The 144,179-nt window shown below is 39.1% G+C and overlaps 3 protein-coding genes across 9 annotated transcripts; all 3 read right to left on the bottom strand.

The window, feature by feature from the left end:
- Positions 1-3,575: 3,575 nt before the first annotated feature.
- On the bottom strand, positions 3,576-14,765 carry LOC307163581 (C-type lectin domain family 4 member E-like). Of its 2 annotated transcripts, XM_079879697.1 has the most exons (9): positions 14,633-14,765; positions 12,257-12,313; positions 7,650-7,769; positions 5,878-5,925; positions 5,710-5,751; positions 5,322-5,393; positions 5,036-5,190; positions 4,310-4,419; positions 3,576-4,194 (listed from the first exon to the last, which is right to left on the bottom strand). In XM_079879697.1, exons 1-9 carry the CDS (start codon positions 14,706-14,708, stop codon positions 4,020-4,022), a joined length of 855 nt encoding a protein of 284 aa, XP_079735823.1. In that variant the 5' UTR covers positions 14,709-14,765; the 3' UTR covers positions 3,576-4,019. The 2 variants fall into 2 exon arrangements, with proteins under 2 accessions (XP_079735823.1, XP_079735824.1); XM_079879698.1 differs by lacking the exon at positions 12,257-12,313.
- Positions 14,766-77,891: 63,126 nt separating this feature from the next.
- Positions 77,892-81,438, bottom strand: edn1 (endothelin 1). The gene is made up of 5 exons (XM_079879703.1): positions 80,926-81,438; positions 80,361-80,511; positions 80,044-80,187; positions 79,671-79,766; positions 77,892-79,276 (listed from the first exon to the last, which is right to left on the bottom strand). The coding sequence occupies exons 1-5, from the start codon at positions 80,984-80,986 to the stop codon at positions 79,138-79,140; spliced, it is 591 nt and encodes a 196-aa protein (XP_079735829.1). The 5' UTR covers positions 80,987-81,438; the 3' UTR covers positions 77,892-79,137.
- Positions 81,439-83,223: 1,785 nt separating this feature from the next.
- On the bottom strand, positions 83,224-143,903 carry hivep1 (HIVEP zinc finger 1; the record flags this gene model as incomplete). 6 transcript variants are annotated; one of them, XM_079879659.1, is made up of 9 exons in its annotated part: positions 83,224-85,729; positions 85,984-86,528; positions 87,307-87,408; positions 87,915-88,090; positions 88,181-88,317; positions 88,426-94,145; positions 97,434-97,487; positions 140,355-140,516; positions 143,789-143,903. In XM_079879659.1, 8 exons carry the CDS (start codon positions 140,392-140,394, stop codon positions 84,569-84,571), a joined length of 7,935 nt encoding a protein of 2,644 aa, XP_079735785.1. In that variant the 3' UTR covers positions 83,224-84,568. The 6 variants fall into 6 exon arrangements, with proteins under 6 accessions (XP_079735785.1, XP_079735786.1, XP_079735788.1 ...); XM_079879660.1 differs by having other exon boundaries at positions 143,448-143,902; XM_079879662.1 differs by lacking the exons at positions 140,355-140,516; positions 143,789-143,903 and adding an exon at positions 120,473-120,606.
- Positions 143,904-144,179: the final 276 nt, after the last annotated feature.

Raw genomic sequence — 144,179 nt, 5'->3', positions numbered from 1 at the left:
TTTGGAGGCTCTTAAAAGTGTGAAATAGTATTCTGACCTTGAGTCACAGCTCAGGATAATGACTAAAGGGTTTAACACGGTCTGTGTTCTTGTGGTGCCATCAGCCAGGTTTGTGAACTAACATTTACTCTATATCATACCAACTTGTTCCCAACCAGGATATTTTTTAAGGTTAGAATTATGGCCAGTGGCAAACTTGACCCAGATTTTTCATGCTACATCTGTGGTTTTCCAAACAGTGAGGTAAAATAAAATTATTTATTTAAATGTCAGTGATATTTAAAGGGGTGGTGTAATGCCCTTTTCACAAAATGTAAAATAAATCTCTGATGTCCCCAGAGTTTGTGTGTGAAGTTTTAGCTCAAAATACCCCACAGATATTTTTATATAGCATGTTAAAGTTGTCACTTTTTGAGGGTGAGCAAAAACGCACCGTTTTGTGTCTGGCCCTTTAAATGCAAATAAGCTGCTGCTCCCGACACAGAGGGCGGGGTTTCAAGAGCTCCTGTGTTAACAGCTCTAATTACCTCAGGCAGACACATACTAAAATGACAGAAACTGTTCTGTCTTTTATGTTTAAACAGAGTCAGACAAAGATGGAGAGACTCAAGAAGAAGTGACAACACGTAGAATCCAACAGGACGTCTCTGAATGGTTAGTTGATGAATTTATGTTGCTGATGTAGAGTTAACTATCTTCAATTAGCATATTCTGTCATGATAGTCTATAAATCACTCGTATAGGAACTGTTGTGAGATGCACACAGAGTGACTTTCGATTGCATGTGAAAAGATGGATGCTACATTTTGAGCTGACTCACAAATGTGCTGGACTACAACAACTCTTCCTCTTCTCGACATGGACTGCGTGTTCCCGGGGGCGGGGTTTATGTAAATTTTAGGGTTGGTGATGTCACTAACCCGAGAGGAAAATCGTGTAGTCCCAACCAGCCGTTTGTTGTAGTCCTTAAAAAACGATTTCTTTAAAAGCAAATATCTCCCTTTGCTTTGAACTTTGAGCGTTGTAACTTTGCAAATGTTGTTTATGCTCAAAAAGCAACATTACACACTAACTAAAGTTAGAAAAGTGGAATCATACTCAACCACCCCTTTAAAATGAGGAATGAGGAATCTGCACATAAAATTTAAGGAGATTCCCCTTTCCTTATGTAAAGTGCTTGAGTACCCAGAAAAGCGCCATATAAATGTAACAAATTATTATTATTATTATTATTATTATATTAGTCAAGTCCTTCAGGGTTATTTGAAATCTACAGGTATGTGTTTTGGAGAAGTGTTGAAACTAAACTCGAGTTTGGCACCCTCTGCTTGACTCTTGTCTTTGACCGTTACGACATGTTTTTCTGACGCAAATTTTTTTTTTAAAAGTATGTCAAAAAAGTTAAACTTTTATAAATGCGTCTCAATACCCTGTATGTTTTTCATTCCACTATATTGTACTCTCTTTCGTTATAAAAAAAAAAAAAAAAACGATCTGTGAACTGTGTTCATTCAACTTTAGTTCTGTTTGAACGGCTGACCTCTAAACGCTAAATCTACCTCATTGTAAATATTTGTCAGATAAAACATGACAAATTGGGGCTCAGGTCAGGAAGCAGACAGACTGGCTTAACCAACCGTCTGCTAGCTGTCTCACGTCACCAAGGTCAAATAAATCCCATCACATAGAGCCTCTTTCACCTAGCTATCATCATATAGAGACTGTGTCTGTTCCCCGAATTTGGAAATCCAAAAAACGTCTAAACCCATGTAAGGTTAAAAATTTAATTGATGTTCAACAAATAAAAAACAGCTATAATACAGATGAGCAAAAAGCTTGGGTTGCTGAATATTCGATCGCTTACTCCAAAAGCACTCATTGTTAACGATATGATTTTAGATTATAACCTAGATGTGCTGTGTTTGACAAAAAAATTGGCTAAAACCAAACGATTACATTACTTTAAATGAGTCCACCCCACAAGATTACAGTTATAAACATGAACCTCGTCTGAAACGCAAAGGAGGAGGTGTTGCTGTAATTTATAGTAATATTTTCAAAACCACTAAGAAATCTAGGTTTAAATATAATTCTTTTGAAGTGTTGGTGCTTAATGTAAAAATATATAGTGTAAACGATAAATCACGTTTGAGATTTGTGCTGGCTACTGTATACAGGCCACCAGGGCACCATAAAGACTTTATCAAAGAATTTGTGGACTTTCTATCAGAATTAGTACTGGCTGCAGATAAAGTACTAATTGTTGGTGATTTTAAAGGGATAGTTCACTTTGAAATTAAATTTTGGTATGTTTTAGCTTACCTCAAGGGCAATGTAGGTGTCTTTTTTTCCGCAGTAGTTTCAATTTTGATATTTTTAGGTCAAACCGTTCTTGTCTGTCAGTCAAATAATGCAGGTCTATGGTCATCACCTCAAAGAGCAAGCAAAGAGTCCAAATTAAAACAATTCCCCATCGTCCAAATTAAACAAATATATCTAAATTACGCCATATGCTCTCATTGACAAATGCTGAACAATTAGTTCATGCGTTCATGACCTCAAGGCTAGATTATTGTAATGCTCTACTGGGTGGTTGCCCTGCACGCTTAATAAACAAACTACAGCTAGTTCAAAACGCAGCAGCTCGAGTTCTTACCAGAACCAGGAAATATGACCATAGTAGCCCCGTTCTGTCAACACTGCATTGGCTCCCTATTAAACATTGTATAAATTTTAAAATATTGCTGATCACTTACAAAGCACTAAATGGTTTAGCTCCACAGTACTTGAGCGAGCTCTTAACGCATTATAGTCCTTCATGTCTATTGCGATCTCAAAATTCCGGCTAGTTAATAATACCTAGAATATCAAAATCGACTGCTGGCGGTAGATCCTTTTCCTATTTAGCACCAAAACTTTGGAACAGTCTTCCTAACATTGTCCGGGAAGCAGACACACACTGTCAGTTCAAAGCCAGATTAAAGACACATCTCTTTGACCTAGCATTCACATAATACATTATAGACTTCTATAATTCAGTGTTAGGCTGCATAGATTAGTTTAGCTGGAACCGGGAACACTTCCCATAAATCCTGATGTACTCGTTACATCATAAGAAGAATGGCGTCTACGCTAATTTTAGTGTCTTTGTTTATCCCGAGGTTTTCCCGCAGCCTGCCGGATCCAGGCCGTATCCAGATCTGACGAAGGACCTTCGCCTGGACCTGATGACAACGCAGTGCTGAAGTGCCAACTAGTCTCTCCCCTATGGAGGATCCCTTTCCCACTCTACAGATAAAGCGTTGCCGGAAAATTTAGGTTTTGCGTATCTACCCCTAAGTGATAAAATTATGTATCAAAATTTTAAGGCCAGACAAGTAGTTTAAGGCTTGGTTTGTAGGGAAATACAAACCTGCGCACATATATTCAAATGCGCATAACTATAGAATTAATTCTTGATGCGTACGTGAGCGCCATCAGCGTTTATCACTGGTTTGCCTTTAAAGTCTGTGTAGAGAGAACGATGTCGTCTTAGCGGCCTCTAATTTAATAACTAATCAATCAAAACTGACTTTAGCTGGAAAATATCTTTATTCAAGAACTCCTATAAAGCCAAAACAATCTCTGTTACCTTAAATGATCCGTTTGTTACTGTAAAGCTGCTTTGAAACAATCTACATTATTAAAGCGCTATATGAATGAAGATGACTTGACTTGACTAAATGACATACTGTCACAAAACTATATTACATTCTCATTGAATCGCAGGAAACATCCATGGCAAAGGAAAAGTCAGCCCCTGTTTTTAATTGCCATACATGATTACTGACATACATGATTTAGAAACGATGTTAATCAAGACATATTGAAATGCTGGTGATGTCAGGGTACGCAGTGTGTGTACTTTGCATCCAGGCAGGGGTGCCATTAATTTACATGCATGTCTTTTGTTTCACAACAGTTGGTTTGAGTAAATGACAGAGTGCCAACTTTTGTGTGAACTATTCAGGAGGGATGAATTAAACCGCAGCAGCAGCTTCACACACAAATCTTTTCTCTTGGAAACAGAAAGCGTCCGTCCAGAAATCCGTCTCTCCCCCTGAATGTCCCAGACTAGCACAGTCTTCACCGGCAGGATGGCCTTTAGTCCAGTTATCAGGCTCTCTGACTCCATTCTCTCGCTTTATCCAGAATCTACAGGATGAAAACAAAAAAAATTGGTTCTGTTTGGCAGCAACCTGCGAATTATCTTGAAGTATTGTTAGTTTTAATGCAGAGGTTGTATTGTCAAGATTAATGAAGCTCTTACTCTGCTGAATCATTTAGTGGCTGGTTGTTCACCCAGACCCAGTGTCCCTCAGTGTCCAAATCATTAAGACCAATCCAGTGCGTCACTTTAACTTTAGAGGTCAGAAAATCCTGATGGAGAAAAAAAAAAGTTTTTGTCTTGTGATATATTATAATGCACATAAGGTTTGGAGCAGAGAAATGTGTAGCCTAATATTTAATGTCAGTGGGAAAACAAAATTGACTAATTGGATTTATTGAGAATGATTAATCAGGGCATGTTATTCTAAATGAATATGAATATATATATATATATATATATATATATATATATATATATATATATACACACATATATATACAGTATATATACACACACACACACACACACACACATATACATATATATATATATATATATATATATATATATATATATATTTTATTTTTATGTATTTTTTTTTTAATCTTTAGGCAACAAATTGATTCAAATGTAATAATGTGCTCCTTTGCTGAAACTACTTTATTTTTTAGATATCATGCATCAAATGTAAGGTTTTTGACATGTTTGATCGGTGAACAAGCCGTGCATGGTTGTTTCTTCACCAAATCTTCTGAGATCATCAGAGACTTCATTAAACCATGATCATCAATGCATACATTTTTTGTTTAAGTCAGAAATACATCATGTTACAGAAGTAAAGGGGATTAATATACTGTAAATGAAGTGTTGAAGTGCAGAACACACCTGCTCTGCTTGGCTGTTTATGATCACTAGATGTCCTCCTCGACTCACACAGTGATCTCGACTCTGTGTCCAGTTCATCTTGACCGTAGAGAAGTAGTAGCACTTTCCCACAGAATAAATCCAGTTTACAGCACAAAGTGCACAACCTGTGCTGGCTTTTGAGAAAGAGAGACAATTCAGTTATTCATTATTTCACTCATTTTTAGTAATTGTGATTATTTATAGTACAGTATGTGTGTAATGAATGTCTTTTAACTTTGCACAAGGCTCAAATCTGAAGACATACTATTTAATCTGTTCAGCTTTCTAAGTGTTTCCTCATGCTGGTTGTGGAGCACATCAAACTGTTCTCTGTAATCTGCATGACAAGGCCAAAAACAAACACAATCAGGATGAAAATGATCCATTCTTCAGAACACAATACTCTTGAAGTTAATCAAAGTTTGGTTCAATGTACAAAAAGTTTGTCAAACACTTTGTCTAAGCCTGTGTCATGGGTGTGAAAGAGAATTGCAGTCTGGCGTAGTTGTCTGTGAGCAATGACTGGTACAGAAACAGTTATGAAAAAGGAAGAAAACAAATGGTTGGAGAAATGTTCAAATGACTGACTTGTATTTACAGAACAAAAATAACTGTGATACATTTTGATATGTATGAATCTGAACTTAACTTACTGGTGTAGTTGGCTGTAAGTTCCTCAAGCTCTCTCGCCATGGCTGGTACAGAAACCATTATGAAGAGAATGGTGGAGAAAATAAAACAGACAAAGTCACTCTCATATTCATGTATCTTTGTGCACAGTTAATGTTGCTGTACTGGTGCATTAAATATATTTTACTCACTTGTACCATTTGTTTGTTGGGCAGACTGTTTCATTGAATCACTGATATCTGATTGAAGACATGCACAAAAATGCACATGACTTGAAGATTAAAAGCAGTAGCAGTGATACCACACACACACAAACACACACACACACACACACACACACACACACACACACACACACACACACACACAAACACACACACACACACACACACACACACACACACACACACACACAGTTTGGATTTAAATAGGCAAATGCTTAAGTCTATGATTGGATCATTATTCCAGTGATTATTACTATATTGTTCCGAATATAAGACGATGGTATTTATGGCATACCATAAAAATAACCTGTAGTTCTCATTTCCAGTAGATCTCACAATAACTGATTCCTCACCTTTGTGTGTGTGTGTGTACAGTGACAGATGTTGGCATGACAAAACAATTGGTGATCCGCATTACCTATCCAATCCAGAGGGTATGAATTTCTTTCCCTAAAAAAACAGCAGTTTCTCCCTGAAGGCGGAGGGCAGGTGCAAGACTTTTCTGCAGCATAATGCTAATCCATTACGCCACATCATACTTAAGCAAGGATACTGACAGGCAAGTTTGTCAGTACCTAGCCGAAATAAGAAATGATGGGATTCGCTGCTGGTGTGTTCAGCTCTCTGGTGATATCCAGTGCCTTTAGCTGGATGACTGCTCTGGCTACGTACTGACACACTTGCCTGTCAATTTCTTCAAAGATGACGCTTTTAGGACCGCGGTAAGCTTTTCTTTGACCGTTAGCATTTTTGGGGCTCGCCATCTTCTAATCGTATACACTGACACACCATATTTTTCTTCTGCTTAATGAGAGTTGTTTGACTCCTCTGCATTTATCACATGAGCTTAATGTTTGTATCATAACCTCTCCTCAGTTGCTGGTTCACTTGCCTGACTTTTAACCTCTCTGTTCTGGGCTGTCATTCGCCATCATGAGGTCACATGGCACTGTAAACTTCCCTCTCTCTTTCTTGCTCTTCAAAGGAGTTTCCTGGGGTCAGAAATTTGATGAGACATTATTTCTGAAATCTGAACCCTTGAATCAGCACAGAATTTCTGTCAGCAACTATTCCTGAATTTTAACATGCAGTCCAGAGCGGGTCGCTTCAGTCCTGGGGGAAACACTCGTTTTACACATATTTGGCTCTTCTTATTGTTGCAGGTGTATTATTGACGTAAAAATCTAGACCCTGAATATAAGATTTTTTTTCAGATGTAGCCTAATTCCAAGAAAAAACACTCGGAAACACTGTTATATTCGGAACAATACGGGTATGTTTCTAGCATGTTATATGTTTGGCAATAGTTCTTCTAACCCTAATTGATGTAGTGTGTAGCATTTAATTTCTTAAACAACCATGGAAGACAAATCATGGCCATTTCCCAGCATGACAATGTCAAGATTCATCAGGCTCAAATTGTGAAAGAATGGTTTTGAGGAGTATGAAGAATAATTTTCACACATGAATCGGCTCCTCTGAGTCCAGACCTTAAATTCATTGAATGTCTTTGGGATGTGCTGGAGGAGACTTTACAGAGTGCTGGACTCTGGATTCATCTCTTGATATAAAATAAATGGTGTGACGTTATATAAAATAAACCATTTTTGTTTTTTCTACATTATTTTGGAGATTCAATGTGAAAATATTATAATATAAAAATATATTAAAAACTTTAATGTTAATTAATCACGATTAATTACAGTAAAATGTGTAATTAATTAAATGGCACTACTCACACAGAATCCCTAGAATACAGAGACTCCCAAGAGCAAAAACAATAAAGACAATCAGAAGAACTTTAGTCCACTTAGGGAGATGAACTTCCCTCTCTCGTTCTTGCTCTTCAGTGGAGTTACCTGGGGTCAGAAGTTTGATGAGATGTTATTTCTCAAATCTGAATCCTTGAATCAACACAAAAATTCTGCCAGTAACTATTCCTGAATTTACATTTATAACATTTCTGCAATATATATTATGCAAAATGCATTTTCAACATGTGTGACAAGTTGCCCCAACCAGACATTTTATGAACTTTGTCAGGTTGTCCTGAGAACGTCTCGGTTACGTATGTAACCCTCGTTCCCTGAGGAGGGAACGGAGACGTTACGTCAGTGACTGACAATTGGGGGTTTTGCTTAGAAGCTTATCACCTTCGAGTTCTTACAAAACGAGCCAATGGCAAAACAATGACATGTGTCTGCAGAATTTGCATAGCGCAACTCCGCCCCACCGCGTGGGTATAAAAGGAGCAGCGAGGCATTATGTTATGCTGAGGAGTAGAGACTGAACTCCTGGCTGTTCCAGCAGTACAGCGGTTGTGGCAGGGGAACGAGGGTTACATACGTAACCGAGACGTTCCCTTTCGTTCAGTCACTCCGAGTTACGTCAGTGACAGACGAATGGGGGTCCCAATTCAATCACGCCACAGCGGCTGTCCAGTGCCCTGGGCAAGTTTGAGCTCCCTGTTGTGAGATTAGCACGGACAAAGGGCTAGGCTTAACGCAAGAATACCAAGGTACACTGGGTGGCATATCCCAGGTGGAATATGTAACACAGCGCCTACCCGTAGGGAGGACTTAGAATACACATATGACCCGAGTGGGGGATGCATATGCACTGGCGAAGGATGCGATCGAGACCTTCGTTCCAGCCGAAAAGAAGTCCGGCTTCTACAGCCCCTACTTCATTGTACACAGCGGTGGGTTATGGCCAATCCTGGACCTGCGCATCTTGAACCGAACCCTTCACAGGCTTCCATTCAAGATGTTGACACCCAAACGCATTTTCGAATGTGTCCGTCCGTTGGATTCGTTTCCAGCGATCGACCTGAAGGACGCATACTTTCATGTCTCCATTCTTCCTCGACACAGACCATTTCTACGGTTTGCTTTCGAGGGGCAGGCATACCAGTACACAGTATTTACATTCGGGCTAGCCCTGTCTCCTCGCGTCTTCACGAAAGTCGTCGATCTGTTTGCCTCCCCAGACTCTTCCCACTGCCGCTGGTTTTATATCCTGACCAAGGGAACCCTCGGCTCGGATGCACTAGCGCACAGCTGGCCGCGGGACCAGCATGGTATAGCGGACTCCCCAAAAGTGGGGAAGGGACCGTGCAAATTTAATCTCATAGCCGGCTCCCAATCTAACCAGGCTCCCAAAAACGGAACCAGTGGGTTCATGTGAACCACAGACGTACCAACGATGGGGCAGCGAGGCAGATTGACCGGCCCAGACGTGGGAGGCGGAGCGTCCTAGTGTGATATTCAGGAGGGTGAGCGAATCCCTTTCCTCAACTCCCCCATATCCTAGGCTGGCCTATTCGGCCGAGGACTTTGCCCAACAGTTTAAGTCGCAGACCCATGGCATTGTTTTGCCATTGGCTCATTTTGTAAGAACTCGAAGGTGATAGGCTTCTAAGTGAAACCCCCATTCGTCAGTTACTGACATAACTCGGAGTGACTGATTGTTACTCAAATATACTAAATATATGTACCGAAAGTTTAGCTTGAAGAATAGAATTCACATCTTAAGATCTTAAGAGTTTCAAACTGGATGTTTAAAATAAAACATACAAAACCGCTGCTAGAGAAAACAAGAGCAACTGGATATTTGATTTAAACCTTAATTAAGATAACCAACAGTAATATCCAGAGATACAAGCTACTCAACTTATGATATTTCACCGTTTTGAATTTAAAATATGATATCATACATTTGATTCATGTAATTTATAACTAAATGTGACTGGATTCCCCAACCACCCGCAGTCCACAAACGAAAAGTCTATGGCTCTGCTCAAGCCGCCTAGACAGATGTGTGACATTTTAGCATAAAAACTAATAAATTCACCAAAAGACGACAACTTTGGTGCACTATTCATTTTGTAGGCTACCTACAATATTCTAAGATTAGAGTAAACTTTATACACTCACCTAAAGGATTATTAGGAACACCTGTTCAATTTCACATTAATGCAATTATCTAATCAACCAATCACATGGCAGTTGCTTCAATGCATTTAGGGGTTTGGTCCTGGTCAAGACAATCTCCTGAACTCCAAACTGAATGTCAGAATGGGAAAGAAATGTGATTTAAGCAATTTTGAGCGTGGCATGGTTGTTGGTGCCAGACGGGCCGGTCTGAGTATTTCACAATCTGCTCAGTTACTGGGATTTTCACGCACAGCCATTTCTAGGGTTTACAAAGAATGGTGTGAAAAGGGAAAAACATCCAGTATGCGGCAGTCCTGTGGGCGAAAATGCCTTGTTGATGCTAGAGGTCAGAAGAGAATGGGCCGACTGATTCAAGCTGATAGAAGAGCAACTTTGACTGAAATAACCACTCGTTACTATGAGAGGCCGTACAAGCCAAAATCCCTTCTTCTACTCTCACACACATACATTCTCCTTTCACATACATACATTTCTACTCTCTCACACACATACATTCTCCTTTCACATACATACATTTTACTCTTATGCAAATGTATTCAAAGTGTGCATTTATTATAATACATAAATAAATAATAAATGTATGTAAGAAGAAAATGTATGTATGTCTGAAAAAAAATGTGTGTATGTAAGAGAATAATGTATGTATGTGTGAGAGAAAGTATAGTGGAAACGGAAGGCGTATAGTGGAAACGGAAGGCAGGTCTGGCGAGCCGCGAGCCGCGGTTTGAAAATACAAGGTCAAGCCAGCCGCCAAAAAATGGATGTGCGCCTATTAAGCTATGGAATAAAATCACTTTCAAAAATAATCCTACGTAATTCAAAACATTTGTGTGTAATTTTAATATACTCGTGCGTAATTTAAAATTATTGTATGTAATTCTGTTTTTTGTCAGAGTTGGGTTCCAAAATCTACGGCCACGACAGTTTACAGATACGCGATTTTGTGTGTTTTTTAGAGTGCAACTCTAAAATGTACGACTGTGACAGTTTACAGACACAGCGCTTGTTTTCACAATAGCTCTGTTACACACACGACATGCGAATTACGACCATGAAGTGCGGTGTGCGAAATGACTGTCAAAAATACGTCATCAAGGTCACGGTGATTTTATTCCATAAAAGGCGGCTTTACTATGATTACGGTAAATTCAGGAACTGCAGCAAGATAACTTTTTTTTCATCCGACTACGTTAGCTACTCAGGCAGATGTCCGCGCTGTCGGATGTCGTGCGGGAGATCGCGACTTGACAATGTTTAAAAGAGATTCATTTTCAGTGCACTCAATGTTTTTGTAAAGAGAGTTTACAGTTATAAAGTTAAATAGCTACGTTAAGTGCTTGTATAGAGTTGTTGTATGTTAATTGGGCCTCCCTGAAATGTTAATGTCAGTATTGTTTTAATTGGTGGAATACACGTTTCATTTTCTGTGACCATACAGTTCAGATAAATGTGTAATGTGAGTTTACTGAAAGAGCGTTTCACTTTTTGACAAGAAGTCACACTACCAGCTTTTTCAATGCTGTGAAACAAAACGAATTTATTGTTGTCTTTGTTGAATTTGCAGATTGTACAGTGTGTGACAGAAATAAAAAGTATATGTGCCACCAGAAAAACAGCCTCTTCTGTGTGTGCAACAGGACATAACTGTTCTTAGACCTGATTCTTTGTCTGGATTCATAAGCAGTCCGCACTACATTTAAACATCCATATAATGACTCCAATATAATATCACCTTATTTTCGAACGCGGAAGTAAATATGGGTCCAGTTTCCGGTTTTTGTGCGGCACTTCCGTTTCCTCGCTTCTCTGGGCTAACTAACGATATCGATTGCGAAGGATAATGCAGAGTTGACAGAAAAATGTTACACATGCCTTAGCAGATGAATACAATAAAGAACTAAAGCCCCGCCTCACCCAGGTCGGGTACCGGACCTAGTTGAAAACACTCATGCATCTAGCTGGCAGATTGTAGTGTGTGACAGAAATAAAAAGAGTAGAAATGTATGTATGTGAAAGGAGAATGTATGTGTGTGAAAGGAGAATGTATGTGTGTGACAGTAGAAATGTATGTATGTGAAAGGAGAATGTATGTGTGTGAGAGTAGAAATGTATGTGAAAGGAGAATGTATGTATGTGAAAGGAGAATGTATGTGTGTGACAGTAGAAATGTATGTATGTGAAAGGAGAATGTATGTGTGTGAGAGTAGAAGAATGGATTTTGGCTTGTACGGCCCCTCATACGTTACAACCGAGGTATGCAGCAAAGCATTTGTGAAGCCACAACACGCACAACCTTGAGGCGGATGGGCTACAACAGCAGAAGACCTCACCGGGTACCACTCATCTCCACTACAAATAGGAAAAAGAGGCTACAATTTGCACGAGCTCACCAAAATTGGACAGTTGAAGACTGGAAAAATGTTGCCTGGTCTGATGAGTCTTGATTTCTGTTGAGACATTCAGATGATAGAGTCAGAATTTGGCATAAACAGAATGAGAACATGGATCCATCATGCCTTGTTACCACTGTGCAGGCTGGTGGTGGTGGTGTAATGGTGTGGGGGATGTTTTCTTGGCACACTTTAGGCCCCTTAGTGCCAATTGGGCATCGTTTAAATGCCACGGCCTACCTAAGCATTGTTTCTGACCATGTCCATCCCTTTATGACCACCATGTACCCATCCTCCGATGGCTACTTCCAGCAGGATAATGCACCATGTCACAAAGCTCGAATCATTTCAAATTGGTTTCTTGAACATGACAATGAGTTCACTGTACTAAAATGGCCCCCACAGTCACCAGATCTCAACCCAATAGAGCATCTTTGGGATGTGGTGGAACGAGAGCTTCGTGCCCTGGATGTGCATCCCACAAATCTCCATCAACTGCAAGATGCTATCCTATCAATATGGGCCAACATTTCTAAAGAATGCTTTCAGCACCTTGTTGAATCAATGCCACGTATAATTAAGGCAGTTCTGAATAGTGATGGGCGGATCGATCCTGAAGTATCGTTACTTCGATACTGACGTGGTATCGAAAAGGATCGATCCTCACATAAAAATATCGATCCAAATGTGTGTTTTTTTTACCAGTAATTTTTTTTATTAATTTAGCACTCAGTTCAGTGCATAAAATAAGCTTGTAAGGAGAAAAATAAACGAATGTTAGTGGATAATTGTGTAGGATAGAATTTTTCTCCTAATCATCTGGATACAAGACGAAACCAATCAATCACAGAGAGCGTTCGATGCTGGTGCTTCGCTGAGCTCACAGGCCCAGTGCGTTTGGGAAAAGAAGCTTTGATTAGATGACAGAGAAACAATCGGGTTATTTCGCAATAATCAAACCAAAAGTGTACATAACGGTTCAAAATGTTGACGTCAGTAAGATTTTTTTAATGAAATTAATATTTTTATTCAAGAAGGATCGATGCATTAATTTGATCAAAAGTGACAGTCAAGGGTTTTACACTGTTAAAAAAAAATCTAGCGTACTTCATATAAATGCTGTTCTTTCAATTTTGTTCATCAAATAATTCTTCCACAAAAATATGAAACTGTTTTCAACATTGATAATAATAAGAAATGTTTCCTGAGTAGCAAGCATATTAAAATGAAATATCATCATGACTGGAGTAATGATGCCGAAAAATTCAGCTTTGATCACATGAATAATTTACAGTTTACTATGGCATAGAAAACAATAGCCTATGTTAAATTGTAATATTACAGTTTTTACTGCATTTTTGATCAAATAAATGCAGAAGAGAATTAAAAATCGTACAGACCCCAAACTTTTGAACAGTAGGCTAGAACTAGTAGGCTAGTAGTAGGCTAGTACTATAATTAGGGTAGTTTTGTAAAAGTCACTGACTAATTACAGGCGAGTTGAGATCACAAATCACAAAATATTTAGTAGTCATGAAAACGTATTCAGGTTTAGCATATTAATGATGCATTCACCTCATAAATCATGACACACTGCTCTAGCACAGGAAAGTGCATACAAGTTCAAGTACATGCTTTTAAAATGAAAAAGTATTGGTATCGGTATCGATATCGGCGATACTGGCCCTGTATTTACTTGGTATCGGATCGATACCGAAATTTGAAGTATCGCCCATCACTAGTTTTGAAGGCGAAAGGGGGTCAAACACAGTATTAGTATAGTGTTCCTAATAATCCTTTAGGTGAGTGTAGTTACACAATATGTAGACTATCGGATATCACTAAAACACGTTGTCATATTATATTTGAATTGATTATTGACACTTCCATAGTAGGCTACTGTATATTTAACTATACATGTTTTGCTAGTTCTTATCAGTATGTAAATGTCAGAAACATAAAATAAACATTAGTTGAAAGCACTGAACAGTTCAAGACTGTGGCTCAGCGCCAAAGCGTCAACGTAGATTTGAATTCAGTAGTTGATAACGTGACACACTGAGAGTTCTAATCACACTTGTGTGATTGTATACGCTTTAAATGGTTAATTATCAAATGCAAAATATATTATCTTTTGTCTTTTGGAAGCTGCATTTGGCTCAAAAATCTGAAGGCGCACGTGCCCCCCTTGGGTTGAATGGGCATGACACGTTTGAATGCAATGTAGCCTATGTCACACTGGACAAAGCGGCTGTCAAATGGCTGTGTAATTGTTGAAAGAACACACAAGAAAGTAAGAAAACATAAGAAAAACATAAGTTACTGCAGTAGAAATATAAATTTTAATAAATACTGATAACACATCCTCTGCCTTACCTTTGTATTGAGATCGTTTTTTACCTGAAGCAACTGGTGAAAGTATCATACTAGAATTTTCATAGATTGAATCCATTTCATGAGCCTGACAGAAGACCTGTCCACTGTGTCTTTTGTGCTGCTTGAGTTTGTTGAGAATAAGGAAGTCACATAAAATGTCACTCTTATATAGATAGACAGAGAGGAAATAATGAATTTATAAAAACAAAAAAAAGTGACACCTAAAGGCCAAGCATGGCAACCCATACTCAGAACTTGTCCTCTGTATTTAATACCATTTAAGATAGTGCACACACATTAGAAGTGAGTGATACACATTACACACACACACACACACACACACACACACAAAACCTTCGGGTTACCAGTCTGATATCTCTAACCATCAGGCCACGACTGTCCCATGTTTGAATGTTTAAATATGTCATAGCCTCTATAAAAATATGTAAAATTATATGTATGTATTCTAGAAGAATGAGGCTGTCTACTATTGCTTTATAGTACATCCACAACATTAAGCATACAATCTCATATTGTTGGCATTTAGATTTTACTGCAGTAGATTTGCCACCTTAACCAACGTGGTTGAACAACCAATTTGTGACAATACGTTTGACAATACGTTGACAAAACCAAACTCCAGGCAGGAAATGTGTAACCAAACAGGTTGATCAACGGTTTGCAGAAGCAGCAATGGAATCGAGAGATTTTTGCAGGTTGTGCAAAAAAAAAAAAAAAAAAAAACCATGAAAGTGAGTGGTATTTACACCCACTCGAGTGATTTGTTCGCTAAACTGAAGAAGCCATTGAGCATCATCGAGAGGTTAAAAGGGATTGGATTGGATTAAACCTACCAATAGCGCGCCAGGTGGATAAGCCAGTTTGTGATTGGTCCCCGCAAATGTGTAACAGAAGCAGGATAGAAGAATGTACAGGTTTCCAGCCTGAGCTGCAGGGCGAAATCAAATCACAGATCGGGCTGGGTTTACCCAAGCAGTCTAGACATGAGGACCATTTCCAAAATAATTAAGTGGGGTGTATAAATGTACACTTCACACAATGTTTATTTTTTGTTATGTTAATGAACCTTTATTTAGGCCGACAGTTAGGGTACATTCATTTGTATCGCTAGTTTGACTATTAATCTATAGAAGACTAGGAATAATGTAAATGTCACTGCAAAACCAGTTTGGACCCTCAATCAATCCTTGCATCAATAGAGCATCATATATAAATGTCTATGACTGAAGTTCATTTATGTTCTGTTAGCTTTATGAAAATTAACAAACTGCCACATTCGATTAAGAGCTATTACTTGCTAATTTATTTACAGAATTTCTTGTTTGTTTTTAGTAGTTAATAGAATATTAATAGTGTGTTACTCATTTGCTACTGTGTAGTTATCCATTAATGACGGAACAGTATTCTAAAGTGTTACCCCACAAGTTAATATGTCGTGACTCGTGGCCGTGACAAAACTAAGTGAAACTAACATGTCCCTTCCTGGTCACCATGCTATAGACATTTTATATTTTATTTTATTTATTTTTCTTTAATAATAATAATAATAATAATAATAATAATAAAACGCCTCCTGAGGCGTAATCACCATTCAACTGTTTGGGAATAAATGTAGTTGTCATTTTAGTAGTTGTCATTTTTAATGTGCATAACCTATTTTAATTCAGCATCAAGATTTGTATTTAAAATTGTTAAAATGTGTATAAGGGAATCCAATTAGGTCCAATCAGATTTGCTAGCATTTTTAATCACATATTTTTGCCTTCACTACTTTTATTTTGTTATATAACAGAACAGAATAAGACATCTCTTCATTTACTACTACAAACTGCAGGGTCTAACATACATGTTGTCGATTTAGATGATTTAACGAGTTTAGTAAATTCTTCCTCTACTATGAATGAATCAAATTTTTCCTCAGGGACACTACAATGCGCTCGATGGTGTTTTAAGCCCCCAATGGCTCCTTAGAGGCAGCTAACCCTACCCTCAACCTTAAACCTACCCATCCCCTCGCTGCCTGGAAGGCGCCATTGGGGGCATAAAACACCAAAGACCCTACAATGCTCTCCCTGATGCGATACTGTAGTAGACGGTTGCATAGTTATAATTTTCTCCCTGATATTATCAATCTTACGCAATCGCGCTCTCTAGTTGCGCTCTATTTTTCTGGCTGCTCTCTTAAGGGAATTCTTTTAAAAAAGTAATCGCATTGACTGAATTTGTCAACAACTTTAGACGTGGTGCATGACAAAAACAGCACCAGCAGTACAGAGACGCTCACGATGAACAGACGCATCTTCACCCGTGTTAAAGGGCACCTATTATGCAAAATTCACTTTTACATGGTGTTTGAACATAAATGTGTGTTGGCAGTGTGTGAGCAAAACCAACCTAGAATGATAAAAATCCACCCAGTAGTTTTTTTACTATCTCAATAAATCACAAGCACTGTCTCAGAACGCCCTGTTCTAAGATTGCTCTCACTGTGACGTAGAATTGCGCTAAGCCCCACCGACGTGATTTGATTGACACTGTGGTTACCCCGCCCTCGGTGATCTGTACACCATCGCCATTGTTTCAACGATAGCCGGTAATGTCTCCTAAAAAGTGTAGGCAGGGCCATAGCTAGAGGATTCGGGGCCCCCTGAAAAAATATTGATGTGGGCCCCCACCACCCTCCACCAATATCATATACTGTACAATAGATGAGCATGGAGGCCCACATATAATAGAATAAGTTGATGTTGTTGTAAAACCTTTATTTTAAAAGGTAAATTTATATAAAAATGAAAACTAATAAAAAGAAATTCTTAAATAATAATAAAACCAATTTTAATAAAGTAACAGAAAAATAATGTTTTTAAACATTTATTAATTGACAAGAATGCAGTCAAATTGAAAAAATAAAGTAATTTATTGTCTTATTTTCTAATAAAGATAATATTACTAAACAGTGGCGTGCACAGACCTCCTCTGGGGCAGGGGCGGAAGGACCAAAAAAGGGCACCATTTTAAAAACATTTATTTTTAAAATAAATCACCTGTATTTAAAGCAGTACCCATCTGTCTGTTGTGTTTTATATTTTAATGACTTCCTCAGAATTATTTGGAATATCTCACTCGATGGAAAGCAGCAGTAGGTCAGAGAGCCTCTCTCGGAAATGATGATAATAACTAAATATTATTTACTTTACCAAACAAAACAGAGAATCAAGTCGGTAATCATATGAGGAATTCATGTTTAGTTATGTTAATGTTATATAGGCCTATGTATGTATTCAATGAAGTGTTAGCTATCATGAAATCAGTAACACTTTACAATAAGGTTTCATTAGTTAAATTTGGTAACATGAACTAATAATGAACTGCACTTCTACAGCATTTATTAATCTTAGTTAATATTAATTTCAGCATTTACTAAAACATTATTAAAATCAAAAGTTGTGTTTGTTAACATTAGTTAATGCACTGACTGTGACATAACATGAACAAACAATTAAAAGTTGTATAATTATTAACTAAGATAAATTACAAATAAGCCTACAGTAGCCTAACAAATGTTTAGTTTAGTTTCAGACACAGTTGAGCTAACAAACAACAGCACAGTCTGAAACAGGTGTAGGCTGAAGCTCTTGCTTATAATGCCTACCTTTTTAAAACATCTCATATTTTAATAAAAAATAAAAATAATTATTGTCTTACATCATTATAATGTTAACAAACAAATATAAACAGAATACAAAAATATTAGTATTTCCTATGCAATACCGTTGCACAATCCAAATACAACAAAATCAGCTTGTTCATTTATCATTCTTTAAATGGTTTCATATAGTTTCAGTGCATTATTTTTAAATAGTTTCTTTAACTTATTAATTGTCCCACATATTTTTAGTTCCCCATGACAGCTATTCCATAGATTTACACCTTTAACTGGAATACAATGGTTTTGCATTGGTCCTTACTTGGTTCTTGCTTAAGTAAGTACTTACTAACTGGTTCTTTTTGAATATACAAGTTCCCCTTAAGTCATGTTAACATTCTCTTTCTGTGAACAACTCTTGGATACTTTCTGGCAATTGATGATTTTTTACTTTGTACATGATCTGTAATGTTTTTAGTTCTACTAATTCTTTAAACTTTAGAGTTCAATAAAAAGGGAGTTTGTTGGCTCCCTTTGTTTTGCTCATTGGTTAATGTTAGTTAATATGAATAATAAACAAATGAACCTTATTGTAAAGTGTACTATGAAATGAAAGATATAAATTCCTTACAATTTAGAGCTTGACATGGACTTAAAATTTCCTTTCACTAGATGTATTTCCCCAAGCTAATAACACTTACTATGGCCTGGACAAAAACGAATGACATTGTCAGACTCAGAATGCGGCTGAAATTGAGTTATATTTTTATGATTGTTAAGCATAACTCACATGCTGCCGCAACTTTTACAGTAGCATGGTAGGATAAATGTAACTTTTCCATATTAGCTTAATGTTACCTGCTGCCCGTGCAGTTGAAGACTCGCGGCGAACTGCTGTGTACATACAGTGTAGCACTGCAAAAAAAACCTCGCCGTCTACTGCCACTTCACCTCCGCCAAATGCTTCCGCCAAAAAAATAAAATAATATTTGTTTGTATTATTATTGTTCGTGGCAATGGTGTATAATTGTATTGTTATTTATAATGATATTTATTTTAATAATTATTATTATTTACATTTATCAGAGAGGGGCACAATACATTTTGAGACAAAATTGGGGCAGGGGCTTGAGAAGAGTAGCCTACCCGGCAGGCTGTAGACGGTAGTTCTCTTACGAGAGGTCTCTCGTATTGCGTAAGGTTAGCTTACGCATCGGGAAAGTCTTCTTTCTTCGAGATCTGAAGCCAAAAAATTATCCTTAATTTTGTATACATTGTCAACGCAGTGCAGCAGCCGACAGACCTAGGCAGGCTGTATAAGCGTGCTCATTGGCTGCTCGGCGGCAACTGCTTAAGCCTATCGGTGAGCGCTCTGAACGCGGCAACCAATGAGGGCGCTTCGCGCCCTCCACACCCTTCTAACCGTCAGAATGGGTGTGGCCAGCGTGTATATATTCAGCGCTCATAGGCTAAAATTCTGATTTTCTTGTCTTCAGCGACGCTCTTCGCATCGCTGGATCTTGAGAGCCGCCGCCGTTGAAACCAGCGACCAGCAAGCTTAGGACAGTGCCTGAGGAAGCCGGCCGTCTTTGCCGCCTTCAGCCATCCGTGCCTGCTACACTATCCGGCGACATATCCTTTACATTATTACTGTTTCTGTGTGTACTCTAAAAGAGTTTTTACAAAAACGCCTCGTTTTTGCGGCTCGTGCCGCGCCCCGCTCAGCAACGGAGACCGCCACCTCTCTGCGCTCTCCGCCTGGGCCGCGGGCACGCCGCCACCGCACTCTCCGAGTGCGAAGAGCTTTCAATGTCGACCCTGCGGGCTCGACTTGAAGCTTTCGACCAAGCTGTCGCTCCGCCTGTCCCTGCCGGGCCGCGCAATAAGAAGCGCCGCTCGCAGCGACCACCGGAGACTGTTGTGACTGAGGAGCTCGCCGGAACCTCTCCCTCGAGCTCTCTCTCGCCCTCTCCCTCCCGGCCGCTCAACCGCCGGCTCTCGCCCGCGTCGCCGCCGCGTCAGGAGATGAGGCGAATGTGATAGATACCCGTACGCTCCCTCTGTTCGAGCCGTGCAACTACGCCGCTCACAAGGGATGGCAGAAGCGGACGGTCTCGGAGCGAGTTTCCTCTCCCTCTGTTCGAGCCGCGCAAACTGAGCCGCTCACGAGGGATGGCAGGAGCGGACGGTCTCGGAGCGAGTTTCCTCTCCCTCTGTTCGAGCCGCGCAAACTGAGCCGCTCACGAGGGATGGCAGGAGCGGACGGTCTCGGAGCGAGTTTCCTCTCCCTCTGTTCGAGCCGCGCAAACTGCGCCGCTCACAAGGGATGGCAGGAGCGGACGGTCTTGGAGCTCTCTTTACGTTACAAGAAAGCTACTCCGTCCTCGCGCGTCACTCACCGGTGAAAGGGGAACAGAGTGTTTTCGTCCCGCCGTGGCCTGGACTATAACCTCCATTTCTCAGTCCCCTCTTAAGTTCAGGCGACTGGAATTGTTACTATTGCAGTATACGAGCCTGTTATAAATACACGCTCGCCTGCAAGCAAACGCCGTCACAAGACATGATGACGCTAACCGAGTACTAATGTATTCTCCCCGGTGGCTCAGTGGCGGAATCCTAGACTGTCAAGCTAGAGACCCGGTTTCGGTCCCCGCTCTCGCGGCAGTTAAAGTTTATGCTGTTCGCTTCTCCGAGCTCGCGGCCAGTTTTTCTTACATACAGAAAACAAGCCCGCTCTCTCCCTCGTTGGGCCGCGCAGATTGCGCCGTTCAAGGGATGACAAAGCGGACGGTCACGAGCAGCGTTCAGCGTGCGCGCCTCACTCACCGGCGAAAAGAGAAGAGAGTGTGTTAGTCTCGCTACGGCTGGACAACCGCCAATCCTCACACATTTCTCAGTCCCCTCTTAAGTTCAGGCGACTGGAAATATTACTATTGCAGTAAACGAGCCTGTTTTAAACACGCACGCCTGCAAACAAACGCCGACGCGACACATGAGGTCGCTTTTTATATGCTCGCGCTAACTGAACGCTTATGTGTTTTCCCCTGTGGCTCAGTGGCAGAATCATACGCTTTCATGCGAGAGATCCGCGTTCGATCCCAGCTCTCGGGGAAGATAAAAATTTATGCTGCTGCTTCTCCGAGCTCGCGGCCAGTCTTTCTTGCTTACAGAAAGCGAACCCGCCTCTCGCACCACACCTTCTCAGGGTGCTCGAGTATTTTTGAGCGTCTAAACACGAGAGAAGAAAAGACGGTTAAATCCCGCAGCCCTGCGGCTGGACCACCGTCGAAGCTTACGCTCTGTCAGTCCCCGTTGCCACGGCTACTGCAGCTGTTTACCCCGCAGTCAACGAGCCGGTATCTACCCGCTCGCCTGCGCGCATCCGCCGTTCTCACGGCAACCCAGAAAAATTTCAAAAGAGCATAATGTCTGGTTGCACGGCTGACGCCGTATGTGTTTCTAGTACAGTGAATGTGCCCACGTTCTGTGCTCACCCCTGTACACAAGCACTATACATCCCGTGTCTCTCACAGAGCCCACTCTCATGAAGCAGGCAAAAGCCGCTTTAGTGTTAAAAGTAGGTCACGTGTCCACTTCTCCGTGCCCACACCTACTCACTGCCCGCTCTGTCACACGGCCTCGCACGACCGGTCATGTTTTAAATGTAAGTCCTGTGCCCGCCCTCGAGCGCTCACACATACTAACTAACATTTTCGCCCCGACGCCGACATCGCGCGTCGCGCCTCACACTATATGTTCCCCGTCCAAAGCCACCGGGACACTGTGTGTAAAACGGCCAGCTATCGCTACGTGCGATCCGCCGTATCTAACCACCAAGAGCGCGCGCGCCGCGCCCGCGCCTGAATGTAAGTCCTGTGCCCGCCCTCGAGCGCTCACACATACTAACGAACATTTTCGCCCCCGACGCCGCCATCGCGCGTCGCGCCTCACACTTTATGTTCCCCGTCTAAAGCCACCGGGACACTGTGTGTAAAACGGCCAGTTATCGCTGCGTGCGATCCGCCGTATCTAAGCACCAAGAGCGCGCGCGCCGCGCCCGCCCCTCCGTTTCGAGCTCTCGATCCCGCGATGCGCTCGTTATTTCCTCGTTCCCAAGAAGGACGGAGCTCTCAGACCAATTTTGGATCTGAGACGTTTGAACAAGGCTCTTATGAGAAGACCGTTCAAAATGCTCACAACCAGACAAATTCTCGCGCAAATTCGCCCGAGGGACTGGTTTATATCTCTCGATCTAAAAGACGCGTGCTTTTCAGATCCTGATAATACCCCGTCACAGGCCATTCCTGAGATTCGCCTTCGACGGTCAGGTATATCAGTACACGGCCCGCCTGTCGACACGTCGACACGTCCCTCCGGCCGGGCAGCACCGTACCTCTCAAAACATTTCAGAGGTTACTGGGTTGTATGGCCTCAGCCGCAGCAGTGCTTCGGCTGGGTCTTTTACGAATGCGCCCGCTACAACGCTGGCTGAATGCCCGAGTGCCTCACAGAGCATGGGCTTCCGGCGGTATCCGCATCAGAGTGACTCAGAGCTGCGTTTCAGCTCTGAAGCCCTGGTTAGCGGCCGACTGGTACCAGCGGGGAGTGACAATGGGAGCTATCTCACACCGCAAAGTTATCTCGACGGACGCTTCCACCTCAGGCTGGGGCTCTCTGTTCGAGGGCAAACCGGCTTTTGGCCTGTGGTCAGACCGGGAAAAATGCCTCCACATAAACTGTTTGGAGATGATAGCGGTCGAGAACGCGCTCAGGCGCTTCCTCCCATTCATACGGGATCACCATGTGCTAGTCCGCTCGGACAACACGTCCGTGGTATCCTATGTGAACCGACAGGGCGGTGTCAGATCCAGGAATCTGTGCAGGCTGACAGAACGCCTTCTCGTGTGGGCTTACCGCTCGCTGCGCTCGCTGAGAGCCGCGCGCATGCTGGGCCACCTGAATGTCGGTCCAGACAGACTGTCCAGGGACAACATTCCCCCGGGAGAATGGTCTCTGCACCCCCAGACAGTCCAGTTTCTCTGGCGCCTATTCGGCAGAGCGGAAATCGACCTCTTTGCGGCGAAAGACAATGCTCAATGCCCGAAGTTTTATTCGAAGAGCGAGGACGCGCTGTCCCAGACATGGCCCAGCCTCCCGCTGTATGCTTTTCCTCCGATCTCCCTGTTGCCACAGGTCATTTCGAGGATCAGAGAAACGCACCACTCAGTGCTGCTTATAGCCCCGCGATGGGAAAACCAAACTTGGTACCCAGAGCTAGTGAGGCTGTCGCACTCACCCCCATGGCCGATCCCGGTGAGAAAGGATCTCCTCTCCCAAGCCGGTGGATCGATCTGGCATCCCCATCCAGAGCGCTGGTCGCTGCATGCATGGGTGATCAACGGATACCCGTTGACCTGTCAGAAGGGGTCGTGAACACGATCACACAGTCGAGAGCCCCCTCCACGAGACGGCTCTACGCGTCTAAATGGTCGGTGTTTTCTAAATGGTGCGCTACTAAAAACTTGGATCCGCGCGCATGCGGGGTCCCGCGGGTGCTCTCCTTCTTACAAGAGCTGTTGGAAAAGGGCAGATCCCCTTCCACGCTCAAAGTATATGTGGCCGCTATTGCAGCGTTCGCTGAGACGACGCGCGGCCGGGCAATGGGAAGGAATGAGCTCATTATCCGCTTCCTCAGAGGAGCTAGACGGATGAATCCCCCGCGGCCCCCCTCGGTTCCCTCGTGGGATCTGTCCTTGGTCCTAGCGGCCCTAGAGGCTTTTCCCTTTGAACCGCTTGAATCCGCGGATCTAAAGTATCTGTCGCTTAAAACCGTTTTTCTGATAGCTCTGTCTTCAGTCAAACGAGTGGGTGATTTGCACGCGCTATCTGTTAGCCCTGCGTGTCTTGAGTTCGGGCCGAATGACTCGAAAGTCATTCTCAGACCGAGACACGGTTACATCCCCAAAGCGATTGGAACCCCGTTTAGGGCACAAGTTATGTCCCTCTCGGCTCTGCCAGCATCCGACAGTGGGGACAGTGATAACCTCCTATGCCCTGTCCGGGCGCTGAGAGTTTACATCACGCGCTCTGCCGCTTTCAGGCGTTCAGAGCAGCTCTTTGTTTCCTTCGGCGGACGTACCAAGGGTCTTGCCGCCTCGAAACAGAGCTTGTCCAGGTGGATAGTGGACGCGATAGCAGCAGCTTATGCCTCCAGACACCTGCAGTGCCCTCTGGGCATCAGAGCCCACTCCACTAGAGGCATGGCCTCGTCGTAGGCCTGGTCCAGCGGAATTTCTAATCACGGTATTTGTATGGCGGCGGGCTGGGCCTCCCCATCAACATTCGTGAGGTTTTATAACCTGGAAGTTCCTGCCCTACAGGCAAAAATACTGTCAGCATAAGTGACATGTATGCTCTGCCCATTTCTCGTGTGCAGACTACGTTCATATGCTGGCGCTATTCTGGTACTATACTCAGGGTGAAGTGTTTGACTCAGACCGGCTGATCCGCTCTGTTTCCTATTTCCCGTTACGCGCTGTTGTCGGTGCTGGCCCGCGCTGCTGGCCGCCCGTATTATTCTCTGTCGCGCGGGAATTTTTCCCTTCATGTGAGACCGACTATGTCGTTTTTCTCCTACCCTTATGAGTGCTTATGTACTGTATGGGCTCGCTCTGCCGGCCCTACTGTTTGTACTGTTATATGTTTATAGACCGGCCGCGCCGCTCTATTTCATATGCTGCATGAAGTGCCTGTACTGCGCTGGCCCGTCTCTCCGACCGGCCACATTTCCCAGCAGAGTGTTTTCCCCGGTTTCCCTGGGATTCATGGGCTGGATGCTCGGCGCACACGGCGTTGACAAAGGGTTCCCGATGCGTAAGCTAACCTTACGCAATACGAGAGACCTCTCGTAAGAGAACGTACTCGGTTACTAATGTAACCTCGGTTCTCTCTAGAAGAGGGAACGAGTATTGCGTAACCTGCCGTGTCGCGCCACGAGCTTTTGCGCTTCAGACTGCGAAAACCAGAATTTTAGCCTATGAGCGCTGAATATATACACGCTGGCCACACCCATTCTGACGGTTAGAAGGGTGTGGAGGGCGCGAAGCGCCCTCATTGGTTGCCGCGTTCAGAGCGCTCACCGATAGGCTTAAGCAGTTGCCGCCGAGCAGCCAATGAGCACGCTTATACAGCCTGCCTAGGTCTGTCGGCTGCTGCACTGCGTTGACAATGTATACAAAATTAAGGATAATTTTTTGGCTTCAGATCTCGAAGAAAGAAGACTTTCCCGATGCGTAAGCTAACCTTACGTAATACTCGTTCCCTCTTCTAGAGAGAACCGAGGTTACATTAGTAACCGAGTACGTTTTCTTATTCCCAGCGAAATAACAATACAACCTGTCTTTAAGAACGTCTTGATCGACTGGGATACAACAACTCTCCTGGCCTCCCTCTCATTCTTTTCATAGCGTTTCTGATATCCTAATTTATGTTTTCTTTTCCCCCACATTTTGTCAGTCAATCTCCTGCTCTTCCACCAAGTTCATCATTAACTTCAGGCACTGTCGCCTCAACTCTGATTGGTTCTGTTCACGAGCTGGGGTGGGACTTACAATTTTATTGGGTCCATCTGATGTTTGTCACTGACTGAATAATTAATAAATACGTTAGATCGGACTAAACCATTTATAGGGAGGTAAGAGAATATTTGGAAAAAAATATTTAACCAAATTGCATGTTTTTGTGGTTTTCATTTAAATCTCAGGCATACAACTAATATAAATATTAGACTTATTCATACAACAGGGGCCTATATAGTATTACTGCTGGATTTTGAGGGGCCCCCGGGGCAGTGGGGGCCCCTATAATTGTCACCACCTTTCACCCCACTAGCGACGGCCCTGAGTGTAGGTGTTCTGTTGTGGGATGTAAGAATGGACATAGTAGTCTTCACTGACATCAGAGCCACTGAAAACGCAGCGGATGGATTTTATTTATGAAGAAAAGGCGCCACTTAAGCTTCCTAAATACGTTTATGTTTGCGCGAATCATTTTCTGACTGACTGTTTAGTGAACGAGGGTCAAGTTAATCCTCAAGTGTGGATCGTTGCCTACTGTTCGCGATCCAACGTCACCTCCAGAAGAAGTAAGTGTATTTTATGATTTTTGAGCAAATAGTCATTTCAATCGATGTCAGCCAGTTCAACAACAAATGCGTCTAAAGCTATTGTCGTCGTCATAGGATGTCATAGGCTGTCTCAACAAACACATCAGACAGTTTTATGTCACATATTATTTTTTGCAGCAATTACAAATGTAAATAAATTAATACCTCTTTCTCCATAGACAGTATATAAACGTCTATCTCGTCTATCTCGTCTAAAACGTCTATGTTTTTTGGTTCTGTAGCCATCTTCTCACATTTGCCACATAAGCACCTGTATGACAAGTAATGTCAACATGACGCAACAGCACCCCTGGCATAAATATAATTTCGTTTGTACTTAAGAAAAAAGAAAAAAAAAATTCGTTTGTAGGCTACTTAGCAAACGTTATCACAGTATTTGTGTGTGTATAGTTTCAAAAAAATGTGCGAACGTTATCACAATTCGTGTGTGTGTGTGTGTGTTGCACATCCATAATTGCAAAGGGGACGCGATTAAAACTCTATAAGTACATAAATGTATCAAATAACCATTCCGAGACGTCCTGGTCCATTCTCATTCGTGTTTATTCTGTGCCGGACTCTCTTCATCATCTGGGTCCAGCAGGGCGGGGATATGCAGCTCATTTACATTTAAGGTGGTACACACCAAAACAGCTCTTTTTAAAACGGGCCCCAAAAATGACATTTTCAAATGGTTATAATAAATTAACTGTGGGGTATTTTGTGCTGAAACTTCACAAATACATTCTGGGGACACCCAAGACCAATATTACATCTTGTAAAAAGGGGCATAATAGGTGCCCTTTAAGCAGAACTGAATTGCGAAAGTAAAGCTGAGGTGGTTGTAGAAAGAAAAATGCACTCAAGTCCCGCAACACAATCTGTACTTAAACGCCCTTCCTCTAAGACACGTAACTTGTTTACTCTGAATCTACACACACACACACACACACACACACACACACACACCTAATTCTGCGAACTCAAGTTGCGCACACGTTCTGAGAAGCTGAGTCAAACATAACTTGAGTGTTAAGTTTACTTTCACACCTGTGTTTAAGAGAAATTGTATAGGTTCTATAATTGGTCACCATTTTTTATTTACATTTAATATTTTCTTTTCTCTTCTCTTCTCTTGGCAAATGGAATGCTCAACGCCAGCAGCACAGTGAGGACACTCACGATAAACAGACGCATATCCATGCAGAACTTAATCACAAACCCAAAATTAAAGGAGAACTGATTATAGAAAATTAAGAAGGAAGACTTCAGTCTACTAATCTTTTAAGAAAATTAAGACTTCAGTTCCACAGCAAGTCAAACAGTCTCTGTTCTCGCACACTTAAATAGTTTAGCAGCAAAGATAATGATCTGTCGTACTCATGTTCACACATCTATTGTGAACTCACAGGCTTTAAAAATAGAGCTGAAGTGTGAGTTTTATTTTTACACATGATCTACTCCTACTTGATAAAGCCCTGCATCATATATACATACACACACACACACACACACACACACACACACACACACACACACACATATATATATATCATTATGGACAGTCATTTTGGACAGTGTGTGGTGTGTGGAGCTGTCCGTGGTGCTGCTCGAGACATTACAGTCACACAAAAGAGGTTAAAATAGTCTAATGTCCACAAATATATTATTAATAAATATAATAATAGATTTGACAATTTTAATAAATATTTTATTAATATACAACATATACAAACACTACCCGTCAACATTTTGAAATAATTAAGTAAATTTTTCTTTCAAGATTTTGAAAGAAGTCTCTTCTGCTCACTAAGGCTGCATTTATTTGATAAAACATTCAGTAAAAATAGCAATATTGTGAAATAGCACACTTTAAAACAACTGTTTTATATGTTCATATATTTTAAAATGTAATTCATTCCTGTGATCAAAGCTGACTACAAAGCTGACTACAAAGCTGACTATAATGACTACATTTAATGCCCTTCCGATATTTGTCCTTGTTTTCGCACGGCCCGGTTGCAGTCTCTTTTTTTTCTCAGAAGTCTGAAGTCTTTCGTGTTTTACAGCGGGTGAATCTCCAGTTGTCACAGGTGATTGTCGTTTGAACCTTTCTGGATCCGCCATCAAATTGATAAGTTTAATCATATCAAGTGCTGTGAGAAAAGGCTGAGTCTCCACCTCCAGCATACTCACACTCATAGCCTACTAGCCGAGACTCTTCTTTATGTGTACAGATGTGACGTAATGACGCAAAGACATGCTCGAATTTCCCGCGGAAATCCACCAGTATCACTGGAGTTAAAAACATTATTACAGGCTTACCGTTTTGAATCGAGCTAAGGCAAGCAGAGAGTTTTGAACACTGGCTGGTTATGTACTTGATCACAAATTTATTTTGGATAATTTTTAACCCAAAAAAGCTACGGACTGCAGCTTTAATATAATAGTAATATTAAATAATATTAAATGATTTCTGAATGATCATGTGACACTGAAGACTGGAGTAATGATGCTGAAAATTCAGCTTTGATCACAAGAATAAATTAATACAACATCAAAAGTGTTTGGTTAGCATGTGGTCAGTTAGCTTCTGCTGGTAAAAGGCTATGTGTCTTTCTTCATTGACATCCTTTCAAAAGCAGGGTACACTTACAGGCAGGGGCGGGTCTACGTGGTGGCCAGGGGCCCTGCCCCCCCCCCCCCCCTGAAATTTGATTGGCCACCCCAGGTGCCCCCCCCCCCCCCCTATAAGATGTCTTGTGATTGGTTCATTTTACGGCCAATCAGTTTATAGACTACTGAAGTTCGCGATTCAAAGAAGTGCAGCGCCAGAGAAACAACGTTTGCAAGTTGTGAGCGCAGCTTCTCTGCACTTAAGCTCATAAAAACACATTTACGCACTACCATGACTCATGACAGACTCAGTAATCTTGGAGTCACGGTGCGTGTCCACTACAGCGGCAAAAGTCCGCTCAGTGCCGCTGGCAACGCTGTAACGTCTCCGCTTTGGGGTGTGTCTGTTGCGAGTGTGTTGGTTTAATCGAAGTATTTTTCAACACACGGACAGTATAATCATCAGCGATGCACGCGATTACATTTAGAAATAGACAAGCTTTGTCGAGAACTGCCCAACCTTTTGACGCTCTCGGTCGCTCTCAACGCTTTCTCCGGTCCGCTGTCAATCCCAAAATGCAACTGCGCGAGCGTGAAGCTCGACTTCCATAGGAATGAATTGAAAACGTTCGCTCCGCTCCACTCGCACCGTGCCAGTGGACACGCACCGTAATTTTGTTAGACGGTTTGCCAGTCACCACCGAAACAGACAAATCCAGCTGTTTTAGTTGAGGTCTGCCTTCTTTCTTTTTCGACTGTTTTCCTCTTTTTCTGCTACTGTTTTTATTGTTTCTAAACTAAAGACTGTTCTTTAATATATTAGCAGAGCACAATGGTTCCATATTTTATTTTTAAACTGTGGTGTTTTCATTTGAACTGTTACAGTGCTAAAACTTTAACTCTGTGTTACTCAGCTTTTTTGTAAATTAACCTGAAAGAAATGTTGAATGAAACACTATGATGTTTTGGCCAAACCATTTGAATTATTACAGTGGGGGGATTTATTTATTTATTTATTTATTATTATTTGAAAGAGATTGTGAATAAAACTACTGTATTGTAATGGCCAAATAATTAAAAGAAAATAGTTGACATGGTTTCTGCTTCTGGGTTTTTAAAATGGCTCATTATTAAAATTGCTTTTATTTTATAAACTTGTTAGTTTTATGAAAACACTAAAAATAATAAACACTGGCTCTCAAATTTAACTTAATGGATATATACAGGGATGACAAAAAACTAAATTAATCAAAAATGTGCTTTATTACTACATTTGTTTACAAGTAACTTACAAGTAAGTTACAAGTTTACAAGTAAGTAATTAAGTTAAAAAATAATAATAAAATCAATAGGATTTACGTAATATACTGTAGAATTTAGCTTTTTTTTTTGGTCACTGGCGGCCACCCCGTTTGGAGGCAGTACCCCAGCATATGCCCCCCCCCCCCCCCCCCCCCCCCCCCCCCCCCCCCCCCCACTGAAAATGCTCTAGACACGCCCCTAGAAACACCTTAACCTGGTAATGCTGTTCCATAAACACTCGAGGGCGCCAAACACTTGCAAAATGTGAGTGTAAACCCAGAGAAATGTGTCCAAGGTAATACATAAACTTTGAAAGACAATAGATATAGTGTATTGTGCTCATTTTGAAAGGATGAGCTAAAAATAAAGTAGAATGGTTCATACTTGTAAAACACTTTGAATAAAAGCATCCTGATGAGTGAATAAATATAAATAGGTAAAGATACATTGTTCAACACATATTTACATTAGAATGTGTGTTTATTTTTGTCCAGACTGTTATTGATTTGAGATGTTTTGATTTATTATGATCTGTATTGGATTATAGTGTATGTTTTCAACATTGTAAATATTAAGATGAGGGCTTTTTTTTTTTTTTTTTTTCATATGCCACTGTAATGATTTTGAGTACTTACAAAAAAGGTTTCAATTGTTAACATTTGTTAACTACATAAGTTAATGTGAATTTAAAATGAGCAGTACTTCTATCATTTATTGGCAATGTACATTTTAAAATTTAAAATTTAACTTACTTTTTGTCCTATTGTGACGTATATCTGAGTGAAACAGCTTCTCGAAAACAAGAACAAATGTAGGGCGGGGCTTGATTTTGTTCATAGGGAATTGATTGGATGGTTGTGGTTTGCTATTGGTGGATCTTATGTGAGTGACAGGTTGCCCCACCCCGTGATTTCGATTAAAGATTAAGAGGGCACATGAATTAAAAAAAAATAATGATGTGCATTATGATAAATCATAATAAATACTGCAATATTTCATGAAAAACAACAATTGTTGTTTTAACATTTTAACATAATAAAATGCACTGTGAACTGACATAAACAAACAATGAACAATTGCATTTTTATTAACTAACCAACAATTAATAAAAAGATAAAAATTGCTATAGCTAATGCATTAACCATTAACCTAATATGTTAACAAATGAGTTCTTTATTGTAAAGTCTTATTTTGCTTGCCAGATACACACTTTTGAAATAGTCTATCAAAGGTGTCGTTGACCGTCGGTGAGATTACATCACTTTCACCATGTTCAACACAATTTGTCACTTGTTTTTGCTGTCCTCATGTTTAGCATCAAAGTGTGTGTCATTTTGGACACAGGTACACAGATCCTGATCTTTATCTCCTGAGTTTCACTAAACAGGAGGGATTCATCACAGAGGTCAAAGTCATTAACCTGACTGCTGAAACACACACCAAGAGTGTGAGCCAACACGGCATTCCCTACACCAAAGACACCAGAGGATCACGTACCAAAACACTCTGTCAACACTGCACACACACACACATACACACACACACACACACACACACACACACACACACACACACACACACACACATACATGCTGCTTCATTCTGTCTGGATATTATATCCGCACTGTTTGTTAGTCTGAATTTAATCATCTTTCAGAAGTTTTCTCTGTAATATTTTAGACAAACATATTAGTTTATTTCATCTGCTTTCGTTCTGCTTCTAAAACCCTTTGTCATGTACTAAAAAGGATACATCACAGCATTACATTCACATTATAGTTTGAGTCTGATATTGCCCAATGAATTGTTTCACTTCTGTTTTACTTTTCACTTTCTATTTTATCAGAAAAGGCTGTGAAATATGATGTGCTGTTGGTTTACATTTGGATTTCTCGTTATGTGCTTTTTTCTCGAGCGAGAAAAAAAAAATGCAATCTAAATTTTTCTCCTAGACTTGTCGTCTTAATTGATGAATATGCAAAACTGACACTTGTTACACTAAATTGAATCAAAATCGAACTGAATTGAGCTGAATAATGACAGTCTTCTGTTGAGGTGCTTTAGTTAAAAATTGAAGTCATTTCATAATAGCATTTATTTTGCATAGAAGACGATATAATTTAGAAAGTTATCTGGAAAGGATGTGTTTAATTAATTTACTATTATACTTTTCCAGAACTCTTATGTTAATCCAGTAAAAGCCTGCAGAGGAACGGCTTGTTTTGATGAGCTTTGAGGCTTTCCATGTCAGCGAGAAGAAAGTGTGTCGCTCAGACTGTCAAAGCCGTGTTTTTTGCTAAAGCTTATCCACCAGGGCTGACCTTTGACCTTTCACCCCTGCCCTCCAGCCTGCGCACCTCCATCCACGCGTTAGGAAGATCGACTGTCAGGCGGAACCTTCCGGAACACTCCAGATCCTCGCTCGGATTGGCTAGAAGTGTTGCCAGTTGAGCCGGTGGAACTAGAGGAGGATCAAATGAAGGGAAAACTGAGGGATGGAATAAAATCGGATTAGCCTGGAAGGAAAAGAGAAGACCCTGATTTATAGTGAAGCGCAAACATACTCACCATCACTAGGTTAAGGTGTTGTGAGTAGTTAAGGTTGCTGAAGTGTTCTGAGTGGGGTTTATTACATTGCTAGACAGTTTGTATGGTATTCTAGTCTCTAGACATGACTCAGGTTGAGTTGCACATCAAAGGTTCACTGTAAAATAAGAATCACTGAATCTACTTAAGAAAAGCATGCAAACTTAACTGATTATGACAAATTTGTTGATTTGACTTAATTAGTCTGTGTTATGTGAACTTTCAGCTGGATGTATTAGTTCAACTAAATAACTTCAGTAGTACTGAATGTTGGACTAAAAGCCTGCTCAAACTGTTGCAATTATCTGGTGCAAAGAATCGTCACAAAAAACTGTGAATACAATTTTAGAGCGAATTTTAAATGTTTTTTATTTATTTATTTTTTTACAGTACTGAATAGAGTTGTTTTTCTTCATGCGGTTTTCTTCTGCGTATGCGCAATGTGAACATATACAAGTGTTTGGATACGACCGTTTTTATTATTTTTTAATTATTTTTTTATTTCCCCTATCCCATTATTTATCTCTTCTATAGAGAAGAACTGAACCGAGAACTGAACTGAGCTGGACGATGACATCATGGATTTCTCCAGAGCGGCTGTATAGTATATTTGTCACAACTAAAATGAACCATCACTGAACTTACTTAAGCTGGACTGTGATGCTACTTTCTTCTAAACAAACTTTGTTTCATTATTTTCCTGTTATCACTGTAAAGCTGCTTTGAAACAATCTGTATTGTAAATAAAGGTGACTTGACTTGACTTGACTTGACTTGACTTGACTTGACTTGACTAGAGTGGTGCAGGTTATGGCATCACTTTGTAAGCCAAAACGCAGAAGCGAGTTAGCATTTCAGCACGTCCGGTTCCATGGTACCGAAGTCAATAGCTGCGTCCCAGTTCAAGGGCTGCATCCTTCGAAGGACGCATGAGACTTGTTAGTGGACGGTACAGCCGATCTCTCAGGTTTAAAAAGTTTGAGTACAAAAGTCTGTGTTTGGAACAACGTGAGGGTGAGTAAATGATGACAGAATATATATGTTTGGGTGAACTTTCCCTTTAAGTGGTTTAGACTCTAAGACAATTTTTTTTAAAGAGAACTGTCATTTTTAAGAGAACTAGGAAACCTGGGGCATGTTCAAGTTCAAAGTGCGCAACATTTTGCTACGGTTTCCGGGTTGAACGTCATGTTTCCTGGAAACGGCGTGCACCGGTGTGCAACGGGGTTTGAGATACGTTTTCTCTTGTTTGGTGGGTGTGTCAGAACTGCAGTCCAATCAGCAGCAACATGTATATAAAGCACGCGGTATTAAAGTGAACTCGCACAATCGGTTCAAGGAAAGTAATTTACAAATGTGTTCGATGCAGCTCGGTATACGCAACAACTGAGGATATTAGAAGACATGTTTGTCGTAAGTTTTATTGTAAAAATATAGGATATCAACATAATGATGTAGTTGTTTATATTTTTAGCTTCATTGCAAGTGTATGACATGGTATAGAAATAAACAATGGTAATTAAGTGCTTTTCCTAAAAATGAGAAAGAAAATACAGGGTATTAAAACAGTATGAACTACAAATAAAGTCAGTATGTGAGGCTAAATAGATGTGATTTACTCTGAATTAGGAAGATGTGTGCTTCCATTTCAGTTTCAGCAATCTTCACTCGATTGGGATGTTCTCTTTTGTTCTGGGCGGCAAGTGCAGTAACTGTAACATCGGGCATATTTTAGAGTATTAAAAATATATTTATACCGACTTCATCAGGCTCAGAAAATTCTTCACAAAGAACACAAAGAATGGTCTTCTCAGCTGCCATAGTTGCAACTCTTGCGTCATCAGAACAGTGTGTTCAACGCATCACCGTTTCTGATTAAAAAACGTTGTGCAACGTTTTGTCGGGGCTGAACGCAGCCCTGGTCTCTACTAAGAAACTTGTTTATAGAGTTTTGTGAGTTCTCTGTTTCTGTATTTCAACACTGACAATTGTAATTCCTCACTGTGTCAAAAAACGGACATTGATTTATTTGATTTATTTTTTTTATTTACTGAGTTACTGCAGTATGTGCAATTTGTCTTACTGTGTTAAAATGTTGATTTGATAGCATGCCTTAAAATAATGACTTGAAGTAACATTGTTTTATGGAACAAATAAATGTCCTATTGGTGTGCCAACAATCAGTTGTCTGTCTTTGTATTAACAACTTAAAGTTTTGAGTACAACGTACTTGAGACATTTAAGGCAATCTGTTTCCACACATTTTTCTAGTAATGTGAACAAGCAGACTTGTTAAGAGAACTGTTTTGTTTGAGTTCTGAGCACTAAACTAAACTTAAATCTCTTAAGTTAGCTGAACTTTTCAAACTGAGTTACCAACACATAAGTTTTCTAGCATAACCTTTACAAATACACAAGTTACCTATACAAAGTTATAGTAAGTTTTATCAACTCAAAAATGATTAGCTAATTTGCATAATCAATTTGAGGCAATCAGTTTCAACAGGATTTTTATAAATTCAACTTAGTACTTTTTATGGATTTTATTCACCAATCAGCCTAAATGTGCATAGAGTAAATAAGTGCTGCAGATCAGTGGAAAGACACTGAAACGCCCTTCCTTTCCTATTAATGCTGATGTTAGAGGAAAAATTGCAGATACATTCAAGTCCATACTGTTTTTCACACCCATCCAACATTGCATTTATACTCTCACTTCTTTTTTCTATATATAAATTAAGAAGAATTTGAGCTTCCTAAGACACTCATGATTCCTCTAGAGTAATAAAGCCAAGCAATTTCAGACAACAAGCACATCTCATCATTCAAAACTAGTGGCAGAGCAAATATGTTACATTGTGACTACATTTTTATATCAGATACTAGTGACAGTCCCGTGGATTTTCCGTGTCAGCAAATATAGCATCTCAACTGAAAATTATGCTGATTCGCCGAAGCTCTCTCGAGGCGTTTTCAGAAGAGCGCTGGCGCTTTGGTGGACACAAGGCCTTAGGATGATTTATAAGCTGTTTTCCAAAAAAATGTCTCCACAAGGCCAAAATTTACTGCTATTACTATCTTTGTGGGGATATTTTGTCCACATAATGTAGAGTTTACCAGGACACACACACAAAACATATTAAGACTAATATGTTTTAGTCAATGCTAATGACCCTGTCTCAGCCTGTCCTGTGTCGTGTGAAGGAGAAATGCAGTCGGGGCGAGCGAGGACCCAGACAGGCCCGGGCCTCTGCCAGCGTTATGCCACATATGCATGAAAAAAGAGCCGTTATCTTCAAAAGCCGTCGCCTGGTGACTCACAACACGGCCCGGGACTTCGCAGCTCCGCAGACATGCTGCATTCCACTGCTCATTCCACAGAGTACAATAACTTCCTGGAATTCTTCGAAGCCTGGCCGACGGAGCCAGGGCACTTCCTGTTGTCCTGCTGAAGCACTTCCTGCTCGATCAGGTTCTGTTGCTATGGTAAAGAGCAAACACCTCCAGTGGCTTCAGGGTTCGGGCTTGAAGCAAACATCCAGTGCATGACATGTTGCCCCAGATTACATTAAACAGGATGATATATCAGGATGCCACTGTTAGTGGATGTTTTCTAGAAGAAGACATTCCAGAATAAAGAGAATTAAGACTTCATTTAGTATACAGACCGTCATCTTCTATAATACTAACTAATTTACATTGTATTTGATTTCAATTAGGGTGACATACTCCAGATTTACACGTCAGTAAAATTTTCTGCTCACAAAGCCTGCATTTATTAAAAATACTATAAAAACAGTAAGAATTATTGCAATTTTCTATTTTAAAGATATTTTTAAAATGTTATTTAACTATGTAGAATTTTCAGCATCTTTACTCCAGTCTTCAGTGTCACATGATCCTTCAGAAATCATTCTAATATGCTGATTTGCTGCTCAAGTAACATTTCTGATTATTATCAATGTTGAAATCTGTTGTGCTGCTTTATATGTGGAAACTGTGATACAATTCTTCATGATTATTTGATAAAAAGAAAGTTCAAGATTCAGGATCATTTTAAACCCTCCCTGCAGGCTAAGGTTTAAACACACACACACACACACACACACACACACACACACACACACACACACACACACACACACACACACACACACACACACACACACACACAGTGATTGATAGCACTGGCGCACATCAGACTGTTGACAAATCACTGTGAAGTTTGCCTTGGGCTTTATTCTCTGTAGATCCTGTACGCCAGAGAAATTCACAGGAATGATTATGTAAATGTGTTCATTTGATGTGCATTTATATGTGGTTTGCTAGTGCTTGCAAAAGCCACACATATATGCATTTGGTATATGTGTGTGGTTTCTTTAATGTGTGTGTGTGTGTGTGTGTGTGTGTGTGTGTGTGTGTGTGTGTGTGTGTGTGTGTGTGTGTGTGTGTGTGTGTGTGTGTGTGTGTGTGTGTGTGTGTGTGTGTGTGTGTGTGTGTGTGTGGATTGCACACAGCATGGACATGCACACAAGCTGATTTTGCGTTCCAGCCAAAGTTCTTACAGCATACGTCAAACTGTGCTAAAACATGTTCAGTGATTTGCATTTTGGAACTGAACTGCTCATCTCTCTGGTTCCTCAACACTACTTCATTAGAGTATAGAATCCATTCAAGCCTCCAAACACAAGATAATATTTCATGTAACTATGAATCGTTTCTACAGATCTTGCTTATCTTCTTGCACATTCCTGCAGATATTATGCAATGTTGGAGCTGAACTCGCGCCAGGATTTTGGAGACCCTCCTTCCGCTGGACTAAAGCCATCACTCCAAACCATGCTGATGGCCCACAAGATAACACTGTGCCACATGAAGAATGTCACTCATTTGAGGTGCTTTCTGTGTCACATCACAGTTTATTTTTTTCCGGGAAAGCAAACTATACAATTAAAGACAATCGTCAATGTCCTGAAAACACATTTGAATCAGACAAAAAATCTTGCGCAGCACAATACAAAGTTCTGTCATGAAACTCTAGCATTCTCTATAGAGCACAGCTGATTGGTTGCTGCTGCATCAGTAGCCAATAAGCTTGCTGCTCAACCTTCAAATACTTCCCCAGCTTCACCTGTCTAGATCTGCTACGGGTAATTCATGTTAGTGGCACTTGTTGGTGCAAAATATATTGCTGAAGTGGCAGGTGATGTGGGCAAAGAGCCGGCTTTAACCATCCTGAGATCATTTATTGGTCTTAGCTGGTCTGACGAACATATTAACAGTTATGGTATGTGATACATCTGTAAACTGATGTCAGTGTGGATGCAGGACAGCAAGTTCTGAGAGCGGCGCTGAAGTTTAGTAAGCAGAGGGGAAATGTTTCAAGCCCTCATGAAAATAAGAGATGAAAAAGTCCCCAGACAGCCGTGGTGGAGCTTGGTTTCAGCAGATGATAATGGTTTGGAAAACATCCTCTCCTTGTATTAGCTAACGCAGTGTATGGTGAGCCATGAGGGACATGTTTCTACAGCCATGCAGTAAACAAACTGGTAGAAATCTGACCTGCCATATAAAGATTACACCTGTTTGTTAATCTATTCACACTTGGTTTATGCCCTGACATCTCAAGAACTTCTGTTTTACACAATCAAATAATCTTTCTTTCTTTCTTTCTTTCTTTCTTTCTTTCTTTCTTTCTTTCTTTCTTTCTTTCAGTTGTTAAAATAACCTTTTTATTTAGTGTGAAGAGCTTAGAGTTTAAAATTCTAAAGAACCTTTTGTGGATGTTCAAGTATAATTTATTAATTAATATATTTATAATTATTATGCCTGAGTTGTATGTGTAACTGTGATTTTTCCAAGTAAGACATGTTCGGTCAACATATTTTGTTGATCCTGGAACAACATGTCTGAAAATTTAGTCCTAAGTCTACCTCTAAACCTAACTTATCCCTAAAACCAGAGGGAAATGATTTGGGCTGTAGAAATTTAGCATGATCATCTCACAGTGTGTTTTTCTGCTACGACCTACGCCTACTGATTAGCCAATAAAAATGCAACATGAAATGGCGTATTGATCAACGCGACATGGCGCTTAAACTACTTCCCTTAAGCTCCCAAGCCAAGTTGTCTACTTTTTCCTAGCTATGACCGTGTCCATATTCTCCTAATTCGCTTCCTATTTTTTTCAGCGCACATAAAAAACACAATTGCCAAAGTGCGATTTATCTTGCTGTATTTTTTTTACCACTAGCGCATGCTGATGATGTTTTATTCTTCTATACTAACTTGTGTCCCATCCTACGATTCAATAGGTGTCATCATTGTACAGTCTACATGTACATGTCGTACCCAAGTTTATTAGATCTATGTTGTACAGTGGGATCTGTAGCAGGCACTGACTTAAACTGTAAACTTGTCCCTCAAATCTGATTGGTTGATTGGAATGTTGTTCCAGGATCAACAATGATGTTGATATAGGAACATGTTCTACTTAGTGAAATCATGTTTAAATTGTCAAAATTTGCACTTTTGCATTTCTTGTCTCCATCCTGTGTGAACCCTGTAAGCAGATTAGTGAATATGCGCTGCATTGCATGCTGGTATTTTTGATGAGCACATGCGGACCCTGATTGACCCATTTGCCCAGTCCAGTGTGAATTGATTGGCAACTCTCGTACGGTAATCCCATGTGGGTGTTCGTGACTTCACACTTTGTAAGAGTCGTCCCGCATACCGTCTGTATTGCTCTGTGCAATAACTGTGAACATTGCAGCTCACCATCCCGTCTTAATGGCGTGAGTCCAGGAATGAAGCGTGCAAAGAGATTGGCTTCCCTAATCCCCTATGCAACCAGACATGGGCTCAGCAAATATTTACACACCCCAGGGTCTGAGATGCAAAATGTAACCTTTGCCTCAGTTTCTGCCAAAAACGCAAAGTGACGTGTTCGTCTACGGTGTCACAGGAGGGTGTAAGGTCTGAAGATGATTCTAGGAATCTGGGCTCGCTTTCAAAACCACATCGCCACCCATTTCCAGTCAAAGCCGTTTGCGTCATTGTGACATGAAAACGAGGGCACGTTATTCACATGGATGTGCTGTTATAGATCATTCAAATTTACATGATGAGTTTTTAGCACTAGCTCTGTTCTGTCTAGCTGTCGATCTTCTGACTGGCACGTGTTCGGCATACCAGGCTTGTTTTCATAGACACCATTGCCTCTACATGCCTTCAACAGAATCAGTCTAGGAGAAACAAGATCTCTCTGACATTATCTGCATTGAATATTTACACATTTTAATAATTTACCAGTTGGTAAAAACGAATAGTCCATCTTAAGGAAGCTCAGTATAATTAGACAAATTTAGGGGCATGTGCATCACATACAGACTATGATGTTTATTAAAGTTTAACTGGACATGGCATCTTAATAAAGACTTTCATTTAAGGTGGTGTTTCGATTGCTGCAGCACGTATGGTGAAAGGATTTTTTAACTTATTTAACAATCTGGCAACAATGGCACACTAATGCACAACATGCTCACAGCAAAATGCATTTAAAGAAAATGAATTTCTTTAATTTGGCATTCTTGAAGATCTTGAAGACTTTAAGTATTGATATGCTTGTTTTAATCGGCCAAATATCTATAATGAGGATGACGATGTCCTCAATTGTTTTTAAACAATTCAAACAAAAATGGCAGAAATCTCAAGAATCTACATTAGGTCGCAATATATATGCAGATGTCAGACATGGGTCAAGCTCTAGCTGTCATAAATGAGCTGTGGTTTGTCTGGGGTCAGTCGAGTAAACGGCTGATCCTTTAAACTTGTATCAGCTTTTTTGGAAATATACTTAACATGCATAGAACATCACAATCACAGTCTGTTCGTTCTCTTATTTCAGGAAAAACTATTTTCAACAACATAACATCCCAAAAATACACACCAGATGAAGCCGGTATGAGCTGTCACAAGCATCAAAGATGGAGTGAGTTTCTTTCCTGGTCAAATATGGATCACACAAACAGCTAAGAACAGAGCGGCGAACATGGGCGTCAGGCAGGGGTATTGTTATTCTGTCAGAGGAGAACACAGTGTTAGTCTGGTCAGACCCTTTGGTTTTCCCGCATTTACAGTAGGCATAAATTCTGAAAGGCCACTGATTTGAAGGGTGATTTCCTGTTATTTCTCATGCTGTGCTCCAGCAGTTTTGGAAGCGGTTTCATGGCTGTGACACTTACATAAAAGGTAGCACAGATTTATTGTGTTGACACAGATTTATAGATAGATTGGAAATTAGTTCAATAAATATATATTTAAAAATGGAATAGTTTATTTGATAGATGTCACCTGTTGTGTGTGTTTTGATTCACGTCTGTATGTCTAGTCTTCTGTCAGTGTGTTATTTGGTTCTGTCATCCTCATTTTCCCCTGCCTGTTTGTCACCATAGTTACATACTGATTAAAGTTTGAGTTCAGGTGTGTCTAGTTAATTAGTCTCGTTAGTTCCTCTGTTTGCTGTGTATTTAAACCTTGGCTGTTTCTCACTATTCTTCAGTGATCTTGTGTCCTTGTCATCATCAGCCGTCTAAGTTCAATGCCAATACTCAAGAACGCAAGTACAGAGGATGCATGGATGCGTTCCTGATATCAAGGATGCATTGAATGCAGACTTGAGAGAACCGTACCATTAAAAGTCCCAGAAGACGCTTTGGGCGGTTGATGTATGGAAGCCTGTAAGCTTTAAACTTCTCGTTCTCACTTAAGAGATTCCCGCTGAAAGCTCGAAATCATCCGTAGTCCCAAGCTCAGGGACTACAGATGAAAACTCTGGCACATTTACATTGAAGTTTTACTACGGTGTTGATTAATGTGCATTGTCCCTGTTAAATAAAAATAAATAAATAAAATAAATAAATACGTGACAGCTTGTGAAAGTAAACATTTGTCCATCTCTTTTGCTTAATTTTAATAAAGTGATGAAGACCTTAAAGGGGACATATCATGCTAAATCCACTTTTTTAGCCCTTAAATGCATTTTATTGTATATTTGGAGTGTTTAGAAGTACAGAAAAGTTGAAATTATTCTAATCAGGTGCTTCGTTGATATCTTTATATTCTGTTTTGGCCTTATTTTTCAGCCTGTTCCGATTTTTCTGTTATCTATGACGTTTTGTGAACTATTACGTCACAGTATTTGCAGCGGAACTGCCAAATAAGGACATTGACTTCCAGCCCAACACTTCAAGCAATCCGCCATTTTTATTTCTCGCTGCAATTTTGTAGTCCAAGCTAAAGGATGCAGAAGTTACGAGAGGGTAAGTTAAAATGTTCGGTTGTTGGATGTAGTAACCCACACGCTTCATTGCACCGTCTAATGTAGATGAACTGCCGCGCTTGTGGCGCATGTTTGACTGAAAGAACGAGCAGAGAGAGAGACCCGGTCGCGCGCACGCACTCTCTCTCTCTCTTCGGAGCCAGGCGAAAGTGTAAACAAGACACCGTCTCCAAACTAGACGCTGTCTTGCTCTCTCTCCCTCGCACATATTAATCAAAATAAATCGACACGGTGGTAAAAGGTCGGAAGACCAAAGTTTCATGTGTAAATACAGTAACACACCATTGCGATACATCCATATGAAGACGTTGTTCTGCAGGTTCGTCGTCTTCATTTTCATCTCGCTCCGGCTCCGACTCTGGCTCGAACATGTAAGGCTGGCTGGACAAGTCTTCCGTTGTTGACATTTTGTTAATAACGTGTGAATAAAAAGTTTCTGTGCCGCTAGATAATCGTATCTCTGCTATCAAACTACAAAAATGGCCGAACGGGGTGGAGTTGAACCGAGTGTCACCGCTACAACCTGGAGAGGGGGCGGGGTATGAAGTGTCTCAATTGTATTTAAAGAGACCGCACCAAAACGAGTTGCTCTCAGACGCACATCAGAAAAGGGGTCTGTGGAGCTTTAATAATGAGGAATTCAGACCCAAGCATTGCAGTTCCGCTTTATATAGACCACAAATGTATGATTTATATGTAAAAAGGAACGATTTAAAAGCATGATATGTCTCCTTTAAGAAAACAGCAGTATTTTTATTGTCATATTAAAAAGAATCTTAACATTGACAAAGCATAGGTAACACATGGCTACTCATAAATACACACAGTAAAATAATTGTCATTTGCTGAGATGGTCAGGTAAGCAGCAAGATCGCAGCACATCTCAATTCTCACAAAGATGCGTTCTGTGTCCTCCCTTTGTTCTTTCAAGGTCGCCTGGTAATACTGGTCTCAACGAGAACGCAAGTCTGTTCTTTGCATTCTTGGAACTGAAAAAAAGCCCCTGTGTGTCTTTCAGTTCATTGTCAGTTCTATGTTATGTTACGTTGGTTGTTTTGTTTGTCATCCTTGTTCCTGAGATTCTGTTTTGTAAAGATTTGAGTTTGTTCTTGTAATTAAAGTAAAGACAGCTGCACTTAGATCCTGCTTCATCTCTGCTTCAACCAGCGAGAGAGTGATAGAGTGATAGATAGAGTGATAGAGTGAGTGATAGATAGAGAGATAGATAGAGTGATAGTGATAGATAGACAGAGTGATAGATAGATAGATAGATAGATAGATAGATGGATGGATAGATAGATAGATAGATAGATAGATAGATAGATAGATAGATAGATAGATAGATAGATAGATAGATAGATAGATAGATAGATAGTGATAGAGTGATAGATCTATAGAGTGATAGATAGATAGTGATAGAGTGATAGAGAGAGAGAGATAGAGTGATAGATAGATCTATATAGTGATAGATAGATCTATAGAGTAATAGATAGATAGATAGATCTATAGAGTGATAGAGTGATAGAGAGATAGAGAGAGTGATAGATAGATCTATATAGTGATAGATAGATAGATCTATAGAGTGATAGATAGATAGATAGATCTATAGAGTGATAGATTGATAGAGTGATAGTTGTTTTTTGGACAGACAGACATAAAATTGTAAACATTGTATAGTTTATCAAATCGATAGACAGACATAATATTGTAAATATTTTATAGTTTATAATGATAGATAGATAGATTAGATCAATCATCATTTATAGTTGTTTTGTGCATTTTATTGTGCAGTCCACCCAGTCTAAAATCTTGTTCCAGCACAACTGTCATTTTAACCACTCCTTAATGTTGTTCTTTTTAGAATGTGTTTGCTAACATGCCTAACGTGTGAAAAAGGAGGGCGTACAGGGAACACAGATAAAGAGGTGGGCCAGAACTGTCCAAACTCACACAAACAAGCCCCGCCACGCCCCTATACAGGCATTGACCTTAATACCTGGCTTCTGTACTGGCACGCGTCCAACGCCTAAAGACAGGATGATTACTTGTGTGTCTGTATTTGTAATGATTAATCTATATTTGTGATGAAGGCAAGGCCATGCACTCTGGAAGGCAGGTCTGGGCGATATTTCTGTTTTGTTTATACCAGGCGCATTACAGATGCTCCATTAGCTTCGCTGAAGTTGGTTTTCACTCTCAACATCTTTGCGTTTTAATGAGACAGAGTGTGGCCGTAGTTCAGCCTGGTCACGATGAGAGGATTATGTAAGGCATGACCGGAAGGCATGACCCTTTGCTCTCTTTTCCCATTCAGATCATCATAACTGATAACTATTATTTTGGCTTTCCAAATATTTGCTATAATTTCCATAACATTTCATCTTGGCCAACTAGCATATCAAATCTGTGCGTGCTTCTAGGAAAACAAGAAAAAATATTGGATTTTGCATTAATTCGAAAAATACTGTTAATTATTGTGTAAAGGGCCTTGAGGCAGCAGACCTGCTTAAATTGTTCATTTTTGGGTGTACTATCCCTTTAATGGTTATCTCTGTTGCTCAGGATTGTAATAGAGTGCATTATTGCCCATCCACTTTTTCAATGGCATTGGTTCCAGTCGTATGTTTTCCATTAATTTTTCCCATAGGGATTTTAACAAAGTCTTTGTTAAAGTGTTATAAGCAGGAACCAAGCCAACTAGCTACGAGGTGAATCACAACATTACAAACTTTGATTTGAAGCTAAAAATTATTTGAAAATTAGACAGAAAAGCAAAGGTACAAGACTGTGTACTTAACGGCTTTAGTGAGGAAAAGAACTACAATCCCATAAAGCATTGAGAACAGCATATTCAAATTAAAAACGAGGAAGAAATACAGTATAAAACTACTTCAAGTTGTTGATTTTATATATATATATATATATATATATATATATATATATATATATATATATATATATATATATATATATATATATATATAGTATATACTGTACATATAGAAACAATTTATTTTAAGTTTATTGCAAACTATATATACAAATATTTAAGCATGTTGAGAGCATAGGGAAATCGACTTGATTGAGTCATTTGTCGCGTTCCCTGCAGAATCTTTTTGGTGTTTTCGTGACTCTCTGATTGGTGGAATTTACAGCATCATGGGTAATGTAGGTTTTTTTTGGCACAAATTCTGTTAAACAATTATTTAAAAAATAAGTTGAATTAATGCAAGCAGGTGGCTTCAACAAAAGTATATATCAATCATTAACAACCTCAGAGCTCACATTAGGTCTGTATTTTGTTAAAAATAAGTAAGTTATTGTTAAAAATCAGTGTTAACTTCCGGAACATGACTGTTGCGCTCTATATAACTGACGTGGTTTGTGTTGCACGATAACATAATGAAGTAGCGACTTCTCACTGTTTTAAAAAACACTTAAATTCCATCAATTAGTGTAACGAGCCGGATTATAAATCAGCATTCCAGCCTGTATCTGATACATCTCGAGTTGTTTTTATAGGAATTATGAGTTCTCACATGGTTGAACAGACATAACAGTCTGAGTAAACTATGAAGTGTTTCTCAAATGAGTTTTCCATTACACTGGAAACTACCAGCACTCGCCCAGGCTTTTGTGCGGTTGCTCAGCTTGTCAAAAGAAACACATTTCATGTGACACATCCTTATGGTTAATGGCATTCCAGTGTCAGTTTAACGTGTGCTGGGATGCCTGAGGGCTGTTATCGGCTTGTTTGTATCACTTTCCATCAGTTCTCCACCTTTTATTTGAAGTCGGACCATGTTTGTTTTATTACCTGCATCTTTGGCATTCCAGTCACCATTCTGTTGTTATTATTACAGTAACGGTGTGTTCTGGGCTTCATTCAGCGCGGCTCTTATCTGCACCGCTGCAGAGGCCGGTTAGTGGTTCCTGTTATTGCGGTTTCATGTCACGGGGGCCGATCCGTGCACCCAGCCTGGCTGTGCAACGATCCACCAGCTTTTTCACCGTCGAACAATTCAGATTGTGTACAAAGCACCGCGGCAAAGAATTTAGATTGTTTGTTATTACAATGCCAGCCCATGGTAGGCCTAGCGCTCGTTGTTTTGACTTTCAAGAACAATCGCATTTGCAATAAAAGGAGACCCTGTCCTCTCCGCACTGCGCTGGTCTTCCCGGATTGCTGGAAAACTTGAACAGGGTCCAGTGTGTTTTTCCTGTTGCTGGAGAGTTTATATTGTGTTGAGAGGCAGGCCCATATGCTGTTCATATTAATAGTCAAGGGTTCAATTACAAACTAATCTGTATGTTTTAGAAGAATATGTGACAAAGCATGTTAATTGTTTTTAAATGGGTTGTTTCCGATGACATGCCTGTTATGTTCGAGGGATTTTGTTTTTATCATCAAAATTTCAAAACAAAGCACATGACATTTTGTGGAAAGAATTGTGTGAATTTACCGAAACGTGTCCCAGTTATATTTTATCCCAAAAGAAATATAATTCAAATTGTGTTATGAAAAATAATACAATTTGGAACCATTAAGATGACAATTATGCAGTTCCAGTCGTATGTCGACAAATAAATAGACTGTATTTTTCATTTTGCAAAAATATCTAGTTTAGTCATAAAACTCTAGAGAGCGCAGGGCTGATAGGTCCTTTACATGCAATCTGCAAGCAATCACATCATTACCACATAGCACAAGCTGATTGGCCTCTTCTGATCCAATGAGCCAATGAGGTTGCTTGCTCAACATTTAAATAGTCTGGTTCATTGTTTGCTGTAATCTAGTCATGCAGCACACTATCAAAGTTCCTCTGAAACCCTCCACCTCCCCCAGCTCCACCTGTCTAGATTTGCTACTGGTCTAATTAAGCAGCAGCAGCATATCTTACATGCTCACAGCTAGGGGTGGGTGATATGACCAAAATATTATGTCACGATATGAGTAATTTTATTTCACGAGAACAATATAGTCCACAAATGATAGTTGTTTTTGCCTTAAGCTTTTTATTACATTTTTTTTTATGCCATTCAAATTTCATAATTCTTATCACCATTTTCAATATAATTTAAAAAACTAATACTAGCCTACAAAACTCTCAAGCTTTCTAAAGAAAGCAAACTACAATAAACAAGGACACAAAAAATAGACCTACCTGAAAACCTTCAAGCATTAGACATGAGAGGTACTACTATAAAGTAATCAAATGTATAAAAAACAATGCATAAATAATACATTAACATTGTCATATACAATAACATGCTGAAACTATTCTGAGACTTGTCATGATTGAAATATATATTTTTTTTTTTTTTGGAGAGTGACCTGGGCATATTTTTGTGTGATGCATCCATTTATAATTACATTTGCTCCAGATAATATTTATTCGTTCTGCATTGTGTAACTAAGCTTTGTCAAATCAATTACATAAGTGCTGGTGAATGACTTAACAAGGAAAAACAACGAAAATTTGAAGATATTTTTTGACTCTCCATCCTTCGTATGATTCAGTGGATCAAAACAAGGGTTAATGGTAAGAAGGCAGAGGAGCAAAACAGGAAGTTGCCCCCCTTGTTTTAGTTAAGGGGTCACAAGTGTTCAGTATTTTTCTTCTGTGAATCCATGTTATGGTGTGACTACGCTCAGGTCAGGCTGCGCTCGCAGAGCACAGTATTGGCATTCCTTCATCGGTCGAGACATGATGAACACTATCCCAGTGGTGTTGTTTCTGTCACAGGGCTGAACAGACTAAATAAGGGTCCCTCGGTCGAGCCTGCAGCCTTTGCTAATGTCACCCACATTACTGGGTCGGGTTTCAGGTCAACGCGGTAAAGCCGGTTTCTTTCCCACATTTCTGATTAAGTTAATCTGAACAAATGGTTATCAGCGTGGTTATGGATCAGGACGTTTGCTTGTTGACTTAAAAACGGAGTGCATTCTTCAGACAAGGATGCTTCTTATCGTCTGCGACACGCACAAACTAGTGATACGCTCACATTTGTTGAAACTTGTGAAGTGTTTTTCTTCACTTGGTATGACAAACTTTATCGCTTCCTTTTCTGAGTTTGGTCTTCCCAGCCCGCATCTTTAGAAAGAATTTTTAACTGCCAAGATTTTTATATTTATATTTATTTTATTATTTATAATTATTTTTAATAGATTTCTATAATTGATTTTAGCAACATTTCTAGTTCCCATGCCCCCATGTTTAGAATGCTGATTCTTGGTGGATTATTGACTATATATTATATTATATTATATTATATTATATTATATTATATTATATTATATTATATTATATTATATTATATACATTTTAGTTCACTTTTGTGCAATAACAAATTTAACAGAACCAGTTGACAGGCCCTAAATTTAAACCTTCAATTTCATAACAAATCTCGTCTGGCCGTTCATGTGAATACAGCCCCTATAATTAAACCTCAGGCACTGACATTTAACTGGCCCTTTCTTATTTTTGGCTCCTTATCAAGTCTCATTGTTGCAGGAGATGCACGGCACGATATTAACGCATTTTAATGTTTCCTATCATTGTGTGAGCAACTCCATTTGTTGAAGCAACTGCAGGAGTTTCAAGGACACCAGAAGGAAATGTGGCTCACTTGAGTTTGTCATTAACGAATGATTGGGGAGATCTTGATCAACTCAATTTTCTTCAGCATGTGTTGAATGTTTTGTGACATTTAAATCATTTTGAAAAAAAAAAAAAAAAAAGTGATTGTGATTTAGATTTTTATTTATTTATTTATTTTATTTTATTTTATGTATCCAGGTTTACTGTGCTTGTTTGTTAGGCTGCACAATTTGTGATTATATATCAGTATGACTATATAATAATAATAATAATAATAATTTTATTTTACAGTACAACTGCAAAATTACAATAATATTTACGAGTATCTTAATTTCTTTTATCAATTAGCCATTAAAGCTTTTCTTTTGTTGACAGTCAGTTTACGCACTTCAAGCACTTCTCTATGCAAATTTATGAAGTTGATTGGCAGTTGTTGCGTTTCCAAGAGCATGTTTAAGTGGTCCAAAGTACTTTTGCATTAAGGATGCATTTACACGACAACGATGTACTAAAAACCGAAAGTTTTTTCCTTTGTGTTTTTCGCTTACAAACGACAATGTTGTCAAAACAATCCCGTTCACAGGTATCCACTAAAACGGCTAAAAATGCTGTATTCATGCCAGGCCAGTAGTTGGCGATGTCACTTTGTAAAGAAACACTAATCGAGACTGAACATTTAATACGCATGTGCATGATGTCAACGTTTTCACAAATTTGCGTTCTTGTAGTTTACACGAAGACGATAAATGTATAATTTTCAAAAACGTGCACTTTAAAAACCCGTTTTCAAAAGTTTACATTTTCAGGCCCCCAAAACGCCATTGTCTTGCAAATGAACTGCCAAAAAGACATTGAAAACAGTGTCGGCCCCTTAGTGTGAACCGAGCTGCGGAAAACACTGGATCATTATCTGCACATGTGTAAATGAACACAGAGCTACACTTTACTCTGAAACATGCAGCGCATATGGCATATATATCACATCACATATGTGTGATATTAATCATGCAGTCATATCATTTACCCACCCTTCTTTCTATGGACAATGTAGTATGGAGTATTTTAGGATACTATTAAAGTGCTTTTTGTCATTTTCTACATTACTTTTGTAATACGGAAAAGTGCAATGTGGACTTTGTGTTCCACAGAAGAAATGAAGTCATCCGGGTTTGGAACGACATGAGGGTAAGTAAAGAATTACTTTTATTTTATCCCTTTAATGAGCAACTTTGAGTTGGTTTTGGCAGCGGCACTATCTAAACAAAAGCCTCGAGGCTAAATCCCAGTGTCTCTCTAATCCGCGGACTCATGTCGGTATGTTTATGTGTAGATGTTGTCACTCATGTTCAATAGATCTGACCTCTGACCTCTGAGAAGTACTTCCAGGTGGCGGCTCTCCAGAGTGGCTCTTCCTGTCAGGGCAATTGAGACCCCCTGCGGTCAGCCAACACATCTCAATCTATAAATATCACATTACGCTCCCCACCCAAATATTCTCTCTGATCCTTCATATGTCCCAGATTCCACAAAGAAGTATACACAAACACCAGACATGAGTGATGCATGCTATCTGTTACTCCAGAACAAAACAAGATGTGTAATGAGAGGATCGTTCTGTTGGTGCCGTCATCAAGTGTGTGATAAAAAAAAAAAATGCTAGTAGACTCTCGGTTTTGAGTGTTGTTTGACAATGCAAAATTGCTGCTATAATGCAAGTTTTGATTTTTTTGATGTAGGTGCTCAGTATTTTCAAGCCCACTGATTCTAGCATTTCATGTGTAAATTGAGATCCAGATGTTGAGATCTTGAGATGTAGCATTATCTTGTGCCAATATTTTCACAACACATACACTCCGTCAACCATAAATAGATACATGCACTTTTACACACAGTACAGTACGTTTGAACTTTCTGAGATTGCCTTGCAACAGTATGATATCAGAAGCTTCACATGTGTTCGTGGAATGTGTTCTTGTTCTCCGGGCTGATTCTCCACCTCAGCGCCCCTGGAATGCTCTTGTGTGAACTGTGAGGTCACCGTGCATGAATGGAATGTTTCTCGCCTGAAAATTCTTTGCAGGTGCCCCTCGGCACCCAGACTGTACTCGTAACGCTCCCTGCGGGGACTGCAGTGTCTCAGTTTCCACACAATTTGGAATTAGGGTGCGTTTGAAACATGCATTCTTCCCTCAGTACAGACACACTCCAATTAGAAGGAGCCTTTGCAGTCTGATGTCATTGGAGAACATTTTTTTATGTTCCAAAAACAACTTTTTATTCTCTAGTTCTATGGCTAAATTCACACAGCAACAGAATACAGTTGTCAGTGTTGTGTTTGAGTTCTTAATACTGTAATGTTCACTCACAGTTATTTACAGGAGTGACAAATGCGTTCTATAACCGAACTTACAAATTTTCAGGCCTCACAACCGCATTCAGGGAAAACCTGTGCTGTGTGAACGCAACCGGACTGGATAACTATAGTTGTCTGTCACATCATACAGTGTGAGAGAGCCGCTCTGCGCTGCACAAATGCGTGTATACCGTGTTGTTGCGGGTTTTCATTTGTTTGTTTTTTCACTTTTGGTAATTTACAGCGACAGAGATATTAGCTGTGTGTCATCTGATTCTGAAGGTTTTAGAGGTTTTGTGTTTGTGTCCAGATATAAAAGCTGCTGTCCGTTAATGAAGATTTGACAAATGAACTCGCTGCTTGATTGAACTTCTCATTGGAGGCTTTTCAGTTTTATAGACGTCGCCATCTTTGATATTTCTTTGGTCACTGTCAGTCACATTTATACAGACAGTATGTGTACAGCAGCTTCTTGATTAAAAGAGGCTTCTATGATTAAACTGAAGTGCTGCAATGAAATGGGGGCAAGCTAGCACAAGGTCTACTGCGAATACTCTAATATCACGTCATTCATTAACCACAGTTCTAGCCAATCACTACTCGACATATTGAATATTTAAGCCTGGTTAACACCCATTACTACATTCGCAGAAAATGACGCCTGCATTCACCCCCATCCTCCCCACCACCACCAGGTCGGTCTCTGTCCATCCATCGGGGGTAGGCTCCACCCCTGCCTTCATCTTCAAGCAGGAACTGCAAGTGTCTTCTACCCTACGGATTTGGATTACGGACGGGGTCTACGCCAAAGAACTTTAACGTTTCATTTGCATACAAACCGATAAATAAATCGTATTCATACTTTCTCTTGCCTCCTGAGTCTTTCTGGTAGAACCAATGAGGATATATATTTACAGTTAGAGTGTTGTGTCCAGGGCTTGCTCACCAGCCACTGTGGCTAATGGTTTTCCAAAGTTACTAGCCACTCAGCATTTTCACTGGCCACAATTTTGACATCCATACCATGAGGAAAAACTGCCATATAGATATTTTTAATATTATCTCATAATTTGGCAGCAGGTATATTAGGCTGCTGTCACTTTAAGACCTGACGGGCGGATCCATTATACTGTTACACATGCGTTTTCTTTCTCAATTGTTTATGTTCACTTAAAACATAACTGATTTTTTAAGTGAATACTTTTTTTAATACATAATTTTGACATTATTTTGTGTGTATTTGACTGTTAAGCACAATAATCAGTGAAAAATAACTCAATTTAGCACTGAGAGGCGGCTTTATGTTCCGCACTTTGGGTGTGAGCAGAAACTCTGAGGGAATGAGAAAAATTATGCACAATATGTGCAATCCCATGCCGAAATTCAAGCCCTGTAACACCAACAATATTCATCCCGAGCAAATGAAATGAATGAGTGGAGACAGGTTTGTGTGTCACTCGCTGTCGGAGAGATAAGAGAGAGAGAAAACGCAGCTGGTATCGTGTACCTATTCTGCGGAGAATAAGAATTGGAAGTGTTTCAGATATTTCAGTATCTATGTATCTCAAAATCTATATTTTTGACAACACTACATTGCACATAGTTTATTATTTCAGATGCCTTTTTAAAAATAGAAAAATGCATATATTATACATAAAATTCAACCCGCCAAAGTAGGAGTGAACGCGTTACATGCCACTGCTGAATTCCATGCGCATTTGGCGGGTTGGCAGGTGTTAATGTCAAGCCCTGGTTGTGTCTGTTCTAACATCACCTCTCATTACTCATTCCTGGATTTGTCTCTATTGCTCCATCTCTCAGTATTTTCCACACATGTAGAGTGTGTTTGATGGCTACCATTCCCACTGTACATAGATTCCATACTCAGAACTTTACATTCCAACTCTGAACTTTACATTCCTAATTTAAAGAGAGTCATTCGTCATCCTGTCTTGAGGTCTTGCTCTACCGCACACTGAACAGAGTAAAAATGTGTTAAAAATATATGTGCATTGACGTCAATCACCAAGAGATTTTTCAAGCACTTGAGTCTTAATTACTGATAGCACAGATTCATCTACAAGCTGGCCCACACTAAAATATTTTTTAAAATCTTATTAGATGTGAGAGACAGATTTAACAGTGATCATAGATTTCATAGTTTTGTTCCAATAGTGTGTGGAGTGTTGTGATGCGACCAAGACAGCACACCACACACTAACAGATTCCATTCACAAAACAACCAGAGTCCCGACTGTGAGCAAGGGAAATCTCGCAAAATCTCTTGCGGTCAAACGTGACTTTAGTGTAAACAAATATGGCGGACGACGGGCATTTATAATGTTACAAAATATTTCTGTTTCAAATAAATGCTAAATAAATGCTTCTTTTGAACTTTCTATTCATAAAAATATCCTGGAAAAAAAAGTATAGTTTCCATAAAAATATGAAGCCACTGATTTCAGCATTGAAAGTTTCTGGAGCATCAAATCAGTAAAATGATTTCTGAAGAATCATGTGACACTGAAGACTGGAGTAATGATGCTAAAAAATAAGCTTTGATCGCAGGAATAAATTGCATTTCAAAATACACTCACCTAAAGGATTATTAGGAACACCTGTTCAATTTCTCATTAATGCAATTATCTAATCAACCAATCATATGGCAGTTGCTTCAATGCATTTAGGGGTGTGGTCCTGGTCAAGACAATCTCCTGAACTCCAAACTGAATGTCAGAATGGGAAAGAAAGGTGATTTAAGCAATTTTGAGCGTGGCATGGTTGTTGGTGCCAGACGGGCCGGTCTGAGTATTTCACAGTCTGCTCAGTTACTGGGATTTTCACGCACAACCATTTCTAGGGTTTACAAAGAATGGTGTGAAAAGGGAAAAACATCCAGTATGCGGCAGTCCTGTGGGCGAAAATGCCTTGTTGATGCCTCTAGGTCAGAGGAGAATGGGCCGACTGATTCAAGCTGATAGAAGAGCAACTTTGACTGAAATAACCACTCGTTACAACCGAGGTATGCAGCAAAGCATTTGTGAAGCCACAACACGCACAACCTTGAGGCGGATGGGCTACAACAGCAGAAGACCCCACCGGGTACCACTCGTCTCCACTACAAATAGGAAAAAGAGGCTACAATTTGCACGAGCTCACCAAAATTGGACAGTTGAAGACTGGAAAAATGTTGCCTGGTCTGATGAGTCTCGATTTCTGTTGAGACATTCAGATGGTAGAGTCAGAATTTGGCGTAAACAGAATGAGAACATGGATCCATCATGCCTTGTTACCACTGTGCAGGCTGGTGGTGGTGGTGTAATGGTGTGGGGGATGTTTTCTTGGCACACTTTAGGCCCCTTAGTGCCAATTGGGCATCGTTTAAATGCCACGGCCTACCTGAGCATTGTTTCTGACCATGTCCATCCCTTTATGACCACCATACCCATCCTCTGTTGGCTACTTCCAGCAGGATAATGCACCATGTCACAAAGCTCGAATCATTTCAAATTGGTTTCTTAAACATGACAATGAGTTCACTGTACTAAAATGGCCCCCACAGTCACCAGATCTCAACCCAATAGAGCATCTTTGGGATGTGGTGGAACGGGAGCTTCGTGCCCTGGATGTGCATTCCACAAATCTCCATCAACTGCAAGATGCTATCCTATCAATATGGGCCAACATTTCTAAAGAATGCTTTCAGCACCTTGTTGAATCAATGCCACGTAGAATTAAGGCAGTTCTGAAGGCGAAAGGGGGTCAAACACAGTATTAGTATGGTGTTCCTAATAATCCTTTAGATGAGTGTATATTCAAATAGAAAACAGTTACTTTAAATTGTAATAAAATCTCACAATATTAGTGTTTTTACTGTATTTATCATTAAATAAATGGTTAACATAAGAGACTTCTTTCAAAAAACATTACAAAATCTTACTAATCCCAAACATTTGAATGATGTTAATGATATTTTAACACTAGACTTGATTGGAATCAGCTGTTTTAGTCAAGTCTCTCATGGCCTGACTAACTATTTAACTATTATTTAATGTGTCTTGTTCAGAAGAGGTGTGCTGTTACTTTTCTAAATGATTTGACTGACAATCTTGTATAAATGTTTCTTTACACCAGCAAGAACTACTCATACTATCTCCAACAAGTGAAAGTTCACTTTGTACTTCCATCACACACATCAATTATGTTCACAGACAACTCGTTTTCACCAGTATCAAATCTGAGTTTGTGTATAGAGCTAGCTGTGGCCCAGCATGTGTCCTGTCCTTGCAGTGCTAATGGATGTGTTTATTAGGAGTTAGTGGGGGTCGGTCAAGCAGAGTGACTTCAGCTCACACCCCTCCAGTCCGGAGGTCCCAGACGCCTGCCGTGTCTCTCCCATCAGTCTGCGGATTAACCGGCTAAAAGAGCCGCCTGTCAGCGTGTGTGTGTGTGTGTGTGTGTGTGTGAGCAGTTAAGCGTGTTTGGGGTTCCTCCCTGATCCGTGTTAGCGCGCTCTCAGTGTCACGGGAGGCTTCTTTGCATGAGATGAAGCTTGAGGCCCCTGTTCAGAACGAACGCTGGTTCATACCAGCAAAAAGAGCAGTATATTGGCAGTTACAGCACATGAGCCTTCTGGGGTTTGGAGTGTGACATAATATGCCGTGCACTGGAGTGCAACACTGTCACGACATCTGAGATTGTGTTTGATACTAAACACTTGGCTCTTTTATTTTCTGCACAGAGAGAAATGTTTAAAGGTTTGGTTGATTATGATTTCACTTTTTTAACTTTAATAAGTGTGTAATGTTGCTGTTTGAGCATAAACAACATCTGCAAAGTTACGACGTTCAAAGCAAAGGGAGAGATTTTCTTTTAAAGAAATTGCTTTTTAAGGACTACAACAAACGACTGGTAAGGACTACACAACATTCTTACCCTAAAATTTACATAAACCCCGCCCCCGGGAACGCAATTTATAGATTATCATGACAGAATATGCTAATCAGTGATTAGAAGATAGTTAACTCCACATCAGCTACATAAATTTAAACAAACAAAAAAGTTTTTGAAATTTTCAGGACACAAGCTGTTGTAGCTCCGCCCGCCGTGCTGGGAGCAGCTGCTCATTTGTATTTAAAGGGACAGACAAAAAACGGTGCATTTTTGCTGACTATCTGTGGGGTATTTTGAGCTAAAACTTCACATACACACTCTGGGGACATCAGAGACTTATTTTACATCTTGTGAAAAGAGCATTATACCACCCCTTTATATACATTTTAACCCACATAAAAAGTGCAAAAGTTTGGGGTCTGTAAGATCAAGACTACATTAATGCTGTCATCAGTGCCACATGATTTTCTGCTCAAGAAATATCTATTATTATCAATGCTGAAAGCTGTTGTGCTGTCTTCAGCGGGGGTCTGGTGGCAGCAGCATCCCTCCAGGTCAAGATGTGCTTGATTGCCTCCGTCTGCTTCTGTACTACCAAGAACTGCTGGGCAAAGTCCTCAACAGTGTCGCCGAAGAGGCTGGCCTGGGAGATGGAGGCGTCGAGAAAGCAGATTTTGTCCGTTTCCTTCATCTCAGCCAGGTTTTTCCAGATATGGCATTCCTGGAACACCAAGGTGAACATCTTCTGGCTGAGGTCCCGCGCGGTGACTTTTGAGGTCCATCGTCGTACACAGTTCCTGCATCAACCCCGGCTCAGAACTACCCTCTTTGAGGGCTTTGGCCTGATGTACTTGCAGGACGGCCATAGCGTGCAAGGTGGAGACAGCCTGTCCAGTGGCACTTTAAGCCTTGGAGTATAACCGAGAATTTAGCCCTTGAATGGGTGGTGCAGGTGATTCTACCAAGTGGCAGCACTTTGAAGGCATTAATGCACCACAATTGCACGCTCCACCTGAGGAATCACCGCATAACCCTTGGCTGCCCCACCATCAAGGGTAGTGAGAGCAGATAAAACAGCAAAGCCGCTTCAGGCAGTAAAAGGTGCCTTCCACGACTCCGAGATCTCCTCATGCACCTCCGGGAAGAAAGAAAACAGGGCAGGATGATGCTGTGTAGCACGCCCCACGCCGAGATATCAATCGTCCAACTGCGGACGTTTGGGACAGGGTGGAGGGTTCCACTCAAGCCTGATGCTCGCGGTAGCCCGGGAAAGAAAGGCCATCAACTCTGGGTCAGGCTCAACCTGCTGAGTCTTCAATCCTGGAGGAATCAAGCCCGACATCCGGTCCTCTGCGGGAGCCCCAAATGAGATGCTGGGTCCCCCATGAAAAGGACCTGCAGCCTTATCAAGAAACTCCACAGCCTGCGATATCTGAGTAGTGTGAGGCCCATGGGGACTGGCCCGGTCCTCATGATAGAGCTCCCACTATAATCCTCAGGGTCTCTACCTTTTTCAAGGTATTGGAGTCTCGTCCTTAATATCACGAAAGTCATGTTCCTGCAGTGAGAGCATGATACATCAATGAATGCTGCCTCAGCGTGCTTACGGCTCAGACACGGTATCGTGGCTGTCAGACGGGGCCAGGAAAGAACCACATCCAGAAACACACAGGTGGAATGCCATCTTGAAAACCACCCAGTGGCGTGATCACTGCACTTAAATGTCCATTGGCTCGTTTTCCCAGACAGCAAGATAGTGGCTGCCCAGATCCGGCCCACATCTGGTACGTGTGTAATCCATGTGTCCCAGATGTGGGCCGGATCTGGGCAGACACTATGTTGCTGTCTGAGTTGTTACCACTTAAAGGTGATTGGGCTACCAAATGATATCGCACAACGTCAGTCTTTTCGAACGTGACTGAACTTTCATAGTTGACTCATTAAAAATTTACACAGAGAAAATATTTTAGCATCAGCCTTTTAAGGTCAATACGAATTTAAAATGAGCTTTAATCCAAGTTATCTAATTGTGTAGGATTCTTTGTTGCTTTTTTTTACTATAGTCAAAATATTACTCCATCCCAGGTATGAGGCAAATGACTTCATATTTACTCAAGCATGTATTTGTTCCTTGGAAAGGAGTTCCTCCATGCACTGGGTGTCCGGTTGGCCGTGTGTAGCTGTTATCCTGGGTTTAGAAATAAAATGCACTTTACACTAGCATCACAGAGAGAGATACACCAACATAAGATTCACTTGGAAAATGTAGATAAGGTTGTTTATGATCTTTTTACATGAGGACATTCATCCTTATCATCCAGCCAATGAGCGTCAATGCACAAGATTGCCATGTTATGTAGAGTTTTTCCGCATGATTCCTCAGAATAAACAATTGCTATACTTGGGCCTAAAGAATGTATGAAGGTTTAGTAGTAAACACTTCTGAATAAGATCGTAATCTGGGTCGCTTACAGTAAGCTCTCCTGTGATAATGTGCATGATTCATCAAGTATGCGATTATTACAGCCGGCAGCGAAAGTTTTCTATGGTATCTACAAACAAAGGGTGTCAACACAGCGGTTGGCAACGCATGCCCACAGATGCTGTGAAACAGCAGGTGAATTGAATAAAGCCACACCTTCGTGAAAAGAAAGAAACTGAATATGTGAGACTGATATATTCATTGTACAGTAGATACATGCCTGAAAATATTTACTTTTTGGAGGCGTCTAAGAATACTTATGCAAGCTGAATTAATGTCTGTGAGGAAACTTTGTGCAGAAATTGAAATTGCAAATGGCAAAACACTTCAGTGGCAAAACAAGTGAGTCAGTGCTTTGGAAATGTTGAATGTGAGCCACTGTGGTTTCAGTTCATGCGCTATGACTGTGTCCATATCAAAACAATAATAAATAAGATAAGTAGATTCTTATCTTGTGCCAGGATTGTACTTTATTCAGGTTTGAGAATGCTTTTTAAATTCCTGAGAGAATTCAGATTTGATTTTAAGGATAAAATTAGTGTAGTTTTTAATAATACATATTTATTTAATTTATTATTTACCAATGATTTGTTACTGTGTCATACAAATTATGGGGTAGTTTTAGGATTATTAGATGTCAGTATTTAAGTGTAACGATTACATTCTTTCTGTCTGCACATGTTCTTGTTAGTCCTAATTAGTTTAATCTTCCTCCACCTGTGCCTGTTTAGTTCCCTCATTCACCCTCAATAAATTACATTTTAAAATATATTCAAATAGAAAGCAGTTCATTTAAATTGTGATCATATTTCACAATATTACAGTTTTTACTGTATTTTTGATCAAATAAATGCAGCCTTGACAGCTGAAGAGAATTATTTAAAAAAAAACATTTAAACAAGCACAAACTTTGAAACGGTAGTGGTGCCGTTTGTCAAAAATAAAAACCTTAATTGTTAAAAGTGTTCATGTTTTGACATATTGACAACAAGTATTGATGGCAGCTCTCCAATGTAATTCTAATTCAACTTCACATTCACACTCATAAATTGAAAGGGAGCCAATTCTGGCATTTTCCCGACCCTGCTGTTGCACAAAAGCACTTGCACTCATTTCTAACGGAAACATGCTGTTAATGCTTAATGAAAGGGAGAGAGAGAGAAGAGAGCGGAAGTTAAGAAGACGGGGCAGGTGAAGTGGAACGGCAGGTATAGAGCTGAATGCACTCGTCCCCTTTGAAGCACAGTCGTAACTCAATCCCGAGGTTTTGACTGGAGCATAATGGTGTCCTGTGGTCCATTCAGCACATGCAGTGAGTCCAGGCCCACCAGCGGATCCTCTTCAAACCACGGCGCCTCCTGAGAGACACTTATCACCTTTAGCCTCTCACTGAAAGAACCCTCTCTCTCTCTGCACCCTTTCGTCTTTGTTGTCTAGTCTTTCTTTTCCTCTTAGAGTAACATGCATTTTTCCGGTTCATTGCTTTTCAGGGAAGCAGGGGTGAAAACGGGGCTCGGGCACAGACATGGGCGAAGGCCGATGGAAGGCTTTGTTCGCTGAGGTTATTTTTCTTTGTCACCCTGCTGACCTTTGGCCTCATCATAAACTCAATCAAAGCTGCTGAAGGACTTTTCAGCAGCTTCTGTTGAACTTCAAATCCCGGCTGATGACAGTAATTATGTTGAAATATATTACTGAAGGCGGTGGATTTGTCAGAAAGATGTGCTTTGATGGCTTTAGCGGTGATTAGCGGAGTAGTCGTGTGCTGACAGACCGTCTCAGAGAAATGTGTCACTGCATTAAAGCAACGCTGCTGAAAATATATGAAACTATTAAGAAAACGTCTAGATACATTTATATTAATTCATTTAGCAGATAATCATTCAGTATATAACTAACCTAAATAGCACTAATCACTAATCAATGAGTTGAGGACAACTATCTGTCTATCATTTGTCTTCAGTTTTATCATTGTTGCAGTATTTTATTTTTGCTCAGATTTTTTTTTCTTATCCGCATTCCTAAACCACCAATACAGATAAATTAAGAGGTTTTAATTGTCGTTATATATTTTATATCCGCCTTCCTAACAATACAAATACAATACAATATAAATGTTTTATTTTGCTTTAAGTTATTTTCATGTTTTTTTCCCCGTCTCTTATTTGTCTCTCTATACATACCGATCAGTTAAACTTTTAAATATTTAGCATTTTTATTTTCCTCTGAATCCATTTCGTTAAAGTGACCACACCTAAATGTACAGTTTGTGCACCAAAAACAGTCATAATTTAGTTTCTGCTAAAAATATTAAGCGGAACAACTGTTTTCAACATTGATAATAATCAGAAATGTTTCTTGAGCATCAAATCATCATATTAGAATGATTTCTGAAGGATCATGTGACACTAAACACTGGAGTAATGATGCTGAAAATTCAGCTTTGATCACAGGAATAAATTACACTTTAAAATATATTACAAAATATTTCACAATATTACTGGTTTTAGTGTATTTTTTATTATTATTTAATACTTCAAAAAAAAAAATCCAATCTTTTAATCAGCTCTGAATGAGGCTGTTTAGATTTGATTCATATCTAAATGTAACTTTCTCTTTTGCTGCAATGTTTTATAAAGCAGTTGGTATGTTTTTTTAGAGGATCTTGATGTGTGAAAGCTCTGGACATGTTTGTGTGCACAGAAGCTTGTGTGAATAGGTGAGCTGACCCTGAACTAACACCAGCAGCTTCCCTTCTAGTCACCTAATGAGAGTCCCAGCATCCATCGCTCACGCGCGCTCATCCCTGCCCCTGAAAGAGCCTCTGAAAGCTGTTTGTTTTGATTCTTGCAGAATCGCTCTTCTTGACAAAAGGACAAGAATTCTGACATGAAACATCGAGGCTAAAATAACAAACAAAGCGCCAAGATAAACTGAGAGGGTGAGGGCAGCGAATCTTTTCATCCCTCATTCGTTTCAATCCATCTTTATCTTAAGATAGATAAAAAGAGGGGTTAAAGGACTAGTTTACCTGAACATGTAAAATACTTACCTTCATGTTTTTCAAAAAAACAACTTTTTTCTTTTTTTCTTTTTTAAATGCAAAAGCTAAATTTTAAGAAAAAGAATTTAGAATATAATGGCAGAACTTACATTTTTTGGTGTACTATCCCTTTAAGTGCATAAACAGTCTGTTAGGGAATGCAGAAGTTATCTCAAAGTCTCATTCCAAACTCTGATATACCTTACCGTATCCTCTGTTCTCTTCCTCTGCACCGTCCTGTAGCGTGCAGATGTCTGAGTTTCAGCCAGCGTTTTGGCCTGTTTGAGGCGGGTGATAAGCGTGTGATAGCCTGCAGTCTGGTTCGGATGCAGAGGTCTGAAAATGAGAGTGACACTTTTCAGACAGGATGCAGTTGTCACTTGAGAAAACAGCAGTGGACGGTGCGATAAACACGTTCGTGCTGCCGTGTCCCCCGCGTCCAGACGGGGCCCTTTGGCCCTGTTTGTTTAGCACTGCATTCCAGTTTAATCTGAGAAGTGCTTTTAGGAGGAAAATATATGGAACAGAGATGATATTTTCAACAAAAAAAAAGAGAGCTTTCGTAGGGGAGCTTTAATTTAAAGGGATAGTTCACTTTGAAATTAAATTTTGGTATGTTTTAGCTTACCTCAAGGGCATCCAAGATGTAGGTGTCTTTGTTTCCGCAGTAGTTTCAATTTTGATATTTTTAGGTCAAACCGTTCTTGTCTGTCAGTTATTTAATGCAGGTCTATGGTCACTGTCTTAAAGAGCATGCACAGTCCAAATTAAAACAATTCCCCATCATCCAAATTAAACAATTCCCCATCGTAAGTACACATTGATGGCCTAAGACACGAAACGAGCGGTTTGTGAGAGAAAACGAACAGTATTTATATAGTTTTTACCTCTTATACACAGCCACATCCAAGTGATCTGAGGGCGCGGGCGCATCCTGGTGTGTGACGTGTATGCAGACTGGTGCATAGATATATACACTAGATGTCGCCTTGTCTACGGCAGTTCATTGGAACGAATGTCTTTAAAGCGACATCTAGAGTATATCTATGCACCAGTCTGCGTACACGTCACACACCAGGATGCGGCTACAAACCGCTCGTTTCGTGTCTTAGGCCATCAGTGTGTACTTACGATGGGGAATTGTTTAATTTGGATGATGGGGAATTGTTTTAATTTGGACTGTGCATGCTATTTGAGACAGTGACCATAGACCTGCATTAAATAACTGACAGACAAGAACGGTTTGACCTAAAAATATCAAAATTGAAACTACTGCGGAAAAAAAGACACCTACATCTTGGATGCCCTTGAGGTAAGCTAAAATATACCAAAATTTTATTTCAAAGTGAACTATCCCTTTAATTAAATTTTTTTAATTATTATTATTGTTGGCTTATACACTTAAATTAGATTATTTAATTTAAATATTCATTAAAGTAAATGATTTGACTAAATTATAATTTAAAACCACCTGGCTGAAAATAACACTGTTTTGTTTTGTTCTGTTCTGTTTATTATTGCGCAACTGAATGATTTTTGATGTCACCAACCTTTTAATAATTGATTGCAATTCTTACAGTGCGTTTTGATCAAGTATGACAGATAGTAGTTTTTTATTAAACTAGCACTCAGGACTAACCTACAAGATTATGCATTATGCAAATTGCAATCAGCATTTATTTTGTGTGCATGGTATTCACCAATGGTATTCACAATTGGCCAACCTAATTTGCATAATTATTTTAGTGGATAGAGTGCAAATCTGCTCCTCAACAGAAAGTGGAAGTAGTCATACGTGTCCTTTATGTGAATGTTATCTTTTATATGTCAAGGAAAACAAATTTAAGTAGAATTTATTTCATTTTGAAGAATCACATGGTAAAACATAAAAACAATTATGCAGTTTTTGTTTAAAAATATATATGCACAGATTAATTATTATCTGCTAATGTCTTTAATTTGCTAATAATACGTGTAATGTGTTTTTCATAGGTAGAAACTATATGAATTTGTGGCTTTAAAGGGATGGCTGATTATGATTTCACTTTTTTAACCTTATTTAGTGTGTAATGTTGCTGTTTGAGCATATCAACATCTGCAAAGTTACAACGCTCAAAGTTCAAAGCAAAGGGAGATATTTGCTTTTAAAGAAATCGTTTTTTAAGGACTACATGACATTCTTCCCGGGTTAGTGACATCACTAACCATAGAATTTACATATAAATGTACATTTTACCGCCCCCGGGAACACGCAGGCAGTGTTGAGAAGAGGAAGAGTTGTTCTAGTCGAGCACATTTGTGAGTCTGCTCAAGCTTTTCACATGCAATATAGTACGTAACACAAATGCAATAGCATGTCACTCTGTAGGCATCTTACAACAGTTCCCACATGAGCGTTTTCATAGATTATCATGACAGAATATGCTAATTGAAGTTAACTCCACATCAGCAACTAACCATTCAGAAATGTCCTGTTGAATTTTACATGTTGTCACTTCTTCTTGAGTCTCTCCATCATTGTCCGACTCCAGTTTAAACATAAAAGGCAGAACAGTTTCTGACATTTTAGTGATTGTCTGCATGAGGCGATCGGAGCTGCTAACACACACGAGCTCTTGAAGCTCCGCCCTCTGTCCGGGAGCAGCAGCTCATTTGCATTTAAAGGGACAAACACGAAACGACGCATTTTACTGACCCTCAAAAAGGGACAATTTTAACATGCTGTAAAAATTATCTGTGGGGTATTTTGAGCTAAAACTTCACATACACACTCAGAGACCTATTTTACATATTGTAGAAAGGGGCATTTTACCACCCCTTTAAATGACATCATAGATTCCTGGCATTCATCAAAATGCAAAAACGTCAAGGTTATTAATTTGTGGCCGGGAATTCCAGTAGTGTAAGATTCCATGTACAGTCACCCCTCCTATAAACTACTGTACTGCATTGTAAAAATTCCTTTGACGAACATGATGATGTGATGGAATTGGAAAAGGCCCTCAACAATTGTGGCACAGACGCAGACAGTTGTGGACAGCAGACGACAGGATGTTAGTGCACACCCTGCCAGCAGGTTTCCTCACGGCATCTGAACAATAATACATGAAGACACACGGACACTGACTGACAAAAATCACAGTTAGGGGTGAAAAACGGGGTAGTCCGAATTTTTTTTTTTTTTTTTTTTTTTTTTTTTACTGTTGGCATTTTATTTAATTAAAATATTAATTGAACTCAATTATTTAATTAAATTATAATTTTAAATCACCTGGCTGATAAAAGATGCTAATAAAACTTTATTTTTACAAAAACTTTATTTATTTTATTTATTTATTATTTTGACACTGTTGGCATTTTAACCTAAAGTTAGATTAAAATATTTCATTTAAATTATTTATTTATTTATTTTGACACTGTTGGCATTTTACCCTTAAGTTAGATTAAAATATTTAATTAAAAAAATTATTTATTTATTTATTTATTTTGACACTGTTGGCATTTTACCCTTAAGTGAGATTAAAATATTTAATTTATATTTTAAATTCAATTAATAAAATGATAATTTTTGGCTGATAAAAGAGTCCACTAAAGCATCTAGTAAATAAACACATGAATGTTTGCAGTGTTGGACATGTTGAAAATCCTTCACACTGCTGTCGCTTGCTAGAAATCTATTATGTATTGGCATGGCAATATATATTTTAGTCTTGAGGTATTGTCCTAGGTAATGAAGAATGTCACGTTTCTTTTTCAGTGTTGGATTTCTTGCAAGTTGTAACAGTGTGCTGAAAGTGTACTTTCTTTATAGCTTGTTTGTCTTATTCAAACCTTGAGTCAAGGTCTGTGGAGCAAAGCATTGCTGTGTGGTGACCTCTGTGTCCCAGCCACCCACATTTCCATGCAGTGCATGGGCATCACAGGCCTCGGAGGTCTGCCTCGTATCCGGACGCAGGGAATTCCCACTGCTGACTGTTTGTGTGAGGAGACAAAGACACCTACAGCTGCAGCAACCACTAAAACTCTCTGGGACTAACATCAGAAAAGCTGCATGGACAGATGGAAAAGGTGTGTTTGAAAACACAACTTCACAGCTCCCACATCAAATCTATGTATGTAATGTAAAGCTGATATTTCTTTTCAGCAGAAGTTAGAGCTGTTCTTAGGTTCAAAGACAGCTGGACAAAGCACATAATCTTGCAATGATTTGTTCTCACAATAGTAAGTATTTGAATAGTGAATCAGTGTTTATGTGTCATTATGAAACACTATGTTTAGATTTTGCTTTACTGTCCGCAACACTTATCGCTGATATTCAAAATGTTATTTCGTACTGTAGACCTTGAATAAACACAACAATACTGTATTTTAAATACATAACAAACACTTTACAGTTTAAAAGTTTGTGTTCAATAAAGACATTAATGCTTTATTCAGCAAGGATGCAATTAAATTGATCAGAAGTGACAGTAAAGACATTTATGTTATAAAGAATCCTGAAAAATCTTCACAAAAATATGAAGCAGCACAACTGCCAACTGATAACAACATACCCTAGTTTTACCAATGGTAGTGTATTTCTAAGATTAGTTTTATAGGCAGGATAATCCCATCATTTTTCCGAACCATTTCTTTTTAACTCATTCGGTTTTACATTGCACTGTAATTTAGGCATTGACCTCAATAACAGCTATTTCTCTCTCTGTAAAAGTGCGTGGCATAACTGACAGACAGGTATGTTGTATGTTTTCCCTCCTCTTGGCCCCTGCTTTGACCTGTTTCATTCCCGAGACACACGTCTGACGGAGAGACTGATTCAGGACGTGACATCAGTATCTGTATGAAAACATCTCAGTGTGAGTCCAGACAGCCTGCACACTATCAGTCACACTACAGAGAACCATTTGTAAACTTTAGCTACAGCTGTTTGTTCTTTATCCTGTTTATTCCTAAGAAAATAAAAGGGAAATTTGTCAAATTGTGCAAGTAGCTGCAAATCTTAATTTTTTTGTATTTATTTCTCTATTTCACAAATTGTACTAAGATTTTACAGTAGTTACTAAACTCAAACATAACTATGCCCTTTTCACACAGAAATCCCGGTAAATTACGGTAAAATTACCAGAATGACCTCTTCTGGTTAATAGCATAAATGTGCTGTTCACGCATTCACTCTCAGAAAAAAAGGTACAAAAGCTGTCACTGGGACAGTACCCTTCAAAAGGGTTCTAATATGTACCATTTAGGTACTAATATGTACAGGTTTGGTACCAATATGTACCTTTGAGGGGCTTATATGCACTCTCTAGGTACAAAGGTGTACCTTTTCAAAAGCTTCCGCCACAGTGACAGCTTTTGTACCTTTTTTTCTGAGAGTGTTGGAGTTCTGTCTTTTAAGATACCATTCATACATCGATACGTAAATAGAAAATTCTTGTGATGCCATATCATGCCAATCATCAGAAATGTAAATGGTGGTGGAAAAAAGAATGAGATGGGAGGAAAAATAATGTCAATACTTTTGCGTTCTCTCGCCAATGTTTTGCATTCCCCCGAGAAACGTCGCGTTCGCTCGCAAAACCTTTTGAGCTCATCGCTTTTTGGGTAAACTATCCCTTTAAATCTGCAGTGGTCAGGTGGTTCAGCTTGTAATTACAAGTTCTACAAGCACGTAATTGCGACATGGTGTGAACCATAAAGTTTAATGATTGGCCCAAAACAGACTTCTTACATCAGCCTGTTTGTACGTGCTCACACCGATTATCTTCATTCTCTGTTCACACACAACATAATATTGGTAATTTACTGGTAATGTTAAAACTTCTCATACCGGGAAATTGCCAGAACGAATTTACCAATATTTTTGAAAAGGTCTTGTTCACACATGATTTTCTATTAAGTTTCTTAATGTCTTGTGGCAGTTACACTGACATTTTGAAACTTAATTTAAGCACATATCTTTGTAGCAATGATCTTATGTCACTCTCCCTCGTCATCGTTTGGGCAAATGCCGTTGTTGCATTTTAAATATTATGGAACAAGCTGCTGTGTTTGTCCTACAGTCATTTATAACCTTATTCTAGCGCTTGAGGTCATGGAGCTGATGTTTGCCAGGGTAATGAGTGCTGTCATCAATGTTCATTACATCTGTTTTCCAATCAAGTGTTTAGTCTCCCAAATTAAAATATGAAGAAACACTATTGCTGCTTTCCGAACACAAATGGATTTATTGTAAGCCTATGTCTCTGTTAACCCGTTATATCCTCAATGGTAACTTCCCAGGAATGTTTGAAGGCAGAAAACAACAAAGCCAGAACGAGATATTAGAAATAAACTTTAAACATGTAGAAATATTGTTTAATTTAGCATGGACAACTGAAGTCAGGGATCTAAACAATTGATTTTTATTGTGAAACTTCCTGATTTCATTGGATTTTATTTGAGTATTTTGGTGCTGTTGACATTACAATTATTTAATTTAAATATTACCGGTGATTAAATGTAATGATTTAACCAAATGATAAATTCTTATAAAACTGTTTAGTAAATGAAGAGTTCAGATGCAAAAGCCTCTAAGTGCCATCTGAAATTTTCTGCTAGAATGATCATTTTTATCAAGCTCGTATATTTAAGTTCAGTAATTTCACTTAAATGGCAAAGCTTGATAAAAATGATCATTCTAGAGTAAAATTTCAGATGGCACTTAGAGGCTTTTGCATCTGAACTCTTCAAATATTCAATCCTCGCACAATTTAATGCTTGCAGGTGTGTATTACAAATAAAATATCCTACTCTGCTATAGCTTGCTTGATACCTAATATTTTTGGCACAGAAATATGTTTTGGTCATGCAGCCTTCTTGAGGTATTTCATAATGTCCCAGTGACTGAAGAAAGTCACGTTTCTTTTTCGATATTGTATTTCTTATTTCACTATATTTTCTTATTTCTTATTTCACTATATTTTCTTTATACCTTGTTTGTCTTATTCATACTTGCATAATTAAGTATAAATAATTATTTATTTTTTTTAAAGAGAAACCTGGTGATTTCATTAGATGGAGGCCTAATTAGAAGTTGTTCCAAACCTGTTTCATATGAACACAAAAGAAGATATTTTGAAGAATGTTGGTAACCAAACAGATGGACCCCTTTGACTTCCTAGTTTTAGTTTTCCTGCTATGGAAGTCAGTGGATGCCATCAACTGTCTGGTTACCAACATTCTTCAAAATATCTTCTTTTGTGTTCAACAGAAGAAAGAAACTCATACAGATTTGGAACAACGTGAGGGCGAGTAAACATTTTAATTTTTGGGTGAACTATCCCTTTAACTTCTGATTGTATTTCTCAGTGGCAGTTGCAGGGTTTCATATAGAAGTGGCTTCAAATGTTCCTTCTTTTGCTCTGAATAGCTTGAAAACCCCTTGAATTGCCCCAATAAAAGCTTGTGTTTAGTGTCTTGACATAAATCAGGTTGAGTGTACGAGAAGCCGTAGGGGAAGAGGTCAGGCCATTGGGCCTTAATGTTACAAAAAGAGCAGGTGTTTCCCAGTGAATCTTATTTGAAATGTCAACGGATTAATGATCACCAGAATACGGTCACCAGTTCCTTTCTGACAAAATCATTTCCGGTAACATTATGCATTTATTTGTGTTTTTTTCTGTTATTTCTGCCAGAACATTCTGTGGTGTGATGATGCTTATGTTTTGGTATCATAAGATAATAGCAGTAAGATAATAGCTCAGTTCTTTCAGTCTGTCCTCTTGGGTAGGAAAGTTGAGCGCAACAGAAGAGGAGCCAGAGCGCCGTCTGTTCGTATTGTGTCTGAAATGACATGTTGATGGGTTAGGCTGACACCGAAACCCCATTCACAAAAAAACGAGCACCTCTGTACCACCTTATTCCAAAGCTGAATTTTCAGCATCATTACTCCTGTCTTCAGTGTCACATGATCCTTCAGAAATCATTCTAATATGATGATTTGCTGCTCAAGAAACATTTCTGATTATTATCAATACAACCAACACATTCTTAATGTGATTTACAGAAGAAGGACATGTGCTTGGATCTTTGTTGTCTTTGGTTGTTGCTTGAACAGCAACCAATCACATTTTATGGATTTATTTTCATTTTAATAAGATTTTATGAATTAAACAGCTTGTAAATTTACTTTATTACTAAATTAAATAACCCTGCAGTCAATAATTGTATCCCTTAAAACTCATCTTTGATCATCAAAATTACATATTTAAATGTTTTTCTTCATGCATTAAAATAGCTTGAATGTAACTCTACACCCTTGCTTCATTTAGTATAAGCATGAATATGCAAATTAGCCCCGCCTCCACTCACTCACACAGCTCGGACTACCTGATCCACTTGCTCAGCTGTAGTAAACGCTACACAAGGGCAAGTGGAAATATTGTTTTAATTCAGCCATATACGTTTGAAGCAGAAACTAATTCAGAAGAAGAGGAAGAGCGAATGGTAATGCGTTTTAAATATCGCTCTCTACAACATCGGGCACATAATGGTAATTGATACGATTCGCGGTTGGCCTGACTACGTTATCAAACAGCTAATAATGTGTTGCTAATGTTACACAAACCGTATTCCTGTTTGTCATCTCAGAGTCAGACAGCTGGCCTCTAAAAATCAGCATCCTTAGAAAAGCTTTAAACATCATAGAAAGTCAGTGGAGAAAGGCATATAGTTCATCATAACATTGTAATATACATCATAATAAATAATTTACCCGCTATTTTCCTATACGTACCCGATTTTTCCTTTCCCTTCTTAAAGGTGTTCTTGTGCTCACAGTGGGAAAGCCCCGCCCCACTCATCGACTGGATTGGTTGCATGTTTATGATGGTAGGAAACAGGGGCGGTTTCAAACTGCGTTTTTTCGAGACTTTGGCTGCATACTTCCCTAATATATATGGCGAAAAACAGTATGTGGCAAAGGTCCGAATTCACAGTACTCATAAGAGAAGGCAAAAAGTACCCGGATGACCTACTACTTCTGAAGTGTGCATTTGATGGACACTTTACTATCCCATGAGGCCACGGAAGAGGATTTGTGAATGTCAGTGAAGCGACGTGCACAACATGGCGGATGTAGTACGTGCGGATTATATATACTATACATATTCAAAATAAATACTTACTCAAGAGAGTATATGTGATTTCGGGACGCAGCCTTTCTTTAGTAAACTTCAGTTTTAAGAAGAAATACTCAGCAATGGTGTTGACTGATGAATTTGCACATGGTTTGTCTTAACACACATAGACATAAACAATATTAAAAACCTGATCTTCACCACAGGGGGTCTTTAAGACATTCCTTCTTATATAGAACCTTTTTTTGGGCACAAATAGTACTTCAAAATCAAGTCAAGAACCCCAAGGTTCTATAATGAACCACATTTAACTTTTTTTCCTGTTTTTCCTCTGATATTAATGGTTAATACTGTAGGAATGTCCCAGGATGGATGTTGATGTCCTACTTGAGTAAATCACTTTGTGTTAGATAACAGCTACTTAACATGAGTACTCAGACATAAGTACTCCAAGACACCTTGAGGGAAATTTTCTTTTGATATTTTTCTTCAAAGTGCCTCACCAAAACAATGAAATAAGATGAGTCTAATTACCTGAAACAGAGTATTCACTACAATTTAGCTGAAACCGAGGTCAGTGAATTTCAGCATTGAGGAGGAACTCCTCCCCTAGGATAGTGTTTCCCATCTTATTTGTTTTTGTTCAGTCTATTAGTGTGGTATGCAATGTCAAGTAGTCTTCAGTTACAGTATATGAGAGTGACGGGAGTGTGGAACAAAATGGTGCTTTGGGGAAGAAAAAAAAAGTGCATGGAAGAATGTGTGTCCTTGGCTTAGCAGAACCTCATTAGGTCTATCAAGAGCCTCCAACTTTAAAACAATGTCTTGTTTTGTGGCATCGCAGAAATAACTGTGGTATTCCAGGTGGGGAATTTTTTTTATTTATTTTCCAACCCACCATTGTCTGGACGATTTTGAGCATTTACGTGCCAAGTGCTGTCTAGTTGTGTTTCAAATAAGAAATGAGACGACGACCATCAAAGTTGCACTCGTTACACACCAGGCTTACTAAAACATGAATAAAAGAACATATTAGGCAATGATGGAAGGCCAAAAATAATGTGCATATACAGTTCAAAAGTTTTAAATTTAATTTCTTCCAAAAAAAAAAAAAAAACATACTGACCCAAAACTTTTGCAAGGTGTTATGGACAATGGGTAGAGATTTGACTGGTTAGTATGGACCAGTTGGTAGATGACGTGGGAAAAAAGCATCTGTTTTGTTGCACATCAATTGCAAACATTTCATTATATTGTAGCAGATGTTTTAACAACTCTCAAATTTTTGGTGGCATGAAATTGACATATTTTCCTCTCAGCATTTCAACAGGAATTCAATGGAGCTGGATCCTTGTAATAAAAAAAATAATAAAAAAAACGATAGAAGGTTTGGCGTAGGCGTTCCTTCCAATAACCAGACACCATCTGGTTCAGCCAAAGGAGACATTTCTACTCACCTGGCAAAGGTAAAAGGCGTTGTCTGATTTGTTTGCGGCAGGGGACCCTGGAGTTCCCAGAGGTCTTTGTGTTTCGTGCCAGGATGCTTTGATGATGCGGCATGCTGGAATGCACTCGGAGCACTTTTCTATTTTCAGTATGTAGTTAGCATGCAGGTTTTGCCTGCAGCACCTATATATGTTTTTTAGCTTTTGGGTGGTTAAATGTCAAGTGCAAGCGAATACTGTATTATGTGAAAGAGATGAGTTCATGACCGCGGCCCATTCGCACGCACCCTTTTTTCTATTTCAGAATATTACTCGAAACACACCTGCGACGAATTCGTTGCTTATCTGAGGTGTTTTTGAAATATTAACTCTATTAACTATGCATGTTTTATAAGAACAATTTCAGTTTTTCTACTTTAAAATGTCATGTTTAATTTACTGTGTTACTTGCTGTTTCTTTGTAATTCTTTGTGAAATTGAGCAATTTCTGAGTGATTTTTTTTCCTTCTGTTTTTCCACCATTTTCAAGTGAAATATGAAACTTACACCATTTTATTCTGGTAAAATAGACAGTGTAAGTTTCACTTTCTGCTTCTGAGTAAAATATGTGATGCTTTCCTGGCAGTGTCAACAAACAGATCTGATCTGAAAATCACTGTATTTTCATGCATGTTATATCAAGTCTCCTTGGCACTATATCATATTTTTGAAGTCTCTGTTATACTTACTAGTTAAGTGAATAAGCCAGTGGGTAATCAATAAAGTCTTTAAAAAGTCATGTATATTGTGTGATGTTGAGTTTTACTGGAGATATGTAAGAAGGAAGGGCAATTTTACTATTTAGTAATTTGCATGAAAAAATAATAATGATTATTCTCTGAAAGTCTAATATGATGTTACGTTCAACTCTGTGAATGTGGATCATATCTCAATTTCTTTAAGAGATTTGCAAAAGCCGCATGTGGACATGGCTCGTGTCAAAGACTGCAAACTGCTCAAGCGCATCATGTGATCAGTACTTTTCTAAAATCTGGATGAGAAAAAAAAAGCATTATGTAAATAGTCAAAAGTCTGGCTTGTGAGACTATAAAAAGCCCTCATGGCATGAAATGTCCTGCATCTGTTGTCAAATTTTCATATAGACAAGCACGAGTTACGTACATCTGAGCTCATTAGACATTTGCAAATTGCTGTCTGTCAAAAAGGAATTCTGAGAATGTTTTGGGGATCTTCCATAATAGCTTTCTGATGTTGTTTTGTCACTGACGGAGATGACTGGAGGCTTAGAGGTGTGTGTTTGTGTGTGTGTGTGTGTGTGTGTGTGTGTGTGTGTGTGTGTGTGTGTGTGTGTGTGTGTGTGTGTGTGTGTGTGTGTGTGTGTGTGTGTCTGACATGTGTGTTTACCACAGAGAAAGCTGGATTAGGATGAAAAGACTGAATGAAGTCTATGCTGATTCCTGGCCTTGTGAAATGAAAGCTCTGTTTCAAAGCCTACAAGCCACACCACGTTCAAAAGTTTGGTATCAGTAAAATGTTTCTTGAGCAGCAAATCAGCATAATGATTTCTGAAGGATCATGTGACACTGAAGACTGGAGTAATGATGTGTTACTTGTCAAAATAGTGTTCACTTACTAAATAGTGAAACTTCAAGATTCAAGTAAAACAGTAATTTCAAATTGTGATAATAGTTCAAAATACAGTTTTTACTGTATTTTTGATCAAATATATGCAGCCTTGGTGAGCAGAAGACACTTCTTTCAAAAACTTAATGTAACCTCATAAGTGACTCGCAATAGAGTTTGAAGTTAGTATGGGTTAATGGGTAATTGTTAATTACCTCAAAATTTTAATTCTGTCATTAATTTCTCACCCTCATGTCTTTCCAAACCCGTAAGACTTACGTTCATCTTTGAAACACCTTTTTGATGAAATCTGAGACCTTTCTGTCCCTCCATTGACAGCTACGCAACTACCACTTTGACGCTTCAAAAAGAGATCGTAAAACTATCCATATGAATTGAGTGGTTTAGTTTAATAAATCATTCATTTAAATATTGAATAGTTGCCATCTTGGATAAATGTGCTCACTGCATTCTGGGCTTGTCCAATTCATGTAAAGCTGCCTTAAAATTTGACCAAAACATGATTACAAGGTAGTTATCTTTTCTCATATCCTTCATGTCATTAGCGTGCGTATGTTGCCATGAAATGCTCCCTGTTTCGGTTTTGCAACAGACCCAATGTGTCATGCAGCACATCTGCCGTCATCTCTACACCTGGCGGAGAAGGATTAATGAGTCAGCTCACCTGTGTGAGTGCAATTTGCTCTCCATGAGCCATATAAAGCATAATTAGAACTTTTATGAGTGTAAAAGACAGCCTAGATCATTTAAAACACTGATCAGCACTCATTCAACAAGCAGTGATCCCATCACTCAACTCTCATATGACCGTCTAGCTCTGAGATGATGAGTGATGAGACTGAGCTGGAACAGCTCAAAATCACAGTCCCGGGACATCGCTGGAATTTGGTCCATGTTTGCGTCAATGTTTTATGTTATTAAATGGCAGTGTGTGTGTGTGTAAGGTAGATGCATTGTTTGCATGTGTGTGTGTGTGTGTGTGTGAAGGTAACTCAGGGCGGTGACCCCGGCAGCACGCGGAGACGTCAGAAGTCCGAGGAGTGTCTGCCCCTCCCAGAGTATCTTCCATTGTTCGCTCCATACGCGCTGAATGCCTGTCGGTTCGAGGAGATTCCTTGTGCCATAATGGGCTATTATTTGTGCTCAAGCTCTATTCAAGCTCTAATGACCTACGCCAGTTTCCCCGGCCCCTGGAGACCCGCGTGCGAAAAGTGCAGCTCAGGAGGAGAGGCAGCCTTTGTGCTCGACTTTAGAGGATCCTAGAATATCTCTTTCTTTTGCTCTCTTCTACACGTATGGACAAAGACAGGCAAATCAAAAGGATCTATCGGAAATTCCCTGCAGGGTGTATTTTCTTATGTCTTATCTGAGGCAGAAATTGAAATGGTTATGTATTATACCATGGCAGTTTTTTTAGTACATTTTCATTAGTTGGAGCACATGATGATATTTTATTAACTTATCATTGGCGCAAATTAAATGATGCATTTCAGTGGGATTTAAACAAAGTTGACGGAAAAATTCACAAACAAAAAAGTTGTTAAAATAATGCCACATATTTATTATTAATTAAAAATGGTTACTTTTAAAAATGTATTTTCTGAGGCTCCTGTAACGCAGGAATGCAATGTGGATGGAGTCTTATTAACAATATAATAAACCATTTTGGATGTTTGTAGGTGTAAATAAAGCCAAATTAATTTAATAAAAAGTGCATATAAGCATATACCACTCTAAATAAGTTGTTTTTGTTGTAGTATCAGTAGGGCCTTACAATTATATTATAATCTGCTATGTGGTAACAAATCATGTAAAAATGTATCATCTTACAAAATTTTATTAAACTTTGAAAATTGCCTTAATCTTTTAAACAACTTAGAACATAGTATTCTGCTACATTTTATAAAAATCACGTCAAAAGTCAAGTTTAAAGGATACAGTATATTACATTGGCATATGAGAGTCAAATTGGACGACTACAGGGACTCGTCTCAAGATCACTCATTTAACAGTTCATCTTTGATAAAATTATGAATGTCAGAATCAGAACGCGCAGTTCGTGCATAAAAAATCGGTGTCAAAATATAACGTTCAACTTCCTGTTTCCGTCAGGAACCTACACATGTTGAACAACGTTCACTAACCTGGCGAAGTTTTTCAGTTGGATTGGCGTTTATTCTCTTTTGCATGCAGTGTGACGTATTTCACTCAGTTCCCTGATCATTCCGATTCAATTTCAGCAAGTGAAGAACAGATTTATACTTGCGCGCGTTATGTATTTTGCATGTTATCGTCTCTGACAGACAGCATGTTGATGCCGCTCACTCCGCCATTTTCTCCCTCTTCCTGGAGAGCACTGACGTGGTCAAAACATCCGGAAGTGTGGGTTTCCCAGGAAATGCGTACGTTCTCCCTAGACTGCTTCTCATAAATAATATACCATGTATAGTGCACGTTAGTTTTTGACAGACAACAATGTAATGATATTTAAATTATGTGGATTTGAAAACAGATGGATCTCAGGTAATACTTATTTATTTCTTAGCAAGTTCACGAGTTCACACTTACATACAATTAGAGGGAGTAAAGTTTAATGCGTATTTGGCATGCTGGCGTCCGACCTCGGTGTTCGGCCCGAACCCAGAGTACTCCCCCTGTATGTAAGTGGTTAGGACTAGAAGTGTGGAGAAGGGGTGGTGGAGGGATGCTGCAAAACTGTCAATGGATTGAGGTGAGACTGCTGAATGTATATATACCTATTACCATTGATTGCTGAGTGCTCTCCACTTGTGTTAATTATCTGAACGTGCTCTTCCCGAACTTTGTTAAAGGGATACTTCAGGATTTAGCATTAAGCTTTGTATTAGTAGAATTAGTTCGAATTACCATGCTTTCCACCCTCATATCCCCCTGAGACAAGAGATTTATGTATTTTTTGTCTGGAAAAAATCCTCCGATGACGCAAAAATCGTCATTTTGCGTCATCGGAGGATTTTCTGGCCAGAGGCTAAAGACTACAGCCAGTAGATGGCGTAGTTCCGCATGTTTTCAGCCCGCCCATAGAAGGTTGGATCTCACTCACAGAATGTACACAGTGTCAGCCGTCTTTCTTTGGAAGCTAAGCTAGCAGGCTCTTATTCTGTGGAGAAAGCTGAATAGTAGGAGAAAGCTGAGTAGTAGGGGTTACCATCCTCCTTTTCCCGGACTTGTCCGGCGGTCGAGATCGTTCAAAATGTCCGGGATTCAGCTTTTGCGTTCTGCGGTCGCCATTCATTGTTTACATGCACACCTTTTGTTTCAATCTAACTGAATTCATTCCGATTGGTGAATCTGAATGTAGTGTTTACATGAACGCTAAACAAGTGATCGGTTGATGTGCGTTTTACCATTGCTAAGAAAATTCCCGCTCCTCCGTGAGAAATGCGAGACCCGTAATGACGCCACCGGCCTCGCGCCGTTCTCCCGCGGCCCTCAGCCTCGTCCTGCTCGCCACAGTAAACATAATGAATGAATGGCGACTGTAGAACGCAAAAGCCGAATCCTGGACATTTTGGGCGATCTCTAAATCCCTGGCAAACTCATCACGTAGGCTAGCCTTGTTGTTTGTTTTCAACTGCGCTCCCTTACCGGTAGGCGTGGCCTCCTAAGGCAGCGAAGCAAGTGCATTCTGGGAGTTGTTGTCTTTCATCCACATAAGCCAAAAATACTTTTTCTGGCTTTTCTCAGTCTAGAAAGCTCCAAATTCAAAAATTTCTTCACATTTCTTCTACTTAAATGACCTATTTTAAATACACATTCATCTTCCCAGAGGTGAAGTATCCCTTTAATAAAACATCATCAAGTATTCAGTGACGTGATTGATTCATGAGTGTGGCAATGTTTTTAGTGCTAATTTTCCAAACAAAAGCCAGCCTATAGTTTTTGACGGACGTGATAATGTGTTTAAGGTGTTAAATATGTTTGGTTTTTGGGTGATTATAAAATGTGCTGGAGATGTTTGAAATGCTTTTTGCTTAGTTCGTTATACTTATTTTACTGAATGAAGTTTATTTTGTGGCTTAAATAAATTACATGTTAGAATGACATGTTTGACAGCAATCGCATATTTGTTGATTCAAGTTTAAAAAAAAACATTTTACCAGGAAAGGAGTGCTTTTGATGCACAAAGTTGTTTTATTGTCTCATAACGGAAATCTTTAACACTTTTGCTCATAAACGTATCATTTTAAAAAGCAAAGTTGGCACAAAGTCTGCTCTCAAAAACATGGCAGCACCATGGTACAGCATGGTAACATGGTACATGGCACTTTTACAGTATATACTGTACACTGTGGTATTGAGAAATTGAAATGGATACATATTATACCATGGTACTTTTTAGTACATTTTCGTTAGTTGGGGCACATGATGACATTTTATTAACTTATCATTGGCGCAAATTAAATTATGCATTTCAGTGGGATTCAAACAAAGTTAACGGAAAAATTCACAAACAAAATAGTTGTTTAAATAATGCCACATATTTATTATTAATTAAAAATGGTTACCACAAAAATGGCAATTAAATATTATCATTTCATAGAAATAATAACATTAAGAAAAATCTTATTAGCCAATATGGCTAAATTAAAGATATTTAACATAAATGTGAAAAATAACATTTCCATTGATGCATAGACACAATTGCAGAGCTTCATTGTTTTACAGTGTATAAAGTCCAGTAACAAGAACCAGAGCCGTTCTTCCACCAGAGTCTTTGGCTTGTAGTGGCTGGATGGGCATCACACACACACACACACACACTGCTTTGGGTTTCTGGAGTCCACAGTTTCATTTAGCATATTCCTCCTGTGCAACAAGTGTCTTCAATGCAAAGTCTTTATTTGCGATCAGTTTAATCTGGAGGACGCAGCTTCTGGCTTCTCCGACTAATTATCCCATGCACCAAAAGTTCTAGTTCAGAAAGGTTGGTAGAGGTTAGTCTTGATAATTTGAGGTTCGGTTCGTTTCAGTCAACATCTCCATCAGGGGTTTGATTCCTCTTCCCGTTGAGCTCCACGCTGATGCTGACTCTCCCCGAGGGTGGAGACCACGTGACAAACACCGCAATCCAAGACGGTTGCATCTGCAGGTATTCCAACACACCTGACGATTGCATGGCATGTGCAATGAATGAGCAGAGAGGAGCTTCTTATTCAGGAAAATCCTGTAGTGGATCAGCGAAGCTCAAAAGCTGAGGTTGAGCTCTAGGAGGAAGCGTTTTCAGTCATCCTCGCTCGTGGCCTGTGGCGCTGCCTCACTCGCCATTTCTCCAGGAGAAGATGGATGTTCTTGACGGCCCTCACCCTGGAGAGGACATCTCCAATCTCTTCTGTGTTTTTTACCCTATAGAAAAACAAAGCAATGAGGTCAATATCACAGCAAACACAGATTTTCCAGGCAAGCATTAGGTGTACAACTGGAATCAGGTGCTTTGAGAATTCAGGGTTAAAATTTGACTGAAATGTAACATTTCATGAAATAATCTTTAATAATATAATAAAACCACAATCTGAACATACTAAAGGTATAATTCACTTAATGGAGTCTTTGAAAAAGTATTTACTTTCAAAGTTAATGTGCTTATATCTGTCATGAAAATGGCAGCCACAAGAGACATCAATCTTACAGAGGCTGTAATTAAAGCACCCAATTATTTCTTAAATGCATGTGAGAATGAGAACGTGCTGCTTTAATGCATTTTTTTTTTTTTTTTTTCAGTTTATGAGGTTTGCCTTACCGTCTAATCTTTGTCTGTTTGACTGCCAGCTTGTGTTTGCATTGCTTCTCGGCACAATCGTGGCCCTGGGAGGCATGGATTGCCTTGTCTTTATACCTAAGAAAGAAAGTTCAGCAGTCAATTCCTGAACAAGTTTGATAAAAGTCCACAAATAGAAATGAAACCTGTTTCTGCAAGTTTGTCAAGTCATGTAGTGACAGATTTTATGCCTGCACGTTAATGCCATACACATCTTATGCTTGAGAAAACAAGCGTGTCCCAAAATATTTCTTAACCAGTAAGTCTGGTGTCCTTGAAATTGCTCTTAAGATTAAAAATATCTGGCTTTGAACTATGACAATGTTCACCTTATTTGCATTCAGTGCGTACTTACCGTATCGTATTGTTCGGCTGACAGAATGAAGAGCATGTTTTGTCTTTGCTATCTGCACATTTGCAGCGAGACTTGGGCACAACAGGTTCCGTGACTGAGCGCTTCTTCCGTGGAGCGTTTCCAAGTCCGTATGACACTGTTCGCCTAGGGGGAAACAAAAAAATGATTAGAAAACAAATTTAGTCATGCAATGAGCATGAGGTATGAATCATTAAATAATGATTTATAGAGTCATGATTATAAAGTCATAGATTCATATTTTCTATATTTATAAGATATATATTTAGATTTGATAGTAAATGCACTTTATGACTTACTCTGGTGTGTTGACCCATATTATGTCCAGGTGGCAAAAGTAGACGCACTCTTTATCCATAAAACTTGCACAGGAGCACCTCTTAGTCCTGGAGTGGTGCGCAGAGATTGACGTGCCTGGTTCTGTGCCATGACCCAAAGATGCTGGAGCAGCTAAAATCATAAAATGATGTTGAATTCATAAGCTTTTACTTCATAAAGATTCCCACCTACAAACATGCACTGCGATTTTACACTCTTAAGTTGCACAACCTAGATGCTTGATGGACTGGAAAATCTGGAATTTGTCACGCTCAATTAAAATGGCATTGATGCTCAACATATGCTGCCTATAAGAATATTAAAACTTTATCTTGCATGTGTTTATTTTGTTTAAGCAACGTCATGTAGTACTAATACCTTATTATATCTGAATAACTGCACTTTTCTGTATAGCCTACTACACATTCCAGCTTGTTTGATAGTTAAAAAAAAACTTTTACAGTAATAGAGTAAACTATTTAAAAAGTAGTCAAATAATATTTACCACAAATATTGGGTATAAATACACTTAAAATAAGTACATACCAAAGTCAAAAATTCCAGATGACAGCATAGACAACACTGGAAAAATAATCCTCAAATCCATTTTATTTAATCTTATGCAAGTCCCTGATGTAGCACAAACGGTGATAGTCCAATAAATTCGCAAACAGTAACAAATCTTAAGATTTAAGCTGCGGTCTTCTCAATGCATCATTCTGGAGTCTCGAGCTCACTCTAGTACAGGAGCGCTTATATACTCGCGCTCTCCGCCTCCCGCCCGCTCACTCACGCGAACACAATGCTGTTTGTTAATAGTCACAGACAAGCAACGTGTGGAGCGAGATAAGAACTTTGTATTCCTGGGATTCCAGCGGGATGGAGACGCCGGGCGGTCGTTCGGTGCCAAGTTTTTATGGCAAGAAAGATGACTTAAACGAGTAGTTTTCATACAGGGCAGTAGAGGGCGCGCGAGTACAGACTACGCACACTTATACTGAGACGTCAAAAGAGGTTTCCAACACAAAAAGTCAGGAGGAATAATGTGACTATTCTGACTAATAAATGTAAGTAATATATTCTTCAAATTCTTTCATATGGGTAGATCAGGCCATCAGGGTTAGTTACGTTTTACAGAATGTTTCTCAAATGTTCTTTGTGATTTTCTCGAAATGTTAGTTGTGTATAGAAGCGAAATGTGAAGTCTTAAAAACAAAATTAAAAAAAAGAACATTTTCGTCGATATTGCCCAGAAAAACATAGTTCCTTAAATATGTAGTGAAAACAAAATCCCGCTACTGGTGCATTCTATATGGGGTAAGTTGAACCTGCTATTATAGGATTTTCAGCACAATTTAACTAGTAAAATAGACTTTTCAGCACAATTTAACTAGTAAATAAATTATAAAACACATAACAACTCACAAAACTGGCCGAGATTCACCAGTATAGTAATTTCATTACATTTACATTCAAATATTTGTTCGCTGTAATTGTAATTTACATGAATATATCAATGAGATAACAAATAATCTCCACATCTTCAGATTTACAAGAGTAATTTAGAATCATTTGGGTTTCCCTGAATCCCTTTAGGTTTAAAAGGTCTCACTAAATGGGTGATAGCAGCAGTACTCAAAAACTTTAGCCTCCAGCTCTGTCCCTGCCCAATGGAAAACCCTGTTAATAGAAACTCATGCCAGTTTGTGCTCACAATCACCCAACCCTCATCCACCCGCTCCAAAAATGTATTAAAGGGATAGTTCACCCAAAAATGAAAATTCGGTCAATAATTACTCACCCTCATGTCGTTCCAAACCAGTAAGACTTTTTTTTAATCTTCGGAACACAAATGAAGATCTGTTTGATGAAATCTGAGAGATTTCTGTCATCATTGGCAGCTACGCAACTACCACTTTGACGCTTCAAAAACTTCATAAAGAGATAGTAAAACGAATCCATATGAATTTAGCAGTTTTGTCCAAATTTTCTGAAGAGACACGATCGCTCTATAAGATAAACATTGAATTTAGGCTTTTATTCATAAACATTCATCAACTCACACATCAGTTATGATAAACGGAAGCTCAAGCATGTTCACTTGATATGCGAGAACCAATGAGTTTCATTCTCTATGCAGCTTGTTTGAGTTTCAGCAAGAGGTTTGCTCTCACGCATCAAGCAAGTTCGGTTGAGCTTCTGTTTATGTTCGCTAATCAATGTTTTTATGTGAATAAAAGCCTAAATTCAATGTTCATCATATAAAGCGACCATGTCTCTTCAGGACTAAACCTCTTAGGGAATTCATTTAGATGATAATTCATTTAGGCCTAGTTTTATGATCTCTTTATGAACTTTTTGAAGCATCAAAGTGGTAGTTGCGAAGCTGTCACTGGAGAGTACAGAAAGCTCTCAGATTTCATCAAAAAGTTTTTCATTTGTGTTCCGAAGATGAACGAAAGTCTTACAGGTTTAGAACGACATGAGGGTGAGTAATCAATGACAGAATTTTCATTTTTGGCTGAACTGTCCCTTTAAATATTACAGCACGAAGACTCCATACGTGTAGCTTGTTCATGCTTGTTCAATCTAAGACAGAGAATTAAGACAACAATAAAAGCAATCTATTAAGATCAGATGCATATGGATGCTGCATTAAGGACAATTATGGAAATATGCATTTATGCTTTTCAATGTTGCTCTGAGCTCTCCTCAGGCAAGGGTGGCATGAATACAGTAATAGTTTTCCAAATATTCTGTTAAGCCTCACCTGTACATACAGGTCATAACGATGATACTTGTTCTTTTATATATATATATATATATATATATAGAAACAGCACTGATGTAAACATGCATTGCTTTATTGTAAATGCATTGAAGTCAGCAAATTTACCAATGAAAGAAAAAAATTCTGGTCAGAATGAAGTGGAATGTTTGATTTAGATTATAGTCAAATCATGGAATGACATTTCCACTGGATGCAGAATAGTTTAGTATACACAAGGGATTTTAATGTTCTACTCTCAATTTTACTAAATTTGGATGGACTGAATGTTCAGAGCTGTTTGCAGAGAGTCTCACCCACACTTATGTTCTTCTGTGGGCTGGGTAACTAAGCAACATATTCCCCCACCCCACCTTCCTGCATGATGCACCCTGTACTCCTCTGCTTTGCCTGCAGTGACACGACCCGTCCAGCAGGTTACGCTATTGATTCACAGTCTTGGCAGACTGCAGCGGCAGACAGCAAATACTGTCAATTGAATGAGTCATTCCAGGGCTGTAATGAGAGCTTTTGCTACAAGCCTCTTGAGGCAAGGACAATGTCACAGTCAATAATCCTCGTAAAGGAGCTGATTGGTGACGTCATTTGCTGGCCTCTCCAAGCTCCTCATTAGTGATTTGAACTGCTGAATAATTCTAGTGCCTTGGAGAGCCCCAGGAACAACCCTTTCTACTGGTTGATTAAAGAAGAAAAAGACAGCAAATCAGATAGCTAATTACACCGGTTAAAAAAGAAAAAAGGAGACTTCAGAGGCGTTTCTGCACTTGTAAACAAGGTTTTACTGATACTGTCGATATTATAGATACAGCAAATGTAAAGCCACCATTTTACTCATACCTATGGACTTATGGAGTTCAAAATGGGCACCAGGTGTAATATAATAAATACTTGACCACAACATCTGTGCACAGGAACACTGACCCCCAAAAGCCATAGAAATGTTTATATATCAGTACAACATTAATTTCCCCATCAATTTACGATAGACATAAAACTTTTCAAAATGAAAACATTTAAAAATAAAACAAATTTCCTCTATTCTTCTTTAATTTCCATATCAACTTAATAGGCAACTACTAGATTTATAAGATATTATATACAGGTTTCTAAACGTGAAACTCCAAAAGGCACAATTGTCTATACAACATGTACAAAAAGAAAATAACTGTCTGGTGCTGACAAAAGAGTACAAAATAAAATAATTGGTCATCATTTATGATTGCACATACAATATGACTGTCAGAAAATGTGCTTTTAGAGAAGGCTTGCAGAGCTGCAAACCTCCTGAAGTGTTTCAGTTTTACAAAGTGACACAGTTTTACAAAAAAGAGGGAGAAAGAAGTGGAAAGAGAAAGAGAGAAATTCATAGGCAAAAAAAAAAAAGAGCTTTTATTGGGACTCTCAGGTAGCTATGACAAGTCTGTCCTCATCATCGCTGGAGGCTTCATTGTAGTCATCAGTCACTGGTTGTCTAGAGACAGGTTGACGTGGTTTCACTTCACTAGCCCCACCTGCTGTTGCCTTGTGTGAAAGATCACAGCCTCTCTCATTAGTGGATGAGGGGGAGGAGAACGAAGATGGTTGTGGTGGTGTTTTTGGTTTTTCCACCATGGTTGTAGTCTTCTCTGTGCGCCCTGTATCCTTAGATCCAGCGCTAGTGCTGTTTTGAGAGACCTGCTTCACCTCTATGGATGGCTTTGCTTTTGTAGGATCATCTCCTGGATTGGCTGTTGGATGACTGGCTGAGGGAATAGTTGCTGGTAGTGATTCTGCAACCTGTGCTGGTGGAGGTGCAGACGCTACACCCCCAGGGCTACGTGGCTTGTCCTGGGCTGCAGGGAGTGGGCTGAGAGCTGAGAGAGGGCTTATGGATGGTATAAGGGCGGGCAGGGCAATATTGAGAAACTGCAGGCCAGGGATTTGTGCTGGGGAAGCAGTGCTGCACTGAGGGGTGGGGCTAGCTGCCAACACCTGCACGCCTAGGGTGGCATTTAATGGCAGACTCTGTTGAGGCACCAGCTGGGTGGAGTTGGCTAAACCCACAACACTCAAGGTCTCCAAACCCATAGGCTGCAGGGCAGTCTGGGGAGCACCAAGTGTCTGAAGCCCTGCCACTTGGCCCAGAGGGAAACAAGGCAGTACACTACTGACTGGCTCCTGGACTACCAGTGGCTGGATCGGAGAACCATCTGGCCGGGGCGAGGTATTAGGGGCTGGGAGAGGGCTGCCAGTCTGCCGGTGAATAACGCTGAGTGCTGGGATGGTTAGCTGGACTGGCCCAGCCTGAATGGGTACAAATGTGGAGTAAGCAGCCAAGCCAGCAGGAACAAGCTGGATTCCACCCACAGGTACCATGCTGTATGGGGAACGAGGGGGCTGTTGGGAGTGCAAAGGCAGGTGGCTGAAGAGATGAGTAGTGGCTCCTATTCTGGACTCGTGGATCGGACCTGCATTTGGAAAGTGCAGGGGTCCCTGAAGAGGGTCAGAAGAGGTCTGAGTACCACGGTCGACATTGGCATTGCACTCACTTGCAGGCTGAGAAATGGTGCTCGACACTCCATCCTGTTAAAAAAACAATGTTATGAATACTTTTATCAACACTGCCAAGCAACACAAAATTGCAGTCGCTGACTACCAGTTAAAATTCTATTCACCTTTTCATGCATTCAAAGCAGTTTTGCTGACGTGCCAGGCATGCGAGACTCAAGACATTTGAATGCATATGGGGTCGGGTACTGGTATGGGGTGAGGTGTACATGTAGAGAGGGAGGGATGTACGACGAGAAAGACAATGATTGCGAGGACACGGGTCTCACCTGGCCGAGCTTGGCGCCCTTGCCTGGCACTGGGGGACTAGGGGGAACGTCAAATTCAGGGTAGTCGATGGACATCTGCCTGCAAGGTGACACTGGGCTCATCATGTGTACGGAGTCAGTATCAGAGTTCTGGGATTCTGAGGCAGGGGCAGGGTGGGATGTGAAAGAGGTGGGACTAGGGCCGGGGCTGGAGCAGGATGCAGAAATTGACATCTGTCTGACCAATGAAACTGGGCTCATCATAGCCACAGACTCTGTGTCTGAGGTCTGGGAGTCTGAAGCTGGAGGAGGCTGAGGTTGAGGAGCTGGGGTTAGATTCGGGCTGATGGACATCTGAGCCAGCAGAGAGCTAGGAGCTGTGTCGGCTTGGTTAGCAGGAAAATGCTGTGGGCTTGCAGAAACAGAAGGTGTTGCAGAGAGGCCAGATTCTGCCTGACTGTCCTCCTCGTCTTCCTCTTCTCCATCGTTATCTTCATCATCTGGGCCATCAGAGTCATCACCATCTGAGTCCTGTCTGTCAGCACTTCCTGCTCTTCCTCGATCACCTTTGGGGAAAAAAACAAGGTAATGACCAAAAAGAACAGGTTGAATTCTAAAATATAAAATAGCTAATCCAAACACATAGATATAAAAGAGCTAGGTTCTACTTGGAAAATTCTCCTAGGCACTTTATTTTTTCAAAATGATGCACAAAATTATTTCACCACTGGGATAGTAGTACCTTTACTCTTAAGGAATATTTAAATAATGTTTGGTCCTTCTGCATAGCAAAAAATGGAATAATAGGTCTAGAAACACCCCTCTCATAATATAGGGAAGACATTAACACCTCAGACCACAAATGCAGCCTGTGCTTGACAGCTTGTGTAGAACTGTGTGAGAGGAAAACAAATATGCTCTCCATAACTGAGACCAGAGAAAGCTCACAGCTTCTCTCTCTCTCTCTTTCTTTCTAAAATTAGATGCTGCAATTTCCTCGCGGTAAACGCTGTGTATGCCGCCCACATGCACCAAGAGTTAACAAGTAAAAAGACTGCGTTTAGAATCTCTAATTAGACCGTGGCATTGCCATTGATCATCACTGCAATAGAACATAGCTAGACACAGTCCACATTTAACAGATGGTTCTATTATTAGTAATCCTATTAATGGTCAGGTTGATTATGTAATGAAAAATAACTAAGTAATGGTGCAATCAAAACTATAGTTTCTGCTTTCTTAGCTGGTAAAAGTGTGGGTCCTCATGAAATGAACCCCCTTATTCAATATGTTTAAGACTTATATTCAATATGTTTAAGACTTAAACGCATGAGAGACTTCTACCTGAGTCTTCTGTGTCCTGGTCTTCAATAATACCCACAGAAACTCCCATTTCCATGCACTTCTTGCTGTGGGCTTTGGACTTCATGTGCTTGGTAAGGTTCCCTGTGTGGATAAAGGGAACAGAGAGGTCACTCAGGTGGGAGGCGGATGCAGGGCATGGGAGTGGTTTACATAAGCATGACATGTTCCCAAGCACTAGCTCTATGTAATGGGTGAGTAACTGATAAAGAAGTTCTTAAAGGAACGTGGGCTGGTCTGACACTGTGCTATTCTGCAGTGCAGCGTGGGAAGTTCAACAGTGATGAATCATACTGGCTTTTTTAAAGAGAACAGGCAGAATCTTAAAAAAAAAAAAGCAGGTAAAAAAAAAAAAAAAAAAAAAACATTTCCAGCCATCCCTAAGAATGATCTAAATTACCTAAATGTTCTCAAATTCGAACACATTTCATTAAACCTTAAAGTTAAAAACCTGTTTAGATTTGTGAATGAAGTTGGTTTTTTGTACCTTCTTTTTCCTGTTCATTAATGGTAACAATAATTGCCAATTGAGGAAGAAAACTAAATTTACCCATTACAGCTTTAAAATCAGTGTTTCAGACTGAACCCACCTTTAGTCTTGAAAGAGAAGTTGCAGTGCGTGCAGTGAAATGGACGAATGTCCGAATGAGTTCGGATGTGTTTCCGCAGCATGCTAGGTTTCTTGCAGCGAATTCCACATTCCTCACAGATGTATTTTCCTCTTCCACGTCCCCTAACATACACATACTCCTCATTCGATTTGTAACTGAAAATATACCACAAATAGCACATCAAAACACAATTTCCTGTTAAATATTTAGAAAGTGGGGTAAGATAAATGTTAAGATTTACAAACCCTCCGTCAAAGATCTTCACTCGTTGGGGTTCAGATTTGGAGGAGTCTCTGTCTGACTCGGTCTGATTAATTGGTTGAGTCTCTGGTTTTATTTTTCCACTATTCTCAATTGGCACAGATCTTTGCTGCATCAAAACCTGAAACAATACAAAATACAATAATTTGTTAAGCATGCATGCACCAAATAGCAAACAATATAAAAGCTATCTGTTAAAGCAGCATCAGTCGAGTGAAAAAGCTCTTACTTTTGGTAAGATGTCCTTCAGCTTCCCAGAGTAGGTCAAGATGTCAGATTTCAACGTTGTTGTTTTTGCTTGGGTGTAGTGTATTTTCTTGGATGTCTGTTTGGAGTCGAACAAGGACATAACCACTTTGGTGGGAAGTCCCAATGGATTGGGATTGTTTGGGTTTACTACCCATGCAGAGTAGGCAGAGATCCTCTGGTCTGTCTGCTGAATATGGAGGGATTTCCTTTTCATAAGAAAACACCAGGTGAAGGTTGTAGCTGTTTTCAGACTGGGGAAAGACAGGCGATGGCTGTCTCTGGTGTTGACAACAGACACAGAAGAAGCTAACTTCACTTGTCCTTGAAATGTCGAAGGCCTCAGAGGTGATTTCGATGGAGACCAGCGCTGCTCTTCAGGTTTTTCTTGTGGCTTCAGAGTGGAATTCTCTGGCATGGCATAGCTTCGAACTCCAGGTGAAGAATGTGTAGCAGGTGTTGTGGTAGGTGTTCTCCTCTCCATCTCCTGTTCACTGACCTCAGTTGTTGTTATCTGAGATACTGGTGCCTGGGTGTTCTTTACAGCTTCAGAAATCTCTGGTAATTGTTCTGGGGCATCAGTCTCAATTGGGCTATCCACTGGCTCTGTGGTACAGACCTGTCTAACCAGCATTAACTTCCTCTGCCTGGTAATTTCTGACATCTTTGAGTTCAAATAGTTTAGAGATCTACCATCAGTGAGACATGCAGCTCCATGCTCATCTTTAGCCCGTTTCTGTGTCTTTTCCATAGCAATGTCCAGGCTGTTGGCAGGGGAGAGCATACGTTTGCTTGAGGCAGTGGATTCTTGGGGGCATAAATTTGCAGAAGCCAGTTTTTGTGTACAATGCAGTGAACCAAGGGACAGGATGCTTTTATCAGTGGTTTGGTTTTGGTCAGTGGTTTTCATGTTGTTTTTCATCTGTATAGCAACAGACCCATGTTGCCTGTGTGCTTGGATTTCTGGTCCAATCTTTGAATTACTGTTCACAACATGTACCGTAGGGAAGTTGATCTTAGAAACCGCAGATGCAGGTGCAAGGGTATGCTCATCGGTGATTAGAATCTGTGGTACAGGTGTAGATACTGGCGGTATATGAGATGTTGTATCAACAAGTGCTCCAGCAGGCAGTACAATTGGAGGCTTATTGATTACAGCCTGATAAGCTTGTTGTGCTACATAGACATTTTGCATTCCATCATTTGACTGTGACACTTTAATTTCCTTAGCAATTGGTATTGTTATGACTGGCAATGTGATCTGCGTGCCTTGCACACCTGCTAAAGAATATGTCTGGCCTGTTTTTAGTACGGGGCAATTCATTTGGTATTTAGGTTCAAAGCACTTAAGATTTTTTTCATCAGAGCTCTTCTGAATGTCTCTCTGACCAGCCCCCATATTGACCAGAGGTTGCATGTGGCATGCCACAACCCTTGAGGTCTGATGCCATGGATGTGGAAGGCCGTGAACTTGTGGTTGTTGGGTTTGGCTTCCAAGGTTGATGCTTTGAACCATTTGCTCATTTTTCGTTAACGGGGCCTCTCCAGAATGTATGACAAAGGACTGAACAAATGTAGATGTGTTCAGATTTACTGGTCTAGGTTGGGACCCAGAGCATTCATTGGTGAAGGGGACTCTTTGGATGGGGGGAGTCTGTTTCACTGCCAGTTGAGGGTCTGGTGCAATCTTCAAGGACATTTGACGTACTAGAGGCCCTCTTCTTCTTTCAATGAGAGGCACCTGGGTAGTTGGAGGACATTGTGTATTTTTTGGCAGGGCAGTCTGTATTGGTGGCAAAGGCCTGCTGGGTGACATGCTGCTGCAGTCAAATGATTTGCTACGGTAGTCACAAGAAATTTCCAATGATGACTGAGTGCAGCTGATCTGTTCTGAGGTAGCGCGTCTCATCATGCCTGGCACTCCAAGAGTGTTGTTTGCTACTGGGATCGCTTGAGCTTCTGGTGGCTTCCCAACACTATCAGCCCTTGATGGGCTGTCAGATCTTGGTGGATCATCTCTGTCAAAAGAGGCTGAAATACTAGAGCACCTTGACAAGCTACTATCTCTACTGAGGCTACGAGAGAGACTCGACTCAAAGCTGGATTCACCAGAAGAGTGTTCCATTTGAGCAAGTCTGATGCGCTTTTTCTTTGGGGGGAGTTTTTCCGTCGGCAATTTGGACAAGCTCTCACTCCTCTGAGGCCAGTTAAATGTATCTGCAGGTTTCTCTGTTGATTCTACAACTTTTTCATGAATTTCATGACCTCTGTCTGGTTCCTCTGTTACTAAGATTTCAGGGACTTGAATGTTGTTCTGGCGCACAAGCCGTGATTGCTGTACAGGTGTGCCATCACTAGCAATGGTAAAGGTTTGCTTACCATGAGGTTCCATCCCTTGGCTGGCACATTTAGGTGTAGACATTCTGTCATGGTAACTTTGTGAGAAAGAGTTCACTACAGCCTCTGTATGGCCTTTTACAGAGCTCTTTACTTCCTTTTCCCCAGGATCAACTGGAGATGACCTGTCAATGGACTCAGATGTTTCAAAAGAATTTGGCCTGCTGAGGGAGTTGGTGTGTCGAATGACTGAAGTTCCACTTCCTTGTCTCTGGAGGTCACCTCTTTCTTTATTTGGTGTGCTGATCTGAGCCTCTCTTATTGGAGATAGTCTTGACTCTTGGGATTCAGCAGCTCTACCAATGATTTGTATTTGTCCTAAAATAGCAGAGTTACTTAAAGATTGGGTATGGTGAGAATAAGGTCGCCCTATCGAATCTGTAGAGGCCTGGCAGGAGTCAAAACTTCTTGAACATGGAGGCGTGGTTTCAGTTGGAGATTGGTCATCATCATCTCCAACACTTTTAATTTTCCTTCTTTTTCTTACCATGAGTGGTTGCTCTACAACACCAGTAATTACTGCATTTCTGTTCAAAAGAGGCTGCTGAATTCCACGTCCAAACACTTCTGGCTCAATCTCTCTGGCATGCATAGGCTTGTTTTTTGGACCATGCAGTTCAGAACAATAAAACTTCTTGTGATTTTCAAAATTTTCTAGTTTTCTGTAACGGTTACGACAAGTCTCACATTCGTACATTGTCCCTTTGTTTTGTTGGGGTTTTCGGTTTCTTTCTGTTGCATGCTCAAAAGACTTACTTCTCAGCTCATGTGTAATACTTGGTCCATGATGGCTTTCATCCATGGAATGAACTGAGATAAGAACGTGACCATCATTTGTGGACAAATCCTCAACTGCTATCTGCCTCACTAGGGTACGAGGATGTACAGCAGAATTTGGAGTAGAGGGAGCTGAAGAGAATACATCATCATTTAGTGAGCTAATCTTGTCATCAAATGAATGACAGATCCTTAGTGGGTGAGGTTGAGGGGTTAGATTGGGGAAGAGAGCTGACTGACCAGGTGTGGTGGGCATTGAATTACTTCTTGTAATTGGTAAACAATCCATTGCTGGATACTGAGGTGGTACAGAAAGAAGAAATACTGGCTTTGATTTGTCTGTAGGAGTGAAAGGAGATTTTGGTATGTCCGAGTTGGAACTAGATCTTCTTACTGGTGGTTTTAGATCAAACTGAAAAGAGTCTTTAAATATGTAGGATTTAGGGGAATCAATGCTACCCCTTCGGGAAAGAGAAGTCCGTCTGGGTTTGACACTGTCTAGTTGCTTGTCATCCACAACAGCCTCGTTGTCTGAGATCAACTTTGAGATACGCTCCTCAAGAGATAGAGCTTTGGTTTCCAATGGAGGACGCATTTGTACAGAAGGAACTCGAGGCTTCTCAATAGATGCTACATGCATGACAGTTGCCACAACCGGGGAAGGAGGAACTTGTGGGGGTTTTGTAATGTCGGTTTCTGCTGGTGGGGTAATCTTAACAAAAGGACTTGGGGGACTCATAGCTTGATCTGCACTCTCAGAACGTGAAAAGTAGCCTGAGTCAGTGCTTCCAAGACTCCGAGGACTTAGCAGGCACTTGCCTTGTGGCTGTTGAGAGTAATCAGTTGCTTGTTGCCTTTGTAGCTGAGCATGGCTGCCTCCCAGTGGTGATTTACAATGCTGATCTTCATCCTCACTAACTGAATCTTGTAGAGGACTTGTGCAATCCACTTCTTTCAGTGAGGACAGAACCATTACATTGGACCGAAGGTTTGCTGGCTGGAAATCCCTTTGCCTCTGGGCTGTGGCATGTTCAGGTGCTGAATCTGTAACTCTTGGGCTGTCTGCACGCAAAGGCGAAACATTTACAGGGTGGACAACCACTTTAGGGAGAGCAGCAGTGACCTTTGGCTCACATCCTCTCTGTGTAGCCAATGTTTTCAGAGTTTCAAACACCAACAAATGCTCTGATTCACCTTGGCTTCCTGGTACCATGCCTGCACTCTGCAAACTGCTCTCAGATAATGCTGTTAGACTGCTCTGTGAAGAATCCGGGTCTAAGTCAGCTGTACTACCTTCTTCATCACTGTCCCCGCTTTCCTCCACATCAGAATGTGTTGGCAGACCTTTGTCTGATTCTTGGGAGAGGGATCCACTTCCGGAGTCTTTAACCAAACCCAGTTTAATGGCATGAGCATGAGACTTCTTATGCTTGTATAAGTTGCTCTTTGTCTTAAATGAAAAGCCACAAGTCACACACGGGTAAGGTCTCTCTCCTGTGTGGGACCGTATGTGTTTTAGAAGCACACTTGGCTTGGCACAAGCTCTTTTACAGTATTCGCAGACATACTTCCCTTGCTTTTTTGGTTTTTGATCTTTTGCAGAGATATCAGATACTTGATTTGCACCAAAGTTGACCACAGTTGTCATCTGAACAGGGTTGAAACCAGGTGTGACTGGGACTTGAATTGAGTTGGGTACTGTGGCTGACAGAGACTGGCATGTTTGAACAACAGGGGGCTGGCTTTGAGGAAAACCACCTGATCCAGATGGAACAGGTGCATGCGTCAAGTTAAGTGAAGGACCCACACTGTAGCTTTTCTGGAACCCTGGTTTGTCCTGCTGACGATTTCCTGACATGTTCACATACTGCTGTGTTGTGTGTTGCCCTGTAGATGCCACACTGCTGTAGAAGTGTTTGGCTGTGTTGAATTGTGGCATAAATGAGGGTTGTGAATGGACATTGAAATTAACAGCAGGCATAGCCACAGCATGGTCTGAAAATGTGGCAGGAATGGAAACTGATTTTCCAAGATGTCCTATTGGACTGCTGTTCTTCCTTTCTGTCAGTGTATTGAAATCTGGCTCCATAGCCTTGAGCAATACCTCAAGGGGAGCGCTTGTGTGAGAGGGAGATGCGTTTTTGTTGCTGCTGTTGCAACACCAGCTTTTTGTCTGCACTGGCCCTCCAGCACAAGGTTCTTCTTCAGAACTTTTGTGGCTGAGAGCCTGTGGCTCTGAGGTTGATGACTCCTCGTGCTCCACTTTTACTGCTCTAGATTCAGATGCCTCCTGCGGTGCATCTTCAGGATCTTGAGGGTCAGGCAATCCATGTGATGAACCACTAGAAAAAGAAGAAGAGGGTGTGGCTTCCTTGGACGAAGAGATGTTCGGAGAAATTGACTTCTTGGTTTGCGATTGCTTTTTGACAGGAGATTTTGGTATTTTCTTTAGCTGGTTTTGTACCACAACTTTTTTCCTCTTCAGTCCTTTAATGACCTCAGAGTTTCTGCCAGTACTTTCATTTGTGTCTGTAGGGGAAAAAAGAAATAAAATAATGAACAACCCAAACAAAATTCAACCGTACTCTGTCCAATACCTTTTGAGATTTTTTTCAGATAATTGGAAAAATAATATATGAAATATTCTTTATTTAAATAGACAAATCTTTATGACCATCCACAAGGCTGAGGAAAAAACAAAGAAAAAAAAAACATTTAGGTTACACAATAACTCGAAATGATTTGTAAAGGTTAATTTTTTTATTATTATTAAATTAGAGACAGTTTTTGAGTTTCCAAAATGTAGGATCCTTGATTACATTACTCGTACAATTTTTATTATAACAGGATTATTATAACAACTTGCAACAACTGGCTTCTGAGTTGAATTATTGACATATTACTGTAATTATATTTTTATTGTTGACAGTTTTGACTATGAAGTACAGTGTAGAGCACAACAACATGTAGCCTACACCTCAAATCAGACAGAAAAAGGCGCAGAAAAAGCCTTCATAGCAAAAAATCAAATGAATCTCTATTAGTGTGCACTACATAAGATTCTTGATAAAATTTATCCAAATTTTATGTAATCTATCAACACACAAATTACACAGGCATTTTCCTGTCAGTCTTCAAAACAAACACCCATGTGTTATTTTCTGCTTTCATTTCCTCCCCCTTTGGCAGAATACCTTTCATCATGCAAAGTTCGTAAGAAAAACAAAATCAACCATAGACTGCACTTTCCACAACACCTAAACATCAACATAAACTCTACGTTTAACAGCAAAAATTACTCGGAATTCAGACAAAAAGATATACAGACAAATCAACAACAGCAAAAATCTTGCTATATCAGACCAACCAAAACATACCTAAGCAACGAGTGTTGATGAATTGTAGTGTAGGCAAGGAACTTCAATTCACAGTGAAAAAAAAAAAAAAAATACAATCCTCTTCTTAGCAAACCCAGTACACTATAAGCTGCATAGGTACCTCTGACAGCTAGCACATAGACGAGACTGTTTTGGAATCTAGAAGATCTCCGGAGCTGCTACTGAGGCCCACGCATCATTATGTACAAAACCCACTCTCCGTTTCTCAACCCTCTGTCACCATCCCTCTCTCGCTCTCTCTTTCCAAACCCTCCCTAACTTGCTCTCCAACATCTCATTCATTCAACATTGCAATTGTGTTAGGATGAGCCTTACCTTGTTCTATTCTTCTACAAGCTCTCAGTCAGTTGGCAGAGAAAGACAATAAGACATAAGTTGCATGCAGGTGTTTATGTGGATGAATAAGCTTGTGTGAATTCGTGAAATCTGTCCCAAGATTGAACGTGGTCCAGAGACTGAGCAATGAGACCTGAGCACCTAAGTCAACATCTTGCAGAAAACAAATCGCTATTAATTTGGAAAAGGAAACCTGCCGTAGAGCATACACAACTAAAACTTGTTCACAATTACGCACTGATGGGCAGAGTTTACCGCATTTGCTGTGTTTGGATTCCCTGTGGTTTTAAAGTTATACTGAAGGCTCTTTGTGTGCCTGGCGCCAAGTAGTTACATAACCAAGCCTGAACATCTGTGGCAACCCTGCACTTATTAGGGTTTCCCTTCTTTACTTTGCTTGGCATGGTTGGTGGAGAGAAGTGGTTAGCATTAGAACTACAAAGTCATCAATTCCTGGATGCCTTAGAAATTCCCCAGAAATTCAAATAGCCTGTTAGGATTTCACCAAGACTTCAATCTAACTTTTTTCTTGTTTATACCTTAATAAGACAACTTCCTTACATGTTTCTAGAGAACGTAGAAAGAGGATATGAGGACATCTCTGAGCTCTGAGCTAATTAACCGCTTTTAACAGATTCGGGATTAACACGGAGATGACTGCCTGTTGTATTTTGAGAAGGGATTTATGTATTATTGAACCAGTTGCATTCTGATGTAACCCATCCCAACATGAAAAATAAGGCCAGGATAAACCTAATTATTAATAACCTCATATTTAAAATGAATCCTTCATGCTACGATGGTAGATGAATATGGTCATATTATTGTTACATGATAACAAATGATTCAATTTATTTACATTGTACAATGTTCTTCAAAAAAAATTCCATAACAGTACCATGGTGCCATGTTTTCATATAAACTAAAACTACAACAGCTCATATACTTTTTTATTTTACTTTTTGCTTTTACATAATATATACATTTTTCCCATTCCAGCCTATTATGCAGCAGCTCTGCTGTTTTTCTATGTATGCTAGTGAAACGCAGCTTTGAAATGGCTGCTCCACGTATTTTCTGGTTAAACCAAAGACATGTTAACTGCCATGGTGTAAAGTGTGACAGGTACATTCATAGAGTGCATGCACAGCAGAGCTAAATGTGGTGGCCGTAGGTGAAAGCCAGCAGAGATGCTGGAACTTCAGGAAACCCCCAGAACATCCAATGCACCATTGAAAGCAACATGCTGGCAGACCAGATAACCTCAGTACAGATACAGTCCGGTACAAGCAAAGGGTGTGGCAGAACATTTAAATGTTGAGAAGCAGAATAAAGTATGAAAAAATATTCAGAAATTTGCCCTGGATTCCACACAGAAAAGCATTGTCACAGTTCGCAGGTTTGCCTGTTCATGTTTGTGTGTACTGATTGCCTATCAGCATCGCTTAGTTACCAAATGCGCTGACGAGCTATCAGATCAACTGCAGGTGCGGCTCGTTTATGTGTCCAATAAGTAGTCTTGTGGTTGTCGTGTTCATCGTCAGATCGTTCTTGAGGTTCACGTTTTGTCTCCTTGTCCTGTCAGTGGTTCTCTGTCACCAGTTCCTGTGTTACTTGTTCCTGTGTTACCTGTTCCTGTGTTACCTGCCTGCTCTAGTTTTGGACTATCTGCTCTGTTCACAATTGGTTGATTTCTACGGGGATCATCGGACTTCAGCCCATTGCAGTCTCCTCGCTGCCAAGACCTGAACTCCGACCTGCACCTCTGCATCAGTCCATCCTGCCTTGATCTTTTCTCTGTTTACTTAATGAACTGCCTTTTCATTCGCAACTGGTTCTTGCGTTTCTCTCCTGTGACAAGCATCTACCTTGAAAACTTAATGAGCAGAGCGATTCAACTGCGGCACAAAGACCCTGCAATTCCTTTTTAAAGCAACAGACGTGCTCGTGCCTCTCTGAGAGAATGAAATAGCTTAGGTACTGGATGTTCTGGTATTGAGGAGGGGGCGGAGAGAAAAGCTTCCTGTGGACGTTATTTGAAAGGAACAGTCACAGAAATGTTATTTTATATGATGAATCATACCTTTGTGTCCAACTTTAGGGTCTTTGAGCTCCTTCTGTGCTTCCTCTATTTTATCTGAAACAAAAAAAGGGATTTCCATTTTAGCCACATTGCAATCCAATATTGGATAATAGTAATAAACATAAATTATGGTACATTTCAGGACAGAGTGAAGTAGCATTTCAAAATACAGCTTTAAAAAACAAAGAAAGTCAAATGTACAATAAGTCATTTTTTAATCCAAATATTATCAATACTAGAGACAGTGGTGACAATATCAACCAATATTTGAATTTTTGCTCAACACTAAAAAAAGAATATCAAGGCTTAATTATACAACAGTATTACAGTAGTTAGAGGTGGATATTGATGTATCCCTAAATCAATAATATTATAGAATACAATAATAATAGTATATATGTCATATTAAATATGTTGTGTAAATATATAATATAATATAATATAATATAATATAATATAATATAATAATTTGGTCTGCAAAAAAAAAAAAAAAAAAAAAAAAAAACCTCTTTCCTTCTCACATCTTACAGGTACAGCAGACATTTAATATTTCATATCATCTGCTCTGTGTGTGGGAGGGATATGCACACTGAAAATATACCCAATTTTAGAATGCAATTACTGATTATTATATAAGACAAGACAGGACAGTGTGTATTGAGTGTGTGTTTGTATGCATGTACATGTGCTATAAGGGGAATGAGAAGCAGTCATCTCCTTTCACTACCTTAAGTCACATAGCCATGACATACACAAATACAAAAAAAGCATTTAAAAGCAGAACAGATTGGTGTGGTGTGTTTCAACCACATAACCCCATTACAAAGCATGAGCAAACACCGGTTTGCTTTGAAAACAATGCCTCGCTGTGAAGCAAGAACCGGAGCGGTTTCGGAAAGAATCCTTGCTTGATGTTTGGAAAATGCCCTGGCCACTAAGAGACTCCCAGACGCTGCTTTGGATCACTGTAATGGGAATGACACTCTTCTCTGCATGAGGAACAGGGTGGAGTTGCGAGGGGGTGCCCACTGACCAAGGTTTCAGCATGTTATGTCATGATGAGTGGGCTGAAGGCACACCCTTGATTAACTCCCCCACCCCTCTCTTTCTCTCTATGCTCAATCTGTTATATAACCCAATGTATATTTATATATAACCCAATCTTCGCAAATCTTTCCCTTCAACCCACATCCAGCATCACTTACCACACAAAACCAAAAAAATTGCTTTTTGAGTTAACTGTTACTGTATGTAAGTGTGCATGCTAACATTGAGCATGCAAGTATAACTCAGGGGAAAAACATGTCTCTGAGCCCGGGTTGACAAAAAAAGACTTTAATCTTAACAAATAGCTTTAAAATCGGAACCTGTGCAATACAAAAGTTACACAACTTGAGAAACTTTTGATGAATCTACAAACAATGAGTCATTCCCGTTATGCAGTACATTTCCATGTCCCCATTACAGATGTCTGAAAATATTGTATAAAATATTATTAAATACTAACATAAATTATTAAAATGTTTCAAGATGGAAATCATATAATTTAGTTTCTTGTATCACAGTAACACTTATGAATTTTAAATCACTTCATTAAGAACTATTATGAGTTAAATTACTATAAAGAAATATTCTTCATTTTTTCTTTCCCTAATCGAAAAGTTTTCTTTCTTTTCTTACAAGACAACTTGTTTTCTAGAAATGCTTTCTTATATTACAACACAAGCATATTCATTTATTAAAAGTTACAGAGCTCAAAATGTCCAGCAGTATTACACTGCAAAATCCTCCACTGGAGGTCTCTAAATGTTTTGTTGGGGGGGAAAAAAAATCAGAAAAAGAGAAAGAATCTCAAACAGCAACACTTTAACCCTCTGCTCTTAATTTCTTTGCGGTCAAAAGTGACCGAAGAGCACCAGAGGGTTAAACAAAAAAACACTCAGTATCACCAAGGTCAGCATGATCGGTGTGTCCATGAGAACCTAAACTTGCTCCATATCTCTGGAGGGCTCATCTAAACCCTAAGAATGGAAACTCTATGGCAACTTCCATTGCATCACATCACTCTTCACTCGTTCTCGTAACACTTAACCACCTCAAGCAGCACTGCATCACAGTCATCACCAATTATAACACCATCCCATTCTGCACCTTCATCTAGGGGATTTCTGGATGCTGAGTCACCACAGACATTTATAGGTTGAACCGCTTGGTCTAACCACACATTCAGATTTATCCTACCCTCATCCGTTTGGAGCAATAAATGGAGCATATGGACATCAGTACATGAGGGATCAGATAACAACGTTACTTAATGAACCGCAAATAGGACCCCCCTCCACCCAACCCTGTCCCCGAATTCCTCGGGTTAGATGGTGATCGAGAACTCCACCAAGGATGGAAGAACTCAAAGCCTGTGAACAAGAAATCAAAATCAGAAAATTTTGGTTGAAGCAAAAGAGAGTGGTTGCAGGTGCTGTTTCCTCAACTGTGGACTGAGCGAATGCAAAGCGGCCTCAAACACAAGAGCACTGTTGAGCCGAGTGACTTCTTTGCATACTTTAGGAAAATCATTACCAGAGATAATTATGCTTGGTTTCAACTGCTACATGAGATTAACACCGTGTCCAAACCAGGAAAAGTTTCCAGTCACAAGTAACTTGTCTGCCCATGCTGAAAAAGCAAATGCAGCATGACACAACTGCATGAATTGGAGATTTCACTGTGCAAATCAACATCACACCAGTATTGAAATCAAGCAACTGATAAATTGTCATGTTACTTGTCACTTATAGCAGTCACAGATGCCTAGGACAAAACAGATTCAGTGAAAGAGAAGCTTATCACTTCATGCCTGGTTACACAGAAAAAAATTAGCAAAAAATGTACCTTGTCACTGAGGCAATAGCCTTAAACGGACAACATTGTACCTTATCTAGCCCTTAGAAGAGACATATTAGAACCTTAGAGTAGTAATATTTACCCTTAAAGGGACAAAATGTCGTTTCAAACTCATAATGCTGGGTTCAGACTACACAATACTTGTATCTATTACGATAGTCACGGAGTTAAGATTATGCAATTTTGACTCCTAAATTCTTGTCGTGTCGTTGACAAAAAACAAGTCAGACTACACGTTGCTTCCCGACAAATTATCGCTTGCCATCTTTCACGACATGAGAACTATCGACTGACATGCAGAATTATCGACTGACAGATGTGAGCATAAACAAACAATGGCTACCGAAGTACTATCCAGTGGCCAATGGCTATCCAGTGTTTTGCACTGGATGTCTTGTTGTCAGAAAAACCCAAAAAAGAAAGAAAGAAAAAAATGAAACATGCCAGTCTTTCTGTCATGACGTCATGAAGCATCACAGACGCAGTTGGTTGTCATCAACTTTAACACACTAGATGAGATAAAACGTTCCGACGCCCCTTTTTGTTTACGAATCCCCATGACACCCTACATCAAACAGATCGTGCCAAAAATCGTGTAGTCTGAACTGTGCATAAGACTTTTGGTTAATCTTCAAAACACAAATTAAGATATTTTATTGAAACATGAGAGGTTTCTATCCCTCCATTGAAAGTCCAGGTGAACAAAATTTAAAAGATCCAAAAAGGTTATAAAAAAGGCCATGAGAAAAAATCCATGAATTGAGGCGTTTTATCCAAGTCTTGTGAAGAGATACAATTGCTTTATATGATGATCCGATTTATTTTAGGCTTTTATTCTATCATTTACCTTTTGGTGGTACAAAGATGAACTACCCCAGTGATGAGCTGTTGGGGACCTGTTGACCTGATTTCAACAAGTACAACACACTATTCCAATCATCCAATCAGATTTGAGGGACAAGTTTACAGTTTATGTCAAGTTTAGACTTACAACCAGGGTTAGGTGCTTCAACATCAGATTTATTCACCTATCATTTCCCTCTGATTTTAAGGATATCTTATGGGTAGGGCTAGGATTAGAACTAAAATTTCAAACAAAATATGTTGATCCAGGAACATGTCTTACTTGCATACAAAATCACGATTACCGAGCTGTTTTTGCACATTTTGTTCTGAAACGGCTAAAAATGTTTCAGGCGTAGGGCTCTATATTTGCGTTTCTAGTTTCAAAAGTCATGTTTTCACCTACATCACAAATACACAGTCTAATGACCTGACAGGGAAGGAACCTCATGATAAAATTAAGAGTGAAAGAAGAACAGAAACACTTCAGAAAGTTGCTAGTCATGAACACAATGCAAAGAATCTCCTCTAGAGATTTTCTCTTCCTCTTTTCCTCTATGATGGCATTTTCAAATCATGAGTCTGTAGATATGGTGGATCTACTGTAATGTTTTGAGAGGAACTCCTTGAACTGTAGACCAATTGCTATTGCTATTAAATGGCATGAGGATCAACTGCTATTCATTGCAGTTGACATATGGGACAAACCACAGTAGATGGGCAGCAGTTGGTCATCTTTCTCTCTCTCAAAACTTCTCCAGATATTTATCTCTCCCACATACATTCTTTCCCCCAAAACACAAGATTTTCCTTCCAAAACAGCAACCACACCAAACCTAAACCTCAGATTCAGTGGAACACTTAGCAAGGTGATTTGGAAAACAGAGTTGCTGCACAAAGGTGGCAAATGAGGACAATAATACACGCTGAAATTTCCCCTGTTTAATGCTGCCATGACAACCAGAGATTCTGAAGTGGCTTTCTTCAATAAAGGAACATGCACTGGTCATCTCGACTGGTCCATGAGACTTCATTAGATGCTAGCGCATGTGCGCTAACGACATAGAGGCTAATGGAAATTTAATGTGATCAGAGATCTGTTTTTAATGGCCGTGGCAGTAAGAGCAGCATGTGGGTATAAATATCACATGAGTGGGTGGTGCTTATTCACAAACAGATTTTAAATGAGAGCTGGACTGAGTGTACCTGTCCTAAAGAGCAGGGTCATTAGAAAAATAGTCAGCCACAGAGTGTCCGAAAGCAGTTTGATGCATATTGCACATGGCAAGAACAGGCAAAATCAGCTAGTTCCAATCTGACTGGGTAGCTTTAATTTTGGAATTATTTCTTGCACATATGCAAGAGATATGGCTATACGTACTCAGTTATTACACATTTATTAAACATTAATGTGTGTGTGTATTTATATAAAGTAAAAATCTGGGACAGAAAAATAAAATCTCTACTGCCAAGTTCTGTATATGGAGTGAAATCGATAATACATTTACCTAATTTGATCTAATCTACAATGACAAAACAGACAGAATTGTTTGCAGCATCCAACTCTGCAGTGTGTAGCATGTAAACCATCAGAGGCTGGCTGTGTAACACCGCTGTTAGTTTTCCACACCACGTGTTTTGACAAATAACAGAGTAGGTGTCAAAAGGTTAAAGTCATTTGCCTGATAGCATTGGACTTGTTATGGCATACAGAGGTTGAGTGCCCGCAAACCAGCCGGGCTCACACACACAAACACACACTAAAGAAAAAAAGCCCAGAATACAATGCCTGCATCTATTAAGAGTGGATCACTAAATCAGAATGACTTGTCCACACACTTAACTGCGCATTTGTACGTCTGTCCCAGATGTGATCAAATCAGACAACATCACTGCTGCCTGTCAATCTGTGGGATTCACATGACGAAAGCATATTATGCAATCTATGTGTCCTGCCATGCATGAAGTAACACACTGCCACAGAAAGAACAAAAGAAACATGCCATTCAGGAGGAAATATCTGCAAGAATCAAGAGAACTATAGCACTTCCTTTGCATGCGGTTTATCTGGCCCCTTTGCGCACACATACTTTAGAAACTAATATCCGAGCATGCAAGGACTCGACGGACACACTTCCATGGAATTTACTCCAGGATTCTCCCGAATCCCACACTGTTCCACTGGGAGAGATGGAGCCAAAATCCTCAGTTGATTGCTCAAGGATTTCCACAAACCGCACTGGATCAGCTTTACGATTTACACCCTAATATTTTGCCACAGGACTGAAATAACATCCGCCTAGAACATTTGTTAGTAATTTGTCATGTCAAATTTACTTGTTAAGAAATTGCACTCGGAAAAGCCTTTTGATTGCATGTACAGTAACCTTTTGCTCTCTGACCTTTCAGCATTTACAAGGGTCATATCACATTTTTAAATGTTTTTTTCCCCTCAGTAAGGGGAAATTAATACTTTTATTCAGCAAAGACACATTGAATTGTTTAAAAGTGACATTTATCATGTTATAAAATATACTGTTCTTTTGAACGTTCTATTCATCAAAGAATCCTGAAAAATGTATCAGGGTTTCCACAATATAATATTTAGCAGCACAACTGTTTACAACACTGATAACAATACGAATGTTTCTTGAGCATATTAGAATGATTTCTGAAGGATCACGAGAAGCCTGGAGTAATGATACTGAAAATTTTGCATTACAAAAAAACACAATAAAAATAAATCTATTTCAGTTATTTCAAATTGCAATACTATTTCACAGTATTACTATTTTTGCTGTATTTTTTGATCCAATAAATGCAGCCTTTGTGAGCAGAAGAGACTAAAACATTAATCTAACATTATAACCAATATGGTGTTTAATATAATATACATGTTATTTTATATATAATTATTTACTCTTTTAATCTTCCCATACTACCTTACAGTGACTGGATGGTAATGCTTTTTGGAATGGCAAGGAACTTTTGAGTTCTGAAAGTTTTCATAGTACACAAAACTCTGATATGTATAAAGAATTTGCCAGGGAAAACTTAATTTCTTATGATATGACCACTTTAAATAACAACTTGAAAGTGAAACAAAGCAACAATTTAGAAGCAGCAGAGTGACCAGAGAACACGAGGAACCCCGAGAGACAATACACAACACTGTTTATCCAGTGTATAGACAATCCTCTTCTAGAGAAAAGACCATCACAGCAGTTCACAGGGTTCCCAAGGTTTCCTTACAGGAAACTCTGATGAGCCTGAAGCCACCAATCAGCACGCATGAGACAAACAAGGGAGCCGCTTACCAGAAGCAGAGTCAGTAACCTTCCCCTCCTCATTACTGTCAGAGCCCACACACACACACTGACACAAACACATATAAACACATCTCAGACTGCATTACACAACACTCTATCTTCATAAGCTGCATCATCAAACTTCCTCTTTTCTTTCCCCCGAAATGAGTTTCCTGACTCCCCAGTCGAGAAGAAACCAACAGGAGTGAGAGCGAGACGTGAGTTCTGCAGAGCTCATCTCCACAAAACGCTCAAACAGCACACGCAAACATCTCCTGAAAACTGGAAGAGTTCTGAGGAGGCTCCAAAAACACCCTTTTTAGGAACGTCTGGAGAGTTTTTGTTAGATGTTTCTGGAGTCAGTGGCAGAGAACAGAGCATTGCTGATAAGGCGCACTACCGCGAGCCCGAGGCCACTCTTAATAATGCATGAAAATAAAGAGACGGCTGGAATCACAAAGAATGAGAGCGACGTGAAGAGAAATGGTTTCAAATGCTGAAATTCCTACATTTTGTTACACTTTATTTTAAGGTGACGCAATTAATGTACTTACTCAGATAAGTACTGAGTAATATTATTTAACTACATGTACTTACTATAGAGTTACGGTTAGGGTTTGGTTTAGGGTTAGTAATTATGCATAATATCCTGTTATTACTATAATAAGTACATGTAGCAACGTGTAACTACGTCACCTTAAAATAAAGTGTTACCCTACATTTTTTGAACCTTATAAATCAATGAATATTCACAAATGATGGAGTTTGAAAAGGATGAATAGAAGTTGAGAAAATTAAGCGTCAATAAAAAAAAAAATCACACTTATAATGGAAGTCTATTGGAAGACGAGTTTAAAATCATATGCACTACTGCACAAATGTATAGTGGCGGCACTTTTACGGATGCAAAATAAGATGAATCTACTCTCCAGAGAATTCACACCACACTTCTGGATCATGACCTCCACGTCCCACCCACACACACCACTCGCATCTGTTACTGATATCCTGTGCACACAGCAATGCACACACTCATGTGCATCAATTCACACTTCTTATCCGCAAAGAATGCTTTCAAATCAGAACCATTTGTTGTCAACTCCTCTCTCTCACACACACACACGTGTGCCGCGAGACTGCCCCCGCAGGAAGTGGTGGGTGGATGCAGCAGTAGACGGAGCTGATAGTGAAGTCTGCGTGGGCACGCTGGTGAAACATTGATCCAGAGCATCTTTAGGACAAACATACACCTCCTAGACAACAGTTATATTTATATTCCCATACCGCAAACACACTGAGAGAGACCATCAGACATTTAGCACATTGTACCTTTTTACATTCTGAAGAAAATATGAATGCAGTTTGCTTGTGCAATCTCACGGCCACATTGCTAGGGTTTTGCGAATGTTTGACAGGGTGTTGCTATGTGGTTTTTAGGTTGTTCTGGGTGATTATCATGGTGGTGCTATGTGGTTGATAGGGTGTTCTGGGTGGCGTTGCTGTGTGGTCGCTAGGATACTCTAGATGGTTGTCAGGGCGTTGTGTATGTGGCTGCTAGGGTGTTCTGGATGGTTGTCGTGGCCTAATGCTTAGAGGGTCAGACTGGTAACCCGAAGGTTGTGGGTTCGAGTCTCAATACTGGCAGGAAATGACTGAGGCGCCCTTGAGCAAGGCACCAAACCTAGATGCTAGATGCTCTAGATGCTTATCAGGGTGTTGCTTAGTTGTTTTTTAAAGTGTTCTGGGTGGTTGTCAGCATTGCTATGCAGTTGCTGGGTGTTCTAGATGTTTTTCAGGGCATTACACTGCAGTTTCTAGGGTGATCTGAACAGTTGTCAGGGCGCTGCTACTTGGTTTTTATGATGTTCTAGGTGGTTGTCATGACGTTGCTATGTGGTTGCTAGGGTTTTCTGGATGGTTGTCAGGGCGTTGCTAGGTGGTTTTGAGGGTGTTCTGGGTGACTGTCTTGGAGTTACTGTGTGGTTGTTAGGATGCTCTAGATGGCTGTCAGGGTGTTGCTATGTGGTTTTTAAAGTGTTCTGGGTGGTTGTCGGCATAGCAATGTGGTTGCTGGGGTGTTCTGAATCGTTGTCAGGGTACAGTTACATGGATTTTAGGGTGTTCTGGATGGTTGTCAGGGCGTTGCTATGTGTTCCATAGGGTGTTCTGAGTAGTTGTCATAGTATTGATATGTGGTTGCTGGGTGTTCTAGATGGTTGTCATGGTGTTGCTATGGGTTCTAATTGTTTGTCAGGGTGTTGCTATGCTGGTTACTAAAGTGTTCTGGATGGTTGTCAGGGTGTTCCTATGCAGTTGCTGGAGTTTTCTGGGTGGCAAATAATGCATTTGCACACAAACAAGAAAATTGCTGACCGCACACTGAATTCAGTGCAGACAAAATTTTTTTTTTTTTTTTTTTTTTTAAATAAATAAACTGCATGGACTAAAAAAGTGCAAAGTGCACATGAATTAAAAGCAATAAGTTTCAGCCCATTACAACTAACACTCAACCTTTACTTTGTAGATCACCAATTAGGGATAATTGCTAATTGCACCATACAGTTTACAAAACACAATATACTATTGCTAGACCTTTTTTTTTTAGTCGGGACTGAATTCAGTGTGCGTCTGTGCAATCAGCAATTTGGTTATTCGTTTGCAATGACTTTTTTGTCTCGAAACGCACTTTTTTTTTTTTTACATCTGGAGCTAAAAAAAAAAAAAATTCTAGTTTGGCTAATAATGGATAAAAGTTGAGTTACTCCTGCAGTTCATGCTGGGATCTTTCACACTCACTCGCTTCATTAAAGACCCTGCGTTCTCTCAATGAATGTTCCCGCTGGATCCAGCTGGGTGAGGTGATTCATCCGCACAGTCTCTCTCTCACACACACCTTATTCACAGGCTTAATTATTCATCAACCGCTGATCTACCTGGGACTAACACTTGTTGTATTCAATAATTAATGAACACTAATGCTAAACAGACTAACAAAGGGACTTGAGAGAATCCACATGGAAGAAGCGTTTCCCGTTGCAGTTCACCTGCACTCGGAGGTGGGAGTCACTTTTACGCATTGCACATCTTTTTTACACACACAGGCCGATCTTTAAACTCGCTCTGTTTTGCTGTGGATTCGCTCAAGAGAGATTGAAGACAAACCAAAATGAGCTGCATGTCTCATATTGATGCTGCAATGTTAACAGCTGTTCTTGCAAAAGAAATCACGCCACTGAAAATAGGAAGGTTCGGCGACCGAGTATTATGTCTTGCGCAAAATGGCATGCTCCTATTTTTTTTACCTCCCATAAAGAGGAAATGAAACAAACCAAGTGCATCACAAACCTGACACCACAGCTCCCAAAACAGAGCACTGTATTTAAATAAAGAGTAGAGGGACAACACTGAACTTCAAGAATTAAAGTGAATAAAAAAATACGATCACACACACACACACACAATATTGGCCATATTTCCAAACCATTTACTGCACCCATTAACGACTTGGACATCTGCATTAGGAATATTCACCTGAAATTCAGCCAAACAAACAAACAAGTTTGGGTCATTTAGATATATACTTTTTATATATAGTTTTTTTTTTTTTAATTAATCAAATGAAGAATAAAATGTTTAATTCAAAAAAATGTCACATTAACAGAAGTAAAATGGGTTGAGAAAGACATTTCATATTGAATTTAGATACACCAGGACACAAAACAGGAGCATGTACGATCTCAAAGTTAACAAACTGACATCCACTACAGTGATCAACTGCTGAGTCTCAGAATGTTTTGAGAATTGAAAAAGACATATACCAATTTACTATAAAAAAATTGTTATGATTACAGACTTTTTTTTTTTTCACATTTCAGATGCAGAAGTTAAAGCTCAAGACTACGAGAATCTGCTTAAAACAGGGAAACACGAGTGTGAACTGACAATGACATGAAGCTTCCCTGACTCTAAAATTAGGCCATTTACCATCAAGCCATTATTTCAACATTTTTAACCATATATCTGCATAACAAATGAAAATGCAACAGGTTAAAACGTTAACAGTCATATCTTGGCTTGATAGATATTATGATCCTTTTTGAATATTTTAAAATCCTAGTGTTTATATTTTAATTAGGCCTTATTTCAATCAAATATTACAACTTTTTTCTTCATTACATTCCTCAAATTGAAAACAGATCTGATTATCAGCCTTAAAAATATGATATTCACCGAAACACACCAAAAGTAAAACCAACATAAGTTCAGTATTATGAAATTAATAGCATTTCCCATTTTAACATTATTCATCAGAGATAAGAGATACATAAAAAAAAGTAACAGAAACTAAAATGCCTAAAAATATAACAACATGAAACAAAACCCTGAAAAGAGAATGACTATATTTTCACAATAAAAAATAAAAGATAGGCTAACCTGTTTTCTTCAGGCACAGCTGACATGTTTGAATCTGTGACACTTCTCTGAAGTGAGTTTTCATTTCCTCATTGTGTCAGGATAATATATTGCATCCAGAGTGATCTGGAACAGTGTGCAGCTGTGTGTGTGTGTGTGTGTGTGTGTGTGTGTGTGTGTGTGTGTGTGTGTGTGTGTGTGTGTGTGTGTGTGTGTGTGTGTGTGTGTGTGTGTGTGTGTGTGTGTGTTTACAGCCGTCTGTCTGACTGAAAGCAGAATAGCTGTTCCCTGTCGCCTCCCATAACATCAGATTCTCTTAGTGCACTTAACAGTGGACAATCCACGCAAACACACACAGACAGACATACACACGTCACCATTCAGCAAAGACTTTCTATTTCTCCTGACTTGTGTTTGTCATTTTTTGATGTAAATTAAGAATCTATTTTCTGACAAAACTATCACCGTAAACTAATAAAGTAATTATATTTTGCATGAAGAAAATAAAGCATTACATATTTTTAACCATTTATCATTACTGTAATATGTCTGAAAGTCTTGAGTTTTGAATGTTTTTTTGTAAGTAGCATAATCATACATGACACTTTCAACAGTGATTCTCTTCAGATATTTATTTTTTAATAAGTAAGAAAAAATATGATGCAAATACTGAAAATACTGTAATTGTAATATACAGTAGTCAAAACCTTTTATTAAAGTTATACATGAATTTATTGTCTAAGGACAACTTTGATGAACTTTTTTTGATCCACTTCAAATGTTGACTACTGTATAATAATTCTCACATTTCAGTGAAGAGAATTTGGGAAAGAAATGCTCTTTCTAAAAATGTAATGGAACAAAAAAATGGGCTTTATTTTCTTTATACAACACATCATTTCTTATTTCTTTTTTTCTTGAGGTGAAATATGGCCTAAAAGTGTTCTCGACAGATTTTCTGAAATTCACCTAACTAACTTGAGTGTCCATTTCTTCTTCCTCTGAGAAGAGTCCTGCTTGCCCAGTTAAAACAACCACACCCTCTACTCCACAAAATATAGAGGAGGCACTTGTGTAAATGTGACCGTGCACCACAGGCATTTATTCACACACACACACAGACAGACAGACAGACAGACAGACACACACACACACACACACACACACACACACACACACAAAACACACACCACACCGCACACACACATGTTGGTTTTCCAGGTTTTATGGGGACTTGATTTTCATACACACACACACACACACACAGAGAAAGAGGAGTCACATGGTGTCCATGTGGAGTGGACGGGGAATCCCTGTCAGGGCAGGCCGAGCCGTTCCTGACCAAACAAACAGATGATGTCATCATGAGTGCTGGAGCTCGGCGTGGGCGATCCTGTTCTATCCTGCCTCACACAATCCCACACAATCCCTTCTTTATGAGCGTCGCTCTTGGACTTCTCCTGTTTTGCTTTCTCTTTCTCTCTCGGGCAGGTTTAACCCTCTAAGCCCTGGGCTGATCCGACTGGGGGGGATTTCAATAAACACGATTCTACAGGATAAACTTTAAGCACAAATCCCACAAAAACAAGTCCAGGTCCCATTTCAATCAAAATATAAATAAATAAATATTGTTTGCAACAAATTACGATTTTTTTTTTTCATTATTTTTATAATTAAGCATATTAAAAATATTTTAATATTTTTTTTGTATATTTGTATTTATATTTTCATGACAATTGAGCAAAAAATTGTTTAACACTTTTCAATGAGGCATTTGTTAAGGTTAGTTAATGTATTATAACTAACATTATAACAATGAGCAATACATTTGTTACAGTATTTATGAATCTTTGTTCAGAAGTGTTTATTCATGTTAGGTCCATTCAATAATATTAACAGACACAACTTTTGAAGTGTTTTCAAACTAGTTATCTAATGTTAACAAATGAAAACTCATTGTAAAAAAATCTCATTACTGTAAAGCATCCAACTATTTATTTTACATTTCAGTTTTTGTAACTGCATTATGGTTATTCTCAATAGAATATCTTTAATATAGTAATACAATGAATTATATATTCAATCAGCATACATTTAATATATATATATATGCATGCATTTCAGTAAAGAGATTTGGTGACAAAATGTGCTTAATTGTTTATAAAAAGAATAATGTAAAAAAGGCTTCATTTTCTTGAAGTAAATATAATATCTCACTTCTGGCTCAGACATGTTTTTGACAAGTTTCATGACATTCACTCATGAATGTTTTGATTCAAAGAAAAGAAAGGAAAACAGAAAAGCACTTTGGAGCCTCTCCTCCTCACAGTCTTTCCTGAAAACTCCACGACGCTTGACAAAGGAAATCTGTGTCACTTCCAATCAGAGCTCGGTTTGGAAACGGACACGGCCTAATCCGAGATCTAAATAGCCAGGATAACGAGATTGCAGTTTGTCATTTGCCCTGATTGTTCTGGAAACATTTTTGCGTGTGAACATTCTAAAAAATAAAGTTTCCACTTAGAACAAAAAACAGCCTGATGTCATAGAAGAAGAACCTTCCACAAGTTCCACAGAGAACTTTTTATTCTCTAGTTATAAAAAAAAAAAAAGATCTGATCTGATCTGAAGAACCTATAAAGCAAAACCTTTTTTTGATCTCCAAACCAAACCATTTTTACGAGGGCACTCTCAAACCTCAACTAACACATAAATACACAAGATGGTTCTTATTTAGGCTACATTTAAATAAATGTAAACGTAAGTGCGAGAAACAACAAACATAGTTAGGAAATCCCCAGTGTTCTACTTTTATAAGCTGCTAATGTTTTTATATCGGGGGAATTTTGGCAGCTTATCCAAAGCCCCTCATTGGTTAGTTAAAAAAAAAAAAAACTGTTAAACGGTCACAGGGTCGACTGCTACAGATGGTGTAAACCAACACCCAAAATGTCACCAAAGCCAACCTTTGCTGAGGAGAGACCGTAACATATTAAAGTCATGTTTCTGCTGTATTTATGATATTCTGCTCTCTAGATAGGGCTCAGATCCTATTGTCAAAATGAAAGTCTACTGTATGGGACTTTTTGCCAGTTTGAAGTTAACATCTATTGAAAATCCTATACAATTGCTTAATAGCAAACTAGCCAGGTCTGCAGGTTTGAAATGAAAATACCTGTGCATTAACATACCTGTTTTACACTCACATTTTAAAAGAGAATCTCTCTCTCTCTCTCTCTCTCGCTCACTCCCTCAGACTCAATCCAGCTCTGCTAGAAGAGTCTCTTTGCATTTGAATCTGAAACCGATCTGAATGTGACAAAAGGACAGTTTGAATAATAAGAAAAAGAAAAGGCCTCACGCTGGAGACAGAAACTCTCTTCCATCAGCGTTCCCTTTCAGAGACGCTCAGTGAGAGAACGGTGGAGTTCGTGTCGAATGCAGCTGTCATCGCGACTGTATCGCACCAGCACAAAAGCACATTCATTCGCGTCCTTTATGCCGCTGAGCTTTATTCATCCATATACTTCCAGCGAAGCAAAGGAATCCAGCTCTCATCAAAAATTAATATTACCGTATGAAAAGGAGAAAAGGGCAATGCTTTCTTTTGAAAGCTGGCGTGCCATTTACGGTAATTACACGACGTCTCGTACACCAACTGTTTAACTGGCTTTCACTGGAGAATCCTTTTCAGTTTTTTTTAATTCATTTTGTGGGATTTTGCTATTTTGTATTGGCAGAAACGGCAAGATGGGAAGAAGACGCGTCACAGGCTGGAATCTAACCCGTGTTTCCCAATTAATCACCACAGATCTGGAATATTTCAGCTAACCGCTTAGTCAAAACTCATATTAGAATGATTTCTGAAGGATCATGTGACACTGAAGACTGGAGTAATGATGCTGGAAATTCAGCTTTGATCACAGGAATAAATTACAAAACGGTTCTTTTAAATTGCAACAATATTTCACAGGATATTACTGTTTTTTCCTGGATTTTTAATCAAATAAATGCAGCCCTGGTGAGCATTTCTTTCAATAACATTTTAAAAACCAACCTCAAACTTTTAAACCATAGTGTATATTCAAATAAATTCAACAGAATAGAAATACGGATTTTACAACCAGCTATAAATTTGACTGACATCGCCCATAATACTTTTGGTCATGAGCTGCAAGTATACATGCTGTGTTTGAATAGAATATAAGCAAACTGCACGCTATTTTTTTAGAACACTGTTGTCACATGACAACGTTTAATGAGGCCTTTTGGCAAATCACACGTCAGATTTTCTTTTAAAGGATCGAGGGCAGGATTTCTCTCTGGTCTTATGCAAAGGCATTAAATTAGCAGAACCTCTCATGTAACTCTCCACCCAGCTCCCTCTCGAAACCCATTAATTCCTCCACACAACGCCCGTCGACAACTACTGCCCGCATTAGACACCGCTAATGGGAAAGAGAATTTGTGACTTCCCCCCGCTAAATGGATTTAGCCAAGTCAATAGCGGTGGAATTATGACGAGGCAGTCCGAGGGCACTAAAAAGGCAGGGAACACCGTGTTGTTACGGGGCAGCCGAGGGGATTCGGCATGGGTCATGTTTACAGAGAACATGCTAATCCCTCCGAGCTCATTAGACTGGGGGCTGATCGTGGAGTTCATTCATGGAATTCTCTCGCTGCCTTAGTTCTGCTGGGTAACCTTGATTATACATGTCATGATATATCAAAGTGTCACTGTAAGAAAGTATAGGCAAGCAATCTGATTGGTTTACAGACTGTGTTAAATTGTAGGCTTCTAGGTTCACATTTCCAAAAATATAAATATAAGCTCAGATAAGGAATAGTGTGTAGTGGATTGGCTGATCTTAGTAAGTCTTCCAACCTGGTCATAGCTGGTTTGTAGAAGAGTTTTAATCACTACTTTAACTGGTCAGACTGGGAGACTAGCTGACAACCAGCTAAAACCAGTGATATTCTGTGATATTGTGCTCTCTAAATTTGACTCAGGTTCCTTTTACAATGCAAGTCTATTGGGATGTTTTTCGTTTCATCATCTGCCAGGTGAAAAACATACAATGACTCATTTGCTTAGTACAGTAACAGCTCACCTTTCCTAAAAAAAAAACAGGGCTTCATAGCAAAGTTTATTAAACCCAAGTATGAGTAATAGTACTAGTCATGTTATTGTGTCAATTGCACAGTACACTAATCATATGACTTCCTGCGTGTGTGTGCCTCAGGAGACAGGTGACAGGTGTTTCTCTGCCTCTTCCTGTCTGTTTGTGAATAACAGAGTCCCTCTGGCTGGTTCATCTGAAGTTTATACTGTACTTCCTGTCTTCATACGTACACACTATCACATCCTCATGCCATCAACACCTTCATACAGACCTGGGAACTACTTCCCGTAACTCTCACCTGACGTTGTTCTAGATAAAAACACTCCAACAGCTGTTCATTGAAAGTATGAACATGGCTGGACTATATTGTAAACCCACATGACATAGCGATTTTGTTCTTCTTAATTCTTCTTAATTGACTAGAGGAAGATTCAACATGTTCCAAATTTTTGAGAAACATTTTTTAATTCAAAATTTTTGTATTTAATTTTTAACTTCAGCAGTAAAATTAGATCACCTTGTTACCAGCAAATTAACATTTTATACACTCATTAAAATGTATACACTCGTATATGGCACTTAGCAAGTGTTTAAGGTGCTCTAAGCGATGTTGGGTGACGTCACTTCTTGTTGACGTTCGAAGTATTGTAAAACAAAACGGAGGCTAGCTCGCCCCTCCCTCCTCCTTATCCCGTCCCCTCCCCCTCCATTCCGTGCTTCCTGAAACAGTCATGAAAGAGTCGCAGGCTTTTCCGATGTAAATTCAGGACTTTGCGCGTTCCTTTTCCTTTTCCCTCTTCTTTGCTATTTGTTCATCCGAACATCGTCTCTTTGGTCGTGTGTCGGCCATATCAAAATTCAAGAGAATATAATTCTAACGTTAGTCGTTGTTCATCTCTCCTCTAGCTAACATCCCTCTTCATGTTTCTCTCTCCTCCACTCCCCACACCCCCCTTCATGTGCACGCGCACTAACCCCCCACCCTCAACCCCCAAATCATTCTTGTCAGTTATTGGCTGGAACACTGTTTGTTATGTTTCGTGGTCCAGGCTGGGCCAGTTTGTTTTTCTTGCCGTTTGTGGAGCCTGGGCTGTCTACAGAGACCGCGTTTTTGTACAGTGTGTTCAGGGGACAGGCAGCTAGCGGATAGTGAGGAGATGTTTGCTGGATGTGACAAAAAATGCTTTGGCCTAAAAAACGCATGACATCGCTTAGAGCAATTTTAGACCCTTGTTATAGAGAACTGTCAGAAACTCCTCCTCCTTCACAGCACAAGGGGTTGTGGGTAATATCAGCCCAAACATCATGCACCAATGCATATTTTTTTAAATCCACTGAAAACATTGCGCTAATCCTAGTCTTAAGAGCGTAGGATCTATTTGAATTAGGATGCAGCCGGAACACAAAATCTGTGGCAGTAGATTCCAGGAAAATATTGTGAGAATATCATTTGAGTTCCGTTGGCTCTAATACGCCATACAGCAGCATGTGTGTGAGTGTGTGTGTATGTCAGGCTGCCTGGCGCTTCAGAGTGTCAGCCAAAGCACCATGATGACTTACAGGCCGTCGGAATGGCAGTGTGTGTGTGTGTGTGTGTGTGTGTGTGTGTATGTGTGTGTGTGTGTGTGTGTGTGTGTGTGTGTGTGTGTGTGTGTGTGTGTGTGTGTGTGTGTGTGTGTGTGTGTGTGTGTGTGTGTGTGTGTGTGTGTGTGTGTGTGTGTGTGTGTGTGTGAGTTGTTTTCTGTGTTTTCCCGCTCCGATTAGAGCCTGGCTGGAGGCTGCATTATGTAATCTAACACGGCAAAACACACCCGGTGAGACGAGCGAAACGGAGAATCTATAAATAACAATTATCCATCTCTCCCTTCATCTTCACCTCTTCTGCAATGCACCTTGTTCTTGTTTTTGTTTATTTATATAGCACTGTTAAAACACAACCAATGTTGAACCAAAGTGCTTTACATCAAATTTTTGCCAAATACGGCGGGGCCTGGTTATTTAACGATTTATGCACAAACAATAATATTTTATATCTAATTCTAAAATGGACCGGGAGCCAATTTAGAGATGCTATAGAGACAACAATCTGCACATATTTTTTCTTTTTTCTATACCTACACACTTCGCTCTCTCTCTCTCTCTCACCTTTTCTTTCTATACGTTCTCCTTCAATATACTGTATTAGATGCAAAGCTTACTATTAGTTGAGCTCTGACACAGCTTACACTTTTCGGCAACACTTGATCCACACTAACACTTCTATTCTTGCAATCTAACACTTCTATTCTATATCTATTATCTTTAAAAAAAATAACTTAAAAAAATACAGGTACTGCGTTAGATTAAACTGGGAAGGGTCATGGCACTTGCATATTGTTGTCCTATTGTTCTCATTTGTAAGTCGCTTTGGATTAAAGCGTCTGCTAAATTAATAATTGTAAATGTAAATGTACCCCATTCTATAGGGTCAAGAGTGTTTGAAAAAGTGCAATAAAGAAAATATCAATTAGTCTCAGTGAGACGTAGTGACACAACACTAGCCGACAGGGACACTTCATTTCCATTTGTTTGGACATGTGGTCATTCTTACTGTCGAGTCCTGCATAAAACAAATATTACTTCACAAACTTGATTCATGCTCAGAGCTCCCTGTCTTTTTCTCTGTCCTTTCATCCATATGATGAAGATCTCACAGCTTCAGCTGCGGTCCATCAAATGCCAACTTCAAAACAAACTCTCTTACTCAAACAAACACACATGGTTGCATGAAATGCCTGTGAACAATACTTTTTGCCAGCTAATGGGGGTCATTTGTCTTTCTGGTGTTCATGTAAACCAGAACTCTCGAGCCAGGCCTGTACTGAGTGTTTTCAGCATTACGTCCATCTCTGACTCGGTTGCATAACCGTTCATCCATTCTGGGCTGATCCTCTCCACCCAGTCCAGTTATTCAGCCCTCGGCGGGGGTGGACGGAGGATATCCCCCCGTGACCCATGCAAAACCTCAATCATGATGCCTAAAAGTTAGCATGAGTCTTTAATAACAAAAAAGAGCATGTAGACTAGAGTGTTGTTCTGGCACTGGTCGGCCGTCTTATTAAGACTATTAACCATTGGAGCAGACAGGAGAGACTCATGACCTTGCAGCACTAATCGACCGTAAGCTAACCTACAGTAATCCTGACATGACGACTGACAAACAAGAATTACACAAGTGAAAAATAAAATATAAATACAAACATAAGATCAGATAAATCAAACACTTAAATACTTGAAAGAGACACGTAAAGCTAATGTACAGCACTATCAATGCTGGCCAATTATGTAACAGTTAGAAATAAAAATAAATAAATGTCAAACTGGTCAAATCATGCTACAATTTCAAAAAGGCAAATGTATGCAACGGATCATGCATAAATAAATAAAAAAGCTGGCCAATCAGGCAACAATCAAAGAATACAAACATGAAGCTAACCTATCAAGCAATATTTTAAAATAAATTACATACAAATTCAAAGCTTAACAATTGTGCCATGATTTTATAAAATGCAAATATAAAGTGGAACAGAATTTATTTTTTATTTTATTTAGAAAAAATAGAACACAAATCTGGCCAATTGCACACTCACGAAAAAAAAAAAATATATATATATTAATATCGTAAAGCTGATGAATTAGGCAACTGTTCTTTTTTTTTAATTAAGGGCCTAGTTATGAAACCATTTTTAAAAACTGCAATTGTAATATTGGCCAATTGGGCAAAAAATAAAAAAATTCAAAAACATTAAGCTGACCTATCAAGCCATAATTGTACACAAACAAACAAATAAATGCAAAACTGACCAATTGTGCATTGCTTTCATAAAATCCAAATATAAAGCTGACCAATCATGCAACACTCCAAAAAACACAAACATTAAGCTGGCCAATCCTGTAACACTGTATAAATAAATAAATAAATAATTGCAATACTGTCAACAATACAAATGTAAATCTGGCCAATCATGCAAGACAGATGAACAGCTAATCATTCAAAACAAGTCTAGTTAAGTCAAGTCTAGACTAGAAAAGAAGTCAACATGCGAAAGGAGGTAAACATGTTATGATCGTACACCTTCACACAGAGTACCTGAGCGGCAGAGCTGCTTCAGTTTGTCTTCCAGTGAAAGTGTGTCTGTATCAGGACAAGCCGGATTTCCCTGAATCGCTGGGGAACACCTGGACCTCCCCTAAGAGTGTGTCCTCTCTCTCTCTCAAACACACTCCGACCGCATAACCACCTCCGACCACAACAGACAGCGGACAGACCTCGCCTAGAAACTCTCTCTTTCGCTTTCTTTCGCTTTCGACTGAAAAGCCAGCTGGGTGTTGATAGCTCACTCACTCACTAACTCACTCACTCGGTCATGTGAAAGCTACCGTTTACCAACCCTCCCTCCTTCCCTGTATCTCGGTGTCTCCTCCTCCTCTGCTCTTTTTTTCCCCAACTACTTTTTTAATCCCTGCGCTAAATTACTGGGAAAGCCCTGACTACCGCCACGATGACTTCCTCTCTCAGCGAATAAAGAGAGAGAGAGAAAGAGACACAAAGCAGGAGGGAAGGTCTATAAAAAGCTGGCTGCCTAATTCCTTTGGCTGAACGCTTCGAGCCACACACACACACACACACACAGCGATGGAAGCCGAGAGTTTGTCAGCATCAGATTAGCTTCTAACCCACTTGTGGAGAGTCGCCGCCCACGGTACCGCCACACACTCCTATTAATACATTAATACATACTTATAAGTCGGGCCCACACACTCCACACGGCACACACAGTCGCCCACGCAAAAACATTCACACGCTCAGAAACGTACACAGACAACACAGAGCCCTGCACAGATGCTCACACACACACACACAACACTCAGATCTGCCAGGCCAGTTACAGTATAATTAGCCCATGTTTTCTGATTTACACTCAGATTTTCACTACGGCATTTTGAGATTATGATATTGGTAAACAACAGATGAATCGGCAGATACTTCAGAATTTACATTACGACATTTGGATATCATTTTGAGGCTGATTATTCTGTTATCATCTGATGTCGCTAAATCACAACATTGAGAGATCCAGCATTTTGATGTTACTCAACAAACAATTGGCTAACATTTTGAAATGTATATTAACAATTAGTACAACACTTTTAGATTATCCACATCGGCTAATGACGAAATAAGATTTAGAACAAGATTTACAATATATTGTGATATTGAAATGCCACATGCTGCTAATGGATAAATTATATAATATTTTGACACTGCCAACATTGGTAAATAAAAGATAAATCAGCAGATACAACTGATTATTCAGTCGTCATGTGATGTCAGTAAACACAACATTGAGTTATTATCGATGAATAACATCGGCTGATAACCAAATAATCAGATGATATTGAGAGATTTAGAATGATTTAGACTACATTACGATATCGAGATCACCATATTATCGCCAATTATTTAGCAGATATCAGTAACCACAAAACATTGAGATATACATTCAGATGTACATGATGACATTTGAAATGATCAACATAGGCTGTTTAACAAAATAATTGGCTGAATAGTGTTCATATTTTTAGATCATCAACATCAGCCAATAACCGAATAATCAGATATTCTGAGATGTATATGAAGATTTACACTACATTACGATATTGAGTTTACGATAGTGAAATGTCACAGGATGTTAACTGATTAAATCAAACAATATTTTAAGACTACCAACATAGGCTATTCAGCTGATATAACCACAAAACATTGATTTGTACATTCAGATTTACATTATGCCATTTTTAATGATCAACATAAGCTTTTAAATGAATTACTGGCCAAACAACATTCATCTTCACAAAATGTTACGTTTTTAGATCATCAACATGATGATATATAGATTAATAGAGATTTATACATTACATTGATACATCTTGTGATTATCGACATAAACCATACACTGATATTTACAGATTTACATTACAATAACCTTGCTCACTTTGCTGATTAAAAGAAGTGCAAATACAAGCTAACATTAACAAGCTAAATGACAGACAATAATACACTTTTAATATATATTATGTAAAACAAGCATATAGGTGTACTGTGTATGTCTTATTTGCTAATATAACATTGTATTTTATAGAAAGAAAATTGGTGCATTGGGCAATGCGAAATTTATAGCATCGACAGCAACTCTTGGGCAACACAACACACAAGAACACACACACACAAATGCCTCTAAAGGTGAAAAACAACTAAAAGTAACGGGAAAAAACATGACCAGTCACGATCATGACATGCTCCTCTCATCTGCTGTGGTAAACTGTGAGTGACCACACACACACATATTAGATGCTAACACACCGGAAGGCATGCAAACACACGCAAATACACACACAAACACACGCTTACCTGTACACAGCTGTCTGTGACTCTGGTTAACACCTGCTAGAGCTTCGTGTTATGGGTGGATGATTTCTGTTCTCACACTCGAACAGACACACACATGAATATGGAGTTAGTCATCATACACCTAGACTTACACACACTTATAGACCTCAGGCGCAGTTTAGTCAGAGCCCAGCGGTTCTCACGCTCAGAGCACACACACACACACACACACACACACACACACACACACACACACTCTTTCACAACCTTATTCCTATAAACAAGCCCTCACACACATTCACAAACAGACCCATATACACTAAAAAACTGAAAACCTACTGACTAAAACCTAGAAATAAACCAAACCAAACCAAAGCTATGTTTGGAACAGTATATCCCACCATAAACTCAAAAATAAAGGTTCCTTATTGACATATATGGTTCCATTAAGAACCTTTGACATCCATGGAACCTTTCCATTAAAAAAAAAAAAGGTTCTTTATATTGGAAAAAGGTACTTTGGATTTTTTAAATGTTCTTCAAACTAAGACAAACATGGTCTGTTAAGAACTTGTCATTGAAATGTTCTTTGGGGAACCAAAACAAAAATGGTTCTTCTGTAGTGTCGCTGGGAAACCCCCTTTTTGGAACCTTCATTTTTAAGAGTTTACTACTGATTTTTGAGTAGTATTGTGCACATTTTCGGTATGCATGGAGCACCTACTGCATATGCAGTGTACAATAGAACAAACTGTGCTGGACACCCACAATGCAATGGACTATTCAATTTCCTGGTGCACCAATGAAACAAAAGTAATATTAACCTTTTTTTCTCATTAAACTTACATTTTTACACAAAATGGATCTAAAATGCAAAACAATAATTTTAGAATAATTTTAATGCTATTTCTGAGATGACAAATGTGCGACTGAATTAAAAATGCTAAATGATGAGGTCATGTGACATCAGTGTCGCATACTAATGTTTACCTTTGCAGACTGCTTTATAAACTAGCATTCAAAAGTTTAGGGTCTGTAAGATTTTTTCTTAATGTTATTAACTTATCTCTGCTCACCAAGGCTGCATTTATTTGATATTTTTATGAAATATTATTGCAATTTAAAATAACAATTTGCTATTGTAATATATTTTAAAATATAATTTATTCCTGTGATCAAAGCTGTATTTTCAGCATCATTACTCCAGTCTTCAGTGTCACATGATCCTTCAGAAATCATTCTAATATGCTGATTTGCTGCTCAAAAACATTTATTATTATCAGTATTGAAAACAGTTGGAAAAAGTGTGACATTTTCTTTGATGAATAGAATATTTCATCTTTTGTAAATGTCTTTACTGTCACTTTTAATTAATGTAATGCATCCTTGCTGAATAAAAATCTTAATTTCTTCCCAAAATTATGAACGGTAGAAAAAAAAAACAGGATGTAGTGTGCAATCTATAGTGTGCAGTGCACTAGCATTCCATTGCAGAGTCGTTGTCTGTCAGGGTGCCGCCCTTGTGTTCTCCAGACAGGAAATGCATGGTTTCTAACTAATTTGTTTCTAATTTTTGGATGTATGAAAGGAAAAGAGGAGGGAAGACTCAGAGGAAATTCCCATGGCAACAGCTGCTGAAGGAACACAAGAGGATGAAGCTTGAGGGCAAATGAGAACTCGCATGAACCGCAAACACATCTCCACCTCTTCCCATTCATCCCTCTCTGCCAATCAACGACTGTCTTTCGCTTTTTTCTCTTTTTCAAACACCCATTCATCCCAGCTCACTCCCTCCACATGTTCACGGCAGAACGGTTTAACCCTTTCCTGCTCATAATCTCTCGTTTCTACGTTCACACCTTCACGTGCCTCTTTAGCACTCATTCAGAAAACAATCTCTGCTCTTTTACGAGCGCGAGTTATTCCCAAGCACACCCCGGTCATTTTCTCTGCAGAAATCAATACTCAGCATTATTATATTTCACAAGCTCTCCGATTTAAATCATACACGCCTCTCAAATCATTTAGTTCACACCCTTTTCATCATAATAAACCAGAAATATAATTATGATGCCATCACACAATCTCATCTTCAGACTTTCAATAGGTATTTTCTGTGTTGCTGGGTTAAAAGGAATATCAGAGTTCCTACACTGTTCATTTCCATGGATAAAGTCCCAATCTACTCTAATCGTGTCATGGAATATCCAGAATAGCTCAAATTAGTTAGGAATTGACTACATTGACTTCCACGCAGGGTTATTATCTACAAACTAATGCTAAAAATAAAAATAAAGCTGAAATAAAATAAAATGTGACTATAAGGCATGACATGAAGATACTTAATATAGATGAAAAACCTAAACTAAAACATTTGAACTGAAATCAGCACATAATAAAATTACTAAAAATTGAATTAAAATAAAAGGTAATAATTTAAATGTAAAAGCTAATTGAAAATACAAAAAATATGAGAGTATATAAATAATACTAAAATAACCGTGCTTTAAAAGATTGACTCGGTTTACTGTCTTAATAATAATAATAAAAATAACAACAGTAATCTTTCTTTTCTGGAGACATAAAACCATAGCTGGGTGGGATGGGGACCATTTATTTTAACCAATCACATCAGAACATATTAAAACTTTTTTCTGCCACGATATAAAAAATAAAAAAGGTAGGCTAATTGTGACTTTTTATCTCACAATTCTGACTTGTTTTCCTCACAATTGCAAGTTAATATCTCACTTTTTTTTTTCAAAATTGCGAGTTATAAAGTCAGAATTGCGGGATATAAACTCGTAACTCTAACTTTTTTTCTCGCTATTGCGATTTCTTTTCTCTGCATTGAGAGATAAACTTGCAATTGCGAGTTATAAAGTCCAATTCTGAGGGGGGGAAAGACTGACTTTTTTTCCAGAATTTCGAGTTGATATCACGCAGGTATGAAGATTCGCGAGATGTAAACTCGCAATTGCGAGAAAAAAAGTCAGAATTGTGGGATAAAAGGATAAAAAGTTAGTTTTTTTTAATTTTTTTTTTTAATAATTATCTTTTAAATTGCATTAACAAGCATCCATAGGAACCCATCAGATCCAATCAAATTACAAAGTACGAAATGAAGCTCCGCCCTACATGTTTTCCCAGTTTCATGATCCGAGGTGTCGTGAACATGCAGTCTACAGTGTGTGTCGGCTTACACAATCAATACTAACATCAGCCATAAACGTTTGACCCAGCAGTGAACAGCACGGCCAGCGACACTTCAAACACACAGCTGACAGTTCCTTGTTGTCTCTGCTGACGCGTCTGATTGGACAGGAACTCGCCGGCAGTCTCACATCATACACAAGGTGCTTCACTGTCATAATAATGTGCTGAATCTCATTTACATGTAAAACACTTCACTTGTCTGAAAAGCACTTCACAGATGCAGTGGTTCATTCAGACGCTTGTTCATATGGTCATTCGCCTTTCTGTTCACTCTAACTCTATTTCTCCTGCAGGATGCCTAAACCATCAGGTCAATAAGTGATACATATTTAGTTTAACAAACTAAACTATACTATATGAAGTAATATACATATTGTTTTAGTAATGCATACTTTTAACATTTAAAACTACAAAATGTTATTATTATGTAAGGGTGTAGCATTTATGAAAATACAGCTCTATAGTGTGTGTGTGTGTGTGTGTGTGTGTGTGTGTGTGTGTGTGTGTGTGTGTGTGTGTGTGTGTGTGTGTGTGTGTGTGTGTGTGTGTGTGTGAGTGTGAGTGTGAGAGAGAGAGAGAGAGAGAGAGAGAGAGAGAGAGAGAGAGAGAGAGAGAGAGAGAGAGAAATGTGAGTAGAGATAATGTGAAAAATACTTTTTAAAAAATATTTTTACCATATATTTTAATATAATACAACTGGATGTTTCTGCATCAGTTATTTGTATGTTATATTATATGACCTTGCTAAGACACTCAGAGCTGAAAATAACGGTTTTGAAGGACAAGGACAAAGCCAAGGCTAAAGACAGAGAGAGAGAGAGAGAGAGAGAGAGAGAGAGAGAGAGAGAGAGAGAGAGAGAGAGAGAGAGAGAGAGAGAGAGAGAGAGAGAGAGAGAGAGGGGAGGTGTCCTGCTGCTGGACAGATTGTATCGAGAATCAAAGACTCGCTCTGGCTCTCGTCCACTATGGGTGTGAATCTGTTTTAAAGGGAAACAGTCACATTTTACACATTTACACTTGCACACAAACATTTACTTTGCAACATGAGGTCAAAAGGGCGAGAGAAAGTGTGTGATGGCAACACAGAAGGAAACATCTGAATCTAGTCCTGACCATCTTAGAGCTTTTACAAAGCATTTGAGAGAAGGGAATGAACAATACTCATTTTGAAAGTGTTGGATTTTCAAAAGCTGGTCACCTCTTCAGCTGAACGTTTTTCAGACAAACCAAAGCCTGAAAATCTTGATCAGCCAAAAGTTTCAAATTATTAGATTATCAGCCTTATTATACATTTTATCATTTATATCAATCACACTGGTTGCAAAAATGCTGGGTTGTTTCTGTAAACAACTTGTTGGGTTGTTTATGCCGGGTCAAAATGCTGGGTTGTTTGGGGTACTGTAAACACATTATTGGGTTGCTCATGCTGGGTCAAATGAGCTGTTAGGGGGTCATTCACAAATAAACAGCTGGTTGGGTTATTTTGACCCCGCAACTAGTCTATTAGTTTTTCCTTCTTTGCAGAACTTTCTGGATTCTTCACGTCTGCACGCCACTTTAATATGAAATATTTAATATATTTAATATATTCATTTCATATATTACGTTGTGGTAGCAGCACGCTCATTTTAGTTAAAATGAATAACTTGTTTTGATTTTTCATTAAAAATGTTTTAAAAAAACTATTATATATATATATATATATATATATATATATATTTTTTTTTTTTTTTTTTTTATATATTTTTTTTTACAGTGGCCTCTTTGGTTTATTGTATTACAGAGACAATAATTATTTTACATTTGTTTTATTTTATAACAAATATTTGTTACTAATTTTATTGTTAAGGCAATGAGACCGGAAATACCCCTGCACATGAGTAAGAGTTAACCCAGCAAGAGGTTAACCCAGCAAGAAATCTGGGTTAAATGTTAAAACCCAGCACTTGGGTCAAATCAACCCAGCACGTGTTCTGCCCAGTAGTGACCCAGCAGTGGGGTTAAGGTTGGGTTATTTTTTAACCCTGCAGTTTTTAGAGTGCAGCATCCAGGTCAGTGAGTGGTTTTATAATGGAGAGAGATTATACTGATACATCTCAAATTTCAATTAGTTTTCATGTGAAATAACATTATAATACACTATGGTTCAGAAGTTTGGGTTTCTTCCACTCATCAAGGACGCATGTATTTGATCAAAAATACATTAAAGCTCTTCAAAAGAACAACATTATAAATGCAATTTTTTTTTTCAACTTTTGAACAATAGTGTTTATTTAATAAAAAAATTAAATAAATGTCCACAAAACTGCTAAAATTGCTTATTTGCTTATTTAAATTATATCATTTGCTATAATTAAATTCACATTTAATCTGCATCATATATCAGCTTTGCTAAAAACCTCTAAAAAATCTTCTCGATGTCTGTTATGATTGTGACCTCAGGAAAGGAACGAGGGACTGCAGACTGGGACTGGATGAAGCAGGAAAGCAGTTGGCAAAGCCCAGATTCCCCGTCAGAACTGGAGGAATTTCCAGAACGGACCGGGTGAATCTGGCATTGTGCTGGCAGGGGGAATCTGCTTTTGTGCGCCTCTGAAAACACACACACACACAAGAAAGAGAGAGAGAGAGAGAGAGAGAGAAAGAGAGAGAGAGAGAGAGAGAGAGAGAGAGAGAGAGAGAGAGCAGCGCAGGCAGCAGATTTTTCTGGCTGTGAGATCGGAGTACACATGAACACATAAATAAGTCCTTAAAGGAATAGCTCACCCCAAAAATAAAAATCTCCCAAAAGTGTCTGGCTTTGAATAGACTTTGAATATAGCATATGACTCAAACGGACTACTTTCATGTGCATTTGAATGATTGTTGGAGCTCAACAGCATCTCTAGGAGTCGTTATGTCTGAATACGTTCTATCACTGCACCCTTTTACTGTATTATGTCTTTTTTTCCTCTCTGTATGAAAGTCACTTGGGTTACCGCACTCCCGCTGGGTCCTTGGGCTCCCATTCAGAGCTGCCTCTCTATCAAACTACCCTTCTTTCTCTCTCAATCCTTTCTTCTGCTCTATCGTCATCCTCTCGTTCCCGTTGGGGTCTCTCCCACAGATAATCAATCGTTCACAGAGTCATTCCTCCTTCCTAAAATTAGAAAAAACCCTCTTTCTCTCCCTGCTTCCTCCCGCAGTCACACACAGGAACGGCACCTGCACACACACACACACACTCATGCTGCTCCTGTTGCCCTAGCAACAGCTAGATCCAGCTTCGCTTGTGTAAACCGTTAGGCTTTGCCAGTGTAGTCTCACACACACACACACACACACACACAGGCATGCCCCACACAACACCCTTATAAGGATTGCCGGTAGTCCGCAGTCAGTTACTTTTTTTTTTTATGCAAGTTCCATATTGTGCACAATCCATCAATGCATGCTACTTAAAAAAAAGCTTGTATGTGTAGCCTAATAGTGCTGTCAAACAGATTAATCTCGATTAATCGCATCTAACATAAAAGTCTGCAAATATTAGGGCTGTCAATTTAACATGTTAATTAGCCTAAATTAATTAGTTCTTGGAAATATAACTTGTTAAAATTATTAACGCATTTAATTGATTTTCAAATGATTTTATAATGACGTATTAAATTATCCTCTGGGGGCAATTTCTTAGCCCAATATGATGTGCGATTAATTTGCGATTATAGAACAAATGATCACCACATCGAGTAATTAATTTGATTTAAAATTTTAACAGTCCTACTTAATATATATGTATATAGATATACATACATAAATACTGTACACAAACACGTGACATCAGCCAAAATGGAAAGTCTTTTTCAACTAAAATATTACAAAATCAGTCCTTTCAAAATCGATTAATCGTGAGTAATCGCATCTAACATATCACGATTAATCGTTTTGACAGGACTAATTTGTAATATTTTATCAAGCCTAAAAAGCTGATGTCACCTAGGACATGAAAACTACGGATTAATAATAATCCATAGTCAAATAGTCATTGTTTTAGACTACTTTTGTAGGTAATGCAGCCTTTCTGAAATAGATAAGAGTAATTGAATGCCGGTTAGCATTTATGTAGTAAAGGTTGCAGCAAAAAAACAAATAATGACAGATTTGGGGAACAGCAGTGTTGTTAAATCTACTAAACATCATTTTTGTTAAATGAAATAAAGCTAAAATAAAACAAAGTGCAAATTTTAGATGGAAAACTTCAACAAAAATGTTGTTACACAAAATATTGCCTTGAGATATAAACCGAAATAAGTTTAGGTTGAAGTTGTAAATTTACTAAAACTGAAATAAAAATAAAGCTTAAAAGAAATTAAATAAAAATAAAAAAAAACTATTAAAAATGACAAAAGCACATGACAAAAAAAATACTAAAATGAAAACTGAAAATATGAATAAATACTATGTTAGCATATAAATGATACAAAAACAACAATGGGGAGTAGATCCCCCACAGTGCATTGCAAACTCACATTTAGATCTGATTTCAGTCTATTATTAAACACACACTTCTGCCCTCATTTTTTTCTTGAGTATTGTTGAGATACATCACATTACAGAAGCGAAATGTGTCTCAAATGCAGTTTTATGAGCTTGCAAGAATCAAATGCGCCTAAAACCTCAGATTGTCTTATAGAAAGAACAAAACGCCGCAGGGTTACACATTTAAGACCTGGGATACATTTCTGGGATTTACTTGTGGGATTTAATTAATCTGTGCAGCTCTAACATTGTAAAATTCAACAAGTGTGGTGTTTTTCATACACAAGCTGCAACCACAAGAAACAAAACTGGAATATTCTGTCCATTAGTGTGACGTAGTGTTTGAACTGCAATGCGTTTAAACAGAAACACAAAAAGAGCATTACAGCGTGCTGACAGACACCGCGGCAATGAGCATGTGGTGCACTGACTACGTGAAAACACAGAGAAAGAGAGAGAGAGAGATGAAAACACACTGTTCTGTCGCTATCTTAATCTGTCATGCCAAACGGAGTCGAATCGTTGTTTTGACCACAAAACTGGAAGGCCTAAACTCCTGCGTATAGGCGTATGTGGGGTATGCCCTGAAAATGTGCATGTAAATACACAATCTCTTCGAAACGTTGGACCGACATGCAGTGCTCACACAGAAATACCTCTGAAGAGAAAATAAGGCAATGTGCAGGCCTGAAGTGTGAGACACACACACTCGCACAACCTTTTCAGCCTATAGCAGGTGGGTGGCGTCAGTCCAGCATTAGTCACTTTGGTCCGACACACAGTCAGAGCTTGACAGACATTCAAAACGAAAGTCTGAATGGTGTTCAGGCATGGTGAGGGGGTGGAACGAACAGGGGGGGGGGGGGGGGGGGGGGGGGAATGCAAGAACGAACAATAGCCAAGAAAAATCTTGTGTGCAGTAAGAGGGAAGTAGTGAGATGAAATTTTACACCGGCTGTATTATAAACCTTACGAGAGTGAGCAGTTTGAGGGTTTGCAGGACAGCTAAAAGTGTTACAGAAGAGGACAGACGCTCAAGAGCGAGGGTAATTTTTTACTATGGTAACCATAGTTTCAACCAAAACACTGATTACTACAGTTACTGTTGCTACTGTAAAAGCCAAGAGCCAAGACAACGGAGGCCGATATCAAGTAGCACAGTCTTTTTTGTTCTACCTTTTAGCTAAAACTAAGGGTTTCTTGTATAACAGGAACAATTCAAAGAACAATGTTAAATACATTTAGTCGTGACCATGGCAACAGATTTAGCTTGTTAAACAAAAGCAACTATGGCCGTAGGAAAATGAAATATAACACCTTGCTTTTGTAACAGACTTGAACCAGAAAATACTGTTTGACCCCTAGTGTGATAAAAACAAAATGGCAACATATGATTTCCTCCATCAGCGGTGAAATATGTACATTTAATGGAAAGTGCAAGAGTTTGCAATTGAGAAACAAGACTTTCTATTCCATAAGCGGGCCACATTTTTACAACAAAACTACTTTGCTTCAATTATAATTAAAAAAGCTTCTACACTGTAAAAGTGTAACGTCTCATTAATTAGAGTGGGAACAATTTAGGCTACGTCTACATTTGAAAACAGTCCAAAACACTTCCTGTCCGCACTAGCGTCCATATCCACATTGAAATAGGGCTGTCAACGAATATTCTAAATTCGAATATATATTCGAATAGTTTTAAAAAACAGGAATTCGAACGTGAAAATTAATATTTGAATGTGAATTTCGAATATGGAAAAACACGCCCGCGGAAGCAGAGGCGCGGCTGTCTGCTTTGCGAGTGGGCGCGCGCGCTGCCTGAGGGACAGGTCACACGAGTCGCACTGTCTAGCACAGCGTCACTGCTGAAAGTTGACAGTGCACAAAAAAGACAATGGAGTAAATTGCAGTCAGTTTTTCCTTTTTTTAATACAAGCACCAAGAATGTAAGTAGCCTTTTTCTTTTTTAATAGCACTTTATTTTTTATGAACCTCAGGGTAAAATTTCTTTGTTGTCACATTTCTCGGAATTATGTGCCTCATTTTATTTAACGTTAAACAGAAAAGTTCCATATTTACCACAGCACAGCTCGCTCGGAGCGTTCAATGTCGGTTCTATAGCCTACTGTAAAACTTCAATTAATGTTAATAAATTTGTTTCAATCACTGAATAAAGCCTGCTATATTTGGGACAAGAGTCGCGACCTTAAATTGCTTGCACAAAACTCTTGATCAGCACTCAACATGTGCTTATTGTTGTTGTTAATTTAACCGTTACGCGCAGAGAGAGCGTGAGCGCGAGGGCGAGAGCGAGAGAGAGAGAGAGAGAGAGAGAGAGAGAGAGAGCCTGCGAGTGAGCGAGAGTGAGGTCTGCGGTCTTGGCCATTAGTTTATTTACTTGGTTTTGTGTTGGTAATACATTGTCAAATATGTTTAAACTTAAATTTACTACCTATACAAGTAGTTATGTCTCTTTGTATTAATTTGTCCTGTTATTGACGTAATGCGCGTCATTGATAAAATGCGCAACCAGATGTTCGAATAGTTCGAATATTCGTGTGTTTTTTAGAGGGAATATTCGAACGTCATTTTTGAGCAATTTTGACAGCCCTACATTGAAACATCTGAAAATACTTACTGTCCACACGTAGAACATACCAGATGATACAGAGAGAGCAGACATATAAAATAATCGTGCCAGAAGGAAAGCGTGAGAATTTTATTTAGCAAAATATCCCAGTACTACTCGTCCAGGTTGCACTCAAAATCGCATGCTCTGAAACGCAACTGTCATGTTTCGCCGCAGGACAGCAATTGCGAGTAAATTAAAATTTTTGCAGGAATTTTTGCAAGAACTGGCAGGAAACCATAGAGATCTATAGGGATACACCGATATGAAAAGTTTTGCCGATACCGATAATTTTTATTTGAAAGCCGATAACCGATATATTGGCCGATAAATCGAAATCCACATTCTTATAGCCTGATTACTAAAACAAAAGTCTCACCATTAAAAGCCATGTCCCAAGCACACAATTATAATGTTCTCATTATAATTTTATGAAGCCGATATGACAGACTTGCACTGCACATGTTGCGCTTAACTATTTTCCTTTTTTGAAGTGATTCCAATCATATTTCAAGCAATTCAAAACCATCATGATAAACAGTGCACATCTGAAGTGTCTCAGCTGAAGGAAAAAATCCATTATTTATCGGTTTTAATATATCGGCCAAATTTTCTTAAAGGGCCGATAACGATAACATTAAAAATCAACATATATCGGCCGATATATCGTGCATCCCTAGTACAATATGCGCCACATGACTAAACATGAATCATCATTTTCAAATACCTCCGTTTTCATAGTCCACACAACAACGCGAAAACGACATTTTTAAATTTATCCACTTGGGAGAGCGTTTTCAAACAGCTTGTCTCAATGTGGACGGAAGGCCAAAACGGAGAGAAAAAGATGCGTTTTCAAACGAAAACATATTAGTGTGGACATGGCCGTAGTTTGGCACCGCTCACTAGAGTAGACAACTGAAACTCCAGCAATGATTCTGAGTCTAAGGTGGCCGCCTCAGTTCTCCACTGTGGGCAAACAAAGAAACATGCTGTACGACTGCCAACCAACATGTGCTGGATCACACACACTTAAAAAAATACACACACAAAAAAAAAAAAGCAAAGCTGTTAAATTTATAGCTTAATGACTGGAAAGAGTCAGTGTTTCCATGGGTGGGGGAAAAAAAGAATTATTCCTTAAAGAAATAAAGAGCAGAATTATACCTTTCCCTTCATTATACGTACAAGCCGTTTTAAAGATCTTCACTGACCACAGAATAACAGAGGTTTTGATAATACGCACATGCACAGTTGTTCCATACGTCATTATAAAAAAAAAAATAGGCTAATCTCTCACATTCAGTATTTTGTTCACTCTCTGTCACACACACTCACACACTCTTAAATTTCTCTAAGGTTTGCAGGGAGCCAAACAGACATGGCCAAACCTGTTACTGCGCATCTGTTTTAGTTACTGTTGCTAAAACGGAGGGTGATCCCAGCCGCAGGGAACAAGGAGTGCGAGTGAGAGAGAGCGAGGACAGCATGGGTTTCACATATTCAAACTGTACAGTAAAGTGTGGAAATACTGGTTTGCTTTAATAAGCATGACACAACAGGTAAAAATCTGACGCCACAATAAAACTCCATCACAGCGTCTCCTTTGAGAGATCTAAAACTGTTAGCGTTTCAGTGCGTCTGAAAGCGCATACTGTCTCAGAGTACGTATACATTTGAACTTAGGTCTACTTTGCGACCGTTAAAAAAGCATGCTCTATATAGTATGAATATGGGTATAAATCCGAACGTGGTTCCTCATGGGATCATGTGACCTACCAGCGTCAGTTGCGTCGCTTCACTTTCATTCATAAATCCTCTACCGTGGCCTCATGGGAAAATAAAGTGTCCATCACACTTTCAGAATCTTGGGGGAAGTATTAGGTAATCTGGGGACTTTTCGCCTTCTGTTTTTCAAATACTATGAATTCGGACGTACTACTCTGTTTGCAAAGTATTTGATTTCAGATGCAGCGTTTATCTACATCGTCAGGGTCTGAACTTCATTTAATCCACATCTTCACAAAACTCAATTTATATGAATCTATAGTGTAAAATGTTTAGTTCATAAGCTCATATTTCACCCTAAATTGAATGTAATACAATAATAGAACCATCCATTACATTTAAATAAGCATAAATTAAATTCATAACATGTACAGTATACTTACAGTGTATACATACAATGGATTTTTTACAATTTAGGCAATAAAATAAAAAGATATTCAGAAACAGATTCATAATGGTTTATAATTTTTCGTTCAGAATATTATAAACAGAAACTTTTTGAATACGGTTATTGTTAATAATAACAACCATTTTTTAAAAAGTCCTGTTTATACCAAGAGTGAAAATATTATTTAAAAACAATGAAAAGCAAATTCACTTCATTATTATTGGTGTCACAATGCAAAGTCATTGCGCAAACCACGAAGAACAGGAAAACACACTAAAAGACGCAGGATAAGCAAAATAGCTTAGCTACCAAAAGGTTAGGGAAACAACTAGAAAAAAGGAGGAAGCAGAAGTTAGAAAAGGGAAAAAAACTTGTTCTGTCATCTGACAAATGACAGCATGAATATATAGGAATGCATTGCTTTGATTTCCATCTCACGTTTTGTTCACATGAAAATATTCACTTTCTTTGTGATCAGGCCTTTAAACACGACCTGAAAAACTTGAGCCGTGCTCTCATGAAATAACCGATTGACATGTATATTAGTATGAATGGACAGCCTAACTATGCAGCCTAACTAGCTGCCACTGCAGCTTTACGTTTGAAATGCTATAAAAAGAACAGAGATGCCAGAACCATTTAACTTTAGACTGAAACAACTCAGGAATATATATGGGGTCTGTCTCTGAGATCAGACAGACTATAATTCAGGCCTTACATTGAGTTCAAGACCCCTTCTTAACCCCAAGCCTGACCTCTTGACCTCTGATGTCAGAACTGAAGCCAATGTGTGCCCTTTGGGGAAAAACAACAAATGGCATTCAGACAGCCTCTCCATCTCGTCATCTCCTCGGCTGAACAGAAGCGTAAAACTACTGTGAATTACAGGATAAAAATTCATCGTACTGTGGCTCGTTCAATAGGTCACATGATTTGAAATAATGTTTTGCCCTTTTGAAATAAAACAGTTCATTGTACTGTGAAAACATTCAGTAACTTTCAGAACTCAAAAAGTTCACAAACATTCAAAACATCCTCAAATTTCTGACCTCAGACACTTCTCATATGTATTTAGCTGGGTTTACATTCACTACTGTTCAAAAGTTTCGGCAGGGGATTTTTTTATTTAAGGAAATTAATTCTTTTATTCAGCAAAGATGTACTAAACTGTTCACAAGTGACATCAAGGACATTTATCATGTTACAAAACATTTATATTCAATATTTTATACATTTCATATTTTATATTATGTATTTTATATAAATGCTGTTCTTTTGAACGTTCTATTCATCAAAGAATCCTGAAAAAAATGCGGCATAGCTGATATGGAGCAGCACCGCACGACTGTTTTCAATACTGATAATAATCAGAAATGTTTCTTGAGCAGCAAATCATCATCATTTTACAATGATTTCTGAGGGATCATGTGACACTGAGGACTGGAGTTATAATGCTGAAAATTCAGGTTTGCATCACAGGAATAAATTACATTTTAAAATATATTCACATAGAAAACAGCTATTTTAACTTTTGGTTTTCAAAAACATAAAAAAAAAATCTTAATGACCCCGACCTTTTGAACAGTAGTGTATTTTAAGCAGATTTTGGGATATTGCATAAAAATGTGATTAAAAACTCAAAAAATTCACAATAAAAAACATCTGAACGCTTGACATGAATACACTTTTTAATTTAGTAAGACGACATGCATAAACCCCGACTTAATCACATTTACTGAATACATAATTCTAAATGTGTGTTAAAAAAAAAAAAAAAAGTCACATGACAATTTTCTCAGAGAAGAAACCAATGTGAAAATCCCACAGTGGCTACAATGTCCATTTCTGTTTCTATTTCCCACAAAGATTGAATGGAATGGAAATGCTACTTTATTTGCATTATCCAACAAATAATATAAATAATAAATTATTATCACAATGTCATGTCGCCAACCATACAGTTATAATGAACCTGGTAGTAAACCAGGAAATCGTACACGAGTGTATAAGCACCGTTAATCATTTCACATGTAAATACGTCAACAAAAACAGCACAGGAGGGAAAAATGCTTTTGCCCATGCAAGAGCCCATCTGAAATGTCAAACCCAAAACCGTATACTGCATGTCTACAGATATACACTCCTACAGTGTTCGGTTGACGTCAAACTTGGCTCAACCATACAAGAGGACATTGAATCAAACTCCTCCGTCTCATAAACCGACACCGCTACTATGAGTGTCTCTCCTCCGCTTTATTCCCAAAGGAGGTTAGTCTCTTCCTGCGCCAACGGACTGAATAGAGACAGAAACGGTGGCATCTGCCACAAAAAAAAAAACAATTTAAAGTGACAACTCTGAATCTATGGACCCATCCATCACTGCAGTGAGAAGCCCAACGCGCTTGACACCTGAGATTATCAGCAGCGGCCCGGGTTACACAATCACACCCCGCACACGTTCGGGCCCTCGGGAGGTCAGCGAACAAACCCGCGAGTCGATCATTAACAGGTTTGCCAGGTCATGCAGTCAAGATGGGCATTCTGGGTAAAACATTTACCCCTGCAGCTTCAAAAGGGACGTTCCAGATTACGCCGCCAGCGCCTCTCGCATGATTACTGTGCGGGTGCTGCACTAAATAGGGCTTTTCCATTTCAGTGTTCTGCGGTCATCTCCCACGAACACGAGCTGCAACAGTCTGCAAGCCGCACCACCTGTGTGTGGGCGAAGTGTGTTTGCCCCAGAGCAGGTTAATGCAATGTCTCAGACAGAGAACGTGTTTTAATGGCGCTTAAGAAATAAGAAGTAGAGGAAGACCCACAGGAGAAACTTCCTGCATTGACACGCCGCAATTTCACCGCCTACGGTCACTGTGCCGACAACACCATTATGAAATGATGTTACTGGGACACTTAGGTGCAACGCGGACCGACATATTCCTTATAATAGATTATGAATTACTCATGATAAATTACACTGAAAAAAAATGATTCGTTGAATTTAATAACATTTTTTATGGTAAGTGGTTGCACACAACTGATTTTAGCTACAAACGCTCATTTACATTTATTTGGAATCCCAACAAAATCATTTGCACACATACAAATAGGACTTTTATTTTTAAATAATTATAATAAGTTCTCTTTGTGTGTGTGCAAATCATTTTGTTGGGATTGCCTAGGGGGAAAAAAAACAAAACTATGGTTACAAAAACAATGCAAATTAGTCATGTCCTGTTATGTGACTGTCTCCACAACAATATTAGGTTACACGTTATTTTAAGGTGGCATTACAGATAAGTACTGAGTAATATTAATTATCTATGAGTACTCCCTATAGAGCTACGGTTATGAGTTTGGTTTATGGTTAGTTACTTGTAATTATGTATAATTTACTGTTATTACTATAGTAAGTACATGTAGTAACGTGCAACTACTTCACCTTATATTAAAGTTATCAAATATTGAGCAAACATAAAAAATTAAGCCAATTAAAAATAGTTTCAACAATGATAATCAGAAATGTTTCTTGAGCAGCAAATCAGCATGATTTCTGAAGGATCATGTGACACTGAAGACTGGAGGAATGATGCTGAAAATTCAGCTTTGATCACAGGAATAAATTACGTTTTAAATTACAATTTTTACTGTATTTTTTTGAACAGTAAATGTATGTGAAGTCATGCACCCCTCTACAGCTAAATTAACAATACACTGACTTTGAAATTTCATGACTTTAAGACTTTCCACCACAAATCCTTTCCCCAGCCCAACACCTCATGCTCTATTCACAGTGCATTTACAAGCGGAAAACTCACTAATGTACGGATTTTCTTCCACTGTATTTATGAAAACTCTCGTAAAAAATGCTACAACTCAAAAAGGCTGCCTTTAACCTTTTTATAGGTTTTAAAGAAATCACTCACCCCAAAATAAAAATTCTGTCATCGTTTACTTTCATTTCAAACCTGTATGTTGTTATTTTGTCCTTGAGGATTACAAATTTTGAAGTATCTTCACATGGCTTTTCACTATACAACAACAACAGTTCATAGCGACTACATACGATAAGCTTCAAATAAAATGCAAAACTCACCATAAAAGCATTTAAAATGACTGGTAAGTCTTCTACAAGATAGCTTTCTATGAGTAACAGATCAAGTTAAGTTATTATACACTAACAGTGAGTCAAAAGTTGGACTTGAAAGCCTGTTTAGTAGCTAAAAACTTGGTCATTTAAAAAGACTTGTGTGAAGTTTTGCTCCACTGCAGAATGAAAGGCATATGGGTTTGAAACAAGTGTGAGGGTGAGTAAACAAATTGGTTAATTATTCCTTTAACTAGTAGATATTAAAGCAGTGCAATGTCCAAAGGTTAAAATTCAAAATAGCAACAAAATACATTTGTGACTGTTGTGCGTGTGAGCCGATTAGTATCTAGTATGAACATCATAACTTAGGACCTGTTCCCGAATGGTTTATAATTTGATAAACAGTGAAAAGCAGGTGAGCACGACGTAATGTGAGCGGTAGCATCAGCGTGTGTGTGTGTGTGTGTGTGAGTGTGTGTTTGGAGACCAGCTGTTTCAGAAGAGTAAACACTGAGAGCGAGAGGTGGAAGAGGTTCCTTACTTCCTGCCCGTTTACCCACAAACTGCGTCACTGAAGCATTCCTGCTCCGCTCTAAAGTCATGAGACACACACGCACAAAGCAACATGTAGACTGAGTCTGCACCTAGCAATCATTTCAACACGCTAGAAACACGGCGACCTCAAGAACAATGAAAGCTTTATGATTTGAATCTTTGACCATCTGACTCCATTATGACTTGCTTTGAAAGGGTGTGTTCTGATAGACAGAGGTCACCTCAGTATCCATGACATCAATAACACAGCCACCCAACACAAAAGAGGGAATCCTCTAGTTCCATGTTCTGGTATATTTTTTTTTTTCTCTTTCATGCTTTTTTGTTCTTTCAAAACATTGCTGTACAGCCATTTTCATTCGCACAGCCAAATGCCACACTATGCAAGACTTTCATTTTATTACATTTTTATTGCATCTCAAGATTCTAATTAAACTTTGATTCTGTAAAAATCATTTTTTTCGACATCTTAAACGACAAGGAACCTTGTATTAAAACATGAAACGGCATGAATTGTTTGAGTGGGTGGATTTAAAGGTGGGGGCGTCCTTGGTAAAAAGGAAATGTCTTGGATTCCACAGAAACGCCATGCATGGGAGCGCAATTCTGGCGTGTACCGACATGCTTGCTTCGTTTCCTTGGCGCGATCACAAATATTTAAAGCGACTTTGGATTTGAAAAATAAGTAAATAAAACAATTTTGTTCTGGAGAAGATCAAAGAATTAAAGTTAATAAAGTTCTTGATTGTCTCCAGAACTGCTTAGTACCTTTTTATTAACACACTGTAAAAAATTTTTTTTCATTTTTACAGAAAAAAAAAACAAGTAATAAAAACTCAGTGAGTGTTTTAGCGCAAATTTCTGACGTCATGGGATCACAACACTAAGAGATAGTAAATCTTTTCCTGGATTTTTTTTTTGTGCGTTCCCGAGATTAGACCTTCCTTAACATAATGCCGAAAACCCGAAGTCTCTAGGTGGTCTGGTTGAGGAGTAGATAGAAGTGCAAGATTGGTGCGCACAGACGCACAGAAATCATGAGTTAACAATCGCAATTTTGTCCGGTGGAAAATTGCGCTAAAAATGCCACACACTATAACAAATTAAATGATCAATAAGTCATGACAACATATGTTTTCATGCAATTATGTTTTCAATTACATTGCTTTAACTCACAAAAATAACAGTTTTTTCCAAGTAAAAATTCTGAGATACAGTATGAAAAAAAAAAAAAAACGTAAAATGACATTCCCAGAAGTCCCTGCGTTGTGTGACACATCTGAAATTATTATATTTAATATAAATAATTTAGCGTCTTCTCATTTTTGTCAGTTTTGTCACTCTCATCAGTAATTACAGTGTTTTCTGTCACATGTTCTGTTATTTAGAAACTAATGTTTTTTGCATTAGTTTCATGTGCATTATCCCGATGGTGTTTTGTCTTTGTGTATTTTTAAAAGACCAAAGTGTTATTAATATAATGTAGAGCTTTAATGTTGCGATGTAATTAAAACCATAATAAAAAAAATAAAATAATAATAACAACCCTGGCAAGCTGTGGTTGCCAGAATAATTCTCTAAAAAAACACAGTAAAAATGACAGTTTTTCAATTTTTTCAGGGTTTTTTTCTCTCTATATTTTACATTTAAAATTGCACTAGTTTTTTACAGTGTATACTTCTAAAACTAAACCCCAAAACTTGTTTTTAACCAAGAAATAATCATTATGTTTAAATGTTTCTTGTTGTTGTGCATATGCTTGGTGATCATATTTGTAACTATGCACTGTTAATATGTTGCCATTTTGGCCAGGTCTCTCTTGAAAAAGAGGTTTTAAATCTCAATGAGATCATCTGGTTAAATAAAAATACAAAATTATGGCCATTTCTTTGCAAAAATAGGACTTTTTTTATTTTTTGTTCCTCTCTTCACTTAATAATACCAATATTGGGAAAAGTCACAGTCGTCTCTAGAGGATGCTGTTCTGTAATCAAACTAAATTATTCATAATGTTTGGCCAAGCTCAAAGCAATGAGTATCCAAACACTTCAAAATCTGGGTTGCTACATGCTCAACTATGGCGAGTACTTTTAATTCTATGAAAATAACTTGAACTGAATCACAGAGATGAATTATAACATAAAATACCGCTAGCTGTAATTAAACAGACACCGTCTACATTCTAGTGTACTCTTAAACATCAATTTAGCAAATTCAATGCTTTCCTCTTCCAGGAAAACAGACCAAAAATATCAATAAATATTGATTCCACGCAAATTATTTACAGAATAAGAGAATGCCCCTCCCTCTAATACCACCAACTATCCACAACCGGAAGTACATCGACGTGAAATAAGGAAACTGTGCTTCTGTGCTTCTGATTTTACAGTGTCGTCAAATTAGAATTACTAGAAAAACTTTTGAAAGACACGTCGAATTGAAACCACCAGTTTACACTTTTGACGGCTGACTAATTTATGGAAAATAAATGTGTTAATGCTCTCATTTGACAGTTGACAAAAAGCAATTGTCCAAGCCACGTAAATTAATGTACTAGTTTGACTGGGAACCCTATACGCTTTTGCATTAACTATGCAAACATTTCCCTTTATGAACTTCACAGACATTTTAAAAGAGACACTTTGCGACCGCATCGAAACCTGTGAAAAGGGGCGACCCAATAAACAAACAGAAGTCTGGTCAAGCGGAAGCGAACACTTACCTTTCAGGTTTTTGGGGTTGTTCTGCTTCGTACGTGGCATTGTGGGTGGTTTTCCGCAGGCTCAGTGAAACATCGTATGGAAAGATGCTGGATGGAATGCGGGCGATCACAGGGAGGAAAGACAATCTCCTATTCCGCACAGGAAAGACACCCTCTGCACATCTGGGACGGATGAGAGACAAATAAACTCAAGCAAATGCAAAGCAGGCCACAAACACACATTCTTGCTTCTGGAAACGACTCAACCGTGGCGTCCCCCGTCTCTGCTGTGACGGATCACTAGTGTGATTTTTTTAGATGGACTGACACAGATCATATGGTGATCTGGTACAGGAATCAGATTTCTGATCTAAATGATCTGTTGCCGTCGATGCATTGACTAACTGAGCTTCTACACACACCTCCGACATCAAACTGAGAAATCACACTGTCATCTCTGACATCTTGCAAAGACTGCAGGGAATTTCAAAAGTGAGGTTGGGCTCAAAATTCTGAATCATTTCAAAAATAAGACATATTTCTAAATATTTACAAAGTTCAATACTGTCACTTTAGCCATACAGAACCACAAAAAGGGCCCACAACCATTTTTTAATGACTTCATAGTGTGTTAGATACAATATGGCATCTAAAAAATTATTGTATATATTTATATAGAAACCAAATACTTCCTAAACATTAAAAACACAGTTGGAATGAATTGGGATTTAAAAGGATAGTAAATTTAATTCTGAATAATGCACAACCCTGGTTAGTAAAGGTTAATTCAACATAAATGAAAATAATGGAGCAATGCAAATTCAAAACATCCCTCTAATGCTTTCTTTATGGCGTCGGGGTGAACGGCTCTAATACAAATCATAAATGCAATGAAAGTAGAACAGAAGAGATTGACTTGTGTTAACTAATACATTTTTAATGGCACATCTTTACTGAAATCTAAAGCTTAAGTTGGCAGATATAATGCTAATATACAATATAATTTAGGCTGATGATAGCAAATATTTGACACAAAATTCATTTAAAATTCATACGGTTTATACTCTATCATGCAGATAAATAGCCAATTAATCGCCCAGGTTGATATATATCCTCTCGCACTAATGTTGACTTGTTCTCCATGATAAAAATCACCAGACTTCAAAACATTTTAAAACTGCAGCTCTCAAAATGGCAAATGCATTTCTTGGCTCTGCAGAACTAGATGCATTCCCTCCCCACATTCTACACAAGGCGCTCTTTGTTTCAACGTTTAGGAGGTTTTTGTTTCTATATGTTTCTCGGCTCCATCTGACATGCCTCGCCCTTGCATCCCGCCAGCATCCAGTCACAGCGAGTGCCAGATTCCACACGAATGTTCCGTCTCAACACATTACATAACGCTTACTACGAGTGTGTATGATTTCCCACCGAGTGCAGCTCGACGGCAATGACATCACCTCCCCGAGGATTTGAGCATTCACACTTACACACAAAGCGCACACACACACTCCTAGAATAGTGGTTTTCACTCGTGGTCCAGTAAGCCCTCCTGCATAGCACATTTTGGATTATTTGACGCATCCATTTCAAGACATGACGCCTCTAATAGCGAGGTGCATTTGATTAGAGGAACAGCTTTGTTCAAGGACTGTCCTAGGATGATCTGAAAATGTTGATAAATAATGTGTGTCTATATATTTTTTAAATCAACACATAATGTTTTAATATATATATATATATATATATATATATATATGTGTGTGTGTGTGTGTGTGTGTGTGTGTGTGTTAATGTACATATGATGATATATTTCTCAATTATAAGAAGAGTAAAATAATCAGCAAAATCCTATATATGTATATTACACTGCAGTCATGACCGTTTTTTTAATCTCAACTAGCCAATAGCAGAACTGGAATAATATATTGTTATTAGTGCAGAATTTAATTATGTTATTTCAGAATTTGAATGTTACAAGGTTACTGCAGAATTTGAATATTACATTATTTCAGAATTAGAATGTTACATTGTTTCATAATTTGAATGCTACATTGTTTCAGAATTAGAATGCTACTGTATCATCTGAAAATGACATTGTAACATTGACATTCTGAAATAATGTTACTGCAGGATTTGAATATAACATTAATTCAGAATTTGAATGTTACAAGGTTACTGCAGAATTTGAATATTACATTATTTCAGAATTAGAATGTTACATTGTTTCAGAATTAGAATGCTACTGTATCATCTGAAAATGACATTGTAACAATGACATTCTGAAATAATGTTACTGCAGAATTTGAATATAACGTTGTTTCAAAACTTGAATGTTCCAATGTTACTGCAGAATGTTACTGCCGAATTTGAATACAACATAATTGCAGAACTGGAATGTTACAGTGTTACTAATCCTGAGGTGCCGTTTTTTCTTTTTCTTTCTTTCTTTGTTTTCTTGGTTCAACTCATAATAAATAGGACTGGCAATGCCAAGGTCAGGGGTTTGATTTCCATGGAACACACATACTAATAAAATGCATGCCTTGCCATGCATCTGTCAAATACATAAATGCAAAATGTTAAAAGAATCTGTCAATCAAGCCATTAGGAAACACCCTGAAATCAGCCTAACGGTGCCAACAGAAACTGTTGCAGATGATGGGACATACAGTGTAGCCTACTTGGCATGCATGCACTGGCAAAACAAAAAGGAAATGGCACTAAACAGGGGTTGCTCCTGTAAGACAGACCATGCCAGTGCCAATCTGACATGCTTACAGCCTATAAGACCCGCATGCGATGAGTCACCATGTGTCCAAACCTAACGGATACAGAACCACAACCTTCTCCAAGAAAAAGCCAATGCGCGAGAACATGCCACAGTTCAGCGCCAAATCCAGGTGCGTACAGGATGAATGGCGCATTACTGCCTTTGAGAAACACATGAAGAGGGCGGAGCCGGGGAAAACCCCTCTGCAACAGGACATGAACGAGAAACACTTCCCTAATTCGACAACAAAATGCCCTTTAAACCAGCCGAGGACGTGCAAAGCGCATCCGAAACGCGGCCGTTTGCATCCCATGGTCGAGGAAAGGTGTTTTGGCGCTTACCTGCCGTCGCGGTCGGTGCTTCGGCGACTCTCTCCAACAGCGTTGCGGGCTTGATAAACATTTACACCCCGTGTATTAGGATTCTGGAGACGTGCGCTCTCGGCGAGATACAAAACACGGGCCGGCTCAGTACAGAGCGACCGACACCAGTCAAAATCAGCATAAAACTCACACAAACATGCTCACAAGTTTAAACAACCCATCAAATCTTTTGGAAACACTGTGTCCCAAAACAACAGCACTTGGAGATGCGTTTACGCACCGCATGCGTTTGCAGCGCACTGGACCATGCGTCCAAACGCTTATTAAGACGCGTGTATTTCTTAACTTTTGGTACTTACAGGTGCAGTCTGAACTGTTGTCAAGGGTTTCAACGGTCAGAGGTCTGTTTTTTTCCTGTCTCTCGTTCTATCTTCTCTCACTTTCTATTGCAGGAAACCGACAGGCCCACTGACGTCAACGGGGGTCCCGTCTCCGCCTCCCAAGCCAAGCAAACGCGCTCAGGGAGTGTCCCGACGGCCGATGGACCAGTTGAATAAAACGTGCCAAGCTCTATCCGAGTGGCTATTATTGTCAACCTTCCTTATAAAGTTCACGTTTACACGAAATGAATGCGCCTTTACAGAGCGGCACTTGCAAAAAAACACATTTTGAGCGTCATTTCCGAAGTGTCGTTTCTCGCGGAACCCCTCGAATCGGGCCCTTGTGCGCATAGTTCAGGACTGACGGTGT

Source organism: Squalius cephalus (assembly GCF_949319135.1).
Source record: "Squalius cephalus genome assembly, chromosome: 8".
NCBI lineage: Eukaryota > Metazoa > Chordata > Actinopteri > Cypriniformes > Leuciscidae > Squalius > Squalius cephalus.
Note: the sequence above shows the minus strand (reverse complement) of the source record. Positions and strands in the feature narration are given on the sequence as shown.

Bases quoted from the DNA above. Each gene is read 5' to 3' on its own strand.
- LOC307163581 (XM_079879697.1), bottom strand. From the start codon at position 14,708: ATGGATTCAATCTATGAAAATTCTAGTATGATACTTTCACCAGTTGCT. The intron at 5,394-5,709 runs GTAAGTTAAGTT...CTTGTCATGCAG, and splicing joins ACTTACAGCCAACTACACCA to ATTACAGAGAACAGTTTGAT. The intron at 5,191-5,321 runs GTATGTCTTCAG...CTTTCTCAAAAG, and splicing joins AAAGCTGAACAGATTAAATA to CCAGCACAGGTTGTGCACTT.
- edn1 (XM_079879703.1), bottom strand. From the start codon at position 80,986: ATGGATTTGAGGATTATTTTTCCAGTGTTGTCTATGCTGTCATCTGGA. The intron at 80,188-80,360 runs GTAAGTCATAAA...GTTTCCCCCTAG, and splicing joins ATATGGGTCAACACACCAGA to GCGAACAGTGTCATACGGAC. The intron at 79,277-79,670 runs GTAAGGCAAACC...GTTTTTCTATAG, and splicing joins AAACAGACAAAGATTAGACG to GGTAAAAAACACAGAAGAGA.